The 144,179-nt window shown below is 41.4% G+C and overlaps 3 protein-coding genes across 3 annotated transcripts; 1 reads left to right on the top strand and 2 right to left on the bottom strand.

The window, feature by feature from the left end:
- Positions 1-28,166: 28,166 nt before the first annotated feature.
- On the bottom strand, positions 28,167-96,483 carry RPAP2 (RNA polymerase II associated protein 2). The gene is made up of 14 exons (XM_065409299.1): positions 96,401-96,483; positions 94,147-94,192; positions 91,666-91,780; positions 89,914-90,012; positions 88,185-88,250; positions 83,643-83,731; positions 79,718-79,753; positions 79,228-79,272; positions 77,797-78,739; positions 75,430-75,524; positions 73,070-73,150; positions 56,875-56,943; positions 28,813-28,962; positions 28,167-28,258 (listed from the first exon to the last, which is right to left on the bottom strand). Coding segments are annotated over exons 1-14 (1,902 nt in total). The 5' UTR covers positions 96,468-96,483; the 3' UTR covers positions 28,167-28,257.
- Positions 96,484-96,534: 51 nt separating this feature from the next.
- Positions 96,535-131,893, top strand: GLMN (glomulin, FKBP associated protein). Its single transcript, XM_065409651.1, has 19 exons — positions 96,535-96,573; positions 99,774-99,838; positions 100,649-100,774; positions 104,492-104,611; positions 105,560-105,668; positions 108,599-108,845; positions 109,390-109,492; positions 112,396-112,583; positions 113,117-113,170; positions 114,188-114,218; positions 114,552-114,641; positions 116,469-116,510; positions 116,603-116,676; positions 117,010-117,094; positions 119,432-119,541; positions 123,520-123,583; positions 129,807-129,930; positions 131,558-131,640; positions 131,798-131,893. Exons 2-19 carry the CDS (start codon positions 99,797-99,799, stop codon positions 131,891-131,893), a joined length of 1,788 nt encoding a protein of 595 aa, XP_065265723.1. The 5' UTR covers positions 96,535-96,573; positions 99,774-99,796.
- Positions 131,894-133,069: 1,176 nt separating this feature from the next.
- Positions 133,070-143,033, bottom strand: C8H1orf146 (chromosome 8 C1orf146 homolog). Its single transcript, XM_065409652.1, has 5 exons — positions 142,965-143,033; positions 141,163-141,256; positions 139,203-139,371; positions 134,755-134,833; positions 133,070-133,189 (listed from the first exon to the last, which is right to left on the bottom strand). The coding sequence occupies exons 1-5, from the start codon at positions 143,031-143,033 to the stop codon at positions 133,070-133,072; spliced, it is 531 nt and encodes a 176-aa protein (XP_065265724.1).
- Positions 143,034-144,179: the final 1,146 nt, after the last annotated feature.

Raw genomic sequence — 144,179 nt, 5'->3', positions numbered from 1 at the left:
AAGCAGCAGGGCTGGGGGGAGGGTGATGGGGAAAAGCAGGGAGAGGACAGCGAGAAGGGGAGCACGTAAAAGGCCAGTGGGTGGGCAGCAGAGGTGACGTAACCAGCCACCGCAGCACGCAGCCAGTGCTGGCCAGAAACAGGACAGGGGGTGGGGCCCTGCTGGCCAAAAGGGCTACGCTGACAGACCAGCAGGGGGAACAGCTGGCCCCACGTGCTGCAACTTTGCCCCGCTGCCAGCCTTGCACACCCATCCCCATCGTTGGCCACTAGAGCCCCCCATTCACTGCTGGTGGGCGCATGACTGGTGAGCAGGCCGGCCAGCAGCAGGACCTGCCAGTACTGATGCGTGGGGGGGGGGGGGGGAGAGGAGACAGAAAATATAGGACAATTTGCCTGTTTTTAAGAAAAAGTTGGGACACCTGCAGGAGGCCTTAAATATGGGACTGTCCCTTTTAAAAACGAGACGTCTGGTCACCCTAATTTGCAGTCTTGTAAAATTCAAAGAGAAACTTTAAACTGGCTAATTGCATATCTCACTAATGTGGTACTAGGTAGTGTTTTGTAATCCTGATTGACAAACAGGCAGAGGAAACTCCAGACATCTGCAAAAAAAAAAAATTTGTCTTCAGAGAAAAATGTGTGGGTGACTGCTTGTTTGGTCTGGCAAATCCAGGCAACCAAAACCATGGGTAGAAAAATTCAATGTGGAGATGAATAAAATACAGATGGAATTATTTGATTCCCCCCTATAAGTGACTGAAATGTCTCTTGAGGTGAACACCCCACAGAACACCCGTTAAAGCCGCAGGAGGTGAAATCCTCAAGTAGATCCACAGGAAGACAGCGGCGGGATGGGTGTACATGTAGACAAAACACCAAGACCATTTTGGATCTCAGTGAGTGGATTGTAGGGATCAGATGCACAGGTGTGACACTGTATTAAAGCACTGGACAAAATCACATCATACAGATCCTTCCAGCCATGAGGCATATTGACTGTAACATACATTTCAGAGATACTCTGCCAAGGAAAGCCAGTTACCACATGAGCTGCCCTTTGATTTACAGCTGCAACAGCAGGACCCGCATGAATATATGACAATATAGCCTAATATTTACTTACCAGTAATTTCAATGTCTAATTCAGACAAAAAACCACCTAACCCAGTGGTCCCCAAACTGTGGGGTGTGCCCCACTAGGGAGGTGTGGAGAAACATTCAGAAGGGTGCAGCGGGGCCTAGGTCAGCCCCTACAGGGGGTGGGAAGGGAGCACCACCCAGCCCCACTCTGCCCCCAGCTCTGCTCTGGCCCCACCCCTGGCCATGGCTCCGCTTCCAGCCCCCGACCCTGGCATGGCTTCTGCTCCTAGCCTCACCCCAGCCTCACCCCCAGCCTCAGCCCCCAGCCGTGCACGGCTCCATTCCCAGCCCCGGCCTTGCTCCCGGCCCCCAGCGGCAACCCCAGCCTTGGCCCCCTTACCCTTGTCTGCGCCCTCCCCTCCCCCCGGGAGTGCAGCCCAGCTTCTGGACCCAGCTCTGGGGGGGGGGGAGGCAAATGGGGGGAGCAATTGTGAAAAGTTTGGGGACCACTGACCTAACCTAAGCTCTAGGAGCCTTTGCCAAAATTAAAAAAAAATTAGTTCTAGTGCTACAGGATAAATCTATGTATTTCTGTTGACTGGCTCAACCTTACAATGGGGAATGTGTTAGGAAAAAAGGACAATTCCATGGACTCACAAGAACAAATCTTTAATTCCTTGTTCAGAGCTGACTTGGGCAAAGATCCCATTCAAGTCAACCTGTAATTCCCTTTGAGTTCAATGGGAACTGCAGGTGAGTTCAAACCCCTCAGGATCAGGCCCAGTGAAAGTTTTGTCTGAGTAAGGCCTTCATTTGGACACTAGATTGTAGGGCCAGAAAAGGCTACTGGGGTCAAACAGTCTGATTGTGACAAGGTGTGTGTATCTCATCCTTGGCTGAATCATAGAGAGTGTTAAATTCCTTCAGGGGCTGAGAAGAAAAGCCCAGCCCATGGGGGGACTGCATTAGGTGTTAGATCTGGGGGAAGGGGCTGGCAGCTGTTGCCCCTTAGTCAGTTGAAAAATGGAGCTGACAGCTGTGCCTCATGAACAGGGAAGCCATAAAAGCTGAAGCTGCCAGTACAATTTATAGGAACTGGGGGGGGGGGGAGGAGGAAGACGAGTTTGTACCACTCTGGTTAAGGGTTGCTATCTCTTTTGAAGTGATGGTAATCTCATGCCTGGCTGTGTACTATGGTGTATCTGTTGCAGATATTGGTGATATGAAACTACTTATCTGTGATTACGTCAAAACCTAACCGTAGCTCTTGTGTACTTTTGAAGCACTTATTAGGAGATTACTAATGAGCTCATTCAATGAGGAAGCAGTCTTAGGAAATATTCTGTTTTCTTCTAAAGGTGGTTTTAAAAACAGAAGTGTTAGCTTGTTTTTACCCTTCTGGTTTATGTTTGTACTATGGTCTAAACTTACTTCCAGCTAGTGTTTAAACCAGGGGTTCTCGTAACAAATTTTTTGGTGGCCTCAAAGTGTGGCCAACTCTTGCTAGTAGCCGGTATGACGATTTTTCCAAAAAATTTAATTAGCTTTAGGAAAAAGAAATAAATATGCACATATACCTGTCCAAATCATTGTAATTTATTTATGTAGTGTTTTTTTTTTTGCAGACTCAATAACAACAATGCCCAGTTGTCTTTATTCTTTATTGGACCTAAACAGAATAGAAACACAAATAAGGTGTTTTGCATGTTCTTGTCTTTTTTGTTGTTGTTTCTTTTGCTTTTTTTTTTTTTTAAATAGAATTGTTAACTAGTAAGTCTGCTTCTGTGAAAAGTGATTTGTATGTTTTAAGATCACTTTTCACAGCAGCAGATTTGTTAGCTAGCTGGGAGGCAGTGAAAAGTGATCTTAACAAACATATAAATATCACTTTTCACAGCCAACTTACTCAGTCCTGGCAAGCCGGGGGACAAACTAAGCCTTGGATGGGGAGGTGGGAAGGGAGGCATTGGGTGATGGGGTGGATGGGTCATGGGCCAGGGGAGGCAGCGGGCGCCAGAGGCAATGAGGAGGGTGGTGAGCCTGAAGCCCAGTGTCTGGAGCCTGCTGCCACATGGCCGAAGCTTGCTGCCTGCCACCCCAGGGCTGAAGCCGAAAGCCTGAGCCCCACTGCCCATGGGAAGGTGGAGAACTGACACTAACTGTCTGCTCCTCTGGTGTTTTTGGCTCCAGAGGGGGGCAGGGCCCAACCCATACTTGCAGACCCAGGGGAGGGGCAAATGCTTGGCCCTCCCAGTCACCGCCCAGGTGGCTGTGGCCGCAAGAAAAGCCTCTGGTGGCCGCATTTGAGAAACGCTGGTTTAAACTAATATCTACAATGGGCCAAAATCCTACTTGCCTTAGTCATGTAAGACCTATTGGCCTTGTTGGGACTTCTCCTTTGAACGGGATGAGGATATGACCCACTCTTGCTTCTCTCCCCCCCCCCCCCCGACCTTTTTTCTCTCTCATGGGTACTTGGCTAACTGGAGTGTGGAAAAAATGCCTACTGATGTTTGCCTTCTGCCACCAATGAAACACAAACCTCTCCTAAAAGCTAACAATTAGACAGAAAAGAACCTCTGACTATAGGCTCTCAAGTGTAACTGAAGTTGATTTCTTTTGGTTTATTTCCTGTTGCTTTTTTTTTTCTCTTCTGTCCCCATAATGCAATGCTATTTGTAATGCTGCCAAAACCACACTCAAATGATGATCGTGGTGGATACAAAGGGAATAGCTACTCAACTAAAAAACAGCGTTAGATTTCTCAAACTGCCTTTCCACTGCTTCCCATTTTTCTCTTTGGGATGGGCTGTTCTTTATTTACAGGTTTTTACCACTACTGGAATTGTGTCCATTACCTACCCAAATCAGGCAAGGTAAGTAGGAGAGAGAGAAGCAGGTAATTACCTCTCATAGCTGTGGTCAAAAGAATTAGCATATTTAGGGCCAAGTTTTCAAAAGAGCTCAGCATCCAGCAGCTCCCACTGCTCTCACAAGGAACTGATGGGTGCTGAGTTCACTTGAAAACTGGCCCCAGTTGTAGGTGTTGAGCACGCTTGAAAATCTAACCCTAAGAGTAAACCTGGATAACTTCTGGACCATCTGACAAATTTTTCCAGTTGATCTGCAGTGAGAAAAATTTACAGACTTGGAGGACTCGGGACTCAAGTTCATGTAGAAAACAAAAGAGCTTCAAAAGTCCAAAATATCACTCACTATTATTAATGGCCAGATGCTTTAGTAATGTAATTACAAAGAGCTCCTCAATTACAGATGACCTGCTTTATTGATCTATGCTCCCTCCCCTTCCACACGCTCATTTTGCGTTTTACTATGCATCACAGTTGTTAAAACGTCCACATTCATTTTTCAGGATCTGATCACAAAGCAAATAGCTTTGTAAAGTAAACACGTCAGCCTAGCACTTTTATTTTCCCAAATCACTCCTTTAGCTAATGTTTCAAAGGTGTATCTGGTACAAACCAAATATTTTCAGTCAGTTGGATTTCAAAGTCAATATTTGCCAAAGAAATTGCAGAGACAATGGTGAAGCCCTGAACCAGGAGCAACCAGGGTGACACTTGCAGCCTACTAGAGAACATTCCCCTTTGAGAGTTTGGAATGGAACCCAAGATTCCAGACTCCCACCATTCCTTTGCTATCAGCAAATATCTGTTAAGCCCACTGGCAAAGTGTCTCCTCCCCTCCAGAGCTTAACCACCTACTGCAGTTATCAGCTACTCCTCTGCCACATAAGATAACAGTCTGTGTGCTGGGATCTAAAGAGTTCAACCCTGCTGATGATCCAGGTGGGTGTCAATATGATGCCACATGATGGAATTTGTCCTTTGTTTGCTCTTTTAAAAAAACAAACAAACAGTAAACTAAATACAATCTATGTTAACAGAACATTAAGGTTGCAAAATCAAGCACTCAAAACTTTGGAAATGCCAGAATTCAGCCCCCTTGTGATAAGTCTCTAATTACATAACCATGTAGTATATTTTCCACAGGTCCCCTGTCTTATTCAGTGCACAGGATGGACCTGCCCTGGGGATGAATCAGGGTTGTGTAGTAAAGGAAGTTGTAGGGGCAGTGAGTTGTATGAGCCCGAGGTGCTGGGCTCCAGCAAATTCAGGGTCTGGGGGGCCTGGCTCCACCAATGCTCGGAGCTGGGTCTCTCCCCGGCCCCACCTGCCGCTCCCGTGTGCCTCCCCCAGAGCATCCCCTGGTCCCGCCTGCTGCCCCTGTGAGCCTCCCCTGAGCGTCCCTGCCTGCCTTGGGCAGCGGGCGGCTGCCCCCTGCAGCTCTGTGCTGTGCTCCCTTGCCAGCTGCTGCCAGCTACAAGGGAGCGGCGCCAGGGGCAGGCTGAGGTGGCTGTGGCGCCTGAGGAGGGAGGAAGCGCATGGCAGCCCCCACTCCCTGGACAGGTGACTCTGGCTGGACCTCCTGAGCAGTAGCCTGGGAGGGCTTGGGTAAGTGTCGTGCCGGGGTGGGGAGGGGCTCAGACGGGCCCCTTCCTTCCACCCCTCCCCCAGAGCTCACTGCTGCCAGCGGGTAGAGGGCTGGGGGAGTCCTCCTCTCTGGCCCCTTGCTCCAGCTCCAGGGCAGCCTGCCTGCTGCACCCCAAACTCCTCATCCCCGGCCTAGCCCCACACCCCCTCCTGCACCCCAACCCTCTGTCCCAGCCCAGAGCCTGCACCCAGCACCCCAAACCCCTTCCCACACCCTCTCCTGCACCCCAACCCCCTGCCCCAGCCCAGAGCCTGTACCCAGCACCCAAACTCCATCCCACAGCCCACAAACCTCCTTCACCCAAACTCCCTCCCAGAGCCTTAGGCAGGTGTGTGTGAGGGGGCAGGATTTGGATCCATTCTGGGCACCACCAAAAATTCTACAAACTTGCCACCCCTGGGAAGCTGTAGTCTGTAAGACCCCTGCCTCCTTTTTTGGGGGGGGGGGGCAAAAGTTGGGAGGTGCGTAGTGAATAAGGCAGCAGATTTTATCACGTTTGAAAGTTTAAGTAGCGGGCATGGTCTGAGTGGTCAGTGCTAAACTATCCAATTTATCTCTGGCTCTTATAACCAGCTAGGGCCCAGTCTGGGAATCCTGGCCCTGATCCAGCAATGTACATGATTAATCGCAGCTACCTCTCCTTCCCCCACCACACAAGTACTCTGACTTCGATGGGACTACCTGCATGCTTAAAATTAAAAGCACATGTTTAAATGCTTTGCTAAGTTAGGGTCTTATTGAATAAGGAATACGGCATGAGGCCCATTTCCCCACTATCCAAATCATATTTAAACTGTGAGGAACATCTTAATGCTCTCCCATCGAGGCCTAGTTGCAATGCCTTTGTGCGAAAACAATAGAGTGAAATTTTAATATGAAACGATGGACAATTGTGGGAGCCATTTTAGAAGATGACTATTTGGCCTATGAACATTATGAGAAGTATAGTCTCTGCTAGTAAAGTCATCTAGTTAAAAGTGAGTCTATTTTAAGATCCACGTCTCAAACGTGATTTTTGGTTATTTGTAATCTGTTAATCACAGAGTCACTTTAAAAAGATATAATCTTCTATGTGCATGCAAGAGCTACTTAGCACTATGGAGACACTTGGCAATGCTAGAGAGCTTGAATTACATAGGTCCTATACTGCTTATAGCAGGCTCCAATAAGAGGAGGAGCAGCAGCAGCCACAGCTGCAACCAAACAGAGGAAACCTAGTTAGAAAGCTGTAAAACTAGCAATCGAGAACACGTATATAGTAGAAGCAGGGAAAACCTTTACCAGTGCAATGCCTGATTATGAGTGTAACAGTTTACAATGAGTGATCACTTTCTAAGTGAAGGATCATGTCTTATGTGAATTTTACACTCCTATAGATGTGTACCTTTTTGTAAGCTGATACGAGCACAACAGTCATGCAAGTCTTGTATAAAGTACTAAAACAGAGCCTTAAGGGTTTTACAGAACAGGATCTAGTCCGTCTTAGATATTGTTAGAAGAAGCCCTCTATCATTTCCATTTGAAGTTTATGTGGACAACTTCTCGTATGTCTGCACTGAAAGCTGTGCCTACATGCGGTTTTAGGGGAACTCCAGCCTAATGCAAGAGTCAGATTAAGTGCTTTCTTGCCTATGGCTATTTTACTGGAAATCCTACTAATGAAGACCTCAGAATAAGCATTTGTGTCAAAAAGACATGTTTTCAATACTTCCATCCTGGAAAGAGCTGAAGTGAGGTTCTGTGTTTCTGTTGTATTATTGATTGATTATTTATTGTAGCTCTCATGGGAGGATAGAGGACTAAGCCATTATGACTTTAATTGTCAAATCTTAACCTTAGTGCAAACTGTCTGGAGTTCAGAAAGCCATGTAAAAGTGGGCCACTCTGATTTAATCACTATTATTTTCCAAACACTGTTTTGTCATGTAACATACGGCTTGAATATCCATTGTGTTAAGGTTCTGTGCTGCCTATGATTTTCTGAAATATCTGTATAGAGTTAAAAGGTATTGTATAAATGGTGAGATACACATATAGATATACACTGTGGCTCAGATTTTCAAAAGACCTAAGCAGCAGATTTTCAAGCGATTGGCTTCCACTTAGGCTCTGAAATAAGGGGCCACTTTTTCAAAAGTTCTCAGTACAAACATGCCTAACAGTCTTGAAAATCAGGGTGTGGCACAACAGTTGCTCCTGGACACTTTTTAAAAATCTGGCCCTGATTTAAATGGCTAATTGTGAGCTGAGCACTATTGAAAATCCAAGCACGAATTGTGGGTGCTGAGCAGTTGAAAATCTTGCCCTGAGTGCTTTGGAAAATCTGACCCAGTTTGGCTAAAACAACATTTGTATTAGGTGCAGGATCAAGCCTACAATATCAATTACTGACATCAAGCCTAAGCTATTTGACACCAGTAGCAGACAATGTGCCCAGCTGCATCTCTGGTTTTATCTATCAACCCTGGGCAGAGCAGGAGCTAGTTCATCACATTATACAACTAGTTCAAATTAAACACACATTTTAATGAAAATATATCTGAATACATCAACAAAATGAAATCTTTTACTTTGAACTTCAAATGCACCTTCCACCTGAAATCTCTATGCCTAAAAATACAAGTAAAAGGTTTTCTTACGTTAGGAACATCTATAATCTGTCCATTATAGGTTCTGTCCATTATAGGTTCATTAACCTGGGAGGAGGAGAGGCAGTGTTGGTCTGTGGACTGGGGATTAGTGAGGAAGTCAGGAGCCCTGGGATCTATTTCTGACTTTGCCTCTGACTTACTCCATGTGCTTGTATGACTCATTTAACGTCTACGTCTCACTTTCCTTTTCTGTAGGTTGGGTTCAATACTACTCACCTTTGAAAAATGCTTTCAGATCTGAGGTGAGAAGTGGGACCTATTATTATCATTTGAAATAAGTTCTCTAAACTCAGCAAACAGCTCATCAGAATAAATGTGAATAAATGCCATTAGAGGATGATCAACTCAGGCTGTGAGATTAGCATTATCCAAGAGCAACACTTAAACATGGTATAACATGTACATGTATCACTGACTCATTCAGCACCAAATAAAAATGGCTGTAGCGTGCAGCTGTTGTTATCACAGCAGACTCATAACTTTTGAAACTTCCTGGACAGTTAAAGGAAAATACCAGCCAAGTAACTTCTGATATGTAAAAATTTAAAAGCAGGAATGCCTTTATTCACTCCCTTTAGATGCTAAAATCCTCATTGAGTTTGCACTATGGATGATGACCACTCTTGAAGGATCAGATGGCAAGATCCTACAGAAAGGTAGGATCTCTTTGGATCTTGTAGCGCAACAGGTTTTAAATAAATCTATGAAAAAGCCCATTTAATATACAAGCTTATGCAACAGGCCAAATACATGAGAGCAGAGCTGGGTGGGAAACAGTTTGCCCATTCCACAAAAAATTACGAGATTTAAAAAAAAAAAATTCCAATCCCAAATCAGGACAAAATTCATCTCAAATTTTCATGAACTGACCTCCCTCCACCGCTTCTAAAAATTTTTGGTTTGGCTCAATCAAAATGTTTTTGTTAGGTTTCAACTATTTTTGCTAAATATTTTTTTACTAAGATTAGCTTATATTTTGAAACAGTCACTCTTAACTAAAATTTTTCAGTTAGAAAATGTCAAAACATTTTGACACTTCCAAAACTTCAAAAAATAAAAATAAAAATCTTGAGTTAAGAAACTTGTTGAAACCAACCCTTTCCCGTAAATTTTTTTAGTTCTGATGAATCATTTTCTGTTGTAAAAACATGTATTTGAAAAATGTCTGTCCTGCTTTACGTAGGAGCACTGCTTTGCCTTTTATGATTCAAAGCTGTTCTTAAAAAAAAAAGCTTCATAGTAATTTAGACACTCTAAGAAGAAACGTATTATATTCGTATACCTTCTGATGAACAACTGCACTCATGTGCCACTGCATGAGGTTTGGAAATAATCTGGTAGCGCTATTAAGAGTTTAGCTTGATTGTTTGACAATGTGTGAATCTGTTACAAGTGGCAAGTGTCTAGTGAACTCCTTTTCCTATGGTTTCAGAAGAGGCAGGGGGGTGAAGATATAAATGGTTCTCACACTCCATTCTGTATGTGCAAAGCAAGGCAGGTGGCTTTATCAGTTTTATCTCAGGGACTGTCTCCCTCATAGTGGTGACTGTTAACCTGGGAGGAACTAGAAAAAAATCCAGCTTTAGAGTGTTGACGATGAAACCCTTGACAATATAAACTGACCCAGAATCTAGCATTAGTGATCTATGTGAGGGTAAAAAAAGTCAGTTGAAGTTCCAAATAATCCTTGAACGGGATACCGCAAAATATCAGAAGTTAGGTACTGATGATTTTCCTGATCTATCAGATCATTCAAAGGTAAATGAGATTCTTTCTTTCAGTGAATATTTGAAAATATGTGCACTAGGTTCTCTATATGATTTACATTGACACTTACAGAGCTTTCAAGTGAGTTTAGGCACCTATAGGGTTCAGCAGGAGTTTTGTGGATCACGAGAGCCTAAAACAGGGACTTAGGTACCTAAGTACTTTCATGGATCCCACCCTAAGACACTGCAGTGAGTGAGGGTGGAGGGCAGATAGAGGGAAGGAAACTTCTTCCACTGGGCTATAGTCACTCCATAGCCACTACTGCACCTGGAGGCTGGAATACCACAGCCGCTGTGTGCTAGGTCTATAACAGCAAGAGCCAACCGACTCTCACATTTCCTATCCTTCTCCCCAAACTGTTGCTGGCAGGCAGCTCCATTGGAGTGAGGCTCCATCCATGGGACACAAAGATTAGATTCCCAGGTGTCCTGCCTGCCCCACAGTGTAGCAGAACCACATAGATTCTGATGGGTCTTGGGGCTCTTCACAACGACAGGAAGGGCAGGATTTTGCCTTACTTACAAATGCCCAGAATCTATAAAGTAGAGCAAGAAAATGGTTATTGCATATGAGAAGCTTTATAACCAACTAACCTATCCTGTTCCCGCTGAAGTTAATAGCAAAGGCCACTGAGTTCAGTGTGTGCCAGCTTTGGCCGTAAATAATAAAACAAAAAAACTAGTTCGGCTAATTTCTCCCTTGCACAGATCACACAGGGGTTATAAATGCAATAGATACATTGCATGTTAAAGTACAGGAAAATGTCTTATCAGTGTCACTCAATTTCTTGTTGCAGTGTTGTTGTAGCTGAGTTGGTCCCAGGACACTAGAGATGAGGTGGGTGAGGTAATATCTTATTGGACCAACTTTTATTGGTGAAAGAGACAAGATTTGAGTTATACATGGATCCACAGGATCATTGCTATGCCCCCAGCTTTGGAACAGTTTCTAGGAGGAACCCCTTCAGTGTGCCAGACTTCCAAAGGGTCTCGCTCTTCATCCAGGATAGGCCATTCAGACTCTTCGTCTTCTACAACTGAACCTCTGGGGAGTCAGTCCTCCTGCTTCACACAATGAGTTCTGTTCGAGTCTAACTGAGACAATTCCTAGTAGAGACTGCACACTCTTCAGGGATTGATGCACTTTCCCAAGTATTTGCAGTGACACTCAAACAGTGCTGTCAAAACAGTAGGGTTTATTAGGCTATGTACACGCTACAGTTTACATCGGTATAAGTTATGTCACTCAGGGTGTGAATAAGTCACCCCATTCCCCCGAGCAACGTAAGTTACACCAACCTAATGTGGACAGCACTATGTCGGCAGGAGAACTACCACCGCTCCCGGAGACTGGCATAATTAAGTTGACGGAAGAGCTCTCTCCCGTTGGCTTAGAGGGTCTGCCCTAGCAACGCTACAGCGGCGCAGCTGCATCAGTGCAGCTGTGCCACTGTAAGCTCTGTAGTGTAGCCTTAGTCACTGCAAGACAGCATAGCAAGTCCTTGGGTTATCAGAGAGAAAAGACGGTTAAAGCATAGTGCAACTCCATTCTGGTTAGCCCAGAGCCTCAGCTAAACTGTAGACCTGAAGAAGAGCTCTGTGGAGCTCAAAAGCTTGTCTCTTTCACCAACAGAAGTTGCTCCAGTAAAAGATATTACCTCACCCAGCTTTTCACCCTTTCTTAACATACAAGGCTAGCCATTTAAAGCTAAAAATTATTCAGATTCATTCTTTGGAAATAATTTGATTTCTTCTGGGTTTTTTTCTCTTTCAAATGTGATTGTTTTCTTGCAGCACTGCTTGGGGTGTGTGGTTTGACGCTCAGCTTGACAGTTTAGTATTTTGAGATTGAGTTTTTGAAGAGGGCACATTTGTGGTTATAGAAGAAAAACAAGAGACATCAGAGATTGGTTGTCTTTTTTTTTTTTTTTTTTTTAAGGCATAGCTTGGGAGGATCTTGAAAATGTATAACTAGTAGAGATGACATATATTTGACCTAGAGTTGCTCAAAAATACTGTATCTGTAAAGTTACTCCTTTTCAGTGTTCTCAAATGCTCTCCACAGAAACTGCAGATCACAGTAAGACACGTCCAAATTGTGAAAATACATAATAAGCAAAAAACCTTAAAGGGAAAAATTAGAGTTTATGTTCTGCACTTTTTATTTAGCGATGTCCTAAATACAGAGCTTGAAGTTGTCATACGAAAAAATGGGTTCAGAAAATCCCTTATTTGAAGACCTCTTTATTGCAAAGATGAGACACCCTGTTAAATTAAGGTTCCCAAATGCAATATACATTTAGGGCACCAGCTTGCTTTCATTTGTCAAGGGGAGTTTTGCCATTGTCTTTGGGTAAGAGCAGAGCCTGAATTTATAATTAACAAAGATTAGCCATTCATGGCCAGATTCAACTGCAATGTTAGTCCATTGAAGTCAATACTCCGATACTATAGTGATGAGAGCCTAGGCATTCCTAAGACATTTGGGGCTATATCCATAAAAGAACTTAGGCCTAACATGGCAGTTAGGCACTTAAGTCCAACATTTAGGCACCCCTAAGATCCTCGAAACTCCAGATGAGCTGCCACCCACACCTCTGCAGGTAAACTCCTCAAGGTGCCTAAAAATCTGGCAGTGAGCATGCGCACAGCCACTTACATTGAGGTGCCCCTCTTGCAACTGAGGTGTCTCCCCTCCCCTGCCAAGTCCAATCTGGTAGGCATTTTCAGTCTGCCTAAACCTGCATGAAACAGCTGGAGGAAGAGGTGGTGCCTCCTCTTATAACTTTTAGCCAACTGGTTAGAGCACTCCCCCAAGATATGGGAGACCAGGGTTTAATTCCTCTCTCTGCTTGACGTAGTGAAGGACCTTGAACTTGGGTTCCCCCTCCCGCAGGTGTGTGCTCTAACCACCAGGGCCGGCTCCAGGCACCAGCCCAGCAAGCAGGTGCTTGGTGTGGCCAAGGGGAAGGAGCGGCACGTCGGGCTCTTCGGCAGCAATTCGGCGGCGGGTCCCTTGGTCCCTCTCGGAGGTAAGGACCTGCCGCCGAATTGCCGCCGAAGAAGAAAGCGGCGTGGTGGAGCTGCGGCTGATTGCGATCATGGCTTTTTTTTTTTTTTCCCCGCTTGAGGCGGCAAAAACCCTGGAGCCGGCCCTGCTAACCACTGGGCTATGTGTGTTGTGGGAGGGGCCTTATTCAATCTGTCATGTTGAAGCTGTTCCACTCTGTGCAACTACATAAATAGCGCAGTGGTTAGGGCAGGGATGCTCAGGAAAAAAATTTGGTGGCCTCAGACTGCGGCCACCAACTCTGGCTGGTGGCTGCTCTCTCACTTTTTCCTAAAATACTTATTTAGCTTTAGGAAATCAAATAAATATGCACATATACACATCCAAATTATTTTAATTTTTTATTGCTAGCTAGTAAATCTGTTCTGAAAAGTCATATTAACAAACATACAAGTATCACTCTTCACAGCAGACTTACTCAGCCCTGGCAAGCCTGGGGACAAATTAAGCCCTGGGCTAAGTTCCCTCTAAGCTGCACGGCCGCGCAGCAGGCTATCAAGGGTTGCACAGATGCGCAGCCACAGGGGCCTGGACTGGAGAAGAGAGAGGTAGGGGGCATTCAGGGCTGCGGCAGGGGAGAGGTGCCTCTCCCCCAGCCCCGGCTCCGGGGCTGCTGTGGTGAGAGAGGGCTCGGGGGAGTCCTCTCTCCTTGCCACAGTCCCAAGACAGCCCTCACCCCAAACCCCTCATTCCTGGCCCCACCCCAGAGCCCGCACCCCCAGCAGGAGTCAACCCCCCCGCACCCCAATCCTCTGCTCCAGCCCTGAGCCCCCTCCCATACCCCAAACCCCTCAGCCCCACCCCTGCCAAACATCACCTCCATATTGGTGCACATAACAAAATTCATTCTGCACACGAATGTAAAAAAATTAGAGGGAACATTGGTCCTGAGGGAGGGCCAGGGGAGATGGGGAAGGGGACCTGGGGAAGGCAGCGAGGGCTGGAGCCTGAAACCCTGCAGCCAGAGCCCTAAGTCCTGCAGCCAGAGGACTGGGCCTGAGGATGGAGCCCGAAGCCATGTGGCCGGACCTCGGGGCCTGCTGCCATGCAGCCAGTGCCCAGGGCTGGAGCCTGAAGCCCAGCAGCCAAAGCCTGCTGCCCTGTCACCACCTAGCTGAAGCCCAAAGCCTGAGCCTCATTGCCTCTGGGAAGGAGGGGAACTCACTAGCTGCCTACTCCTACAGCGTTGTGCCTCAGGGGACTCCAGAGGGGGGCAGGGCCCAACCCCTGATGGTGTCCCCAGCAACCAACACCAAGCCGGTGCATCCAGGAGCAACAGGGAGGGGGCCGCTACTTTGTCCTCCCCACCTCTCCCAATCACAGCCCAGGAGGCTGTGGCCACAAGAAAAGACCCTGGTGGCTGCATTTGAGAAAATCTGGGTTAGTGCATGCTCTTGGGAGGTGGGAGACTCAAACTCGAGTCCCTTCTCCAACTCAGGCAGAGAGGGAATAGAATCTGGGTTTTCCACATCTTGGGTGAACACGCTCAGCACTGGGCCAATGTTATATGGGGACAAGAAAGACAGCTCCTCCTTTGCTGTTCTTGAAAAAGTGCTTAGGTGCCTACCTCCAGAAGAGGGTTCACACTGTGAATCCCAAGTAGACACAGGTAAGTCCCTCCCTGCAGCCTGGATTTAGGCAACTAAGTACCCTTTGAGCAGTTGGGCTTAAACCACACCCCTCTCCTCAGCATTTCCTATTGGCTAGTTTAGGTGGCTCCCCACTCAGCACATTTGCCCATTCTTAGGCATTTTTCTCTTCCTATGTGTTGTCTGAGGAACTCGGGCACCTGACTTGGGGTGGTGGATGCCATTGGGTGGCTAGGCACCTAAAAGTTAGGCACTGCAATGCCAAAGTCCCGTTGTCAATCTAACCCTTGGCCAATATCTGTGTATGTAGATAAAGACATATAACAAAATGGGATTTAAGTGTGACTTAAGTGATGCATAGGCCTTGTGCTGGGTGAATTTAACTCAGAGCTCAGTATCAAACATAAAATCCAGCCCATGTTGTCTCCTCAGGTTTGGCTGCTCGGAGGACTCGTCAGCCCACACCCTAAGTCCCTTCTCTCCAAAGGGTCACTCTTGCCTTTCTTATATCCAGGTTTGGAAACAGGCCACCTGCATCATTGAAAAACACAACATTGTTTTTCAGCAGGACTGTCACCTGCAAATAGGGTGGGGATTGCAGGCAAACACTGTCATCCTGTTACAACGTGTTGCTCTCTAGACTATATTTTACTATTAGCTTACCGTCATGATACGTGAGAGTCTTCATCCAATACCTTTCCAGATGCTTTAAATTAATCTATCTTGAGTATCAATTCCTAGGTTCACCCTCCCTTTCTGGCCACACATGGAAAGCATGTTCTTTGCATATAACTGTGTTCACATCACTTTTCAATGGTCACAATGAGGCACGCCTAACATCTCTCACACCAATCTTCTACTTCCAAAGCGTGTCACCGATGTGAAGTTTCCAGCCTCCATAAGCCACGAGAGCAGAAATCCTGAGGCTACTTTCGAAGTTGCGTCTTCCAGGTCATAACACGATTGCCTTTTATCCACATTCATATGAACAAAGTAATACACTTACAGCTTGGCATATTGACACTGCTGGTATCAGTAGGTATTAGGATTGGTATTGAACTATAGCTATTTATTCTGTGCTTTAATGCTAAATCACAAATGTCTGAAATGCTTTCTCTATGACTGTAAGGTGCGGTTTGCTCTACTGAAATGTTTATGGAAAATCCTGGTCAGTCTCAGATCCTGATTAGGAAATGTTATCATATTTGCATGAAAGGTGAGATACACACATGCCCAGCATATGGCTGCCATAAAATACCTTGGATGAGTCAGAGCTTAGTTGCCACCTGTAAGCGTGCTGGTTCTGGCTTCTTAGATAATTTTACTAATCTTTTTTCTTAACCATTATATTGTTTTATTATATCAACCTGATTTGAAAAACACTCCCACAAACAGAGCAGAACAAAAAGGCATGATTTATGATGGGAAAGGTAATCATGATTCAAGCAGTTAAAACCAAGCAATAGGATATTATCTAAATTCTCTAATATGTGGCTACACATTTATTCTAACTGATTTGTAAGAATTGCAGTACAGCTGCCGCTGCAGCACTCGGTTTACAGCGTATTTCATGCAACTCAATATCATTTAATTTTGTAACAAGTGTCACAGCTGGCACTGATTCACTGTGAGATGTAATGGTATCAGTCAATATCTCCCTCCTTCCTGCCATCCCCTGAATGGAGGGAGCAGCTCCTGGCGATCAGTCAAAACTTAAAAACATACTGTACTCAAAGCTTCTGCTTTAAAACTCAAGGCAGGTTACTCAAGTAGTTAGCGTAATGACATCTAAGGCATACGTTTTCACTTCAATGTGAAGTGAACCACGTTACAATGAGACTTTGTTATTAAAGAGCAAGCGTATAAAGGAAATGCCTAAGGTGCATGTCGAGGGAGCTGTACTTTTTGATGTAAGCATGCCTAATGCCATTGCACCAGAAACACTGACTGGGAAAAATGCAGAAGCACCTCATGTGTCACACTTGTGGCACTAGCCTAATCAACAGGCCTTCTTAAGTATAGACCCTTGCAAGTTCAACCCTGGCGGCAAAGTCAGTAAGAGGATGCACTTGGCTAGTAAGTCTAGATAACATTGTGGTTAAAATGTTGGTGGCCAGTCTCCACTAGGGCTCCCAACCATTGCTAGCATTGGTGAGGCTGCACAAGAACTAAAGCAATAATGGGAGAATTTCACAATTTTTTCAATGCAGGTGAGCCCAAAGGGCATAGGATAATATTGGCCAGTCTCTTATTTTTAGCAGATGTGGAAAAATCAAGCAGGGGAATGCCAGTTTCTTCAAGCAGCTCCTGTCACTTTCATACTTTTTGTATCTATTTTCTATGACTCTAGAATGCTACCCTGTTGCTGCTGCCTCCACCCCCAGTGCTTCAGCTACTGAAGGCGACTGCTGCAAGTGATTTCACTGCTCACACATTCCCAGGGGCAATATGTGCTTTTTTTGTGTGTGACTAGAGTTCTTAAATCATAGCTTCTCTAAGAGCTGTGGATGCAAATTGGATTTACAAAGGTGGTAGTGTTGATGTAAAATACTTAGACTTCTGTAAGGTGTTTGACTTGGTAACGCACAACATTTTGATTAAAAAACTAGAATGATTTATAGTTAACATGGCACCCATTACGGGGATTAAAAGTTGGTTAACCATCCGTGAGGCCTCCCAAAATGTAATTGTAAACAGAGAATCATCGTCAAGTGGGTGTGCTTCTACTTGGGTCCAGGGCCGGCTCGGGCTTTTTTGCCACCCCAAGTGGCGAAGGAAAAAAAAAAAAAAAGCCACGATCAGCGGCACTTTGGCGGTAGCTCAACCGCGCTGCTTCATTCTTCGGCGGCAATTTGGCAGCGGGTCCTTCGCTCCGAGAGGGGCTGAGGGACCTGCCACCGAATTGCTGCTGAAGACCCGGACATGCCACCCCTTCCCATTGGCCGCCCCAAGCACCTGCTTCGTTCGCTGGTGCCTGGAGCCAGCCCTGCTTGGGTCCCACAGGAATCAGTTCTTGGTCCTGGGCTATTTAACATCTTTAACAATGACCTGGAAGAAAACAAATTCACTGATAAAGCTTGCGGCTGATACAAAAAGTTGGGGAGTGGTAAATAATGAACAAAAGTCACAATCTGGATCACTTGGTAAGCTGGGTGTAAGCAAACAATATGGTTGAATGTAAACATACACATCTAGGAACAGAGCATGTGGGCCATACTGACAGGATGGGGGACTTTATCCTGGAAAGCAATGGCTCTGAAATAGATTTGGGGGTCGCTGTGGATAATCAGACGAACATCATTATGCCACTTTCTGGATGTACAAATAAGACAATCTCAAGTAGGAGCAGAGAGGTTATTTTACTTTTGTATGTGGAGTGACTGTTGCTGGAATAGTCTGTCCGGTTCTGCTGTCCACAGTTCAAGAAGGAAGTTGATAAACTGGAGAGGGTTCAGAGAAAAGCCTTAGCAGTGATTAAAAGATTAGAAAACATGCCTTATAGTGATAGACGCAGGAACTTAATTTATTTAGCTTAACAAGGAGAAGGTGAAGGGGTGACTTGATTACAGTCTATAGGTATATCTACACTGCAAATAAAAAAAACCAACCAAAATACCCCAAGACAGCATCTCAGAGCCTGGGCTTATGCTGCGGAGCTAAAAATAGCCGTGTAGATGCTTGGGATGGAGGCCAGGCCTCCAATACCCTTCCCCATTCCCGGGCTTCAGCCTGAGCCCAAACGTCTACTCTGCTATTTTTAGCCCTGCAGCGTGAGCCCAAGTCGGTTCTAAGACTCACTGCCATGGGCCTTTTTTTGAAGCATAAATGTACCCTAAAAGAACCTTCATGGCGAACAAATATTGAATAATGGGCTCTTCAATCTAGCGGAGAAACATATAACACAATCCAATGGCTGGCAGTTGAAGCTAGACAAATTCAGACTGGAAATAAGGTGTAAATTTTTAACAGTGAGGGTAATTAACCATTAGAACAACCTACCCAGGGTTGTGGCGGATTCTCTGTCACTGGCAATTTTTAAATCAAGCTGGGATGTCCTTCTAAGAGATCTGCTCTAGGAATTATTTGGGAAAGTTCTATGGTGTGTGTTATACATGAGGTCAGATTAGTTGATCGTAATGGTCCTTCTGGCCTTGAACTCTATGGAAGTCTGCACTGTGATTGCTATCCTAGTACACTGTGTCACTTAATGAGAAACAAACCCTGGAGCTTCCAGGGCAAAGGACTATAACTGCGAGGCAGCATTAGCGCTGTGTCCCTTGTCTTTCATCAGAACCGTGGTGTCACAGGACGGGTGCTTTACAGAGTCCTTTGTGCAGATCTTCTGCTGAAATGCTGTATAAAGTTTGGTGCTTGGTTGTATTTGCTGGACCTTTGTTGGGAATATTGAGTCCACTGCCAGAACTTGCCTTCATGGATTTAAGCCCCTCAGTTAAAAGGGAAATGTCACAAAGAAAAAACTCTCTCTAGCATTATTACTTTGTCTTTGCCAACAGAAGGCACACCCTACTTCCTCTGAATCTAATCAGTGAAGGCAGAGAAAGATTGGTTGTCAGGTGACAGAGACATGCTGACTGAGAAATATACAGGGTTTTACGATGTGCCTGTCCCTGCCTTATACACCATCTGTCACTTATGGAAACTTAAGACTTGCCAAAGACAGGATGATTCTGTGTTTTCAATATTTAATGTCCCTTTAGAATGACATTTTAGAGTTATGCACTAAGCCAATCAGATCAGCTAACCCCACCTCTAACTGTGGATGGAACCATACTCTCTTGAGCTCCAACATGATCCTATATTCCTAAAGAGTCACTGAAGTAAAGGTAGGGATGGCAAGCGCATGTGCAATGCCGCACTACAGCACAGTCCCTTGGGAATATACCAGTCAGTACTGTAAACAGTCCTCTAGTTGTTTGCCACCTACTGTAATTCCTCTTAGCTACAAAGGCAGCTCTCAAAGGTGGTGGGTTGTTTTTTTAAACCCTCATGGGGTAGCCATGGAGCTAACAAGCAGTCATCAAGAGAACTGAACCAGAGGATCAGAATGTGTCTGAAGTTCCTACTGAGTGGGGGCAGCCACTAAAGAGCTGCTCTATTTGTGGTTCCACATTGCTTGGCAGAACTTGTATTCACAATGTTGTAGTAAACACTCTCACTGACTAGGGAGAATCAGAATACTGGGATGGCCTCCTCTCCTCACTCTGGTGTGGCCCAGAGTTCTCGCTCATGCTAGGGAAGAGGAGAGGGGCACCTGCAGGTTAAACAGCAAGCCAGAAAGGGTTGATGCTCTTCTCAAAAAAATGTTTTTGCAGATCAAATGTTCTGTTTAGTGATACTATCCAGTGAGGCAAAAGAGCAGAAACACTGATGAGGCCAATGAGCCTGTATGTGAGACACTCCCAGTACTGGAGTAGTCACTGAAACATACCTACAGTGATATTTAAGTCCCTTTTCCAGGCCTGCCAGCACCTCATCATCTATATTCAGGAGTGGTCTCTATTAGTCTTTGGGTTTGTCTACATGGAGAAATTTACCAGCATTACTATAGTAGTATAATTACACTGCATTTTGGAATAACAGTTGCCTTTTTTTGGTTTAGCTTATGAAGTGAATGTTAGGGGAGTGTCATGGACAATGAGTGCTTTGTCAGTCATGTTAGCTTAACAGGATTTAAAAGCCCCATGAAGATGCATGCTCACACATTTTGAAGGCATGAGAATTTGGCTGTGTTGTAGCCTGAATTAACATGACTGTAAAAAGACACTGCTTTCTCCTAGCAAGACTGAGGCGTGGGTGCTTGGAACAGGGTATCCTCCCGAAAAGCCCTCCAACAAGGTATCTGCTTCCAGGGGACACTCTGGAAAGGCTCAGGTAGTTATGGAGGACCACAGCAGCTGTACGTCAGTGTGAAAAGGGACAAGACTCTGCTTGTCAAGACAGAGGTAGGCAGAGACTATGTGATACCAGACTGAAGGGGCTGCTTTGAATGACAACAAGGGTTTGGTTTCAGGGTGTGTGTACATATATTTTTGGTGGGTGTCAAAGTTATTTCTGGTTTGTTGTTAAACCAGCTGCAAACGTGGTAAAGAGTCTTTGGCTGCATCGTACTACACACAGCACACGCCTGCTTTGATATTAAAAAGGTGTAGCAGAATGTGTAGAGTTTTTGTTTTATTTAAAAGCAATCCTTTCTATCATCTTCTGTATTTGATTAGGGACTTCTAAGAAGGGAAATGGACAGAAGTGGTTGATTATAATTAAGGCTTCCAAAAAACACAAATTTGTAAAGAGTTTAAAAGCAAAATAGATTTGCGGTCCACTGCAAAGGCATTTAATTCTTCACTAAATTAAAAAAAAAAAAGAGTGCTGAAACTTACGTCTGTTTGAAGTAAATACCTTGCCTGTAATTCAGACTTTGGGACAGAGCCCCAAAGACAGGATCACATCCAAAAGGGGCTAAATCTTGAAGGGGTTCCATTTGAATCTAAAATGTTGAACTTACTTGTTAGTAGCACAGAAGACCTGTCAGTTACTTTAACCTACCCACTGCCCGATCCATTCTTTTATAGGCAGATTTCCTTCTGAATTGCGTCATGCTTCTTAACCGTTGCTCATCCTGTGCATGAGAGAACTGGGAAAGTGGGAGAGAGCTGTGGTCTTGTTAGTTGCCACAGTATCTAAATTTTTAACTTATTCTGACATCTCCATAAAACTAATATAAAATGCATTTGTTATAATTCATCCTATTAAGCAAGTATTGAAAGAAATAAACAACGCACACAGCAGTAAAGCCACCGGCAAATGTATTTGTGTTCTAACAATTGCTAAAACAGAGGCATAAGCTCTGTAAAAGAGCAAATGGTGGTGACAACCTAGGGGCAAGCATATTGTCATCAGCGAAGTTTGGGCTTAAAGATGCATCTCTCAGGCTGTAACTTCACTGCAGAGTTAATCTGGGCTCTTAGTGGGTTTCAGCTTCCCTTACCATCCACACACACAGCCCTTAAACCTAGGCTTATACGTGCGTTGAACCTGGTCTTGCTCACCCTTCTGGGGGTGCGGACTACGGTCTGGGTTTTGCTTTAGGCAGGTTTTAACTCTCCTGCTCTGCATGTGGACAGAGCTGAAGCCCAAGTTGCATTGTTTGGGTTCTGATAATCCTCAGATGCCATCCCACAATTCCTTGGGGGCTGTATTTTTCTTGTCCTTCTTCCTGCTCATTTCCCATTTGCTTCCTTTGACCTGGAAGCCATGTGCCAGTTTATATGCAACTTGTCAGCATTTAACCCCCTGATTCCATACAGCCTGCTCCATTTTCTGCACAGCTCAGCTAAACCGCACAAGAAGATGCCATCCCAGAGAGCTGCAAGCTGGCCAGAAGATCACACCAGATTTCAGGTTGCCCTTTGCTTTGCGTATACCAAGAAACAGCATTATGGGAGATGCATTTGTCTAAGCATATCTCAAAGAGGCTGGTGGAGAAGGGGTTCAAGTGTGTGGCTAACCAGTGTTGGAAAGGACTTAAAAAACCTTTAGGGTGCCTACTGCAAGGCAAAGGATGCCCATGGCAAGTGCATGAACTTTCCATGTATGTGTCCCTCCTATGAGGACTTTCACTGGGCAGTACCAAGCACCATCTTTGTGCAGGATACACTTGAGGTGGAATGGTCAATTTTTTTTAACCTGGTGATTGCAGTGGAGGAGAACTTGGACACAGAGGGAGCAGAAGAGGAGGCACTAGACCATTAAGCTGGAATGGACCCCATGGCTGAGTGGGCTGGGAGACATCTTGGGCTCATATTCCAAGGATCTGTTCAGGGATGGGCGGGGGAGCAGATAGGAGAGGAGAGGAGTGGCTCAGAGCTCAAGCTGCATCTGGATAAGAGGCTGCTGCCATGTTTTGTATTTTTTGGGGGGGGCAGGTGCAAAAAGCACAGCAAAAATAGAAGGATTTCCCAGTTTATGCTAATTAAATTGTTATGGTGAATACTGCATGCTATGGGGCAGGCTCAGCTTCAACTGAACCATGCCACTTCCCCGCCCCCCCTATACTTCCTCCACCATGTGTGATACAAGATGGATTTCAAGAAGGAAAACTTCTTTTAAAAACATGCCACTAAGGATTTATTCTAGCAGTATTTGAACTGCTTACTCCTAAAAACAATTGTTCAAAACTGTGATTACATGCTCTTCCACAGTGGTTCTCAACCAGGCATCCATGTACCCCTGGGGAAACGCAGATGTCTTCCGGGGGTACATCAACTCATCTAGATATTTGCCTTGTTTTACAACAAGCTAGATAAAAAATGCTAGTGACGTCAGTGTAAACTAAAATTTCATACGACTTGTTTATACAGCTCCATATACTATACACTGAAACATAAACACAATATTTATATTCCAATTGATTTATTTCATAATTATATGGTAAAAATGAGAAAGTAAAGCAATTTCTCAGTACTAGTGTGCTGTGACACTTGTATTTTTATGTCTGAATTTGTAAGCAAGTAGTTTTTGAGTGAGGTGAAACTTGGGATACACAAGACAAATCAGACTCCTGAAATGGGGACAGTAGTCTGGAAAGATTGAGACCCACTGCTCTAGCAAGCACGAATGGCCTACTTTGTTCAGAACTGGCCTAGAGTAAACTGTACTAGTGTTATAGCATTGTCCCAAACTGCCTGCATTAAAAGTCCCAGTGGCTGTAATAAGTGAAAGTCTCTTGGTATTGGCTTGCAGTGATGAGTATACAGAGTTGAAGGCCTCCATTCGATGTATTGGCAGGCTAAGGACACTTCTGTAGAGGGGCTCAGGAAGGACAGACAGATTCTCCCACAGTACACTGTGAAACAATTCCTTGAATGGCTCAACTTAATCAGGTGCTAAGAACCCTGGGATATTGTCCCCAGAAATCCAAGCACCTACCCCTGCTTATTGCAGTGCCAATGTGGACCTGGCTACACAGGTATGAGACAAATGTGGCTCTGCTGTGTGGATGGGTAAACTCTGCAGAGAAGATTTACCCTCTGTTCTTGGGCTGGCTGGGAAGACTGTAGCCATCTGGACAAGTGCATTATAGGAGTTCAGTTGCTGTAAAAACTACTCACATGAAAACACAACAAATTCCATTTTTGCTATTGTTGCTAAGTGTACTCAGTTTGCTTCTGCTTCAGGTTGCTTCAAATTAAGACCAGCAGCAACCACAAAGTGAAGGAAAGTGTAAAAATAGGGCGTAGCAATAGGTTTCTCTCTTTTAGAGACGCATGCAGCCTTTCTGATGCTGGGGGGCAATGGGAATATGCGCATCTTTCATCCTATTTAAACTATACATGAATCACGAAGAGATGCAGTTTTGGTAATGGTGCCTGCTGCCTCAGTTCAGTGGTATGAAAGTTCTGCTCTTATATTAGAACATCTGTAAAGAATTGTGCTGAAGTGATGCCAAAGCACAATAGCCTCTAGCTCTGCCTGCACTCAGTGAGTATTGGAGTATTCCCCACACAAAAATAAAGGGCCCCAGCACGGAGCAAACTGCATGTGGTAGTGTGGGAACTGTGAGGTCTCCTCTGTAGGCAGCAAAAGATGGAAGTTCTCTTTTTGCCCTTGAAGAAGGGGAACAAAGTTAGAAAGAGCAGACTTCATGCCTTCAGGGTGCGGGGAAGAAGAGTTGATTCTATTTCCCAAGAGCCAGAAGGGAGAAGTAAAAAAAACCATGGAGATTTATTTATTCAGAACCATTGTGGTTGGTACTAGTGGCAGCTTTAGTGTACTGTGATAAATAGCCTTCTTGGAGCCCAAGAGCTATTTACTCTTCATTAGAAGCTCAAATGTTTCCACTAAACAGCGCTGAAGAGTATGCCTAAAAATAACCCCCCAAAATAAAAAAAAAATCACACCACTGAGCTGACAGGAAATGTAAAAACATTTCAAAGTGAGAACTACTGAAGCTGATGAAAAAGTCATTCATAGTACTTTGCACATTCCTAGCACCTTCAATCTCACAGCACAGCTGTAGGGTGGGCAAACAGTGTATTATTTACAGAGGAGTAAACTGAGGCACGGAATGGGTAAGTGGCTTGCTTAAGCCATTCTCTGAAGTGATGGCAAATGCAGAATAAATACAGTATTAAAGCACACTGTAAGATCTCCAGGGCAGGGACTGTTATCCTGTGTTTGTACAGTGCTTAGCTCTAGGTGTGCAACTGTAATACAAACAGTAGTTAAATGCTTTCTTTCCCCTTATCTTCCAGACACTGAGAGGATGGGGAGAGAGGATCATTGCTGGAGTCCTTACACTCCAGTGCTTTGGCAGGTAAGCTTTAGAAGAGTCTAGCAGCTTCCTGGGGATTAGACTCCCATGCCAGTGAGATGTCAAAACATGGAAGCCTCCTGGAGATTCGTTACTAGCTTTTCCTATGAAGAAAAGGCACCTTCAGTAGGCCCTACTGAGCCCTCACACAAGTAAGTGTCACCATGACACACTGTTCTGTTCTCAGACACTAGAGTGTCATATGGTAACCATGTACCTTCTAGGTATGGTCACCATAGCCCTTAAAAGTTACTTCTGCTTGTGATAAAGGAAAACTAGTCAGTTTTTTGGCTGGGCCAACCTGAGTGGTGCTGCTACCCCTGTCCAGGACATAATGCCACTCACTCAGATTAGGAGGGGGAAGAGGAAGATCGGGGTGGTGGTGTGTGTGCATGCGTGCAAATCTATGCCCTTCACTTTAAATGAGGCTCCACAGCCCCTGGTTCATGCCAACTTTTCCATGTTACCCAATTAGAGGATTTTGTGTTTCTCTTTTCATAAGGTCTCATCGCTCATCAACATTCTTTGTAAAGTGTTGGTAGCTGATAAGAACTCCTTGCCGCAAGCTGTTACAACTTCTATCCAAATCAGAATTTGGCTTCAAACGCTCTAGTCTTTAAAAGGTATTTTTTCCATTGTGTACTTCAAACAGTTTATATTTTAGCCCAGCACATAGCTCTCTTCCCAACCTCAAACTCAACCGTTTGGTAACTAAGCTGAATACAAGTTCCCATGTAGTGATAGGTTAGAAGTAGGTAGTAGACAGTTGGGTACTTATGCACCAAGTCCCTTTCTAGGAAAAATGTTTCACGGGCTTATTGTTAAGGAAGACATATCCCTTCCCCTCTCTTGAGTATCATGAAGGAACTACCGAGCAATAACTAATCAAATGTGTGGTTCCCTTTAGGACCCTAGTTAGTCACAAAACAAAGGAATAAACTTTGCTTGAAAACTGAGTTACTGTACATCAATCCTAACAACGAATACTGCTGCAGTGTTTTAACTAAGTAACCTATTTAACATTTTAATACCAATCTTAACATTTTTATTATTGACCTTACCACAAGAAGTGGGAGTGTACTAATAAATTTTGCAGATGCCACAAAATTGGGAGGTAGTGTCAATAGGGAGGAGGAGTGGAATATCATACAAGATGATCTGGATGAACTTGTAAACAGCAGTAATAGAAATGGGATAAAATTTAATAGTGCAAAGTCATGCACTTAGGGACTAACAACAAGAATTTTTGCTATAAACTGGGGACATATCAGTTGGAAGTGACAGAGGAGGAGACAGACCTGGGTGTATTTGTTGATCACAGGATGCCTATGAGCTGCCAATATGATGAGGCTGTGAAAAAGGCTAATGCAGTCTTAGGATGCATCAGATGAGCTATTTCCAGTAGAGACGGGGAAGTGTTAGTATCATTATACAAAGTACTGTTGAAACCTTATCTAGAATACTGCATGCAATTCTGGGCTCCCATGTTTAAGAAAGATGAATTCAAACTGGCACAGATGCTGAGACGGTCTACTCAGATAATCTGAGGAATGGAAAACCTACCTTATGAGAGGAGACTCAAAGAGCTTGGCTTGTTTAGCCTAACCCAAATAAGGCTGATACGACTACTCTCTATAAATACATCAGAGGGATAAATAGCCCAGAGGGAGAGGAGTTACTTAGCTCTAATGTGGACACAAGAACAAATGGATATAACTGGCCATCCACAAGTTTAGACTTGACATTAGAGGAAGGTTTCTAACCATCAGAGGAGTGACGTTCTGGAACAGCCTTCTAAGGGGAGCAGTGGGGGCAAAAAACCTAGCTGGCTTCAAGACTGACTTGATAAGTTTATGGAGAGGATGGTATGATGAAACTGCCTACAATGGCATGTAGCTGATCTGAGACTGCTAGCAGAAAATATCTCCAGGGGCTGACGATAGGTCACTAGATGGGGAGGGCTCTGAGTTACTACAGAGAATTCTTTCCTAGGTGGCTGACTGGCAGGTCTTGCCCACATGCTCAGGGTCTGACTGACTGCCATGTTTGGGGTTGGAAAGGAATTTTCTCCCAGGTCAGATTGGCAGAGACGCTGGGGTTTTTTTTGCCTTCTTCTGCAGCAGGGGACATGGGTCACTTGCAGGTTTAAATTAGTGTAAATGGTGGATTCTCTGTAACTTGAAGTCTTTAAATCATGATTTGAGGACTTCAATAACTCAGCCAGAGGTTAAGGGTCTATTTCTGTGGCCTGCAATGTGCAGGGGATCAGACTAGATAATCATGATGGTCCCTTCTAACCTTAAATTCTATGAGTCTGAGTCTAATGATGACATTTTCAGTTTACTACAAATGCCATTTAGTGAATTGCAATTTTTTGGGTTTGTCAAAATACAATTAAGATTGTGAATTCAGCAATGGACTGCAAGTAAAGAATAGCAAAATACACCATCTTATGACAACACTAAGAATTACAAGTAGTTTGGTTTCAAAGCATGTTTATTAATCGGCTTAACACTGTGAGCATGTCATGATGTTCTTGGTCTAGAAAGCTAAATAGTGCAACAATCACAAAATAAATTTAATAACTATTGAAATAAAGCTCAAATGAGGGCTTTTTAATTATTCAAAAATAAACCATGAATTTCTTGCAAGCCAAACTATGACCAGCTACACAATCAGTTTTAAATTCTCAAATGTTACAGAAATTCGAACCCAAACCAATCTTCATAAGTAGCAAAAATAGATACACAAGCCACGAGGGGGGGCAGGGAGGGGAGGGAGGGAGGGAGAGGCTGTAGACCAGAAATCTTTGCTGCTCTTCTCAGCATTCTGCTGGAGAATGCTGCCCAATGCAGGGAAACAGCAGAAAAGATGCCAGTAATGGTACCCTGCCTTCCATGAGACTGGTACATGCTCCGTCTTTTCTTTCTTTCTTTCCCCTAATCTTGTGGGCACAGTTTGCCTTAAGATTTAGCAATGAAACAAAAAATGGAGATCTTTACTACTTTTTCTCAGACAATTTTCAGAGCATACAAACTTATTTTAGCTTCATTCATACATTGAACTAATGCTGTGCTACTTAGCTTGTCCAAAAAGATTTCAGAACACCTTCATAAGAAACAGACGTGAAAGTACAGGATGCAAAGTAAAATGCTTAATTTCAACTCTCAAAAGAAAAAAAAATTGTTCACTATAGCAATACTTCAATACTGACTTCAGGTGCAAAAGAAGAGGTTTGAGATCATCATCATTCTGTGGGTAACAACAGAGAAAAAATTGATCAGTTACTTTAAAAGTACAAGTGTATCAGCTAATAAGTATGACCAATACTAGTTCTAAAAATAAAAAAATTACTCCCCCCACTGCCACTCAGAAAGTAAAATTAACCTCACTAATAAGCAAAAATGGGGGTTTCTAACAAACATAAAATCTAAGCTTTTGAAGAGTTAAATTTTAATAAGGTAATTGGCTATAACCATCCAATTTGAATAAAAATCAAGCCAAATAAGATTCAAATGCTGTACCCATAAAGCAGAGTTTGTTTTATATTTGCTAACAGAATTTAAGTAAAATTCCATTGAAAATTACTATATATTGTGACAAGATGACAAAGTTATGTTAGCATTTACTCAGTGCCAGAATGGTGACACTAATTTTCCATACTGTACATATTCTTCCTTTTTGAAAACACCTTACCCATCTTCTAACTTTACTGATACTATCTACAGTCACAATATTTGCTTTTAGGGAATCCACTTGGTTCGAAAAAATCTTATGCCAGGTACCATAGTTTTGAGATGACTGACCATTCAGGCATGCTGTCATGTCTAAATATTCTTGTTAAACTTCCAAGATCTTCTTTATTGAAATGCAATTCTTCAAGTAACGTGGACAGGTACTGTGTATATACTGGACTCTGTTGAGAATTTGCAAAGACTGGAATAATCTGTGACAACCTGGAAGATGACATTGAATACAGAAGAGAGGACTTTAAATGTCTGAATGAGGCTGGTGTGCTTTATACAGAGCTATCAGCTATTAAACAACTGCCAAAGAGGAAAGATATTTCTAGGATATGCCCCATTTATAACATTACAAGTGATTGTTTATAACTTTACAATGTAGCATATGACTATTAAATTGTGAACTTTTATTGGCTTTTACCAAATCTCCATCAGTTTTAGATTAAATGAAATCAAGCAAGAGATTAGGTTCATATGCAGTTAATCAACTATTAGTTGTTACATAACAGGCAATATCAAATTATGTGCTTTGAAGATTAAAGTTTTACGTAACTTAAAAAAACCCCAAGAATTTTGTATTGTCTTCACAAAAGTGATCATTCATCCTGTACAAGTTATGCAGTTCCTTGTACAAAAACAGTTGTAAGAACTGTAGGAAATACTATTTTACTTTAGAGTAGCTGAAGAAACCTTCTTTTTCACAAGATCTACCTAGTCACAAAGAAGACACAGGCACAATAGAGTTTCATATTATTTTCTAGAGAACCCGGGTGTGTTTACTAATGAAAAACCTCTGTCTGTTTATTTAAAAAGGTCTCTCAACAAAACAACTGAAAAAGCTTTTAGGTAGAAAACGCTCTTTTTTTAAAGCCAAGATTTCTCCAAATAGTTGGAAACTTCCCACAGTGGCCTTTCAGATTATTATTTAATTTAACTTCACCCACTGCCACTGGGCACATGAAATATGAATAAAATAACACTCAGAAGCTGCAGATCAATGCAGGTAGGTGAGTAATCAGAGCACTGCATTTCCTCAGTAGGACATATGTTCCTATGAAGCAGTCTCTGATAACTTTCTTATACAGTGGATTGTGTACATTTATTTTATTTTAAGAACCTCTGTGTTCTTGTTGGTCAGAATTTTTTTTTGACAGAGGACATAATTAGATTCTGAGACGCTGTTAATAAGGGTTATTAACAGTCTTCAATTTTACATGTTTTCTATCTTACTATATATTATTATGTAATATATTAAACTCTTTACATGCAGTCCTGCCTTCTTTCATAACAAAAAACAGTATGGATTTTAAGAAGTGAACACTGTAGCAAAACTAAATTGGAACAGCTGCAAAGATTCAAAAAACAACCCCATAAGGAGCACAATACTGTAATTGGATCAAATAATAAATATGTCTTCAGTGATCCACACATTTCATCTTTAAAGCAAATTTAAAAAGATCAGTTGGCCTTTAAGTACCTAATCATTTGTATAAAAATGAACATGGTCCCTGTAGTGCTTTTTAAAATTCTGCTGTTTGCAAACAAAATTTTGCAGAGACTTTTCCGTTAGACCCTGATTCTTCAAACTGGTGAGCAAAGCAGACCCCCCTAACTTCCTTGTTCTGAAAATTTTGTTTTTCTAAAGGAGATTAAAAAAACACCCCAAGTTAATTTTCATAATACTTTTAAGAATTTGAGAGCCAGCTGAATCTCTTTATATTTGTTCCCAGGCTTAAACATCAGTAGCACCAAAGCCAGACCTATTTTTCATGAGATGAGGGCACTTCGCAATTAACAGGATCAAATATGCTCTGTATTGTGGACCCAAGATCAGTGCTGCTAATAGGCATTCACTGTATCACAAGGGGCCATTACAATGTATGTTGCAAGTCTATATAAAAAAGCTTGTGTTAGTTTAAACACTATTTCTTTTACCTCCTATCAGTTTTAATTTTAGTGTCTACACAAAAGACCTGTGGTCAACACTGCAAGGAAATTTCACACTATTGTGTTATCTGTATATAACTGGTGAAACGTTCCCCTCTTTGCCATTAGTGGTTTCAGGTACATGCGGTTTCATGTAACGTATTCATCCCGGTAAACAGAAAATGTCAGCAACACTAGTGGAAAGATTTATTTTTATTGTTTAGAAAACAACTTCTGAAAAATGCATTTAAACGTCTGAATTTATATAAAGGGAAAAAAAAAAAGCAGATATCATAGCTCCCTACAAATTCAGCAGTTAAAGGGAGAGTTACTTGTACGTAATTACTCTGACATCAGACCCTCTGTGGAAACTGGAGATAGGACTAAATCTCCATTTTAAAAGAAATGCAAATTAAAACAAAAGGTGCCTTTAATTAAGCAAAAGAGGGGTAGGTCACACAAAGGATCCCACAAAACAAAGTAAACATTGTTTATTAATACAAAAACAATCATTTAAAAAAGTTTCTAAAAAAATCTTGATTTCCTGAAAGAACAGAAAAGTAGTAAAATGTTTATTTCTGTGATGTCTAACATAGTATGACATTTTGATTATTTTTCATTGCCTTTTGGAGTTTAATCTAGGAGATTCATTAAAAACTTAAACTATTCAAAAATGGCAGCACTAAGAAATATGAGGTAAGCACACAACATGGAACAAAACTTAGCTGTGACATGTAAACACCATTCTTTCATAGGATAGCAATGTTCACAACTGGACTTTACATTAATGTTCGGACTGGTGCCAATAGTATTTGCTCCATGCAATGTAAAAATAGCACTAAGCAGTCATTTGCGTGATAACGATGGCTACTCTTTTTAAAAGACCAAGAAGAGGTATTCTGAGTATCTCAAAGACAGGAGCTGATGATCTGGAAGTATTTTTTTTTTAGTAAGAAGTGCTCAGTAGGGGAGTTGAGGAAGTACTGATAGAACAAGAATTAGCAGACCTCAGAGTTAGGCTGGAGACAAGGATATCAGAGAAAAGGCCTGGAGATGCATTCTTCTTCTTCAAGCCATCCACTCTCAGGATTAAAGAGAATGTGTATGATAATGACCCACTGGCACCAGTTGTCACAATTTCCTGTCCAGTGCCAGTAGGACACCGTGTGACACTGCAAAATGCTGCCTCTGCAATACTGCAGAATTACAGACTTTTTCCTGTGTTGTGCTCTAATTAAAGACGGCTACAGCTTTTACTTTTAAAAAGCAAGAGACTTGTGCACGTACTTTTAAACTATTTGTTATTTGCTAAAGACTCAACATATTTATGCCAAGAAACTAGCCTTCTGATTGGTGTATTCTCCTTAATCATACTGTCAGTGTCTTGCTACTGACAACAGTAGTTACTTTTGTGCATTAAGGAACAACACATTTTATAGAAATTCAGTACTGGATCAATATTTTGGCCACTTTTGGCCTTTGGCAAGAAGCAGGCAAACCTCTGAAACTTTTCAGATAAGCACTACTTAGAGATTTGTTCAAACAATTTCATCCAGCTATGTATACGTTTCTAGTATTTTTGCATTAAATTCAAATTTGAAATGGTTTTAGGGCAGAGACAATCTGACTCAATGCAGCCTATTAAACATATTTATGAGCACATATAGAACATGATTAATTTCTCAGTTGGCAGACTGGGTCCTTTTGGCATTTAACAGCTGCCTCTATTTTTACCCCCCCATTTAAAAGCAGTTATCCAGAAGCTGCTTTTCTAACAATGAATGATATAGGGCTGGAACTTGCACTGTGGAAGCCAATGGGAGTTTTGCAACTGACTTCAATGGGATCAGGATTTTAGCCTGCACTGTGTAGTATAATAAGCTTCACATTTCTAGTCCCCATTATTTCAAAACTATTACCACTACATGGGGCTGCATTATAAGCAACATGTGTTCAGGGCCGGCTCCAGGGTTTTGGCCGCCCCAAGCAGCCAAAAAAAAAAAAAAAAAAAAAAAAAAGCCGCGATCGCGATTTGCGGCGGCAATTCGGCGGGAGCTCCTTCGCTCCGAGCGGGAGGGACCGTCCGCCGAATTGCCGCCGAATAGCTGGACGTGCCGCCCCTCTCCGGAGTGGCCGCCCCAAGCACCTGCTTGCCAGGCTGGTGCCTGGAGCCGGCCCTGCATGTGTTATTCTTAGGATGCATTAAAGACCATATATGCTATCCTCATACTGGTATGAAACTCTACTTGAATTAAATGGGAATTGCATGCAAGTACCTGAGGGCAGGATTTGGACCCAATGTCCTAGTGTCACTGAAACACCAAAAATCCACAGTTCTGAAGCAGCCATCAGATCAATAATTCAAATGACCTGCACTGCTTCAATTCAGGGATGCAGTGACACTCAAAGCTCCATAAGTTCTAACATATTTTAAAAGAACTGCAAACTAAACTGGAATTAAGGTGCAAGGAAGCACCATTGCAGACAAGGCAAACTGGTGATTTTTTTTTTTTTAAAGTACAAATGACATGGCAGGGACATCTTTAACATTCAGATTGAAGGTTGCTTACTTTCACATACTGAAACATTAAGACATGACAGAGAATTACTGGTGTGAACAAACAAGGCAGGTGAGGCAATATCTTTTATTGAACCAACTTCTGTTGGAGAGAGAGAGAGAAGCTTTGAGCCACACAGAGCTCAAATTAGCCCTTGGAACTTCCTTAATTTTATTCATTTGTCACAAACAGTGGCCTTTAAAAAACAAGAGGACAACAGACATTGAATTAAGATGTACTATATAATTTTTTTTAAAGGGGCCAAATTGTTTAGACTTTGCCTAAAGTTGGGCATCTAAAAGTGGTGTGATTTTCAGAGGTGCTGAGCTAGTAGCTTCCCACTGAAGTCAATGGGAGCTGCAGACACTCAGCACCTCATGCCATTTTTGTTTAGCTGCTTAAATGTGAATGTAGATGCCCAACTGTACACACTTGCACTTGTCAGCAGTTCATTTGAAAGTGTCAGCCTTAGTACTGTATGTGAACTCTCATGCTCATTTTATGGAAAAGCAGGGTCGTATAGATCAGATTTAGTGAAGCAGTGTCGTTTCCTACACACCCACTTATACCATATGGTAAACAGGTCTTTGTAAAGTTAAAAAAAAAAAAAGCTGAAAATGTCAAATTACATCTTATGATAAAACCCTGTGAAGCTGGTTACTCCACATATGCTACACGTGAAAGAATAAGTGAAATTCTTGTTAAGACAAGTACCACCACCACATTATTACCAAGTTATTAAATGACATCTGGTTAACATGAAATACGTTTCCATAATTTCAGCTCTCCTGCTTAAAAACAAGCTTTCTGTTTAATAGTTTTCTTACAACAAGCTTTAACAAGTACATTTAGGAGTATGGCTATCTTTGTACAAGGGAAGCCCATACAGAAATATTTTTGGAGATGATAAAAAGCCAGTATTTATGGAGTAAATTTCATTAATTAGTATCTTCTAGTACGCCAATGGCATGTCTACACTGCAATTAGACACCTGCGGCTGGTCTGTGCCAGCTGATTCGGGCTCACAGAACTTGGGCTGCCGGGCTGATTAATTGCAGTGTAGTCTTTTGAGCTCGGGCTGCCACCTAAGCTCTAAGACCCTGCGAGGTGGCAGGGTCCCAGAGCTTGGGCTGCAGCCCCAGGCCGGAAGTCTACACTGCAAGTAAACAGCTCCACATCCCGAATCCTGTGAGCTCGAGTCAGGTGGCATGGGCCAGCCACGGGTTTTTAATTGCAGTGTAGACATACCCCTAGTCCGCTCACAGAGGTACCTGTGCCACTGTCTGGCTCAAGACATATATGCAGAGAAAAGTGTAGGTCTTGAATAGTGTCTTCATGTCGTTACAGGATTACTTTAGAATATCTCCCGTCCAAGGTCTGGGAGTAAAACCTTTTATAAACTGAATTAAGCCCCCAAAACCCTCCCTCCCTGGTAGAGAGTCAATACTATCCTCATTTTACAGAGACGGAAACTAAGGCCCAGAGAGTAAGGCCAACATTTCCAAAAGTGACCAGTGATTTTGTCCAACTTGAGACATCTTTAAAAGGGTCTGATTTTCAGAAAGTTCTGAACACCTTGTGCCCCCTGAAAGTCAGGTTCTGTTAAGGTATCTTAAATTGGGTATCCAAAATTACGTTACTGCTGAAAATTCAGGCCTACATTAATTTACCCAAAAAGTTTGTGGCAGAAGCAGGAAAAGAAACCAGATCTTAAGTCCTACTCCTACAGAATGTAATGGTCTGCTTTTACAACAAGTAAAAATGTTGGCAGCCAAGCTTTCTACAGAAAGTAGCTCCAAAAGGATCATCAACATGCTCCATGATTAAGCCTGTGGATCTAAAAGATGATCATTTCACTCTTCATATTGTTCACCATTTTTGAAACTGAAATGAGTACTGAGAGAAGCTTTATCACCCAGGCAGGAGGAACTAGTGGGAGCACATATCCTCATGGATGGTGTTATTAGGGAACAAGAGAGGATAAAAACAGTTTTGTCAAGTCCAGCATTCAAAAATCACCAGTCATGACAAAATATCATGATGCTGGCTTAAAAATGAGATTCTAAGTAGTAATAAGTTTAGAGTTCTACTTATTCGCTTTCTGGCTATGAGCATTTAGAGTTCATATTTTCAAGCTGTTCTCCACAGCTATGAGGGCTAGAAACTTAAAAAAAATGTAAACTGAGAGTCTTAAAAAAATAAATAAATCACAATTTGATTTCAAGACTGGGGTCTTACAAACCACCAAATATCATGACACCACTGATAATAATTGTGAGCGTTAGCAACACCTGAAAGGCAGCACAATCTGCACATCCTGCAGCCAGCACCGAATGTGTGCTCAGTGACTGCAGAGAGTTTTGCTGTAGGGAAATCTACATTACTGATTGCTGTAAGCTAGAGAGAGGTGACAATGGACTTCCAACCTAGGTGCCATCCTTAGACCTGCTGAGGATCCCCTCCATCCCCCCAACCCTTTGATAAGTGCAGAGATCTCCCTCTATTCCAGACTATTGGGAAGGCGGGGGTGAAGGAGGAGAGGGGAAATGAAGATATCCATGATGATAAAGATATCCTCTTTTCTTCCTCTCTATTCTCTGCTCTCCTGGCTGCTAGTTCTCGCTTTTAGTTCCCCTCTTTGCTAACAAGGTCTTTTAAGGGATCTCTCTCCCCTCTCCAAAGGCTAGGTAAGTGGCCAATGCATTTACAAGCTCCAAATAAAGATAATCTGCTTATGTAATGAATCACCCATGTTTTAAAGAAAGGATCTCAGATCGTTTATTCAAACTTAATGGAAAGTCTGCAGGTCTTGTTAATTTTATGACTAATTAAAATGTTTACATTTCTTTTAGAACACATTTTTAAGATCACAAAACGGAGTATGTCAAATAAAATCTTATAGTCCTATAATCTCAGAAATGTTTTATGTGGTGACACCTGTCAAATGTATCATTTTGGTTAACTCTAAATAAAAGTGCACATAAGCCTTAAATGCTCAAAATGAATTAACACAGATATGTTAGAGATCAGAAGAAATAATCAGCTACTCCAACTAAGTGTAGTTAACACTTAAAACTCAAGAGTTCAGTCTGTAGCAGTACTGCAACATATGGTCATTTCACACTGTCAAGAACTATGATTTAGGAGAAACAATGCTAAAAGTTTAATGAAATTTGATTGTGCAAAACACACACACACAGAGCGGCATTTATCTCTGCTTGTCAACCACAATATCATATAAAGAATTCAACAACCTTTTCTGAATAAAAGCACCACTGTGTGCTGCTTATGGTTAATTGTATGTTCTCTCCTCAAGTTCTTACATAAATAATTTCCTTGTCGACTGTTATGCTCCAGCACAGGGAACATGCCTGAAAGTTGCCTAATTAAACTGCATGTTTCCATATGAAAATTGACTATCATGATAGCGGTTGGAAGCATCCCTAAGAGCACAGGTGAAAAGAGAACATACCTTTACCCCATGGCTGTCACTGTAACACAGGGGCGGGCAAACTTTTCGGAAATTGTATGGAGGGCCAGTTAGGGGAGGGGGTCGTGCCCCCCCCCCGGACCCCTGTCCCATCTACACACACCCCCGTCCCTGTCCCCTGACCGCCCCTGGAACCCCTGCCCTTGACTGCCCCCGGCCACCCCATCCAACCCCTCCTCTCATTCCTGACGGCCCCCCCGGGACCCCTGCCCCATCCAACCACACCTTCTCCTGTCCCCTGACTGCCCCCCCGTCACCCCATCCAACCCCACCTCCTTCCTGACTGCCCCCCAGGGACCCCTGCCCCATCCAACCACCTCTTCTCCCTGTCCCCTGACTGCCCCCCGCCCCATCCAACCCCTCCTCTCCTTCCTGACTGCCCCCCCAGGACCCCTGCCCCCATTCAACCCCCCTATTCCCCACCCTCTGACCGCCCCCCCGAACTCTCATGCCCTCTCTCTAACCCCCCCGCTCCCTTACCATGCTGCCCGAGGCACTGGTGGCTGGCGGCGCTACAGCTGTGCTGCCCAGCTGGAGCCAGCCACACCATCGCCACCGTGCAGCACAGAGCACCGGGTCAGGCCGGGCTCTGCAGCTGCGCTGTCCCAGAAGCTCGCAGCCCCATCGCCCAGAGCACTGCGCTGGAGGTGGAGCGAGCTGAGGCTGCGGGGGAAGGGGAACAGCAGAGGAGGGGCCAGGGGAAGCTTCCTGGGCCAGGTGCTCAGGGGCCGGGCAGGAGGGTCCCATGGACCAGATGTGGCCCGCGGGCCGTAGTTTGCCCACCTCTGCTCTAACAAGTATTATAATAAAGATAATTTGCCTTGTTTAATATTTAGAAACTGTGCCTCTTCCTTTGAGGCTCCATGCACCCCTCTGAGGCCACATGTGGAGGGGAGTCTGTGTAGGACTGGGGGAAGCTCTGGAGTCTGAAGAGGTGGGCTGGGGGCAGGGAAACCAGATGAGGTCTTCCAGATTCCTCCTTCACAAAACTCATTGGGGACATCATTAACAATTAATAAAATCACAATCCATATTAAGTTATGTCCTCTTCCCATCTACCTTATGAAGCTCCTCCACTTCCTCAGGGGGTTATGAGACAGTCACAGTTCTTAGTTCTTTTTTTAAAGAACAATCCCTCCCTCCCACAACCAGGGCCGACGAGAGGGGGGGGGAAGCCGGTACAAATTACTGGGGCCCAGGGCCCGGCTTCGCCCCCCCCCCTCGTTGGCCCTGTTTAGCTGGTCCCCCCTTGCTGGGGGGCCCGAAAAAATCCAGGGCCCAGCTTCCCCCCCCCTCGTCGACCCTGTTTAGCCGGTCCGCCCTTGCTGGGGGTCCGAAAAAATCCAGGGCCCAGCTTCCCCCCCCCTCTCGTCGGCCCTGTTTAGCCGGTGCGCCCTTGCTGGGGGGCCCAAAATTTTTTTCACCGGGGCCCGAACCCGCTCTCGGTGGCCCTGCCCACAACAAAACCCAAAAGTCCATATCCATTCCCACTCTCAACCTTGAAATAAGAGTGGGCAAGGGTATTACTGTGTTTGACATATGAATTGGCCAGTCAGAAAAGGATAAGGCTGCACTGCTCCTCTATAAGTGACTGTTGGGGTAATGGAAAGACAGCTGATTTAAATTCATAATTTTGTGAGCTTCCTTGTTGTGAGAGCCACGAAGAATTCAATGTTCTATCCATCAGCCCTTCTTTCCTTTATGCTTCCCTGACCACACACATCTCTACTTCTTCCCCGATGGGCTGGTTTAGCCCTACTGAGCAGATACCATCTATGTATACAAAAGTACATTTGTAGAATATATATAAAATCAAAGCAGGGTTAGGTTAGGTGCCTAAAGCCACTTATGAGCTGTGTTGGCTTTTTTGCTCTTTTCAGTACTATATGTAGCTGAATGCCTGAATATTTGAACACTTGTAAAATATTTAGATTGCTTTATGTACGTGAGTAGCTATTTACTTCAAAAGTCAGTGACACTCTCTACTGCATATGCTACTGATCAAAGAAAAGTAATTAAGAGGTCTGTCTGCATTTCCATTTGAAACTCCAATTTAGAAGAGAATAATATCTTGGAGACTTCAAAACTGAATTAGGATGAAGTTTAGAAAATATGGTATGAATCCAGAACAGCAATTTATTGTCTTCAAAAGTGGCATCTTTTAAAAAAATTACAGCACATCAAAAAGCAGACTATTTCTACTCTTTCTGACAATTTTTGACAAGCTTTGGATCAATATTGGCTAACATTAAACAAATCTTCTGTTTTCCCTCCACCTTTTTGTAAACATTTATGGGCGAGATCTTCACCCCCACTCCAACTGTTTTACATCACACAAAAGGGCTGGAACTGCATAAAGGGGATCTAAATGCCCTGTGTCTAGCTGGGGGAGGATTCCCCTGAGGCAGGCGATCATAAGCCTGCCTCCTGAGGAACCCACTGCAAGTCCTAGCACAAGAGGCGTGTGGGGAACAGGATTACAGATGGGGCCACAGTCCTCAGCACTCCAGGAGGCTGCTGTAAGTTAGCCATGTCCCCAAGGTTGTCTAAGTTACACTGGAGGCCACTCCAACCCCCAGTACAACCCAGGATTTGGAGGGTACAAAAGGTGATTTAAAGCCAACTTAGCCCCCCTATGTCCTGGACTGCAAGTTCTTTAGAGGCTCAGCAGAGAATCTCACCCTATTTAAAAAAGAACAGGAGTACTTGTGGCACGGTGCCACAAGTACTCCTGTTCTTTTTGCGGATACAGACTAACACGGCTGCTACTCTGAAACTCACCCTATTTAGTTAAACACAACACATTCAAATAATGGATTACTTTATTTTAAGTTTCAAATCATGTTCAGTGGCAACACAGCATAAGAAACTAGTTTGTATCATATGGTGTTTAAAAACCATCATATATAAATATGTGAAGCCCTATTCAATGAATGAATAGGTACAACTGTCAAGAGTTATATTCCCTCGCCACACAAGGACTTTTTTGTACTTTTAATAATTATTTATTTCAAACAAATAGGCGGTAAAGCAGTACTCTTACTTTAAGGCTTTGATAAGTCCATTAATGTAATAAAACTATTATTATTCAGAGGTTGAATGGAATAATCTTTTAATGTACCAACCCTTTATAAATAAAATCTTAGATTAAACTTTAATTAGGTCAAAATCCAAAATAAATTTTAGGATCTTCTCCATATTAGAAATTTGTCCACAACAAGTGACTATCTAAATCAGCACGTGTCAGTTTCTACTTAGGAGGAATATGGACTGAAACAAATCAACCAACCCACTGAGTGTCACAGGTCAGCAATGAAGTGCATTGTGTGCAGGGAGAATAGTATATGGTAGCCCAGATAGCATCAGCCTGTACTACAACTGGAGAATAGCAAATGCCATCAGATCCTCACTGTCAGAACTTCAGTTTCCTAGGGTCACACCTCAACACACACAAATAATAAATATCCACAATTTTTATATATTGCACAACTCCCTATTTGAAGGAGATTGAACCACACGCACCATGACATAACTGAGGGAGTTAAATAAAAATCGAAGCAGCACTGGTCATCTGAACTCTCCTCACAAAACATATTGAGATGGGAAAAAACGAATGAAGTTGTTACCTTGCTTAACTTCAGGCAATAACGTACATCAGTTGCCAGTAGATTATACTCCACTTGATCAATGTGTGCTTGAGATAAATACTTTGTTAGGACATCTCCCAAGGAATGGCATGGATTACAGCTTAAATCGCAACAGTATTAACAACAAAAATTTGCTGCTTAATGGAGACTCATTCAGCAATTGCCATGTTGCTGAGTGGTATTCTGCCAATTTGAAATTATGCATTCTGGCCTAAGTGCAGATGTTGCCGAATACAGATTAAAAGAATTTTAAACTGAGTAAACATGAATTATATAGTGAATAGCTTGTTCTTGAATTTTTATTCAATACAATATTTCAAGTCTTTTGGGTTAAGTTTAAATATTGGCTGTTTCTCTTATATCAGATACTCAATCAGGCTGATCAGCTGCCCACTGGGACAATTCTACCATATATCCCAGAAGTTCACTAAATTGATTTTTTTCTTTAATAGATACAGTTTATTTTAACACGGTACTGAAAGTTGGTAGGCACAGGCATGGAGTAAGGTTAGTTACAACTCACTCTAATGATAAAGGTTGACAGGTAGGAAGTATAATCCTGTGTGTGATATTTAAATGATTACACAATCATATTGTGTTACAGACAACTACACAGGCTCATAAGTATGAAACGATTATTACTAACTCTACCCCGATCTTATATTTAGCTGTTATGCTCATGGGTAAGATTTAAAATATTCTGTGCTTATAACTTCAGTTCAAGTTTTTAAAACAAGCTCAACAAAACATACTAAAACACCTTGTTAAAAGCAAGAGGTTGCCTCTAGAGTGAAGATTTTCCATTAGAACACATTAATATTTGATGGATGATTTTGAATTGAAAACATCTAACTTACAAACATCAACATGCAGAAGTGTTTAAAGAGACCTCCAGAATTAAATTTTTGATGTTATGAAATGCTACTAGTTAAATAATTTGATCAGAACTAATGTTATTTGCAACTATGGACTTAAAATGTTCCATATTTAAAGCCTTTATCCTATTAGTTTAGATTATAAGAGACGGGGGAAAGGGAGTATTTCGAAGCTCTTTTCTTGAATCCCAAAAAATCACTTTTATAATAGGGAGAAGAGACACTAGCATTTACTTGGGTGAATGATAAGAACTTGGGTGAATTACCCAACATTTTATGTTTTTGTAATATTTCTGTCATCTACTGTAATAGTGAATCCTCTTAAGCAAGAACAAAGGTTACGTCTGGTCTAGTTAAAGTACAACCTAAAGCCCCTTTCTTATAAAGAAGAAAATTTAGTAGATAAATAAAATGTAGACTGCATTCTATTATTTGTCATTTCGTTATTGTGTACTGACCTGTTCACAGAATCCAATATAGTTCCTTACATATTATTTTAACCCTTTGATGGCAACAGAAGCTAAATTATTCATATTTTTAATTTTTTTGTCCACTACACTTAAATCAAGGCTATAAAAACTGATTCAAAACCAATGGTTTGAATGCTAAGAATTGCAGGAGATGGGATTCATTAAAAACTTATCTTTGTTCACTGCTCCCACTACTGTCAATTTCTTCACCTGCAGCCTCCAGAAATCCCTGACTTGCTCAAGTAAAAAAAAAAACCCTTTATTGTCACTTTTTATTTCTTAAGTGCCCACACTTCAACAGACAGGGTAAAATCCTTTGCCACTGAATTCAAGGGGGCCAGATTTTCACCCACAGTACAGATAAATGGAAAAGACTTTAGTTAAAGGTGAAAGGAAAACCACACACAATTTAATGCAATAATCAGTGTATATAATCTGCTCTGCTCAACAATACACTTGATACTCTCAGTAATAGAAGAGTTTAATATAAACTGAAAAAGCAATTGATTTTATCGGCCTTGCTCAATCAGTGATCTGTATTCCAACCAGTGATTTTTAACTAATTTATCAATGGCTTACAAGAAAGCCTCCTGATACACTACACTATTTATGAGAGGTCTTTAAAACTCGTTTAGTACAAAAGAGATGGTTAGATAGAAAAATGGTCCTGTGGTTAGCCCACAGAATTGGAGTTCTATTCTTAGCTGTGCAACAGACTTTCTGAGTTACCAGGCAGTGCTTCATTTCTCCATATGCAAAATAGTGATATTACTTTCCCCACAAGATTGTTGGGAGGCTGAAGTGAATACATGTGAAAATGCTTTTCCATAATTCTTTTAGCTGTATACTACACTGTATCTCATTATATATGACTATGTAGGGGAGATGTGTTAGGACAACATGGGTCTATAGTTACCTGCCCAATTACAAAAATAGCTGATTTAAAAAAAAATTGGTAGGTATTGATAGTAAGACTAATGTTTTTTTTTACTAATAAAGAACAGAGCTGTAAGCATGAATAGCCGGATGTACTGACTACACCTGTCTTTTCTTTCTGCAAAGCTTCACTTGTCAGCTGCCAGCTGTTACAGATAACAGCCAGCCAGATTACTTCAATGATGTTGTATCAATGGAATATTATTGATCACCGAAAGAGTGTAGGTCAGGGAGGGGGGAAAAAATCTAGAACTTCCTTATACCATTAACTTCCTCAGAATGGCAACTCGTAGTCACTGAAATAAAGTTAATAAAGGTCACAAAAAGAAGTTGGAGATTTTTATATTAATACTCAAAATGTGATACTATTTCTCTCTTTTCTTGCATCATTTATTCAATAAAGATTTTGCAAACAAAGTAAAATGTCAAATGTAAAAACACATGAAAGATGTGTTTTAGGACTGCGTTGCAATTTCCAAAGACAAAAATATAGTGAGTCAAATGTCACCCTCAATTACAACCATGCATTCTCATTCATATTGTGCACCGTCAGCGTACCAGAAGAGAGAATTCGCAGTGTGTGTATCAGCATAAATAAAATTAAATGAACTGATGTGAAACTTGTTTGAAATATTAAATGAACAAGCATATGCTAGTGCCCACAGCATATGCAACTCTGCCATACTATAGCGTGATACGTTAAAATGCAATTCTCTTCTGAGAAGTAACTGTAAAAATGACACATGCTACTACATAACACCTCGGCTCCCTGTGTATTGTCAGAGGGTTATCTACTAAACTAACATTAATTTGTCTTTAGTTCAGAGACAGGGTCTGAATCTCCAGTCTTGTGCATAACATTCCCGCTGAATATTTTCCTTGCTATATATGTATAACCAATTCAGTTCCCACAGTAATTGTTCTAGGAAAAAATGCAGATTTCAGAACATTCAGCAGATACAGACAACAGGTCAAATCCTCCCATACTACTTGGCTGCTTCATGCTGACCCAGTGATGCAGAGCAGCTGGGAAGCCAGCTTAACCAGGTAGCTGGGAATTTTCTTGTTTCACCATGGCCTGGCCTAGGACATTGGGGGAATTAGAAGCCTACACTCTGTGATCCCCAGGTCTAACTGCAGTATTGCCAACCCCAACACATTAAAAATGTGGATTAAAAAGACTGGATTAAATATTAGATTTTAAAATAATTTGGGGGTTCTATTTATTTGCCTGCTGGTTTTTGAGCCTTTAGGGCTCATGTTTTCAAACTTTTCTCTGCAGCCCATAAGGGCTAGACACTATTTTTTCAATGTAAAGTTACAATTCTCACCAAATCACATGACTTCAGAAGCTATGCTTTTAAGATACCAAATATTATCATAAAAGTCTCAAGAATTGGCAACACTGAGAATAACTTCTTGGGCAGTCAGGTGCAAGACAGAGCAGCCCTGAGATTGCTCCAACTCGCACTGTAGACCAGACCAGTCTCCAACCAGACACTAAGTTAAGGGAAGCATCAAGATGGCTCAAAGCCATCTTTACTTTCTTCTCCCAGGTCCTATGCCAAGCACAGCTCAGACAGACCAGAGGATATGGTCCACTGTTTTGTATTAGAAACATAATATACTCATATATTAATCAGAACTAAATTAGGATACAACACCTAGATAACCCATTTGTTGTAATTAGTGGTGTAAATATAAATATTATACATGTCTCAATGCTTGTAATATTTCTTGGCATTTAAAGCCATAACACTTATTTTGGGAGCTGTTCCAAAAGATTTTCACTTGGCTGGTTTATAATTAAGTAATTTGTTAGTTAAACCCCAGAAGAAATAAGTATCAATTGTTTGCTATAAATAAAATTGCTTTCCAGAAATGTAGTCCTCCCACCCCCCAGATACATATCACAAAGTCAGACCTAATTTAAAGGATTCCATTTATTTGAAGTCAGTCCCCTCTGCTAACCAGACCAACAGATCAAAGATACTTCTCACTTCTTATACTCTACTGCTTTTTTCTCCTTCTCTCTTGACTTTGGCCCTCCTTTTATTCCACCTCCCATTCTCAGATCAGCTCCTTATGAATCAAATGTCCTCCCATCCAACCCCTCAAGTCCTATTTTTATTAAACTTTCTTACACTGATCTCCGCATTGATCATACCTTCCTGTTTTTTTTCATATTTCTCAACTTATGTTGGGTGGAGTTAGAACCTGATCCTGCAAACACTTACACATGTGAGTCTGTCCCATAGAAGTCACTGTGTCTACTCAGATACGTAAAGTTAAGCACATGCGTACATCTTGGTAAGACTAGGGCCTTAGAATGGAAGCTTTTCAGAGCAAGGACCTTGTAAATATTCTGTAAAATTACAATTCTCTGTGAAGCAAAACACACATTCTACTTCAATGGGCAACAGATCTTCTGGATACTTAGATATATCCATGGTTTGCACAAAAATCCAAGTATATTTTATAAATAAAATGAAAAACCTCTTGCATAAACAGCTATGAAAAATGAATGCATTTAGTAGTGAATAGTAAAAGTCTCTCCTTGCTACTGCTTGTCAGTACTCTCTGTGAATGCTATGGAAAAACTCTGGTAAAAATTGATTCAGATATACAGTGTGTTGCAGGTGGAAAAACTACGGTCCAATCCACCCAGGTAAATAACTCATCAATACTCTATAAATGTACCCACCTGCACTCAGTTACTATGGAAACTATTTACCATAAAATTGATCATAGTTTAGTTTTAGAACTTTCTAACACAATAATCTGATTATCTACTTTTCAGTCCAATATACAAACCAAACACTTTGAATAATGCAGCTGAGTAAAGAGACAAGCCAGGAATAGACTTGCTGCTACTAAATATGTCCACATTTAAAAGAAGGATGTGAAAGATAAGCACATCAATATTTTTCTAATTAAACTTCACTGTTTGCAAAACCCCTGCTATTCCAGTCCTGGACTTCTCAAAGGGGATTTTCTTTCAAAAAAATTCCCATGCACTGCTAATGTTGTCACAGCCCCAGCGGCGGTAGGAACAATGAGAGCATTAGTGCAGACAGCGCTCTGGGCAGCCACCGGCTTTTTATGCACTATTTTTCCTAACCCCACTCAGAGTAGGTATACACATTTTGGCCTAAAAGCATTACTATTTCTGTTTAAAAGTTATAGTCCCAGCTCTGCTTTTGACCTGTGTGACCTTAGGCAAGTGACTTCACTGCTCTATGCCTCCATTTCTCCATCTACAAAACAGGGAGAATGCTACTAACTCTCATTTGTAAAGCTACATAAAAGTAGGTATTGTTAAGAGACTAGACCTGTGACAGAATACTAAAAATTATAAAGGCTGGCATTTGGTTGTATTTAACTTACACTCGTCCCTCTAAAAACATTCCATTGTAAACCACTTCTCAGAAACACCCAGTTTTGCTACGAGTGACTTACGTATGACTTTGACATCACCAGACAGACAATCTTAAGATATTTAGACCTTTTGTTTGTTTGTTTGTTTGTTTTTGGGAAGGACCATATAGAGTATGCATACTAAATGCGTTTATTAAATGCAAAATAATACTTTAAGGCCCTAGACCTCCAAGCACTTAAGCACATGCATAACTCTGCTCATGCTGTAGCCCCATTGCTTATGAGTAGCTCGATGACATACATGCTGAAGTGCTTTGCAGGTTCAGGATATAATTGTCAAAGTATTGTTTAAGTGTGAAAGTATTGGTTCATTATATCTTCTCCCTGTCCTGCTAAGGCAAATGTCTCCAATTCTTTACCCCTATATTATTAAATAAGATTTTTCCTGCTGTTTTTACATAAAATTAATGTGAAACATTAGGGGTACTTGGTTATTGTAAAACAACATATTACATAAAACAACTGATTACAGAAACAGCAACAGCCCAATATTTAAAGAAAACAGCTGTATGCAAATACTTGGGGACAGTGTTAGTTTCAACTAAACAAAATATACCGTACACTAATTTTAAGTGCCTTCATCAACGCGGATTCTGTACTAAACTACAATATACAGCTTAAAAAAAGAAAAAGATCAACTTTTCTCTATTCATTACCAGTCAGCTTTAATTTTGCAGTAAATTATGGATCCTTCTACTAATATGAGAGCTTCCCTCTCATCCTCAATTTGCTTGCTCTAATTGCATTCCTTCTGTCAATAAAAGCCACACACTCTTCTGGATTCCCAACACACTAGAATGGAACTTCCACATTTCTAATTCTTGGCCTTATCCCAGTTGCCCAGAGACACAGTTTGTATACATCATCTTCTTGACAATGACATGTATCCCTTTTCCTCCCCAAAGAGGCAATATTTTCTGCTTGTTTTCATGAATACAAAAAATAAGCACATTTCAAACTGCACCATACACCATGTTACCTTATTTGCTTTCCCATTACTTTAACGTTCTTCACTAGGAACATATCCATTACTGTACTGGATCAGATCAGTGGTTCATCTAAACTATTAACATATCTCAAAAAGTGGACTGTATCAGATGAATGAGGTGAAGATAGGAAAACCCTCACAATAGATAATTCTGGAATAACGTACCTGTATGTGAAGTCTGTTCCTGACTCCAGGAAATTAGCGGTTGACTTATGTCTTGAAACTTGAGGGTTTGTATTCTACCTGAGGTAACAGTGGATGTTTTTATCAATGTACGTATCTCATCTTTTTTCTAAATCTACTAATTTCTTAGCCTCTGATACCTTGGAGCAGCAACTTCCACAGTTAATTATGAGATGGTGCAAAAAAAAAAAAAAAAAAAAAAGATATTTCCCTTTATCAGTTTTAAAGGTTGATTTTAAATTTCATCTGATGTTTCCTTGTTCCTATATTATCAGAAAATAAATAGGAGGGGGATAGCTCAGTGGTTTGAGCATTGGCCTGCTAAACCCAGGATTGTGAGTTCAATCCTTGAGGGGGCCATTTAGGGCTCAGGGGCAAAAATCTGTCTGGGGATTGGTCCTGTTTTGAGCCGGGGGTTGGACTAGATGACCTCCTGAGGTCCCTTCCAACCCTGAGAGTCTATGATCTTCTCTATGGCATTCACTATTTTATATGCCTCTGTAAAAATTAAGCAGTTCTAATCTTCTTTCTCCTCTCCAATCAAAGTCTTTTCAGACATCTAATAATTTCTATAGTCTACCTTTGGACAGCGAAGACTGACAATTATCCATCTTTGCACACTCATTAACCACTAAGTTATACCATCTCCAGGCCTTCAAGCACCCATATCTGCTGGATGAATCTTAAGCTACATTTTTTTCCCAAGGCCATAATTTTTTTTCTTTTTTTTAAAACATGGGATTTTGCAGCTCTTTGTACTCAGAGACAAATGGAAGGGTTCTTTCTCCTGTTACTGTCCCCGTACACTGGTATGGCAACACTGTTTGCGATAACAGATCTGCGATTCTCAATTGATGTTAAGACAGAGAGCAAACCAAAATCCCAAGGATTAAGTGTTGGCCTTTTAGATAGCCCCCGTTTAGTACCTACTCCTGGGGGAATTTTGCGACACTGCGCATGCGCAGAATTTATGTCTCCCGCAGATTTCTTTGCTTCCCCGCAGAAAAATGACTTTCTGACAGGGAAGCAAAGGGAAGCTGCAAGAGCAGTCATGCACCATTCTCTAGCTGTGCAGGCACATCATTTCAGGCACCCTGAGCAACCAGCAGAGAGGTAAATCACTGCAGGGCTGGGGACACCCCAGCCAATGGCTGCTACCCTGAGCTGGGATCAGCTGCTAGTCCCCGCTGGGCTGGAGGCAGGAGAGGACGGGACTTCCTCTCCACTGCAAGGAGTGCCAGGGGCTGTGTCAAACCCAGCTCCAGAAACCTCCCCCAGCTGCAGGAAGCCCAGCATCCTCCCCTGCTTCCTGCCCCATCACTCCTCATCTGCAGGGGGAGGGGTCACTATAAGGGGAGCTGCTCCCGCATCCACCCAACCCCCGTGCATTTGGACTGCCCGTACCCAGATACCCCCGCCAAGCCTCACCCTGTACACCCAGAACCCCCCAAGCCCTCCATACCCGAACCCCACCCCACTGAACCTCAACCCCTGCATCTGGAGCCCCCTTCACCCAGACTCCATGCCTCCGGACTCCCACCCCTGCACTGACCACCCCTCACTGAGCTCCCTGCACTCAAACCCCCACCCTGAAGAGCCCCACTGCCCTGCACCACCCTGAGCCCCCAGGTCTAGACTCCCATGCCACTGACCCCAAACTAGCTGCACCAAGACCCCCATCCTACTAAGCTCCACTCCCCCAGCACCCAGGCCCCCATGCTGAGTGCCCCACACCCACACCGCTGAGCCCCAGCCACCTTCACCTGGAAGCCCCTGCAAAATCCCATTGCCTCCGCACTTGGAACCCGCCCCCCAACGAGCCTCTGTGCATCCAGATCCCACCACACCTAGACCCCTCACTGAGCTGCCTGCACCCAGATTGTCCCACACAGAATCCTCTCATCCCACACCTGGATCCCCCCACACCGAGTCCCTCCACACTTGAATCCTGCCTGGGTGAGCCTGCCTGCCCCACACCTGGAGCGCCTAGTGCAGAGCCCCAGGGTGCTCCTGGGGCAGGCCCAGGCCTTGAGCTGTGTCAAGGTCAGGTGCAGCCTCACCACTGAGTCAGTGTCCCGGGGATGGGGGAGCTGCAGGGTGATCACCCATCTTCGTGGAGCCAGTGGCTTGTGCTCCCCACTGCCAGGCTGGAGCCTCTGCATTTATTTATTGACAAATAAAACTTGCAGAATTTTAAAATATTGTGCGTAGACTTTAATTTTTTGGCGCAGAATGCCCTCAGGAGTAAGTACCTGAGATCATACTGAGTTTTAGCTCCACCAGTAACAACAGAGAACCATAAGGACTGGACTGGTAGTGCAGGTCTTCCAAAGTTATCTGTTATCTTAGGCCTTCTCTACACTCAAAAGTTGCACGGCTTTAACTATACCAGTATACAACCCCATTAGCGTCAACACAGCTATACCGGCGCAGCTTATTCCAGCTATAGAGGTTTAACTGAATCCTCTAAGGGTTGTACCAGTACAAGTATTTTGATTTAAAGGGGAAAAAAAAATCACACCCCTAACTGAAATAATTATGCAGGTACAATGTGTCTGTGCAGACCAGGCTTTCAGCAACCTTTCTGAATTCTCTCAAGCGTAGCTTTCCACCTGCTTCAGAAACAATGGGACAATTCAACACAGATTTACACCCTGTGAAATCTCACTCAAGTCAGTGGGACTGCACAGGGTATGTCACCAATTAATTCGGACCATTCTTTAGAAAGTTTATTGAGATAAAATTAAAGCTTTGAATGTAAAAGATTGTGATAAAAGAATAAAAGTGTTATTTGTCTAACAGATGGCCTATGTTTCATGATAAAAATGTTTGCATTTAATGTATAAAGATTACCTATTAATAAGGAAGCAGGTATATTTTCAAAGGGACGTTTCCATCACAAATAAAGCTAGTACTTTGTAATTCACTCTGTGATGATATATATTACAATTAGGTTTGCTCAGTGGGTGAACCCAAAGTAATTTCAACACCAAGACTTTATGTCTAAATCCTGTTGCTAACAACCCTAGTGAGCTACTAAATATACTGTATTACGTGCAACATCATCAACATCTTGCTCTTCTTCAGAATCACCCTGATACAGTCAACTTATTTCTTTCTTTACAAAGGTGCAGGAAAGACTTTTGAGTCTTGTAGAAGCAAACTTTTTGATTTATTCCTGGGCTATTACGCATACTAATGCGTGTGTGGTGCAAGGAGAAGGAAAGTAAAACTAAAAAGTAGACACTCTTAATTAAATGAATCAAATATATTTTCAATAATTAAAATTTAAAGTTTCTGAACTATTAACTCCTATATATTTTATAAGTAAGGCTGGATGGTTTTTCACCCGTGTGTCCAGGGCTCAACTGTGGCATGAGATTCAAAATGATGTGAAGTGTGTTGACACAACTCTTTCCCCAACGGACAAAAGTCAACATGACAAAACTACCTTCCTTAATGTGTGCTATCCTTAGGAGAGGGCAAGGGCTGGAGTTGGTGTGAAAATCAGAGCTATATCTTATTCATACAAAGGGCAGAAATGAGGTGGTGGGGGAAGCACTATCGCTTCCCAGCTGTATTTGTGGCTTCTGGATTCAAAATAAAAGGGAGTGTGTGTGGGGGAAGGCAGGGAATGAACTAAATAAATGTAAGTTTCCATGAGGTTACTCCCTCCAGAAGCTCCAAAACATGTGTTTATCAATGGAAAAAAATCCCAGTATTTCTATTGACTTGTGTATTTTCCTCCTATCTTATTGGTATTTTGGATTTTTGGGGTAGGCAAGGAGGAGGGCAAAGTAACGGCCAGATTGTGCCTGGCCATTCACAGGGCCAAGGACTAGAAAACATTCCATTTCTTTGCGCACAATGCCCACACCCTTCAAAACTGAGGCTGATGGCACTTCTTACACTACTATACATATATAAACAGAAACACATGGACTCTTCCCACATAACCTCACAGGTGCAAGACACCTGAAAGGGGGCCATCATCCCAGTCTCCTCCTACATAGGGCAGTAGATGTGGCAGGTATGCAAGACAGTGAATGCTCATCTTGTGCAACAAGGGACTCTGGGAAGCATTATATGTTGGTGCTCCCTATTAGTGATGAGGCTAAAGACTGTAATTTAGTTTTAAAGTAGTGGTGAACTTCTTCATACTCGGTAAGATGTGCAGGTGGTGACTGCACTAGGCAATTACAAAATTACTGTACTGCATACATTTCCCAAGTAGCTTCTGAATGGTGCTAGGAGGAAGTACAGTATCATACAGTAAATACTAGGTTTATACTAATAAGCTGACTAAGCAGAATTGAGTATGCTTAAAAAATAAGTGCTAAATCTTGCTGTTTAGCAGAAAACTTCATTTGCACTTTAACGTTCATAGAATTATAGGACTGGAAGGGACCTCGAGAAGTCATCTAGTCCAGTCCCCTGCACTCATGGCAGGACTAAGTATTATCTAGACCAGTGTTTTTCAACCACTGTTCCGCGGCACACTAGTGTGCCGCGAGATGTTGCCTGGTGTGCCGTGGGAAAAAAATATTAAACCATGCTTGAATGTCGGAACTGGTTACTAAAATTTTTGAATCCCACCACTGATGTTAAGGACTATAAATAGCTCCGGTGTCACACTTTCTTTGTGTTTATTTGATTCCTATTCAAGAGAATTACTTTATATATAGTCAATATAGGCACAGAGTTAAATTTTTTAACATTTTCTAATGGTGGTGTGCCTCGTGATTTTTTTCATGAAACAAGTGTGCCTTTGCCCAAAAAAAGGTTGAAAAACACTGATCTAGACCATCCCTGACAGGTATTTGTCTTACCTGCTCTTAATAACCCCCAATGATGGAGATTCCACAACCTCCCTTGGCAATTTATTCCAGTGCTTAACCACCCTGACAGTTAGGACATTTTTCCTGATGTCCAACCTAAACCTCCCTTGCAGCAATTTAAGCCCATTGCTTCTTGTCCTATCCTCAGTGGTTAAAAAGAACAATGTTTCTCCCTCCTCCTTGTAACAACCTTTTATGTACACCTCTACCCCGATATAACGCGACCTGATATAACACGAATTCTGATATAACGCGGTAAAGCAGTGCTCCGGGGGGGGGGGGGGGGGCTGCGCACTCCGGCGGATCAAAGCAAGTTTATAACACGGTAAGTTTTTTTGGCTTCCGAGGACAGTGTTATATCGAGGTAGAAGTGTACTTGAAAACTATCATCATGTCTCCTCTCAGTCTTCTCTTTTCCAGACTAAGCAAACCCAAATTTTTCAATCTTCCTTCATAGGTCATGTTTTCTAGACCTTTAATCATTTTTGTTGCTCTTCTCAGGACTTTCTCCAATTTGTCCACATCTTTCCTGAAATGTGGCGCCCAGAATTGGACACAATACTCCAGTTGAGGCCTAATCAGTGTGGAGTAGAGTGGAAGAATTACTTCTCATGTCTTGCTTACAACACTGCTGCTAATACATCCCAGAATGATGTTTGCTTTTTTTTGCAACAGTGTTACACTGTTGACTCATATTTGGCTTGTGGTCCACTATGACCCCGAGATCCCTTTCCACAGTACTCCTTCCTAGGCAGTCATTCCCCACTTTGTATGTGTGCAACTGATTGTTCCTTCCTAAGTGGAGTACTTTGCATTTGTCCTTATTGAATTTCATCCTATTTACTTCAAACCATTTCTGAACATTCATGATCTATTAATCAAAAACATGAGAAAAATGGAAGAAAGTATAATCTTGCTTAGTGTAACTTGGGTGAAAGTTGGATTCTTTGCATTTTAAATTATAAAGTGGAATGTGACTCAAAAAATAACTCTGTAAAGATGGCACTGTGGATCCATAACGGTCATGAACTCCAGATCAGTGATACTCAGACCTCAGTGATTCAGGAGCCAAATTAGCGATCAACATTACCCAAAAAAGCCACAGAAGCATGAATTCATTGTTTCATTTACTATCTATCTACCTACCATTCTCACAGCAAAATGACTGACCAAGTATTCTACAATTGGTAATAACACAGTAAAAGCATCCTGACTGGTTGATAACTAAATCACAGAGTGTTTTAATATCATGTGCTGCAAAGATGCATTAAAGAGCCACTTGAGCTCCCAAGCCTAAGTTTGAGTATCACTGCTCCAGACCATATGGGTTCATTTTACAAGTAAAAATGAAGTTTTTTCTAACTGCTGGTGCTGCAAACTCATTCTGGGATTAGAAAAATATTCAGCTTGTGTTCTATGTGTAATAAAGAAAGATTTTCCAGCTGAAATTTGGCTCAATACCTATCAATAGAATTGTTAGCCAAAATAGCATCCAGCTGACTCGCTCTGAGATGTGTTGTCTCTGTTAGGGTAACAGGAAGAAAAGCTTATTTTAGTTATTAAACTAAATAGACATAACTGACTATATAGACATGACAGAAAGGAAGCAGATCTGTGAAGTAAGAGTGACATTTTCACATTGTTACTTTGCAGAGTAAACTCACATCCAATATATTTTTACAATCAGTATAGGCCTATTTAATTCTCACATATCAAGAATGCAACATTTAGCATAAACACATGCAACAGAAATTTCTGAAAAGGCAAATTCCTCTTGAAACGATTTAGAGAGATTTCTTTATGCCTTTTCTTTCGAGCAATAGGTATGCTATAAATATTGTCTGTGAAGTAAAAACAAGCACTTGTATCCAGATTCTTCAGTCCCTGCATTGTCATCTCTGAGACTAAACCTCTAGAGTACATCTCCACATGACACATTTACCTAAAGTGGCTGCACATGTCTAACGTAGGCTTTTGTTTAGTGATCATGGTCGTTTTGAGTTTGTTTAAATACTGAGTCCTAATGCTTACCCACTAATCCCAGGACGTTTTGAAATGCTCTCAAGCTTTTAGAGGGAAAAACTGTTGCATGGACTTTGCAGATGAAACTGACCACAGTTCACTGGAACCAGCCAGTTCAGATAAATAAAATGAAAGCAGACATTTCTTGTGAATATCTTGAAAGCTTTTCCATTAGACCGTATCAGGGGTATACAATCTTCCCTACCTTCAGATTTCCTCTTTCTTTAAATACTGTGTATATATAAATTTATCTGCTTCATTTGATATCAAGCAAAGATCTTTGGGGGAAAGCTATATCTTCCAGTACTTTGTTTTATACTGCATTATATCACAGATATTACTATAATATCAAATTTAAACTCTAAACATTCCTAAAAGGAGCGTCTGCAAACCACCACCACTGAACTTACAAAACTAATTAGCAAGCAAATAAAGCATTTGGTCTGTGCATCATTTTAAAGTTGTTCCCGCTCCATGCCAGGCTTTGGTGCAGTATTCAGTAATATTTGGGTAAGCCTCTTCACTGGATGTCAAAGGGCAGTCTAGGAAAGCACATTATATAATATGGCAAATGAGAATATATTGAACAGATAGAAGGCTGAACTCCCTTTACTTTCCAGAAGTGAATCAATACTCTCTCTCCAGATAGAGGAAGTGGGAGGAAATTCTTCAAGGGAACCCTCAAGTTTTCCTTCCCTCTCTGCACTCCTGTCTCCACAGGAGGAGGTAATTGGGCTATTGTTTAGAAACCAAAGACCATCACTTCTGTAACAAACCTGGTGCCCATTCTGGATTCCACTGAAGCCAATGGAAGTTTTATCCTTGCTTTCACTGGAATAAGATTAAGAATATTCTCTAGTCTCCACTATTTTATGGCCCAATTCTGAAGCCTTTTTCTCAGGACTGGGCCCTTAGAAAGCAGAAGTAAGACAGCTCCTATTCTGAGCCTGTGGCTTTGTAGAAAAGACTGCCCGCTACTGCATCTTTTGCTTGGCTACATTTTAAAGTAACTGTAAAACTGCAATTAGGTTTGCAAACATTTATAGCTCATTATTCATACTATGTGTAGCAGATGACCAAAGACACACATTTTACTTGTGAACAAAATAGTCATTTCACTGAATGTAAAGAAACTGCCTGAAAAATTCATAAGATCTGTTTCACAAATTACCAATTCAACCATAAGAGTGTATAGTAAAAATGACAAAAGATTTGTTCTTACAGTTGATAAAAAATTTATACCAAGGCATTCAAGTAAAGTTACTTTCTGTGTTCTGATTTAATGAATCATTTGAGCAGTATCTGGCTGGGTGACACAGATGTAGGGCTCGCTGAAGCCTACTCTAATGCCTACTGGTATAGCCTTCCTTGGGACAGTAAAGCCAGAACAATGTGTCAGACTGAAGTAATATCAAAGAAAGTAAGTGCAGTACCGGGGACGCTATGAGGTTGGCCCACAACACTTCTTGACCTGTGAATGTCTGGTAAGTACTTCTCTGTCCTACAGGCTCCAGTGACCCAGGAAGCCCAAAAGAAGAAGCAGCAGTGCGGTAATAAACAGTCTCTGCAATAAGATTTTTGCAATCTTGTAATTCAAGCTGAAAGACATACAAAGATTGCTTGATGGTTTTAACCCTACTGAAAGGCAGAGTCTGACACTGTGTGAAACCACCAGTGATTTCTTAAAAGATGAACTAATGTTAAATGTTTAATATGAATTTGTGAAAAGAACTGCCTGTTTTAGAACAGTGAAACCTTTACATTTTGCCTTTATTTAACTTTAAACCTGTACACTAATTTGGAGAATAAAAATGGGGAAAGTTACTTGATGTATTGACTATAGTTTGCGGTGTTTATGACTTCAGAATTATGTTGAAAAGAAGTATGTAAAAATCAGGCTTATGATTAAGAAAAAAACTGCTGAAGACCAGATCTCACCTCATGCAAACTAAAATGATGTAGGAGTCTAGACATTTTAAATGGTTTAAGTATGTTTAAATGCAGATTGGGGATGTTTAATTAAATATCCCAGTCCGAAAGTGTCTGAATAAGTTATGGTTGCAAAATGAGAATTTTTCTATCTCAAAACACAAGTTTATTCAACAGTGTGTTGAAAAGTAATTTGGGTATATAATTTTTTAAATGTACTGCCTATTTTCAAGTAAAAACAAATGAATTCCTGCTGTAGAGAAAAATGAATTATTTAAGAAAGGCAAGAACACCCTAAAATTACTATGTAATAGAAAGTATCCTTTAGTATTTTCCACTGTGTTTTCTTCCATTCTAAAAGTTTTTCAAAAAAAGTCTATTATTGAATATGTAATATCTATTATAATACACAAAGGCTACGTTTTATAGGTTACACAACAGATAACTGGATCAAAATATAACAAAGCCTCTGCTGTAAAGTACTATATATCAGAGAGAAAATGAATGTTTTGAAGAGCTGAGTGAAAAGAGAAGTATTGCCTAAAAAATCGCCACAACACTGACCTGAGGTCTGTACGATTTAGTATTTTTTAAGCAAGCTGTAAATTTTCAAATGATTGTTATTGAAAACCTGACAGCTACAAAACTGCTGGCAAAAGAAACACTGTTGAATTTATGTGAATAAACCTGTGTATAGTGCCTAGCATAGTTAATCAGATTTAAAGAAAAACACCCTTATATTTTATATAATTTTTCTAATCCTTAGAATTATGTCACCTCTTGATAAATGTCATATCCGTTATTTAGAATAATTGCAGTACTTACGCTGATAACAACACAACAGCAATTAGGGTCCATTCCGGCATTTTGTGAATAATATTTATATTTGTTAACCTGAAAAATAATAAGGGCAACATCAAAAATTGTATGTTTTAGAACACAAATAAGATCAGAACAGTTGAAACTTACTATTAAGCAAGAATAAGGGGCTGGGTTTTAAGGCCTGATTTTGAGAAATGGTGAGTACCTGCAAGACCCATTGAATTGTGTGCTAGTATATTTATATCCAAGTATCCTTAAAAGAAGATTTTCAAACTCCTTCCTATTTATAGATACCCACAATGAGATCAGATTTTGGTCCCTGTTACAGCAGTGTTAAAGCAGAGTAAGTCTATGGAATTCAGTGGAATTTCTTCAGATTTACACTGGAGTAGCTAATATCAGAATCTGGTTCGCTATATTTTTAACAATATTGCACAATATCTAGGTATTTTAAATTTTTGGCCTTCATCACCCTCTTATATCAGCACCTCACAAATAGTAAGAACACCCCTCTTTCTTTTCTACATCTGTTGTAATAGCTTGAAAGGTAGCAGAATTCCTCCTCCCACTCACTCATGGCTCCTATGCATGAGTGGTCTGTGAGGGGGGGGGGAGGAAATAAAAAAAGCTCAGTCAAAGAAACAGAATTTGTATTTAGTTCAGAATTCAGTGAGGTCCAAGGTCATTCTTATTTCCAGAGAGAGAGAGAGAGAGTTCAGAAGTCTAGGTCCCATACCAGCAAAAGTTCTGTCTCCAATACTCCATATCTCCCCCTACTGATCAAGTTTCATGTTTCACATCTAGAGTAGCTATCAACAGAGGTCATGGTTGCAAAGGGATACACAGGTTTCCACACAGCTAAGGCCAATCACTTGGTGATCTCTGAATATCAAGACAGAGTCTTTGTACTATACTCTATTCAATGAAGAGAAAGTGCAGAGAGCAGAGCACAGGAATGATCATAGAATCTCATGGTTGGAAGGGACCTCAGGAGGTCATCTAGTCCAACCCCCTGCTCAAAGGAGGACCAATTCTCAGCTAAATCATCCCAGCCAGGGCTTTGTCAAGCCTGACCTTAAAAACCTCTAAGGAAGGAGATTCCACCACCTCCCTAGGTAACCCATTCCAGTGCTTCACCACCCTCCTAGTGAAAAAGTTTTTCCTAATATCCAACCTAAACCTCCCACACTGCAACTTGAGACCATTACTCCTTGTTCTGTCATCTGGTACCACTGAGAACAGTCTAGATCCATCCTCTTTGGAACCCCCTTTCAGGTAGTTGAAAGCAGCTATCAAATCCCCCCTCATTCTTCTCTTCTACAGACTAAACAAACCCAGTTCCCTCAGCCTCTCCTCATAAGTCATGTGCTCCAGCCCCCTAATCATTTTTGTTGCCCTCTGCTGGACTCTTTCCAATTTTTCCACATCCTTCTTGTAGTGTGGGGCCCAAAACTGGACACACTACTCCAGATGAGGCCTCACCAATGTTGAATAGAGGGGAATGATCACATCCCTCAATCTGCTAGCAATGCCCCTACTTATACAGCCCAAAATGCCATTAGCCTTCTTGGCAACAAGGGCACACTGTTGACTCATATCCAGCTTCTCGTCCACTGTAACCCCTAGGTCCTTCTCTGTAGAACTGCTGCCTAGCCATTCGGTCCCTAGTCTGTAACAGTGAATGGGATTCTTCCGTCCTAAGTGCAGGACTCTGCATTTGTCTGTGTTGAACCTCATCAGGTTTCTTTTGGCCCAATCCTCTAATTTGTCTAGGTCCCTCTGTATCCTATCCTTACCCTCCAGCATATCTACCACTCCTCCCAGTTTAGTGTCACTTGCAAACTTACTGAGAGTGCAGTCCACGCCATCCTCCAGATCATTAATGAAGATATTGAACAAAACCGGTCCCAGGACTGACCCTTGGGGCACTCCGCTTAAAACCGGCTGCCAACTAGACATTGATCACTACCCGTTGAGTCCGACGATCTAGCCAGCTTTCTATCCACTTTATAGTCCATTTATCCAGCCCATACTTCTTTAACTTGCCGGCAAGAATACTGTGGGAGACCATATCAAAAGCTTTGCTAAAGTCAAATAACACATCCACTGCTTTCCCCTCATCCACAGAGCCAGTTATCTCCTCATAGAAGGCAATTAGGTTAGTCAGGCATGACTTGCCCTTGGTGAATCCATGCTGATTGTTCCTGGTCACTTTCCTCTCCTCTAAGTGCTTCAGAATTGATTCCTTGAGGACCTGCTCCATGATTTTTCCAGGGACTGAGGTGAGGCTGACTGGCCTGTAGTTCCCCAGATCCTCCTCCTTCCCTTTTTAAAAGATGGGCACTACATTAGCCTTTTTCCAGTCATCCGGGACTTCCCCCAATCGCCATGAGTTTTCAAAGATAATGGCCAATGGCTCTGCAATCACGTCCGCCAACTCCTTTAGCACCCTCGGATGCAGTGCATCTGGCCCCATGGATTTGTGCTTGTCCAGCTTTTCTAAATAGTCCCAAACCCCTTCTTTCTCCACAGAGGGCTGGTCACCTCCTCCCCATACTGTGCTGCCCAGTGCAGCAGTCTGGGAGCTGACCTTGTTCGTGAAGACAGAGGCAAAAAAAAGCATTGAGTGCATTAGCTTTTTCCACATCCTCTGTCACTAGGTTGCCTACCTCATTCAGTAAGGGGCCCACACTTTCCTTTACTTTCTTTTTGTTGCTAACATACCTGAAGAAACCCTTCTTGTTACTCTTAACATCTCTTGCTAGCTGCTACTCCAAGTGTGATTTGGCCTTCCTGATTTCACTCCTGCATGCCTGAGCAATATTTTTATACTCCTCCCGGGTCATTTGTCCAATCTTCCACTTCTTGTAAGCTTCTTTTTTGTGTTTAAGATCAGCAAGGATTTCATTGTTAAGCCAAGCTGGTCGCCTGCCATATTTACTATTCTTTCTACACATCGGGATGGTTTGTTCCTGCAACCTCAATAAGGATTCTTTGTGTGGCACCAAGACCCATGTTGCTGCACAAATGGGCTACTGGATTTTGCACCAAGTGAAGCTTCATCCCTAGATATAACAGAGCTGCAACAAGTCAAGCCTGGAGGTCACAATGCATGATTTACCATGGCCAGATTTGGTCTGATTGGATCAGGGGGTAGTCTTATGGAAAGCCGCAGATGAGAGTGGGTGTGGCTATTTGGGCATCCAAAGCTGTGAACACTCAGAGATATTGTGGAGTTGGTAAATTATTCAAAGTGCTTCTTTTTCCTATCAGCACCCTTCTCTCTTACCTGGGTTCAGTTGAAACAGCTGCTTTTCACTTATGTTCTCATTTCACAAGGCACTGGGAAAGCTGGGAGGGCATCATTTCCATAATGGTGACCTTTCAGCCTGTCTCACCAGCTTACCCAGTGGCTTCATCCAGAAGTTATCTAAGATGGGGGACATGGCCCTGTGGGGGCATTCTAGGGGCAGAGGGAGAGTTTTCCATTACAACCTTCAGGGTTTTATCTAAGAGGAAAGACTCAAGCCATTTGAGGACATTTCAACAGAAGAAACTGTTCCTGGAAGGTTTTCAAATAAGCTGTAGGGGCCTGAAATGTACATTTGTTGGGAGTCACCTATGGAAAGGCATATTGGCTGAATGGCCAATTGTGGCTTGTGCTGACAGCACTAGTCATATCATTAGTCCCCTTCAAGGGGCCTCCACTTGCTGGCTACAGACTGAAGCCCTTAACATGGGTGGAAGGAGAAAGAGAGCATATTTTGCCCCCATCTGCTAACCCAACCCAGAAAACTATTCCTGTGCCCTGTAAACTAACTACCCTTGAGCCAAAATGATGACTTTCTCTGCCTGGTGCCCACACTAGGGTACATATTTTATAAAGTATGGCTCCACTCTGAATAGAGAATCTGAAAAAATGGCACACTTAGGGCTTGCCTATATTGCACGCTAAATTGGTGCCGATGCGATTGATACAGTGGCATTGATTTAGTGGGTCTGGTGAAGATGCGATGAGTTGATGGGAGAGCGCTCTCCTGTCAACTTCAGTACTCCACCTCACCGAGAGGTGGAAGGTAAGTCGGTGGGAAAGCATCTCCTGACGACATAGTGTGGTGTAGACACCGCATTAGGTCAATGTAAGCTATGTCGCTCAGGGGGGTGATTATTTCACACGCGAGTGACGTAACTTACATCTACTTAAGCAGCAGCGTAGACCAGGCCTTAGGTCTATGTTTCTTTCATCTCATTGATTTTCATACCAAATGTGCTCACTTTACAAGAAAAAGTTATTTTTTTCTAAACTGCAAGCCCTACAATCTCAGCTAGGGATCTGCATCACAAGTTGGGTTTTCTTTTTTGGGCAGGTCAATGTACACCACCAGTTACACTGGGCAATGCTAACAACTGGTTTTTGAAGTGGTAGCTCAATAAGTTACCCCCACAGACAATTTCATAAAAGTTGTTAGACACCAGTGCCCACAGTTGGACCCTTTTAGGGAACTCATAGAATTTTAATAACTATGGGTAGTATGGCCCCAGCTGCTGAGGTGGGAAAAAATATTGCATGATAGACATATAATGCATGAGACCATCCCAACCAGATTGTCAACTCTGAGGCACAGAGTAGAATGTTTCCTTCCACATGCAGCACATTTATCCGGAAAATGACAAACTCTGCCATGTCTTAGAGTGCCTCAGTGGTCAGCATATATTTCCAGGGAACCAGGAACAAATAGATTTTGGCCTTGCAATATGACACTTTTGTACTACATGAGAGAGAACAGCACAAAGTGGAGGAGTAGAGGGGTGGATCTGGCAGAACAATTTAAGTCAGTTGTTGAATACATCATGAGAATTTTTAGGTCAGGTCCCAAGATACCTTGCACATCAGACCCCAAGGCCCTATTCACACTACTGGCACAGTTAACACTACACAGGTTTATGTTTACAAAATGTAGATAAAATTCCATAACCATAGCAGTTAACAGTGTTTTGCCCCTGACAGAGGCCAACCTATCACATGGTTGTCTTTTTGTAATCATGCCAATGTTAGCTATTCTGCCAGTTCTCCTTCCCTCACCAGTTTTGTATGCTAGGACACCCCAGAGTGCATTGTGCCAGACTGTTGCTCCCACTCTGTGTGCATGTCATCTAGACAGTCTATACCCTGCAGAGGTAGTATGGAATAACTGGCCAGGTTTTCTCAAAATGTTCCAGTAAAATAGGGTTATCCATGGCTATCTTGTTATTTGCCAAGTCTGTGTAAAATTCCAGAATATTACAGCTAATATAGTGGTTCAAAATAATCACATATAAAACACAATGCCAATTACAATCTGTAAACTCTGCTTAGTCTGGTTTCAATAGAAAAGCAACAGATACTCAAATATGACCAATAAGGAGAACAAGACATCCTTACTGCTTCCCTTTCCTGCTTTATTTCCTCAGCATAGTAATTCATTTCAACTAACCACCTTCTCATTCTTGGCATTACGCGTATCTGTGGTTATTGGTTTGGAAACCTAACACTTTTCTATTCATCTTTAGCAAAAAACACTCTATATATGAACATTTCGTATTTCTTTATCTGCCTGAGCAGGTGGCAGAGCTAGGGAGTTTCTTTTGTAAGTTAAAAACTAAAATAACAATGTTATTTCTCCCCATCCCCAGTGAATCCAGGTGATTCTTCCAAACAAGATAAGTGTGTGACTATAGTTTAAATATCAATTTTATAAGTATCAGCCATGACTACTGAAGCAGTGCATCTCCATCTGTATTATTTCCTTCCTATGCTTTAATAAAATTAACATTGAGTACTAAATGAAATGGCCATGTCATATAATATACCCAGTATTTTTGGTTAAATAACACGGATTGTCTGAAACATACCAACATGTACTGACTACTATATGAAATTGTCTAGCAGTGTCTAGCAACAAAAAGTTAATATGTGCTAAACGGTTACTCTTTTCTGTTTAGAGAATATGAGACAAAACAAGGACTTTAAGGTCTTGACTCAATACCGATGACAGTGATAAAAACGACTAAAAAATGCCTGATGGAATCATCTTGACAGGCAATTCATATGTAACATTCCAGTTAATCTGCTCTGATGAGATACAATGGAAGAGACAGCTCTAAATCACCTGGGAAAACGTTGTCAAATAGCAGAGAAAGCAGCTTTGTTTCAGTGCTCTACAAGGAGCCATTATTGATTCGAGCACAAGAAGGCGTCATTCTTGTACACAAACTAAGAGATGTAGTTATTTGTGTCAATTAACTCTTATTCAATGTTAGTATTGATTGGCAAGGTCTCAACACTAGTCATTGCCATCAATATGCTATTTACAGTAGAGGTAGTCAGAAGACAGATAACCTGCTGGATGCAGTAATATAGATCAGTTGATGCAGTACTGTCACTGGATTGGATGAGTAGTCAAGATTCCACAACCAGTAACCTTTTGGTACAATACCTGTCCTACAGCACTTGTGCAACTGTATTAAAAAAGCCATGTTAGGAAGATCAGACTAAAGCATGCAACCTACAGCTGTGAAGCCTTAAATAATGAGCAGCAAAAGGGCAATCACTTTAAAAAACAAGCTGTGTGTCAACACCTAGGCGTCTGAAGACTAAAGCTTTCAAAAAACAGTCAAGTGCAAGTCCCCACTAAAAACGGTTCACTAATTCTGTGTCTTATCTTTAGCCAAAGCTGCTACTGCAAAATAATCTGTGAGGGAGGGGAGAAAAATGTCAGTACAATTATATCTTTTAAACATATGTTGTGGGGAAGAAACCTAGCAGCAATGTTTTAAAAGTAGAAGTTTAAGCCTATGATTTGGGTTTGCAGAGTTCTAATTTTCTGTTAAAAAGTATGACAAAAAGTCCTACAAGTTTTTAAAGAGAGAAACTACAGCAAGTTTGCTTAGGCCAAGTAAGGCTAGATGACTAGGTGCTGAAAGCCAGAGAATGCCCCCAAGATCCCAAAAGATTCCAACTGGTCATTTTGGTGGTTTGGCTGGTGTCAAACCCCACACAGTACTGAAGCAGGTTTGCTTCATACAGCACAGCCTACAATAGAAGGGGAAAAGCAGTATTAAATCCAGCTGCAATATTTCCTCCATCCCTGTAGGTGGAGATATGACCTGCAAAGCTGCATTAGCAGCACGTGAAGGCATATAAATGTGTTCGGCAAACAGAATCAGGGTAGCAAAAGGATGACAGGTGAAGGAAAAAACAACAACCTAGGAATCAAAAATAAAAGGGTAAAGAGAAAAAATATAAATCTTGCCTCTTCTCAATCATTGACAGGAGCACAGCCAAAAAAAAGAAAAAAAAGAAAGAAAGAAAGAAAGAGATGTTACTTACTTGTACAGTAACTTGAGTTCTTTGAGATGTTTTGTCCCTACAGATACTCCACTTCAGGTGTCAGTGCGTGCCTATGTGCCTCAGATCAGAGATTTTTGGTAGCAGTGTCCACATGATCCGTGCAGGCATTCTGTAGACCAGCGGACATGCTGGCTGATGCTTCCTGCAGCTCCCATTAGCCGGGAATGGTGAACCACGGCCACTGGGAGTTGCGGGGGGCTGTGCCTGCGGATGGTCAACATCCGCAAAATGTCTCGCGTCCCGCAATCTGCTTACCCTGATGGGCCGCATGTGGCCCGCGGGCTGCAGGTTGCCAACCACTGCTGTACACCCTTGTTCTGATCTGAGGGCATATAAGGCAGGGTGGACCCACCGCTGCTCCAGTTCCTTCTCCACCATGAAATCCAGCCTAATGCCGGGACTCCAAAGAAAAGAAGAAGAAGGGTGGAGCACCCGTAGGGACAAAACATCTTGAAGAACTCAAGTTATTGTATGAGTAAGTAACTTCTCCTTCGTCCCTGAGTAATTGCCCCCTCTGAGCACTCCATTTCAGGTGACTTTTGCAGTGCCCAGGGTACAGGGGCTGGTGCTGAGAAGTCCTATTTAGCCCAGATTGGAGAACAGCCATCCCAAAGGCTGTATCAGACTTGGAAACATACACTTTTGTTTTCACTATTTACCGATTTTCTCCAGAAAATCCCTACTTTTTTAAAAAAATGTCAATATTCGGGTTTTAGCAATTTCCACCAAATTTTGGGTGAGCCAGCTCCCGGCTCCGCCCTTGAAGAGTCCCTGCTGCTGCGAGACGGGAAGGGAGTTGGGTCCCAGCAGCTGAGACCACACAACCACTGCAGTGACAGGCCCACAGGGAGCGGAAGTCTGCCCCCGAGTACTGTCCCTGGTATTTGGGCCTTTCAATGCAGCCCATCTGCTTCCCCTGCCAGACAGAGTCCCCTCCTGACCTCAGCCCTTCAGCTCCCCCACTGTGAAGAGGAAGAGAGATGGGTTCTGGCAGCTGAGATTGTTTGACCACTGCAGTGACAGGCGACAGGGGGCAGAAAGCTGCACCCTGTGAGTACTGGTGCCCATAGCTGCTGCTGTCTTTTGTTTTCAGGTTTTACCAATTTTCACTTTTTAAAATTTTGGAATAAAAAAATTGATAAATTCCCAGGAAATTTTAAAATAAAACCTGAAAATGTAGGGCCTTAGCTATGGCATAGTGCTGGGAAAAGGTGTGAATGGATGATCAGGTGATAGCTTTACAGATGCCTTTGATGAGAACATTCTTGAGCAAAGCCATAGAGGTAGAGTGTACTCCAGTGAAGTGGGCAGTCACCCTTGAGGGCGGATGCACTGTAGAGAGTTTGTAGCAGGACAAAATGCATCCAGAGGCCAACATGGATAGTCTCTGGGTAGAAATAGGGGTTCCTTTCATTCTGTCTACAAAGGAGACAAAGAGTCTAGGAGAGGCTTTGAAGGGTCTAGTTCTTTCTAGGCAGAACACTAGTGCCCTCATAACATTCAGAGTGCGCAGACTAGCTTCCACCCTGGAATTGTGCAGTTTAGGGTAGAAGATGGATAACTGAATGTCCTGGTTAATGTGGGCGTATGAGGTGGTCTTTTCATAACTTTAATTACTCACATCTGGAGGATGAAGTGAAATTTGAGAGGCATTAAAACACAAACCCCTTTACACTGCTGAATAACCTCTATATGCTGGAAGCAGTTTATTGGAGTATGTTTAGCTATGTAAATTTAAAGCATATTCAAAAATCAACCACAAGAGGGGGAGGTTGCGTGCACTGAATAAGTGACACTGGTACTTTCAGTAAAATTTAGTTAATAGTTAATATACGTTTTTATTTTTTCACAAAAATGTAAAAATTAAAGATTCTCTGGGTAAAATGCAAATTCCACGTTTTTCCGCAGCAAACGGATTTCTAGGATCCATGCTCATGACTCTCAACCAATATATCAAAACAGCCGCTTGGTGAAGGTTGACAGCTAGATGACCACAGAGATGAAGCTAGATGGTCTTTTCTTTTGGAACCAAGATATTTTCTTAGGTGGTGCTGTTGCCTGTGATATGTTTGAAACTGGATGGGGCAGGACCTTTGGGCTGGTCTGCGGTCTGCTGTACCTGCTTTTGCTTGCAGGATAATAGATTCCTAAGTACTGAAGATTTGCTCTGGAGTGGAGGTATTTAGTCATGGTGTCAATGAACAGCTTGGTGGCCTTGAACAGAAGATCCTCCATTGTGCTCTGGACCGTCCTACGATACCAGTGGGCTGTAACCAGGATGAATGGCTGTCATAAGGTTTGGGGTGCAATCCAGACCAGTAAGAGGATGTGTCAACTGTTACCTGTAAGCCAGAGTGCCTCACAATGCTTTGGTACTGTAGCTCCCAGCCTGTGATATTCAGTCAGCAACAAGCATGCAGGACAGACCTTGAGTGTTTGGGTGCTATGCAGCCAGCCTGGTTCAGCAGTTCTGACCCTAGCAGCCTGTCTACAGCCCCACAGCTCCACTCTGGCTTCCATCAGCCTTGGTTACAACTAGCAAAGTGATCCCAACACACTCCTAATCCCAAATTTCCCCAAAACCGTGTGCAAGTGAAAACATGCATCTAAAAGTCAAACTAGCAAAGTACAGGCTTTGTTCAAGATGGTTTTTCTCACCAATCTGCACCTCTTCCAGAGGGGTTTGCAGAGACTCAACTATTCTTTTCATGAAGTCTTGAAAAGGTTTGAAGTCATCTGCACAGGAGAGGGGGAAAGCGGCATTACAGCCCCATCTGGAGAAGAAGAGGATTTATTAGTGGGTGCTGTAGCTTCCCAATCAGCCCTCAGTTCTTGCTCCTCAAAGGGTTCCTCCTGACAAGAGGACAAGTGAAGAGGGTACTGAGAAATAGTGTAGCTCTCTCTCCTCGTGGCCCTATTGAGAAGTTGTGCTTTATAGGACTGGTCTCCCCATATGTGGCCCAGGGATTCCAGAAGAGCCCTTGAGATGGGCATAGGGGAAGGGTGGTGGACCCTAAGGGTGGTCATACCAAGAGGGCTGTTGATGGGCTTGCATGTGCCTGGGTCCTGATGAAATTCTTTCAGAATAGACTTCTGGAGAGGGAGATCTGAACGAGCAGGTGGTGAAACCCTGAGATTTCTGGAGTCAGAAGAGGAGTCTTCCCCTCTACTGAAGGTGGGAGCTGATCTCATTGGTACCAGAGAGTGCTCTGGAGGAGTGGTTTTCTTTGGTACCATTAGTAGGGGAGACCTGGGCTCCTCAGAGACTAGGAGATTTCAGGAACAGGAATCTGCTCGGTACAGGGGAGGCAGGACAGTGGAGAGCCGAGTCCGCTGTACCTGAAGCCACTAGTACCGAAGATGGCAAAGGGTCGTGGTCGGAATGCCCTTGGTGATTGTGCCCTGCTGGAGGGGCAGGGACTGGGGCAGCTGGTGCCAGTACTGATCTCTTCGAGGTGGCAGAGTTCTTTTGCGTGGCTGGTTCTGAACCAGGTACTTCCATCGGTACCAGGTAGAGCTGTGTATCAAGAAACTTTTCAGTGTAAGTAGCACTAGAAGTCTTTTTAGTTGGTGCAGGAAGCGCAGTACGTCTAGAAGCCTTGACTGTACCTGAGATGGGACATGAGAGCTCATTGTCGATTTCTGAGGCAAAGTACCCCCTTTCATCAATGCCTCTCTATCAATGGACCTAGGTCTCTTCTTTTTTGAGCCCTTTGAGCTAGTCTCTGGAGCTGGCCATGATTCTTACTCAACAGAGACAGAGCCGCAGAAGTTGAAGGACAGCGTTGGTTGGCTGACCCGGACACACTGAGTTAGGGCTGTGGTGGGCCCTGAGTTGGAGGAAGGTTGCACAGAACCCACCATGGGAAGCAGCTTAAGTCTAGCCTCCCTCAGTTTCCTGGGTCGGCTTTCAAATCTGATGAAGATCTTGCACGTTGACATGATGTGTGTCGCCCCCAGACAGTGGGGATAGCTGGAATGACTGTTGCTGAGAGGAAAAAGACCTTCTACATGTCTGACAGGTTTTAGAACCCTGACTGTGAAAAAGATGGCGGGGGGAATGAAAAGACCACACAAAAAGTGTGCAAGGTAAGTAAAAAGTAAAATAAAAATACAAATTTAAGGATAAGCTGAAGTAACTGGAGCAACAGCAGGTCCAGCCTGCCTTATACGCCCTCGGATTGGAGCATAACAATGTACAGCACAAAGGCATGGACCACGCAGACACTCCTACCAAAAGTTTCTGATCAGAGGCACACATGTATATGCACACCAGAAGCGGAGTACCCACAGAAAATTACTCAAAGAAGAAAAAGCTAATTTTGACATGGGAAGTTGCAGGAGCAATAAAGAAGCCCAAACTTTAGGTAACAATTGGGTTAAACAAAAAACTCTGGGAAAGACAAATGCGTGCAGGTCATATTTCTTTTAGCATCAAAATGCCAATCACCTATAGTTTTACTTTGGTACATTTTCTCATTAAATTAATGTCAGCTCCTGCGTGAGTGATCCATCATTGATCAGTTTCCCTTCTGGCAAGAATAGTGTGATGGCCTGATCCTTGCCTCTAACAGGAATAGGACACAAGTGGGAGACAAGATTCAAGCACACCCACAGTGCTTTTGGGCCAAAACTTGGCTCTGAGACCCAACAATCTAGAATTTTCAGAAAAGAAGCTCTTTTAGCAATGTAAGGGCTCGCTTACCCCAGGGATAGAACATACTGCCTCCCATGCTCCGAGAGGCAGGTGGTCACCTTGAATGGAAACTTACAGATGAAGTGCCGAGAAACATAGGAATTGCCATACTAAATCAGATCTAGTATACTATCTCAGAATGTGGCCAGCACCAGATGTTTCAGATGAAGGTGCAAGAAAAGTGCAATAGACAGTCATTGAATAACATGCCCTAGGAAAAGTTTCTTCCTAACTCCCATTAAGGACTGGTTCATGCACTGAAGTGCATAAGTAATTATATCCAAACTCCTGGTTTTTTGTCCATACTATAACAACTCTGGATATTCTTGTTATCTGTATAAAGTGTCGAATCATTTTTTTAAAATCCTGCTAAGCTCTTGTCTTCTGTGGTATCTTGGGACAAGGAGTTCTATGGGCTGATTGTGCATTGGGTGAAAAAGTATTTATTTTTATCAGTTTTATCAGTAGTTGGTCCAATAAAAGATATTGCCTCACTCGCCTTGTGTCTCTAATTTACTCACTTAGTCATTTAACCTAGATTTCTATGTAAATACCTAATTTTCTCTTAGTCTTTAACAAAGTGCCCTGACAGACTCTGGAGAGTTATTTGACATCTCAGTTTTCGTAACAAAAGCTTACAGGCACTGAGGGACTTTGCTTGGGAAGAACTATAACCATTCTGAACTGTCTCCAGAGATCTCTTTAGAGCGCTTCCCAGCAGTGGTGATTGAATAAAATGCTGTCCAAAAGAGGCTGAACTGCAAGTGTTCCTTTAAAAACCAATGGAGCTGAAAATTGCTGTTGCTCAGTTCACCACATTCTCTTTTACCCTTCTTTAACTAAACTCTCCCACATTATGGCCATGTGTTTTATCCCCTATGATGGGCCTTCAACAATTTTTCAGCCTGAAGTACTTCCAGTACACAAAGCAGAAAAGAGAACTTCTATTTGTCAGAGATGCCCACTCATTATTTTATTCAGCATTTCAACCCTATTACATAGTAAGTGGTACTTAAGGCCCTGAATCTTCCAAGTACTTCAGCAAATGGTTTAACTGTCCCTTGCGAGTATTCATGCTGAAATCAATGAGACTACTCATACGAGTAAAGTTAAGCCTGGGCATATAAGCGTTTGCAGTATTGGAGATCTATGCATCAATGACTACTGCTTTTATCCTCATGTCCATGAGGTAGTATTTGCCACCAGCTTCTGCTGCAGCAGAAGTCCAGGTACGGATGGAGAAAAGGCCCAATGAATTGTTCCTTCTTGCTAGGAGCAGTATGAAGGAAAAATAAATGTAGGTTTAGTTGAATTGATTCTACGGATAACTGAAGTGGAGAATTTGGCCCCACACTATGCACCTTGTATTTTGTAATCTTGTTCTCAGCAACAATGATGTGAATTCAAAATATTTACTTTATTTAGGTTCCTAAAGCACCTACCCATTGCTCTAGGTGCTACATTAAATTCAATATGTAGAAAAACAATCCCCAAACTGCAATTAAACACAAACCAACTGCCAAGGAAAGAATTAACCTAAGATCCTCCACATTAGAAGAACTCCCAATTAGCTACCAATGGCCTTCAACTCACACCTTATCCAAAAGTGTTGCAAAAAGGTCTCAACGTTAAGTAACTCAAAAGACAACTCAAGCAACCTCAGATGCAATTAATAAGAAAGATTTTGTTCTATTTTGTTTCAACACTAAAGGTTGGAATACTGCTAAGGCACTACTCCATATATTTAGGAGGAGTAAAAAAAAAAAAAAAAATGGTGAAACATAACAATGACGAGTCCTCAGGCAGGTTGCAATTTAGATCATATTAACAATAAATTGGCAATAAAAGTTCAGTTGGGCTATCGCGCAACAGATCCTAACAAATAATAATGAAGATGGTAAAATCTGTATGTCAAAAGCCTAAAAATAGGGAGCCAAATTTAACTAATATGTCCAAAATTGCTTTCAGGTATGCTTTTGAAAGAAGTGTGTTTTGGTGCTGAGACACTACTGTGATGGGTCTGTTACAAAGGCCCATGGTTGGAGTACACCAAAATCCATGCTAGTTTCAGCAATCCAGAGAACTCAGTCAGGCTGAGGGGACTATTATGAATTTAGCATTACAGACTGTCAAGGCTGTATCCCTACTTTGAACTTTAGGGTACAAATGTAGGGGCCTGCATGAAGACTTCTAAGCTTAACTACCAGCTTAGTTCTGGTCCGCTGCCACCATCCCAAAGCTAATTCCCTTTCCTGGGTAGCCTTGAGAGACCTTCACCAATTCCCTGGTGAATACAGATCCAAACTCCTTGGATCTTAAATAAGGAGAAATTGACCCTTCCCCCCTCCTTCCTTTCACCAACTCCTGGTGAATACAGATCCAAACCCCTTTTGGATCTTAAAACAAGGAGAGATCAATTAGGTTCTTAAAAAGAAGGCTTTTAATTAAAGAAAAAGGTAAAAATCATCTCTGTAAAATCAGTATGGAAAATAACTTTACAGGGTAATCAAACTTAAAGAGCTTAGAGGACTCCCCTCTGTCTTAGGTTCAGAGTGTAGCAAACAAAGATAAGCACTCTAGTAAAAGGTACATTTACAAGTTGAGAAAACAAAGTAAATCTAAGACGCCTTGCCTGGCTTTTACTTACAATTTTGAAATAAGAGAGACTTGTTTAGAAAGATGGGGAGAACCTGGATTGATGTCTGGTCCCTCTCAGTCCCAAGAGCGAACAACCCCTTAAACAAAGGACACACACAAAAACCTTTCCCCCCCCAAGATTTGAAAGTATCTTGTCCCCTTATTGGTCCTTGGGGTCAGGTGTCAGCCAGGTTACCCGAGCTTCTTAACCCTTTACAGGTAAAAGGATTTGGAGTATCTGGCTAGGAGGGATTCCATAGCACTGTACATAGGAGAGCTGTCACCCTTCCCTTTATAGTTATGACACAGACTGACTAGAAATCCTACATTTCTGTAAACGCAGGTCATTCGTGTATGTGGGGTATACCCCTGCAACTCTAGCATATATGAAATAAGCTCTTCCCTAACCCTTTACACATTTTTGGCATAGTTGCTAGGAGAAAGTGTGGAGTTAATCAGGATTTATTTTAAAAAACAGCAATTATAGAAATTAAATTTTAAAAAATTCATGCGTACCACCTCTATCACCATAAAAAAAATGTTTTCTGTCTTTACAAGTCCCTGCTACAGCTCTTTAGTCTAACCTGGTCTTTGAAGATGTTAGCCAAAATTAAGGGTTCAAGTGGAACTGACATTCTACTCATTAAAATATAAATGCCACAAGAAAAGCGTTTTTAAAAATTCTTGGGTTGCACTGAACGGCCAAGAGCAAAAACATTAACACCTAAAGTCAATGTCCTGAAACATGGCTCGGCCACTCATAATTAGCAATTGCTATCACTTCCTCTTCTTGCTGGGGCTCAAGGGCATGGAGCCTGTATTGGGTCTGTGTTGTGTCAGTGAAGAGGAATTGGCTGCTGACCCGCAGAGTGAGTAGGTGTTTAGAAAAGTTACCACCACCCTCTTTGTCTGTGCTGCCACCTTCCTCAGTGCTCCTGGGATCTAGGTTCACTGAGGCCATAGGGAGAGATTAAAGCTCACTGGCTCCCGGTGGTAGGGAACTAACACGGTTCTTAGCTGTTCTCTATCCTTCCCCTTGCAATCAGGAGTAGAGTGGGCCAAGCTTGACTTTCCTCACTGCTCAGGGAGTTGGCAGCAACCATCATTAATCACACCCCATAGCCCCATTTAGCCCAGCTGCAGGGTGCACTGAGGAAGTGACAGATCTCAAACGCCCATGCTTAATAGGAGATGACAGGGCAGTAGTATCTTTAAAGGACTCATCAGCATCCTCCTGAGACCACTGGCCTACTTCTTAAAAATATATAAAATACTCATAGTGACCCGAGAACAGTCAGTGGAGCAGGGGATGGGGCTGCCTTGTTAGTCCACAGGGAACATGATGTTACCTACACTGACCTACTACTGAAGCAGGGCAAATCTTCACAGGGGTTCCTTTGATCCTAATTCATGTGTGTCTATATTAGATGTTATTTACTCAATCAGGAAAAATCCCTGAAAAGACCAACACTTACCTGAAAGTTTTGACAAGATTTTTCAGTTCCATGTAAACATCACCTAGTGTAATCTGAAGAGGGCCCAAAACTGCAGGCAATCTGGAAGCAAAAGGATATTAGGTTATTTTCTTTCTTTCTATACACAACCATTTGCTCCTCAAATAGGGCCTTATCCAAAGCTCACTGAAATCACTAGAAAGACTTGTATTGACTTCTTTGAGCTTTAGATCTGGCATATAGCTTACACTTCAGATTCATTTATTAGAGAAGGCATTGCTGCAATGTCACTGCATTTTACAGTAGCTATTGGAGAAGAGCATAATAGGATAAGACTTTTGATAGACTTGCTGCTTAGCAAGTTATGTTATTAATTAGCTTCCAATGTCAGTTATGCCAAGGCATTCTTACAAAAGCAATTAGGTTTACAATATGGAAGACTGGAATTTTAAGTGTCAAAACTATTTCAAATTTGCAATATTTAGCTTTCTTTGGCAGTGAAATAATTTAATTTTCTTAATTAAGTCTCCAAGTGGAGGATATAACACACCTAGAACATATCTACTTAAGAGAGAAATGGCATTTGTACCCCCCTTAAAAGTTTGCACCCAGCTCATAGCTGTTTAATTGATTTAGTTGTTAAGTGAGTAATGTTCCTACTCTCATAATTTTATTTGGGTTCAAAAGAAGTAGTCAGAGAAAACTACACAACTGAATTAGCAGCTAGGTGCAGAGAATATACCTAATATTATATAGGCATATTAGTAGCTGAGAGCCCATGTCACACATACAGAGCACAAAGACAGTACAAATTAAATTCACCCTTTGCTAGAAGTATGAGAAGGTTCAGCATAAGTAACAGATGTGATAAATTAATGAGGGAATGAGAACATGGATTTGTAATATAATAAAACTATTTCAAACCATGCTCTTGGTAGCTGTGATGACATTCACTCTGGCAGAAATACGGGGAAGTTTTCTTAGGATCTCTGATTAACAATCATCAATTTTGTTACAATGCAGTTCTGATAAGAAATGCTAATGGAACTTTAAAAAAAATAAGCTCATTATCCTCCCTCTGCATGGGGGGAGGGGCTCATGCCAAGGTAGCCGAGGCAACACAGACAAGCCATAGCCATTTAAAAATAATAATGTTTTAGACTAAGTTGTTATTCATGGTCCTTAAACTGTTGTTTCTTGTCTGCACTGCTTAGGCAAAGTGGGTTAGCAGGAGACATTTTTATATGGTTTTAAACCTTGCTGGTTTAGCCATTTTTAGGGCCAATGTATATAGGACCTTGAATGTAAAATATGCTTTTTTCTTTAGTGCACAAAGGCCCCATCTACGATAAAAAGGGAACAGTGTTTGGAAACTTTTAAAATTCAGTTTAGACAGGCTTTAATGTAGTTTGGCTGCCTACAGCCAGTGGAGGCAGGGACAAAGCATGAAAAAAAAAAAAAAAAAAAAAAAAATCACATAAGCCTCATCACATCAGCCATGTATATAAGAAACTGATTCAGTGAGAACTTTGCTGGAACTATTTACCGGTTTTCAAGACTATGCTTTCTTCTGTGTAGATGTGGTCATATCTGTTTAGTGACAATATACTTGATACCAAACAAGACATAACGATACTTTTCCTGCCCCAAACAGTTTCATTATAATTTCGAGCAAATATTCCAGTTCATCTTTAAAAGTCAGTGTGTTAACGTTATTAGCAATACTTCATATTTTTTAAGTCTATCAGAAAACTCTTTTAAGCAAGGAAAAGAAGTTAGTTTTCCATCTAGACAATAAGATCATTTTGACTTCTTGAAAGCACTTATCCCTTATTTAAGCTCCATGCATATTTACAATAGCAAACATTAAAATCCACAAAATACATAAATTGCAGTGGAATGTATTCCACAGTTAAACACCAACAACTCCCACAAGCCTGTGACAACCCCTCTCCTCCCATGCAGAGGGAGGATAATGAGCTTTACAACATGAGCAGAAGCTTACCAAACATGGGCTCTGACACACCTAAGAAAGGGGCAAGTTCCTTTTGTAAGATGCCCTGCCAGCAGGCCCTTCCTTTATGACCCAGGAGGTTGTCAGATTGAGCACATCCACTAACAACAACTACAGTTGTATCACACACAAAGAGACAATACCTCAAGCAACTAAATCCCAGCTCATTAAAGAATTTATGGTTTTATCTTATATTTTAATTTCTGGATGGAATTTAATAGGCAGCAAATGGACATCGCAGAGAACTTGTGTAACGTGCTCAATATATGTGGCACTGATTAATGAGCGGGCAGCCACATTCTGAGCTAATTTGGGCTGGAGACTTAATTTAGTCATAAGTACTCAAAGAGAAAGAAGGGATACTTACACTTTTCTCAATTTTTCAAGTACAATCTGCTTTCGAATCTGCATTTGGGCATGAGAATCTACAAGCGGGAGGATGGGATCACCCTGCTGGTCATCCTACATTACAATACAAAAACATAATGAAAACATGGTAGACATTTGAATTTTAAAGTCAATTTTTTAAAGTCAATAGAACAAAGCAATATTGTGGCCAATTATTGATTGTTTTCCCCATTGTTAAATTTTACTGTTTCTGAGCAGAAAAAATGGCACAAGTGCAATAAGTGTTTACATACATTAAATGGAAAGAATATTCAAAACCTAAAGGCTAGATTTTAGAAATAATGATCTGGCTTCAGGGTAGTGGAAATTGTAGTTGGACAGGAGTGGCTAGGAATTGTATGAGCTCCTGAAGGACTGAACTGTTATTTAAATCGGGCCTTAATTACAATTTGCTTACTTGTTGAGATTCCCATGTCAAGCCAGGCCTACCTATATTACTAATCTATTTTTTTCCTTTCTTCAGAATCCATTATGGAGAGTGTCATAAAAACTAATGACAACTTTTCAGGGGGAGTCTTATGTAATACTAACTGAGCCCAGATAACGTCTTCTTTCATTTTAAGCATACTACAGTTACTTTATTTAATAAAAATAAGCTTTTGCAAAATTACTCCTCATATTGAAAACTTCCTAAAACTTAAAGAAACCCAGAACTACATACAACAACACAAAATGTGTAACCTAGGGTACGTCTTCACTACCCGCCGTATCAGCGGGTAGCAATCGATTTATCTGGGATCGATATATCGCGTCTCGTTAAGACGCGATATATCGATCCCCGAACGCACTCACCGTCGACTCCGGAACTCCACCAGAGTGAGCGGCGGTAGCGCAGTTGACGGGGGAGCCGCGGCCGTCGATCCCGCGCCGTGTGGACCCCAGGTAATTCGATCCAAGATACTTCGACTTCAGCTACGCTATTCGCGTAGCTGAAGTTGCGTATCTTGGATCGATCCCTCCCCCAGTGTAGACCAGCCCCTAGTCTAGTCAGCCAGAGTACTGTCTCCATATGATTGAGACAAAAGGAATTGGATGTTTAGAGCTGGCCTACTCGACTTGGAAGAGGTGAAACCTCATACAGTTTTGCATCTCTTTGTGTCTATAAATCCTCCTATCAGAAGACAGACAGGAAGAGATGCAAAGCTCTGTGACATGATGACTTAATGCCTAGAAAGTGAAAAAGTTCCCAAAGCTATATGGTTCCTTGCAATATTTGAAATCTAAAAGGCTGGGAAGTCTCTGTGATTCCAACGGAGATGTAGAGGGAAGCAGTTGCTCCAGTACTCTGAGAGCAGGGATGTTGGTTGTGTTTGGCCCTCGTGCAGAGGCCACAAAGGTAGAGTGGAGGAAAAGACTCCTTCCATTCTTTCTTCCCTCTATGCATCTGCACAATGGCCAGATAGAATTAATTTAACCTTTAACATTCTTACATTAGTTCAGTTTAGCAGTGCTTCCTTTCTGTGCTTTATACCAAGTTAAAGCACACTTAAATAGCTGATTAGTCCATGACATTCTGTAACTTAACAAGAAGCTGTTGAAACTGAACATGAGAATTTATTATTTTAGCTAGCCAAAACCTAGGTAATTGCTCAGGAGCTGACCATCCTTAATTATTGTTATTACTAGCTGAAAGCCTGTTCTGTTGCACAGGTGTAAGTTGTAAAGTCATGTGTCTCCATTTACCAGTACATATGGGAACAGACTGCAAATCCCAGTGATGACTGAAACTGGTGATATTCTAGAGAAAAAGAGCTCTCAACCATGCTTGTAACTGTTTCCATTGCTTCACGCTGATGAGCCTGGGAGGTTAAATTCATAACTCTGTTAGACACTAAAAAACATGGATTGAACAGAGACACTGGATTTACGGTTTATTACAACAATCTGTTACACACTAACCCCTGCTTTTTGTCCTATGACTGCAGAGGTTTTAATGGGCCACTCTATCTTGAATGATCCTTTAGAATATGTGCTAACTACTTATGCCAAACAATCTGTTCCACCTTGGAATTAATTGTGACACTTGGAGTACCTTTCCCAGACCTGAAGAAAAGCTCTGTTTGGCAAAAGCTTGTCTCTCTCACCAACAGAAGTTGGTCCAATAAAAGATATTACCTCACCCATCTTGTCTCTCTAATCACATGGACTCAGACATTCTAGCTTCAGAGTGACATACAGAAGGTGACAATGCTGAAATTTTACCATTAGATTATTATCAACATTTATATTGTGGTAACACCTAGAGGCCATATAGGTCAGTGCCCCATTGACTTAAGCACTGTATAAACATACAGAACTAAACAGTCCAGTTTTTCAGGATACTTACTTTAACACTGCTAGGATGCTCCGCTCCTTCCACCTGTGTTGTTGCTTCTTCAGTCAAGAGGCATTTTCCTTTATAGAATTCCTTTACTCTTAGTCCTAATAGTTCTGTTTCTTCTTTTAGTTTTTCATAGCTAGGCAAAGGTTTAACTGTTGCACCTGTGCCCCCAAAAGGCAAAGACTGGTTCAAACTGTTTTTAGATTCCCTTGTAGCAGCAGCAGCGTCATTAAGGTCATCTGCTGTTTCTAAGTCATCCTCATCAAGTTCTTCTTTCTCACAGTTGACAGCTGATGTGTGTTCCGGTAAGTGTACAGTAGCATAGCTGGATCCACAGAGAAACTTGTAAGTTTCTTCAGTTCTCCATTCAATAAAAGTCTGCTTAAGCACATCTAACACATTACGTGTAGCAGTAAGGGAATCAACTGGTGCACTCATTTCAGGTTTGATATGCTGCTTTGATTTAGCAAGTATTTTTTTGAGTTGTTCTGCCCCCTCTTTGCTCACACCTAGCAAAACTACTTGTGAACCATTACACCTACTTTCATAGTTTTCTGGATTTTTTAAGTTTTCTGATATAATAATGTCTGAAGAAATGCCAGTAACAGAACAAGAACTCTTTTTTTCCTGGATATCTAATTTGCACTCACTTAATTGTTCGGTGACATTTATCACTCTATGGTCTCCATCCCTATGCGTGGAGTTTATATTTTGACCAGGCTTCTTTTTGAGTATACATTTTTTGTGCAATAGTTGCACCAGACTGGTTGCATTTGATCGATTTTCTGGTAGAATAGAGGAAACAAATTCTTGTTCAGTATCACTGCTGCTGTCACTGTATGTGCCATGGGAAGCAGAGTCACACTGGCTTGCTGATGTCTTAGGATTTTCAATATCTGAGACTTTAATGACTTCATCATGTAGTTTTACTTCTTCCCCAGACTGGCCACTGTTACAGAAGAAATAGACTATCATTAAAACACAGGACAGACTTCAGTTATAATAGCATTTGCAAACTAGATGATTTTGAATAGCATATATTTTAAGAATGAACAAATAATTTTGTTCTAGCAAAGGTGTATTATTTTATTTAACATTAAGAATTAGACCCTTACTAAGGGATCTAAATAAGATTTGTTTTCTAAGAAAAAAATTTCAAATGTAAAGAGTTTTAGTGTTTAGTAATCAAGATGACTACTGCAGATACTATACAGCAGGCATCTTATGTTGCAAATGAGGGGTAGGGAGGAAAAGAAAAAACAAAATATATTTGCTTTTACAAAATTTAGAAGAAAAAAAGAGCACAAGGTCAGACTTATGCTGCCAAATTTTAGCACTTTAAAATTCTAGAGTGAATACAGGCATTTTAAGCCACATTTTTCCATTATATGAATGAAATACAGTATGCTGATTAAGAACAAGGGGATAGCAGATTACTTGTTTTTGCAGGAATATGCGAGTTTGCCCCCTAATGGCCAAATGCTGTAGAGGAAAACATGAAAAAAAAAAATCACAATTTACAGAACTGACAAAGAGGTGGAAGCAAACAAAGAGTGGTAGGATTTATATATTTCAGATATAAATGTTTTATATTAAGACTCACAGAAGCTTTCAACACATATAATTGGTACCATTTACTTTATAAAGGATCGATGGTACAAAATATGCAGAGTACAAACATTGCGTTTGTGTCAGGTTTCAACAGCTTCAATTAAGAGTTACAGGCTACGAGCAGCTGTACACTAAATCATACAGATCAAATACTCTTTTTAGCATCACAAAGGAAAAAGCTAAACAAGGCAAATATTCTTTGTGTGGTCTGCAATAATGGTACATTATATATTGCAGCAAAACAGGAAATCAAAGGCTTCCCTTTCCAACTGTGAATACTGTACGTTAAATGTAAGAATAATTGATTCAGCTGTACCTTTGCCCCTCTTTCAGCAGTTCTATATCTGGTGGTCTGCCAAAAAGAAAAAAAGATTGAAATTCCTTTTTATTAAATCCTTAAAGGTGATACAGTAACAGATGTTTTTGAAACATCTTTTTGGAACAGTTTCCCAACAACTGATACTGAAAAATGAACAACTGAAGCTTTTATATACAGCATTAGGGCTGATCCCTGCAAACATTTAAGCGGGTAACTAACTTTATTCTTCTGAATAGTCCCATAGAACTCAAAGAGGGCTACATACACACACAAGCAACTTGACTCATGTAAGTGTTTGCAGGAACCTACCATTAGCAATTTTGAATAGGATTTCCACAATCATGATTAGGGGAAGTTTTTATGATATCCCCTCCCCACCCCCCCAACTCATTTTTAAACCATCTTGTATTCTAACTAGGGCTGTCAAGCAATTAAAAAAAATTAATCACGATTAATCGTACTGTTAAACGATAATAGATTACCATCTAAATATTTTTGGTCATTTTCTACGTTTTCAAATATATTGATTTCAATTACAACACAGAATACAAAGTGTACAGTGCTCACTTTATTTTTGATTCCAAATATTTGCACCGTAAAAAACAAAAGAAATAGTATTTTTCAATTCACCTAATACAAGTACTGTAGTGCAATCTCTTTATCATGAAAGTTGAACTTACAAAAGTAGAATTATGTACAAAAAAGCCCTGCATTAAAAAATAAAACAACGTAAAACTTTAGAGCCTACAAGTCCACTCAGTCCTACTTCTGGTTCAGCCAAACGTTCAGACAAACATGTTTTCTTACATTTGCAGAAGATAATGCTGCTTGCTTCTTAATTGCAATGTCACCTGAAAGTGAGAACAGGCGTTTGCATGGCACTGTTGTAGCTAGTGTCGCAAGATATTTACACGCTGGATGCACTAAAGATTCATATGTCCCTTCATGCTTCAACCACCATTCCAGGGGACATGCGTCCATGCCAATGACGAGTTCGGCTTGATAACCATCCAAAGCAGTGTAGACCAACGCATGTTCATTTTCATCATCATGAGTGAGATGCCACCAGCAGAAGGTTGATTTTCTTTTGTGGTGGTTTGGGTTCTGTAGTTTCCGCATCAGAGTGTTGCTCTTTTAGGACTTCTGAAAGCATGCTCCATACCTTGTCCCTCTCAGATTTTTGAAGGCACTTCAGATTCTTAAATCTTAGGTCGGGTGCTGTAGCTATCTTTAGCAATTTCACATGGGTACCTTCTTTGCATTTTGTCAAATTTGCTGTGAAAGTGTTCTTAAAATGAACAACATATGCTGGGTCATCATCCGAGACTGCTATAACATGAAATATATGGCAGAATGCAGGTAAAACAGAGCAGGAGACACACAATTCTCCCCCAAGGAGTTCAGTCACAAATTTAATTAATGAATTATTTTTTTAACAAGCGTCATCAGCATGGAAGCACGTCCTCTGGAACTATGGCCGATGCATGAAGAGGCATATGAATCTTTAGCGCATCTGGCACATAAATATTTTGTGATGCCAGCTACAATAGTGCCATGTGAATGCCTGTTCTCACTTTCAGGTGACATTGTAATTAAGAAGTGGGCAGCATTATCTCCCATAAATGTAAACAAACTTATTTCTCTTAGCGACCGGCTGAACAAGAAGTAGGACTGAGTGGACTTGTAGTCTCTAAAGTTTTACATTGTTTTGTTTTTGAGTGCAGTTATGTAACAAAAAAACCTACATTTTTAAGTTTCACTTTCATGATAAAGAGACTGCACTACAGTACTTGTATGAGATTAATTGAAAAAATACTATTTCTTTTGTTTATTATTTTTACAGTGCAAATATTTGTAATAAAAATAATAAAGTGAGCACTGTACACTTTGTATTCTGTGTTGTAATTGAAAGAGATATACGTGAAAATGTAGAAAAACATCCAAAATATTTCATAAATTTCAGTTGGTATTCTATTGTTTAACAGTGTAATTAATTGCGATTACTTTTTTTAATCGCTATTAATTTTTTTGAGTTAATCGCGTGAGTTAACTGCGATTAATCGACAGTCCTAATTCTAACCCACTGCTGATTTAAATTAAAGTTTAGCAGTCAATATATCCAGTATATTTAGAAATACATTTTTGTTATAAACCAAAAGGAAAATTTAATATTGCTTTTAGAAAGACACCCTGACAATTCCTGCCCATTTAAGAAGTGTTCGATGGATCTCCTCCCCCCCAAAAAATGTCTATTGGGACTTAAAATTAGCTCGCTTTTTTATTTGTCTGCAGCACCAACAGTGCCCTACAAGAGTGGCTTTCAATCTTTCCAGACTACTGTACCCCTTTCAGAAGTGGGTCTGATTTGTCTCGTGTACCCCCAAGTTTCACCTCACTTAAAAACTACTTGCTTACAAAATCAGACATAAAAATACAAAAGTGTCACAGCATTCTATTACTGAAAAATTGTTTACTTTCTCATTTTTACCATATAACTATAAAATAAATCAACTGGAATATAAATATTGCACTTACATTTCAGTGTATAGTATATAGAGCAATATAAACAAGTCATTGTCTGTATGAAATTTTAATTTGTACTAACTTCACTAGTGCTTTTTATGTAGCCTGTTGTAAAACTAGGTAAATGTCTAGATGAGTTAATGTACCCCCTGCAAGACTTCTGCGTACCCCCAGGGGTACACAAACCCCTGGTTGACAACCACTGCTTTGGATATTTATTTTTAAAATTGTTTCTAGCTCCTATGCAAGGCTGCAAGGAAACCTTCTAAACATGAATCAAATGAAAACCAATGCAGTGCTGTCCTCAATCCACAGACAGCCTGAAACAATAGCTCTGATGGATATGAACTGTCCCATTCATCTCAATGTTTTAAGTCTGAAATCTCAAGATGACAATAAAACATGTCAAAATACTATTTATTATTTGTATTGCAGTATCACGCAAAATTCTCCATTTGCAGATTTTCAATGAGAACTTTCTTTGCTCTTGAAAGGATTTCAGAGATAGTCTTTACATGTTTACATCTAATTATTATTTTTATATAACATCAACACAGTGCTAGTAATGAGAGACAGCCCCAGTCCTGAGGAGCTTGCAGTCAAGGCAATTCTTAGCAAACCCTGTCAGTCTCAAAATTTAGTTTTAGCTTTTTTCCCCATTTAGAACTAGAGCTAAATACAGGAGATTCTGGAAACCACTATCTTAGAGAATATTTTTGAAGCAAGTTAGATAAACTTGTATGACCTTTCTCCAGGCAGGTATTTGTACTGTGAAATGGCGACATCCAGTGGTTTGGTTGGTTAATTTCAAGTACTTATTTCCCTACTTACCCAGGCAGTCAATTTACCAAGAGAAATGACAAAATTACACCCTTCCAAAATGCATGTTGCCTTTTTCCCCATATCTGTTGCTTAAAAGAATGTGAAACTAGGATTTTACCTAAGATCTAGTACTGCTTTTTGTTGTAGTCCTATATTCTGTTTTCTGATGCACATTTTTAACGTCTGACTTCAAATCCAGTATCAGTGCTATGTTAAGATTAGAACTCTTGTAATAGGATAAAATGAATTAATCCTATCCTTAGTATATTTTATAAAAATGCCTATTCCAATCTTAAGAAGGACTTTTTGAAGTTAATAGGAATAATAGTTTCTCAGGACCTCTCCAGATCAGACCCTGAACAATTTTGTTAACTGGCATTTATATTGCCAATCACGTCAATATGGTAAAATTACCATCTTGATTATATATACAACTTTTATAACACACACCTCATTAGCCTTTTATAGTTTTAGATTTTCTTCAGTTTCAGTATAACCATTTATTATTGTCTCACACCTAGTTGTACTGTACCTGAACTCACATAGAATAAACAAAAAGAACAAGTGATCAAATTACCTTTCTTCTTCTCGCATCCACACTGGACTTTTGGGAATCTGAGCTTCAAAATATTTAGATGCTCTGTAACAAAAACTGCTGCAAAAACTCTGGAAAAATATGATATTAAAGCATCTTTATTTTGGTTTAAATGGATAATCTTCATTTACATTATTAAGAACCTAGATAGCAGAATTCACATTTTTAAAGAGCCTATCACCAGTAAGGGCTTCTACCAAACTAAAACAAGTATCTTGCAAAATTATCCAGCATGCAAAAAACCTCAAAACAAAAACATGCTCCCCCACTCAAGCCCTTGCAACTTTATAGGCCTTCTCCTTGCACTTTTATTACATATTAAGCACCAACATTGTCCTTGGCAATACACAAACAGAGAAGTCAGACCTCTGCAAAACATAGAGGAAAGCATGATCCTTGCCTCAAAGAGCGTACTGCACAGTTTACAGACAGGCAGTACAATTCACATGCAAAAGTGGCTTTTTTATTTGTAATCTGGCCAGTGTTGAACTTTGAACGAGCAATTGGCCATTGATGTTAGGCTAAATCGAGCACTCTTTATAGAAGCAAAAGGCATGCAATCTAAAAGAGAACTGACAATTCACAACTCTGGGAAGAACAAATGCTGGATTTGTGGATCTCATCCTCTGCTCCAAGTATCAGAGGGGTAGCCGTGTTAGTCTGGATCTGTAAAAGCAGCAAAGAGTCCTGTGGCACCTTATAGACTAACAGACGTATAGGAGCATAAGAACACTTCAACCTCCCTGGACACACAATAGCAGATTTAAAGGTAACCATCCTGCAGCAAAAAAACTTCAGGACCAGACTTCAAAGAGAAACTGCTGAGCTTCAGTTCATCTGCAAATTTGACACCATCAGCTCAGGATTAAACAAAGACTGTGAATGGCTAGCCAATTACAAAAGCAGTTTCTCCTCCCTTGGTGTTCACACCTCAACTGCTAGAAGAGGGCCTCATCCTCCCTGATTGAACTAACCTCGTTATCTCTAGCCTTACTCACTCTTGCTTGCATATTTATACCTGCCCCTGGAAATTTCCACTACATGCATCCAAAGATGTGGGTATTCACCCACGAAAGCTCATGCTCCTATATGTCTGTTAGTCTATAAGGTGCCACAGGACTCTTTGCTGCATCCTCTGCTCCGTATCTCAAAACATGAAGTTCAAAGAATGCAGAATATAAGATTATACCTGCAATTCCTGCCACTTTATTTTACTCTGCACCACAACACTTCCCCATCCCCATAAAGGTATAAGATTGAGGAATTAAATAAAATACTAAAGATTTTAAAAGGTAGATGGAAGAACAGTTTAAGCAGTGAACGGACCTTGTTCTACAAGGTGGTTAGTGCTTCCTGTTGTAGTAGGAAGAGGGTCTGAAATATAAGCCCTCGTATCAAAGGCCTGAGCTAAAGTAATGGTTAAAACTTGCTAATATAAAGCAAAGTTAAGCTGTGAGCAAGAGGCAGCCCCTGCTCACAGAATCTGGCAAGAACATGGCTGATATTGCAAAAACACACATTCCTAAGTAGTGCTAGGCATAAAAATATATAAGCAAACATTCCAGAAAGATGGTACCAAATAGGGTTGCCAACTTTCTACTCACACAAAACCGAACACCCTTGCCCCACCCCTCCTCTGAGGTCCTGCCCCCTGCTTATTCCATCCCCTCCCACCCCGTCGCTCGCTCTCCCCACCCTCACTCACTCATTTTCACTGGACTGGCTCAGGAGGTTGGGTTGCGGGAGGGGGTGAGGGCTCCGGCTGAGGGTGCGGGCTCCAGGGTGGGGCTGGGGATGAGGGCTTTAGGGTGTAGGAGGGTGCTCCAGGCTGGGACTGAGGTTCAGAGGGGGGGGATCAGGGCTGGGGAAGGTGCGGGAGGGGTTGGGGTGCAGGCTCCGGGCGGTGCTTATCTCAAGCAGCTCCCGGAAACAGCGGCATGTCCTCCCTCCGGCTCCTACACGGAGGCATGGCTAGGTGGCTCTGCGCGCTGCCCCGTCCGCAGGCACTGCCCCCACAGCTCCCATTGGCCGCAGTTCCCGGCCAATGGGAGCTTCAGAGCCGGCGTTTGGGGCAGGTACAGCGTGTGGAGCCCCCTGGCTGCCCCTACGCGTAGGAGCCAGAGGGGGGACATGCTGCTGCTTCCAGAAGCTAAGCGGAGCCACGGCAGGCAGGGAACCTGCCTTAGCCCCGCTGTGCCATCGACTGGACTTTTAACGGCCCGGTGAGCGGTGCTGACCGAAGCCACCAAGGTCCCTTTTCGACCAGGCGTTCCAGTCGAAAACTGTACACCTGGCAACCCTAGTACCAGAACACCTTGATACCAAACACATTCCCCAAAGATAACAGGAACACACTGACCCATCCTAAAGATAAGGTCAGGATGACAGCATGATGGATAGAGATGTTTTGATCGAAGCAACATGTATACGGTAATGGGTGGCACCCAAATCCGTCAGGGGTAATACATAACTTATTTGTATCTGTGTATAAAAATTTATCTCAGAGGAAGTGTCTTTGGCTGGCCTAGGGGATAATGGAAAGTCCCGCCATTAACTCAGCTAGTCCATTGCAACAGGCATACATGTGTTAGTGTACCTGTTACCATTGATCCAGGACATTAGGACCGTGCTTCATTAACAATAAACCTGACCAAATGCCTTCGCTACGACCTGAGTCTGTGGATCTATTGGGCAGTTTAAATTGGAGCCTTCTATACGGGCTATCTGGCCAGGGTCAGTACAGCACGCAGAAAGAACACACACACGCAGCCAAACATCTGACCACACCTGTAAGATGCAGCTCACCAGATTCATAAATGATCTGGAAAAAAGGGTGAACAGTGAGGTGGCTAAATTTCAGATGATACAAAATTACTCAAGATAGTTAAGTCCAAAGCAGACTGCAAAGAGTTACAAAGGGAATCTCACTAAACTGGGTGACTGGACATCAAAATGGCCGATGAACTATATGTTGATAAGTGCAAAATAATGCACATTGGAAAGCATAATCCCAACTATACATACAAAATTACAGGGTTTAAATAAGCTGTTACTACTCAGGAAAGAGCTTGGAATCATCGTGGATAGTTCTCTGAAATCATCCACTCAATTTGAAGCAGCAGTCAAAAAAGCTAACAGAGTGTTAGGAACAATTAGGAAAGGAATAGACAATAAAACAGAAAATATCATAATGCTACTATATATATATCCAGCATATGCCCACACCTTGAATACTGCATGCAGTTCTGGTCACCCCATCTCAAAAAAAGATATATTAGAATTGGAAAAGGTACAGAGAAGAGCAACAAAAATGATTAGAGATATGCAAGGAGCGCTTAAAAGACTGGGACTGTCCATCTGAGAAAAAGAAACAACTAAGGGGGGATATGACAGAGGTCTATAAAATTATGAATAGTGTGGAGAAAGTGAATAAGGAAGTGTTATTTACCCCTTCATATAACACAAGAACCAGGAGTCACCCAATGAAATTAATGGGCAGCAGGTTTAAAACAAAAAAAAAGGAAGAATTTCTTCACCCAATGCAGTCAACCTGAGGAACTCATTGCCATGGGATACAGCGAAGGCCAAAATTATAACTAGCTTCAAAAAAGCATTAGATAAGTTCATGGAGAATAAGACTGTCAATGGCTATTAGCCAAGATGATCAGGGACACAACCCCATGCTCCAGGTGTCCTTAAACCTCCAACTGCCAGAAGCTGGGAGTGGATGACAGGGGATGGATCATTTGAAATTGCCCTGTTCTATTCATTCCCTCTGATGCATCTGGCACTGGCCACTGTCAGAAGACAGGATACAGGGCTAGACGGATCACTGCTCTGACCCAGTATGGACATTATGTATGGAGAGAAGAGAGAGAAAAATCTCGGCTCATATGATAGGCTGGCAGTGCTATTCTGCATAGATCCCGCTGGGAAATGCCAAGGGATGCCTTTGATTCACTATTGAAAACAGATTATGAACTCTGTACCTAATATAAGGGAGCAGTTGCCTAGAAATAGGGTCTAAGTTGCAGAGTAATCAAAAAAGAACACTAGGAATAGTCAAGCTGTTGGTGGGCTTAGGATGGAATTTGTGCTATGCTGTTATTTCTTTGTCAATAAAAATCCAACTGTATGATGGGGATGAACTTTGACCCTATGAAAACTATGTAATCTTTGATCTGGAGGAGGCTGAGAAAGCCACCTGCTCACAAATGTATCTGCAATATATCAGTATTGTCAGATTTGAATTTACATGCAAATAAGATCTTTCTGTTGGATTGCAACTGTCTGCACTGTGTTCCTTTTAAATATAAGCACAATATAGCATTTTCCTTTAAAAAGGTAGGTAGCATCTAGAGACAGAGTGGTTATCTATTTTATACTCTACAGGTTTGTAAAACCCATTTTGCTAATAACAAAATGTATATTGGTGATTGAACAAGGTTTGGTAAGAAAGCCGTTGCAAAAATAAATGTAGGAGACAAAATTAGATACATGTTAGAGGAAGACTTGAAACCTTACCTTTCTTTCTGTAATATCATAAACTTTGTTTGTTTTTGTTGAAACTCTGTACTTCTGTTTTGGCACCTAAAAAGGAATACACTTACCAATGAGACCAGGATAATAACTTCAGATCAATCTTTTGTTTTAAACCACATGTTAAAAATTACAGTTACAAATTAGGTGACTGGAATATGTAAGCCAATGGGACTACCTGCAAAAGTAACATTACTCATGTGTACCTGTTGTATGGAGAGCTGCAGGAGGCCTCTGTGCTAGCTGTGAGTCCCCCACTCTAACTCCACATTGGTGAGGCTCCTATGAAGCTGTCCTACAAGTCATGCCCTCTGACTATCACAGAGATGGCTCCACGGAGCAGATAAAATAGTAGCCCAGGTAAATCACTGCGGGGCCAGGGGAAGGACCATGTAAGAGATTTCCTCCCTTCTAACACATAAACCCGACCCAGTAGAGAGCTCTTTGCCGAGTGTTAGGAAGGGGGACAATAGTGCTAAAGGTGTTTGACACTCCCCATCATGTGCAACCACACACTCTGTATGAAAGTATTGGATGACACAATCTGGTCATCTGTCATCAGTATTTAATTGAAGTATTTCAAACATGTAACAGAAATTGCATCCCCCAAAACCCCCACAAAATAGACTTTCTTGTATGTTATAAAGCATGAGTTGGAGCTAATGATTAGATGCAGTGTCCAAATCTACGAAATTAGCAATATCCTTTAACATTTGATCTAGAAAATCTTATGCTAAATAGTGCTTTTATCCTATGGAAATAAGAGTCTTAGAAACATGTAAGACATAGATCTTTCACTTTAGTTTAAGGAGAACACAGATTATTTTTTCTTTTCCTGACTATATTTGCCATACTGGAATTACTAAATTGATACTATTGTCATTAGACTTCAATTGTACAACAGAGGCTAGTCCTATTTTGTATTATGATGTGACATTAATAGAAAGATTAAACTCCAGAAACAAGTAGATCTAGATGTCAGAGTACAAATACCAGTACCATGGAAATTTACTTACTTAAAGTGTCAAATTTAGGGATTGAGAGCATTAATGTTACTTTTTAAATCTAGGAAGTGTTATTTCCTACTTGTAATAGAAAAGCATTAAACAGATTTAACTAGTTACCTACTATACTGCAGCTAGCATTACAACACAGTTTATGTAACTGTACTTCACACTCTGAAGTCTCATTTATGCTTTCTGAGGGCCTATGCAGATAGAGTGATCGCAGAAGTATAGATCCGAGTCCCCCAATATAACACCACAGTAGTGAGGCTCCTATGAAGCCATCCTATCCCGACAAGTGACAAAGAGTTCTAAAATGTATCCATGGGGAAATATTGTCTTTAAACATTATAAGCCTCTTTTCCCATGGAGATATGTGCTTTCACTGAAAAGAAAACACTAGGATGGGAAATAAACTTTTCCTGTTGCACAGCTGGAGTCATGAATCCATAATGTTTAATCCATATTATTCTTTGTCAGTTTACAAAGATGACAAAGGATTCAGTCATGCAGTAGTGATAGCCAAATAAGCAAATTCAATCTTTCCCCTTAATTAAGAGAGATTTTAGGGGGGAGCAACAGGACCTTCACCTGGGAGTAACACAGAATGTTTCCTGCTCAGATGATTAGAATGACAAAGAGAGAATGGAAAAGATAAAGAAAGGCTCAAGAGCTCTTAACATCAAAATATTAATTAAAAAGGAACTTACATTTTCTAGCCCATTTCGACATAAGGGATAGCCACAGAGTTTGATGATAAAACGCTCCTCCACAGCATCCTTATAGTGAGATGGGGTGATAAAACTTCCCTAAAATCATTAGAAAATAGTTCAACAGACTTACTTTAAAAGCATTCACTGTATCATAACTCACAAGTACATGAATGCTTAAGTTTGTTCATAAAAAAAATTAGTAAAACCACTACTATTTAAAAAGCAGAAGTTAAAAGATTAAAAATGGTAATGGGGTAAGCACACATATTAAGAGATGAGAGCAAGTGTATAGACAGTACTATTATCAACATCTTATATTTTTACTTAGATAACTTTGTGATAAAGTTATTTCCGCAGTTTCCGTCTCTGTCAGTAAATGGCTAATATTTCCACTGTGTATATAGCTTAATTGACACTTTTTACACGGTACACATTATAAATCTAGTGACGCTTTTCATGCTTTTACATTTATATTATTGTTTAAGTGATGAATACTGAGTAAAATAACTGTGCTTATGGCCTTGGGCACAATTTGAAGAAAAGGTACACCCAAAATATGGATGTTTTTGTTAAGTCTGTCCAGCTAAATATTTTTCAAGAGTACCCAAGCCATGGTGCATAACTTGCCAAAAATTTTCAGCACCAAGTAGAAGAGAACTTGTTTTATAGAAGCTGAACTCAGATTCAACTGCAAAAATGTTTGCCCAGATCTACTTAACATATACATGAGATAAAATATAATAGAGCATTTGTCAGGTATCTTCACAAGAGTGTTTCAGTTTAACACTTTCATGCTAATGCCTGCAACATAATATATTCCCCATGGACCAGATTCTACATCCCTTACATCATGCTGAATAATACTATCTGTGACCTGGATCATATCATATCATATTTTATCATATCATATATATATGGATTCAGAGCAGGCCCTCTGCACATGGCTCTCTCTCCTACTGTGTGCAGAGGAAGCTCAGCCACATATTAAGTTCTGCAGGGCCAACTGGGAGTAGCCAGAAAAGATATACAACCTGGAGCTGTATTATCTTTTCTGCAGAGCCTCACCTAGGGAAACCACAACACGGGTAGTCCTTGAATTGCTCTAGTGAAGCTGTGGTGCCAGGGAAGTCATATGGGGCAAAGGGTGGTATCATGGGGCCTTTCTCTAAAGCCCCTTCCCACAGAGGAGATGATCTGATCCTAACTTTTTACACCTCACTCATCAATCTGGAATCCATGAGCCACTAAAGGCAGTGGAACTACTCACCTAAGTAAGCAATACTCATCATGAGTAAGGCTGGCAAAACCAGGCCTTTAAAAACAAGACATATATATTTTCACAGTGGAAATATTAAAAGCAAGAACAGAGGAGGGTACATTAGCACTGAAAGAGAAACTGGATGATTGAATGGTTATTACCCTAACAAATTTGTTACAAGAATTAAAAAGAACTTTAAGAACATAAGAACAGCAATACTGGCAAAATCAGTACTTGGTCCTGCTAGTGAAGGCAGGGGGCTGGACTCGATGACCTTTCAAGGTCCCTTCCAGTTCTAGGAGATGGGTCAGACCAAAGGTCCATCTAGCTCAGCATCCTGTCTTTCGACAGTGGCCAATACCAGGTGCTTCAGAAGGAACGAACAGAACAGGTAACCATCAAGTGATCCACCCCGTCGCCCATTCCCAGCTTCTGGCAAACAGAGGCTAGGGACACAAATTAGTATAAGAGCTTGCAAAAGAAACACTTACACAATTCACAAGGAACTCTTCTGTAATATCTTCCTCCAATAGCTGTTCAACAACACGCAGAGCTTTTTTCTCATATTCAAACTTCTTTCTAATAGCTGCCTCAAGTGCTGCCCTCCTACAATGGAGTAAATATTGAATTACATAGACAGCACTTTACCATACACAATTCTCTCAAACATATCTTTTGTCTCTCTCCTATACAAAGTGTAGCATTTTAATGCTCTGGTATGCATTTTGCTACGATGACCTCACACAGCAATGTATTCCACTTAGACTAGAATTTTGTGGCAACCAGGAACCATTAAGTGAGTTTTCCAAACTTGGTTTGGCATTCCGCCCCCCAAGTTCTTGGAGAAGTATCCAGGCCTTCTCCCACAGGCAGTCTGAACAATCTTTATTGGAGAAAACAGTTCATTTGGGAAGTAAATACATCATTGCAACAGGATTAATATGTAACTCTGAACCAGTGCCCAAGTAAAAGGCAAAAGATTTAGTAAATGAAGCACAACATCCAGAAGTCAGGACTGTAAGAAAAGCAGCATGTAAATGTTTTCCCACACGTACTCTGGTTAGTGGGTGACATTTTTCTTTTAATAGCAAAAACCTTCATGCCCTTAGGTGGAACAGCTGGCTGGACAAGAAGATTGGGACTGGGATGAAGAGCCTAGGAAGGTAATGAAAAGAACTCAGACAGAGACAGGTTGAAAGGAACGGGGCAGAAGGATACATGCCCACCACTGCATTCCCCCCTCTAGAGACTGGAATGGAACCCAAGATTCCCAAGTCTCACCATTCCTCTGCTGTCAGCAAATATCTGTGAAGCTCAATGGCACAGCATGCATCTCATCCCCCTCTAGTGTCTGAACCATGTTGAGGATGACAACATACTGCTCCTACCAATTATTCCATTAGCTCAAGAGGCAGAAGTCTGTGCTATACATCTAAAGATTACAACCAGCCATGGCAGAGTTCTGTTTTGTTTTTAATAATTTCAATGGATAATATGAATGTGTATTTTTAAGCATCTTTTTCTCGCTTTTTACAGATTTAAATTTTCACAGTTGCACAAAATGATGAGTTTTAACATTTTTTTCTATTTTTATCTATTTCAATGTTCACAAGTGTGGGAAATTATGGAGATCAGACAAGAGAGGGAGTAAGACAATAATTATTTAATGACAGCAGATGCTGAGATTCAAAAAGTTAAAAACTTTATAACCATTAAAACACAGACAGTATATTTTGACATGTGATGTTGACAAAGTGAATATCCTTAAAGCAAACTCAAATAAGCTCTCAAGCACCATTTTTCTTACTTTGCCTATCCGTAAATTTCAGTCATAATCAATTGAAATATTTTTTTTGCTGGTTTGCATGTGTACGGTGAAATCAATGTTTACCAACAAAAATTCAAGTCGAGTTATAACCTTGCTGCTGGAAGTTCCACATGATGGAACTTGTTTTTTTCAGTTTGCTTTCTTTAAAAAACCTAGGAAACACATAAAAAACTAAATTAAAAGAATGTTAAGATTGAAAAGTCAAGCTCTCAAAAGTTAAGAAATGCCAGAACTGAGGTTGCCTGTACAAAACCTAATCATGTGTTTCTCACTTTCTGGGTGACTAACTTGAGACCCGGGAGTCTGATCTGCATAAGCACTGAGCAGTCACAGCTACAACTGAAGTCAATGTAAGCTGTGCTTTGAACATATATGGTACTATATAATGCTAAGTACTCTAAAAATGCCCTAGGAATCTCAAAATGGGTAACTCAAAATTCATGGATACTTTCGTCCTTAATACCTCTGTGCCTCATTTTCCCATCTGCAAAATGGAGATGATAATACCTCCTCTGAGCTGAAGGGTGTTGTGAAAATAAATTGTTTGTGAAACATTCAGAGACTTCAGTGATGAGCACCACATAAAAGCCCATGAGGAAGTAAGAATTCTGTAATCAGAGCAAGATTTGAATAGCGTGCAGTAAATAATGCCTGAGACCACACACCAAACAATGAGGAGAAAACAAAATATTTAATGGGGTTTCTCATTACGTGAGCACTGTCCAGTCTGTGCACTGAATAAGGCAGGGGTCCTGTGGAAAAAAATAGCAAGTAATTGTGCAATTAAAGACTGTAATCATACACACAAAGAGGTCAAATTAAGATAGCAGACAGCTCTAAATACTGGCATTTCCTAACTTCTGAATGCTTGACTATGCAACATTTGGCACTCTTAAGTTTGTGAATGTAATTAATTGTTACCTTAGGATAAGGTAGGCATATGATAACTCAAGACAAATCTGCGGGGTTGCTTAAAGCATCTTACAGTGCTGAATAGCAGACAAACTTGCTAAATATTAGAATAGTAGGTATCTCCTATACATAGTTATTGAAGTTTCTGAAAAAGCACAGACATTCTATAAAGAAAAGAGAACTCTAAAGTAAACAATTGCTATTACTGTATAACATTAGTTAGATATCATACCTTTGTGCTACATCTTCATTTTTCAAAATACTTGATTGTTTATTTCCTAGTAATAAAATAATATATAAATCAATGTACCTTTTAACTTTCAAAATAACAAAACATCCATTTGTGGCTCATACGTTTCCATACATAAATGGCCTCAAGGAAGACATATTTGCACACAAGCCAAACCATAAGCAACTGCTTGGAAACCTGTGCTTCTGGGGGGGGTCTAAATGGATAGCTGCAGCAGTTTTTAACTAAATACTCAGCAGCAAGACCAAATAATAAGTTGGCACAGTATCTACTGGTGAACTACAGGACAGGGAAGAATAAATAATTTTAGTCCTGTACATCGTCCAAAAAAACAAGTTAAGGGGACACTATCAACTGGGAATGGTGGTGTCACATTTCTGTCTGAAGATTTTGTGCCAACTGTATTTCCTAGGGATTCTTCCGTAACATTTCCCACCATTGTAATTCCAGTGGTGATAGCAACTGTGGAAATGCTAATGTAGACAAGGCACTGGCTGCCACTGTTTTTTCTGCCCCCTGATGTTGGCTGAATCTGCTCTGAACAGGTGAAATAATATGACCCCCGATTCTGCAACAAGTGCCACATGCACAGACACCTACACCTTTGTGGAACACTGCTGACTTCAACAGGAGTTTGACCTACACTAGCTTCTCTTCCCTAATCCATTGCTAGCACAAGTGGCAGAAGGTGTAGGAAATTTCAGATAAATTCTTAGTGTAGATGCAACCTAAGTTTCCTGTAACTAAAAAAAGTTTTAGAACCAAGCCCCCCAAAAGACCCAACCCTCCTCCAATATCTTTCTGCCTCCCCAGCTTGTCTTCTTTGTGCAGCTGACAGCACTTGACACAAAGCAATTTCACTGTTTCCCTTGTAGTCAGTCACTCCCTTTTGAAAAGAAACTTCTATACAGAAAGAGGAGCAGAAAAGAATTATGTAAAAAAGGGGAGATTTTTGTTTTTGTTTTTTTAACACTTAACACTTTTTCAAAACATGCCATTTAAATGGTACTTGATCAGAAAATAGGCTTGTTTTATTTGGTTAGTATCAAACTACTTAGGTTGACACCATCCTTAATGGTGCTGCACAATGGGGTCCTCACATGGAAGCAAGTAAAAGTAAAAGCTGCAGCCAACAAGCCACATCCCTAAAGGAGCAACACATGTGGCTCTCGTGGATGCTGGTGCATGTGGCTTAATGCCAAGTGCCTTACATCAACATTGTCCAACGTCCCCTCTCCCTTGGGATGCAGACACCCCCCTTTTGCTAAGTTTCGCCAACAATGAGACATGGAAATTTCCACCATGGCCCATGATTAGTGCCCTACCAAATTCATGGTCCATTATGGTCAATTTTATGGTCATAGGATTTTTAAAAATGGAAATTTCATGATTTCAAATGTTTAAATCTGAAATGTCACAGTGTTATAACTGTACGGGGCCTGACTCAAAAGGGGATTGTTGGGGGTTGCAAGGTTATTGCAGGGCGGTCGTGGTATTGCCACCCTTACTTCTGCGCTGCTGGCGGCAGCACTTCCTTCAGAATTGGGCTGCTGGCCAGGAGCCCAGCTCTGAAGGCAGTACTGCCACCAGCAGCAGTGCAGAAGCAAGGATGGCATGGTATGGCACTGCCAGTCTTACTTCAGCACTGCTGCCTGCAGAGCTGGGCCCTGGGTCAGCAGCTGCCGCTCTCTGGCTGCCCAGCTCTGAAGGCAGTGCAGAGGTAAGGGTGGCAAATACCGCAACCCCCAGTTTGAGAAAGGCTGGTCTCCCCTGTGAAATCTGTATAGTATAGGGTAAAAGCACACACAAGACCAGATTTCACAGTCCATGACACGTTTTTCACAGATGTGAATTTCGTAGTGCCCTACCCATGATATAGTTACAGGATAATACCCTGGCCAGGGCACACCACACCACCAGGCCAGGGGAGGGTTTAGCCATGCCTCAGGGCTGGGGCCAGGGCCAGCCACAGAGCCCCCCCAGTGCTGGTGCTAGTACTCTGGGAGCCCTAAGCTGGAATATTTTTGCCCCCCTCAACACATACTAATAATAGGGGGCCCTTGAGCTGCTTGAGGCCCTAAACAATTGCTTAATCTGTTTATGCCAACCACTAACACCCGCCCCCGCGAGGACGGATTGGGTCAGTCCCCTGCGCTGAGCCGGGGAGGGGGTGGGGAGGACAAGGCCACGAGGCCGGGAAGCTGGGGGGAGGGGGGCTGTGTGGTACTAATCCTACCTGCGCGTCTCCGGCTGGATCTCGCCTTCACACCGACCCGCAGCTGCTCCGCCGCCGCCATCATCATCGCCCGCCCCGCCTGACCTCTCACCCGCCGCGGCGCCGGGGGAGGCGGAGCCTGAGACTGGGCACACGGGGCTCGATCCGGAGCGGCCCCTGCGGACGCACGTTAGGTAGGAGGCAGGCGCCGCGCAATCCTTGCCGCCGCCGCGCCGCCGGGGGAGGGGGCTGGGGAGAAGGACGCGTCACGCTGCCGGGGGGAGCGGCTGCTGCGGGCTTTAGCCCCCTAGCGGAGGGGCCCTTATTCCTCTCCCGGCACGTTCTCTTCATGGCGGGTACCGGGGCTGCCCCCCGAGGCGAGCCTCACTGGGGCAGCTCCCCAGACATGTCCCCTAGAGCCGGTTCAGAGGGGCCGGATGAGGAGACCCCCCTAACGACCCGCCCGCCTCCGTTGTTGGAGGACTGGAGCTCGCAGGCCCGTTTACAGCCTCCGCCTCTGGCTGGAGGATTTTGCTGTGAGCGACCCACACGGTCTCCGTCCCTCTTTCTCTTCCTTCAGTGCGATGCCCCCGCAGCAGTGGCCCCTGGCGGGGACGGCGATCTGCTTATTGATTTGCTTTAAGAGACACCCGTTTTATTTAGGCCGAGGGGTATTGAGCAGTGACTCAGTGCATGGGTTATAATCCCACCTACTGTGCTGAACCTTGTCTAAGAAGATCCCATACAGCCCATCCTCCCCAGACCCAAAGTGTGGCTAGTGGCGATGCGGATGCTTCAGTGTCCCAAAGTGTATGGAGGTTGCCAGGTGCTTTAATCCTTTTTAGGCACTTACAGCTGTGTGGAATAAATTCCCTCACTGAGTCGCATTTTTCATTGGTGTTCGGATCCTTTAAGTAACCCCCAAACTCCAGTGAAATTCCTTGTGTTTGGAGTTACCCATTTGGAGAGTGGGGGGGAAAAGTTAAATAACTCAAATAGCTTTCAATTTAAAGTTCAGAACAGAGCCTATAGTAGACCTCTGTGTATTGGAAATACAGGGGATGTGCGGGGGGTGAAGGCCAAAACCATAACTAGATTTAAAAAAGAATGAAATAAATTCATGGAGGACAGGTCCATCAATGGCTGTTAACCAAGATGGTCAGGGATACAATCCCATGTTCTGGGTGTGTCTAGTCTCTGACTGCTGTGGGAGTGGATGACAGGGAATGAATAATTGCCCTGTTCTGCTCATTTCTTCTTAAGCACCTGGCATTGGTCACTGCTGGAAGACAGGGTACTGGATTAGATGGACCATTGATCTGACCCAGTATGACTGTTCTTATGGAGAGCATGTGTGTCAAGTCTGAAATCAAAATGGGTGAAAAATAAAATGTTATAAATGAGTGAAGGGGGTTTGTCAAGTATAGCTAATATGTAAATTTTCATAATGACTTAGGGACCTGTCCAGCTTTCACTGAAGTCAGGGAAAAGAATAAGATATCACTGACAACTGGATTAATCACTTAGGCCCCAATCCTGCAATGAGCCCTGAGTCAGTACACCACTACAGCAGCACAGAGCTCAGTGCATGATTTGGGCCTTATTGATGTTGTCAAGTTACTTTGGGCCCCAAATAGAGACTATACATTTGTTTTAAAACAAATTAAAATAGTTCTGGGGGAATGTCACCATTGCTCTTGCAGTGTTGTGAACCCAAACACAACAGCATGTGCTAGTGCAATGCAGGGATTGGCCTGGAATGAAAGATTAAGCTTTAATTAATGATTGTGGTGTGATGAGACCTCCAGGAATACGTCCAACCAAAATTGGCAACCCTAACGCTGAAACAGTTTTTATAGGGGGGGTGCTAAGAGCCATTGAACCAAACTAAACTCTGTATATAAGGGAAACTGCTTCAAGACAGGGGGTGTGGCAGCACTCCCAGTTCCAGCACTTATGGGGCAATGAGAACTGCAAAGTAAAACTGACAAGTCTAGGTTCAGTGTTGGAACACAGTGAAATAAAATGCGATAGACTAATTTACTTTTCACTATATTGATAGTCTACTTACATTTATTCTTGTAGTAATCTAAATCCAAGTTTGGATGCTTTTAATACAATTCGACTTAATGCTGTTCATTTTATGGACCAAATTAATGTATGGTAGTTATTTAAATATATCATGTGAGATAGGCGAGGCCAAGATTTGAAATGGAATGCATGAGGACAGTATATAAAAATGTGTGTACAATTGTGCACCTGTGTATGTTGCATAAATATCAAGATTACATGTTTCAGATAGGTATTTAGGCACTGAACTCGCAATTTGCATGCAGAATCACTGGATGTGTGTACAGACACAGTGCTTGCACGCCCAAATGTAGGCATAACAAATCCTCAGGCTTTTTTTTTTTTACTATTAAATAAAAATGAGATTTACAAGTGTCCAGTAGGCATTAGGCGGTGATCCTGATTATGTAGAGATTTAAGCATGTGCTTAATTTTATGCATGTGAGTAGTCTTATTGCCTTCAATGGGAACGATTTGAGACCGTCTCCCTCTACAGGTGAAAGGCTAGCATAGTGTCTAGCCCATTGTGTTGGTCAGGCTCTCTTAAAATTCATTAGTAGGTTTAAAGATACCAACACCTAAATGACAAGATATAGTTCTGGATTAAATTTAGCAGTGACGGAGCTTTGATTTAATAACAATGTCTAGACAGTAAAAAGAAACAAACAATATCCTACATTCCAATCATAGAGCAAATAAACTATATATACTATATATGATGATTACTTTCTTCAACAGCGAATCATTTGCAACATTTACTTTCTTCAACAGTCCCCAATTGCAACATTGAAGTTTTAGGGTGCCACAACTGCCTCGCAAAATCTTATGCCTCAAAAACTGATTCTATAGCTATGATATTCTGAATCTGTAACCTATACAACCTATTGATTGTGTCACATCACATCTATTTCATTTTTGTTCCACAAAGACAGTAAAGGAATTTTGATCCTTATGCAATGGACTTTCTGTTAATAGTTGGACAATTCCTCTCTCTAGGTACAGTATGCATGCTCTTTCTTGTCTCCTATAAATAAGCAATAGCAGTGGCTGCATGCACAGGAGGTGGTGGAATGAAAGAACACCCTGCATTTCTGAACTCTTTTCTCTTCTCTTTTCCCTCGTGTTCTTTCATTCAGCCTCCTTAACTTCTCCCAACAATGACTAATCTTTCTCATTTCTCCATCTGTTAGCTGTTTTACCAGTCGGGACTTGCTAAAATGTGATAATTTTTAATCTCCATCTTAAATCCAGTATAATATTGAATATAATGTTAGAACAATATGTGACTCAGTACTGTACTCTAACTTATGACAGAGTTTTTCAGTGTCATAGGAACAAAGTCAGGATATGATGGCAACTGAGGAACTTCAAGCCATTATACAAAGATGCGTAAGTAACTTCTTTTTTTTAAAAAGATAGTAAAAGTTATAGAAACTGGCATTGCCTACATCTGCGTGTACTATATTTAAATAAAAAAGCAGGGGAGCTTTCGATAGCGCTCTTCATGACCATGCAGGTTTAGTTTCCATTGCCTGCTCCCTGGTTCTTGTCCTAGGACTGCTACTAGCATCTGACCCTTGCCTCTTGGACGATAGGCAGGAGCATGTAGAAGAAAATGTACCTCTCCAAAAGACTTGGTGTAATCTCAGGTCAGGGAAAGTGTTATTGAGAGACTGGCATGTGTTCTGTAGTAATTACTAGTATCTGTTTTACTCCTTGAGGAATTGTGCGCCACTGCGGTGCAGCAGAAAAATGCCACCCCCACCGAGCTGCCCGCACCCAGATTGCGCCACACAGAATGCTGGTACTCTTGAGGGAATTCTGATCCAAAAAATAAAAAATTTTAAAATTCTGCAAAGTTCTGCATATTTTATTTGTCAAAATAACACAGAAACACAATAATAATATAATCACTCCATTTTCAATTATTTTGGTAATTTATTTCAAAATATTAGTAAATAATTGAAAATGGTGTGATTATAATGTGTTATTTTGCAGAATTTTTAACTCTTTTGATGCAGAATTTTTTACTTTTTTGGTGCAACGTTCCCTAAGGAGTATTTTAGTGTCTAAATGATGTATCATAGGTATAGTAAAAACTAAACTACAGCTATAATAAATTGTATTTAAACTCAAATTTGGGTTTGTTTGTGATTTACATTATATAAATGTAAAGTTAAAGATAAATTTTCATTGTAGCAAATCCTAGAAGAAAAAGATTTCAAAGGAGAAGATTTTAATCTTTTTCAAGTAGCAGGCCAGAAGTGCTTAGAAGAAGGTTATGCAGCAGAAGTATTAGAAGTAATTCAAAATGAGAAAAATAAGGTAAGTTTAAATCTGCATCTGTGTGTATTTTAGTGGTATACATTAAACACATAGGTAAATAGGTTAAATTTTGCATATTCCAGCTGTTTATACATTGCTTTATTCTTAGTATCTTTGTAAGCCTCATATACCATATAGTACCCACAAGGATGTACAATTTCAGGGCACTGTACCAGGTATACACTGAAAGACATATACAGTTTGTATAGACCCAGATTCTTCTTTCTGTGAAGCTGTTTTGGCAATGGTTACTGGACCTGAAAAAAACATAGCCAACCAGAAGAGGTCACCCCAGAGTAGGTGGATCCTTTCATGTCATACAGGCATGCTAGTGGCTCCTACATGTGACCACACCAGGCTGTCAGTGTAGGAAGCAGGGGCTTCCTTGTACTACAGTAATTCTTGACTCCTAGATCAGCCCCTTAGAGCTGTTGTTAGCTGAAGCATCTTAGAGCAGCCCTCAGGCTGCATTGCCTTATGTTGGGGAGCCAGGTTGCTGCACAACTGGTCCAGGATAGAAAGAGTGGAAGAAGTGGATTAAAGCCAACTTTGTATATTACCTCCTGAGCAGTGTACTATTTAGCTTTAAACAAGGATATGTGGCACAGTGTCCTTAACAAACCCTTTCATTAATGTTTTCCAGTGAGATAAACAGAAAAGAAAAAAGAGATTTTAAGGCAAAATTTAAAAAGGGAAAATGATAGTGACTCTCTGTTGGGTAGAGAGAATTCCAGATGGATGGACTAAAATTGGCCACGATTTTAAGAAGAAAGTGAGCAGACAGGAAGTAACAGAATGAAAGTTCAGAGAAGTATATGACCAGTTTGGGAAACCAGGAGAGCATACTTATATGGGATACAGAGATAGATAGGAAGTCAGAAAAGGTGATGAATGATGGAATAATATTGTCCCACTTCATGGAAAGTAGTCTGGTTGCAGCCTCTGTACCCCACTGAATTTTAGAGTAAAGATTTTAAGACCTGAAAAGAACAGTTTACCTCCTTCCTCAAATAGTGTGTCCTCTCTAATTTTTGCCTGGAATTTTGCTACTACCATCCAATGAAAGAGTGAGAACACTGCCTATCCCTATTTGCAAAGCACATTCACATACACACCTGGAAATGCATAAGTTTATGTTGACAAAAGAGAAAAAACATTCAATGTATATTTTGGAGAATGCTCTTCAGAATATGTATCCATTCTGCCAAATAGGGAAGGAGGAAGGAGATGCCCAGAACGTTGTAATGATAAACTTTGTATTCAGGTTAATTACTATGGTATGTTACAAACAGCGGTGATCACAGAATTATAGAAATGCAAGGTTGGAGGGGTCCTCGAGAGGTCATCTAGGTAAGCCTCCAGCATGGAGTTAGGACAAATATATCTTGACCATACCTGACAGGTATTTGCCTAACCTTGCCTTAAGAATCTTCAATTACAAGGATTCCACAACCTCCTCTGGAACTATCTTTATAGTTAGAATATTTTTCCTAGTATCGAATCTAAATCTCCTTTACTGCAGATTAATCTGACTACTTCTTATCCTATCTTCTGTGGATATGGAGAATAATTGCTCTCTGTCCTCTGTATAATAGCCCTTAACTATTGTCAGGTCTCCCCTCAGTCTTTTTTTTCTCAAACCTAAACATGGTCAGTTTTTTTAACTTGTCCTCATAGATTAGGTTTTCTAAATTTTTGATCATTTATTTCTCTCTCCTCTGGACACTCTCCACATTTTTCTTAAAGTGTGGTGCCCAGAACTGGACACAGTACACCAGCTAAGGCCTCACCAGTGCCAAGCATAGCAGGACAGTTACCTCCTGTGTCTTACATTCGACCCTCCTGTTAATACATCCCAGAATGTTGTTAGCCTTTTTTGCAACTGCATCATATTGTTGATTCATATTCAATTTGTGATCCACTATAACGCCCAGATTCTTTGCAGCAATACTACCACCCAGCCAGTTATTCCCCATTTGTAGTTGTACATCTGATTTTTTCATTCCTAAGTATAATACTATGCACTTGTCTTTACTGAATTTCATCTTGTTGATTTTAGACCAATTCTCCAATTTGTCAAGGTCATTTTGAATTCTAATCCTGTCCTCCAAAGTGCTTGCAACCCCCTCCATCTTGGTGTTGTCTGCAAATTGTATAAGCATGCTTTCCACTCCATTATCCAAATAATTAATGAAAACATTCAATAATACCAGGACAGACGCCTGCAGGATCCCTCTAGTTACGTCCTCCCAGTTTGACAATGAACCATTGCACAGTGAACGTTTTTGAGTATGGTTTTTCAAACAGTTATGCACCCATCTTATAATAATTTCATCTAGATCACATTTCCCTAGTTTGCTTAAGAGTAAAGCTAAGATTTAGTCGTGGGTATTTTTTAGTAAAAGTTATGGACAGGTCACGGGCAATAAAGAAAAATTCCTGGCCCCGTGACCTGTCCATGACTTCTACTGTGTACTCCTGACTAAATCTTTGGTGTTCTGGTGTGCTCTGGGGGCACAGCTGCTGCTCTGGAGGGGGGCCTCTGGGGCATCCGCTGGTGCTGGGGGGGGGGGGGGGAGGCTCGGGGGGCTTGCTGGTGGGGGGGCTCTGGGACGCTCGCTGGTGCTGGGGGGGGCCTCCGGGATGCCTGCTGGTGCTCTGGGACGCTCACTGGTGCTGCGGGGGGGGGGGGGCCTCCGGGACGCCTGCTGGTGCTGGGGGGAGGGGGAAAGGGGAAGGGGCTCCGGGACGCCCACCACAGCTGCTAGCAGGGGACGGCTCCGCCGCTGCTGTCGGGGGGCAGCCCAGGACTGCAGCCACTTCGGGGGCACAACCCAGGACCGCCACTGTTTGGGGGTGCAGCTGGCCCCGGGGCGGACCAATGCAGTTGGCCCCAGGGTCGCCTGAGCTGCTCAGGCAGCCCTGGGGTCAGTCAGACTTGCCATCTGCAGAAGTCATGGAGGTCCTGGAAAGTCACAGAATCCGTGACTTCCGTGACAGACTCGCAACCTTACTTATGAGATTGTCATGTGGGACTGTGTCATAAGCTGAACTAAAATCAAGATATGTCACATCAACGCCTTTCCCCCATGCATTATTCCAGTAACCCTGTCAGAGAAGGAAATTAGGTTGATTTGGCATGATTTGTTCTTGACTGATCCATGTTAGCTATTATTACTTTATTGACCTCTAGGTGCTTACAAATTAATTGTTTAATAATTTGTTTTAGGATTTTACCAAGTATCAAAATTAAGCAGACAGCTCTATAATATAATAAAGATAAATACCATGTTTGCCCTTTCCTAGTTGTCTGAGACCTCACCCATCCTTCATGAGTTCTTGAAGATAATTGCTAATTGCTGAGATTGCTTCAGCTATTCCTTAAGTACCCTAGGATCAATTTCATCATGCCCTGCCAACTTGAATACATTTAACATATCTAAAAATTGTTTAACCTGTTCTTTCCCTATTCTGACTTGCATTCCTTTCCCCTTATTAATATTAATTGTATTAAGCATCTGGTCACAATTAACTTTTTTAGTGAAAAATGAAGTAAACTAAGCATTAAACACCTCAGCCTTCTTGATGTCATCTATCATTCATCTGTTTGTCATCCATAATCTATTGATTCTTTTTGATGTATATATGTATTCATTTAGGATTGTATTTTAAATCCGCTAAATTTTGGCCTGTTTTCTCTGTAAATCTGATTTACAGGTTATTGTCAAGAGTATGGGTTGGAATCTTGTTTGTCCTCTTGTTAGATGTATTTTGAGTTATAAGCAGGAAGATGAGAAGAGAGAACATTGTCTGAAAATACTAGATCAGTTGGTGCAGGTATGTTGTCAAACCATGTAGTCTTAATAAAGGCGAATCTCATATAATTATTGTACAATTACAGAACTTTAAGTCTCTTATTGTTACAATGTTTGTTCTGTAAACCTTAACTTTAATCAGAAAACTTCCTTTAAGTGAATGATGGATTTTCCATGCTGCACTGGATGTTGTTTAATGATATTAAAGTCCTGATATTTGTTGTCTCTTGGTGAACCTTTGACAGCAATATAAATGTGGAAGAGCGAAGGCAGACAAGTGATCTATAAGATTGGGTGAAAACATATCATTTTGAATTTAATTCAAGCAGTAGAGTACATGCTGAACTTTTTCTTTTACCTCTGCCAGTTAAAGTGGTCTCATATCAAAGTAGAATAAAATGTTATTTGAACATATTAATCTAAATATCCTTACATGTAGCTTCATTCTAAATGCATGTTTTAAAGCAGAAGTTTTCAAACTGTGGGGCATGCCCCCTTAGAGGGGTGCAAAGGAATGTTCGGGGGGGCTCGGGCCAGCCCCATGCCTGGAGGTTCGGAGGGGGAGCGCTGCCTCCATCCCCTGACTCCCCTCAGCAGGCCACCCAGTCAATGTCGACACCTTCATGCCCAGCACTAGCTCCATCCCCAGAGACCGAGGCACACTCCTTCCCACACCCTGAAACCCCGAGGAGGGAGGAGCAGATATTGGGGGAAGCACATCCAAAAATTGTAACTCAAAGGGGGAACTCAGCTCAAAAATGTTGGACACTGCTATTTTAAAGAAAGCATGAGCTTTTTGTGGTTTTTAGGTTTTGGTTTTTTGTAACAATAACGTCCTGGATGTTTTGCATCTTCTGTCATTGCCATGCAAAAACTGTTACAGGTTGGAAGTATGTTTATTATTGTAAAGGTACTTAATGTATTGCTTTGGAGGTAAACAACAGTACAATGGCTTGATCCTTTCTTGCAGCTGTGTAATCCAAAGGAACTTTTATTGGGTTTACTTGAGCAGATTGAGCAGACCTCTGGGGAACAGATATCCCACACTATTCTGCTCTTGCTTCAGCCTCTGCAGACAGGTAATGAGCACTTTCCTATCTGATTGTACACTTAAACAAAATCGCTTTCCTACTCCAGTTTAGTGCATTAGTTTATCTGCTGTTGAAAAAGATTTGGAACATTTCTCAGCTGATAATTTTATTACTTGTATTTAAAGTAGTGCTGTGCTGTAGAAGACCTAGCGTTCTAGGGGAGCACATGAAGTATAATTTCAGTACTTATTGAGACCTGTTTTAAGAGTGCCTGAGGACACAACAAATGGTTTAAAAGCAGAATATTTCAAATTGGCATCTGCTGAAATGCAATACTCAGCCATTGCTTGTACTAAAAATCTTTATACTTTCTGTGTGTTGCCATCCTCCTCCTCCTGAAACAGTCATCTGTATCTATGACTTTTATTCACTTGCCCTTTATAGGTATTGAAAGTTAACCAATTCCTGCATATCAATGAAAATCACAAACTGCATATTTGCTTAAAAAAATACCTGTGAGCTCAGAGGCCAGAATGTAACACCTCTCACCACTGGAAACATTAGCTGTGAATGCAGTTTTTCTAGTGGTGTAAAGCATTACATTTTAGCCTGCAGAAGTTAAAATATAGCTGAACTTTTTTTTTATTCATTAGTTCTCTTTTCATTTCAGTTCTGATATATTATTAGTGGCTGCTATCCTGAGACCCACTAGAGCTTAAAATCAATGTTTCTTTGAAACGAATGTCCCCTGTAGATGCAGCATATACCAACAGAAGAAGTTTTTGTTCTCGTATGGGAATACTGCCTCCCTGAATGGCGTTAACTATGCCAACAGAACCACTCTTCTGGAGATTTTGTCAGCATAGCTTTGTCACTAGCATGTGTTTTGTTTGTTTGTTTTGTTTTGTTTTGTTTTTCACACCCCTGACCAATATAGTTATACTGGTATAAATTTTTAAGTGTAGACCAGGGGTCGGCAACCTTTCAGAAGTGGTGTGCCGAGTCTTCATTTATTCACTTTAATTTAAGGTTTCACGTGCCAGTAATACATTTTAATGTTTTTTAGACGGTCTCTCTCTATAAGTCTATATATAATATAACTAAACTACTGTTGTATGTAAAGTAAACAAGGTTTTCAAAATGTTTAAGAAGCTTCATTTAAAATTAAATTAAAATGCTGATCTTAAGCCGCCGGCCTGCTCAGCCCGCTGCCAGCCTGGGGTTCCGTTCACCTAGGCCGGCAGCGGGCTGAGCGGGGCCTGCAGCCGGAACCCCGGCTGGCAAGGGGCCGGCAGCCAGAATCCCAGGTTGGCAGCAGGCTGAGCAGGGCCGGCGGCTGGGACCCCAGCTGGCAAGGGGCCGGGGCCCGGGACCCCAGACCGGCAGCGGGCCGAGCGCCTTCAGCCCACTGCTCGTCTGGGGTTCCGTCCGCTGGCTCCTGCCAGCCAGGGTCCCGGCTGCCCGCCCCGCTCAGCCCGCTGCCAGTCTGGGGTTCTGGCTGCCGGCTCCTTGCCAGCTGGGGTCCCAGTCGCTGGCCCCGCTCAGCCCACTGCCAACCTGGTCCTCAGGGTGGGGATGTGGGGGGTGCAAAAGTCAGGGCATGGGGTGTGGGGGGCTGGGTATGTGTGGGGAGTGTAGGAGTCAGGGATGGTGTCGTGGGGGGGCATACAGGGGGCTGAGGTACAAGGGGGGTGCAGGGGTCAGGGCAGAGGACTGGGGGGGTGGGCTGGGATCAGGGGGGTGCTCCCAGCCCCCTGCCCCCTGAGCGGCTCACGGCAGGGGGCTGGAGGGATAGGCCCCGCTCCTACCCTCCTTCCCCCTGCCTCTTCTCCGCCTCCTTACCGGTCTGAGCAGCGAGGGCACTGGGGCTGCTCTTCTCCCCTCCCTCGCAAGGGCCATCGTCGGCAGGGAGAGAGAGGAGGCGGGGCTCGACGCAGCACACTGGGGGAAGAGGCAGGGGAGGGGGAAGCTTGGCTGCCGGCGGAGCCTGCCGTACAGCAGCAGCCGGCAGGACCAAGCTTGCTTCTGCCCCCTTCCCCTGCCAGAGAGAGCGGTAGGCGGGGGATGGAGAAGAGCGGGCTGGGTCAGGCAGGATTTTTAATGGCACGCTGCTGCCTGCCGGGGTCCGGCTCAGCCCGCTGAGTGCCATTAAAAATCGGCTCACGTACCGTCTTTGGCACACGTGCCATAGGTTGCTGACCCCTGGTGTAGACCAAGCCTAACTTTAGTGGTTCGCGAGATACAGGCCACTAAAATTATGTTGGAATTTAAGGGGAACGTTTTGGTAATTAGAACGATGTCTTCTGTTAAGAGTTATGGACTGTGGACCAGTGTCGCCAAGTGCAGCTGAAATGAGAGAGGAGTCTGTAAAGGAGCTAGTTGCGGCACATTGATTTTGGGGCCAGTGCTACACTGGCTCTGGCATAGATTAGAACAGTCCTAGTGTGGTGCAAAAGGGCCAGATTTCAGCAGACATTTGGTATAGTCTCTTCTTCTGCCATGGTTAGAAACACTTCGGTAGTACAGATGTTTTCAGGGCCAGGAAGGGTTTGCCCCTTTGGGCCAGTGATATAAGAGAGAAATTTTCAATATTTACCTCCACTTTACAGAGGCAGGATTTGTTGTATATTAAAATGCATGGGATGCTGTTGTGATATTTCTTTGCAATACTCAACCCTGTGGTGCTGGTAGTTATAACATCCCAAAACTAACAGGTGCAGAATCCTGGTGTCTCTGCACTTGTTCATAGTATTGCAGGTTTGTTTGTTTGTTTTTAAACCAAAGGCTGTTCAATACAATTACTTAACTCAGTACAGATCTTATTCTTTGCTTTTTCTCAAACACTGAATCTACTATGGCAGGAAAAAGTTTTTGTGTTATAAACCAGAAGAAATTAAGATGTTCCACCTCTCTAACATCATTTGTGGGGGAAAATAGTAGATAACTAGATGTTTAACAACACTTTCTTTTTATTTCAGTTCTATTGAAACTTCATAGCAAGAAGTCATACTCAGTGGGTTTATCTTTGTCTACCATTTTAAATCAACTCTCTCTCCTGCCTGTACCTTACACAAAAGAAGAAATACGAGAAGATAAACTTGGCCTCTGCCAGTGTTGCAATGCAATAGTGGATTTTGCTAAACCTTTTGTGGATGAAGTTGTTAAAAATATGGAAGCCTCAACAGAAAATGATGACGAAGAGCTCAAAGAAGAATTGCTAAAATTGTGGGTATCTTATTTCTGCTTAAAATGCTTGTGTAATGAAATAAAATGAGCAATCAAAATTTCATGCACCAGCGGTGAATACACTGTTGATATTTTATAGTTTATCAAATAAACTGTGTAACTAATGTGTTTTTTTTTTTTAAAAACAAGCCCTTCCATATTTGAGAACTATGAAAGGAAGGGCAACGCTCATTCCAATCCTGGCTGGCAGGTGGTAGAAGAGTACCTGTATAAGGGGTGGGAAGCCCAGTCAAAGGCCCCTACTCCTTCCTTGCATTTACACCAGGATGAGGGACATGCCTCTTTGGAGGCATCAGGATCCAAGCAGTGCCCCCAGCCATGAGAGTATAGGGATGAAAAACAGGAAGCGGAGCCAGTCCCTGAGTTTGGAGACTCCCCCTTGGATCCATCGTGAGCAGCAGCAGGGGTAAGGGGCATGACAGTTTCAGACCCCCTGGAGACAATGTCATTATATTCTGTATTGGTGGTTTTGGTAGTGTTTTTGTTAAAAGGTTCTAATTATAGTTATCTTCTTTTCTTTCAGTTGTTTGAAAAGCTTGAAATACCCCTTATTAATAGCACAGCTTGATCAGCTGCAAGAAGACATTGAAGAAGATCCCTTAAGGCATTTTGCAGCTGAAATTCTAGTAAGTGCAGTTAAAATGAATTATAGTGACTTGCAAAATCAGTCATTACAATTCAGTATTCACTATAATCAGTCAGAGAAATCAGTTGGCTTCCTGATTTGGTTAGTAAGATGGTTTATGGGATTCTGTAAGATAGTGCTGATGAAGGTAAAGTCTTGGAACAATATCAGATCCTTAGGGTCAACAAAACTTGGCTTTGAAAGTAAAAAAATCTGTGAATGTCTCGGTCCCAAGGGTGGGGGCTTGGATACACTCAGTCAAGCACGCCAGGTGCATAAGTATAACCAGTTTTATTGCCAAAGTATAATAAGCCTCCCAGCCTTTACGCATTACTAAATACGTGCTTTCCAGCAAGCAAGCAAGAATCAATGCTTACGCCCCTTCTGCTACGGACAGTCATGGACCCTCCTACCTTGTCCTTGAGGGCTCGTAGCAGGCGCTGCTCCAGCGTGGGGAATTCCTGGGCACCCACAAGGCCAGGGTCCGCAGGTGAGACTGTTCATCTAAAGCAATTCTCATAGCTGCTTTTAATCATCACCTCCTTCTAAGGGGGGGCATATTCACCCACAACCAGGCTCTGGCAGGAAACACTGCTGTTTTCTATTCCCATACTTCACAGTCTCAGGCCTTCCTTATCTCTTCACTTGTTTATCCAGCCAAGTGGCTGCAAGCCAGCTCCGCTGGTCAAAGCCAGTTCACTACTAGCTCCTTCCAAACCATTCTGTAACATCAGCCCAAGGCAACTTGCGTCAGCCCCAACAGAATGTTATGCAATAAATGTTTGGACCAAATTCAGCCCTCATGGTACATCTCTTTGGGCTGCTGCTCTCTGAATTATCAGCAGCGTCTGCTCTTATGCAGCTGGCCCCATCCCCATAGATGTACAAATCTATAAGGGCTTTTAAAAGGAGATAATGAGGTGAGGTCCCTACATGACCAAAACTAATACAGTTCTGTGTTTGGCTTTTTAAAAGAACCAAGTTTGCCCCTCTACTTATTGTAGCCCTTTCCTTTTTATAATAATTGATGTCATTGGGTAGGGTTGCACTTTAAAAATCTAAGTGGATCATATTTTGGATAAAGTGAAGAATATTTTCTATTCAGGACACCCACTTAAGCACAAACCTAACGTTAAACATATGCTTCAGTCCCAAAGACTTCAGTTCTTAAACGCATGCATAAGTGATGTCTTGAATTGGGGCCTATGACCTAGAGCCCTGCAGTGGGCCCAAGATCCCATGGGTTCTGCAGGACCCTCTGCTGTAATAGTGGGAGCAGATGAGAGTGGGTATTGCGTGGTGACAGGAGTGGAATTAAAAATAGTCCCGCACAGGGCTCTACTATGAACTGAAATTTCAGGAAGCTAATCTACATGGTAAATAATTGCAGTACCAGCTTATTAGATGACACAACCAGTGTCCCCAACCCTGATTAGGAGAGATTGCCCTTTGTGTAGGTCCTAGATAACTGAGTCTTAATGGACTATTTGCTGTTAACTGTGCAAATGTATTCAATTGTCTATGAAATTTTAGCTAAAAAACTATTCAGTTATTGTATGCTTGTCCCCATCCTCAATAATAGCTGTGCAAAAAGCAAAGTCAGGTTTTGGGCGTTAGACTTCAGTTCTTTTGACGACAGCTGCTGGTATAGGAAGGGCTTGTAACATTGCCTCATGTGTTGAATCCCTGCTTCATGTGTTGAACCTCTACTTCATTTGTTGCAAAGTGTGTAATGAATGAGGCAGGGGATTTTAGGAAAAGAAAGGACAGTCTCATGGTTAAGACAGTTGAATGCTGCCTTGGAGAATTGGATTTTGTCACTGCTTCTGCTCAGAGTTTTCCCATGATACTGGGGACCCAACTCTCCACCTTTGTACAGGTAGCATGTTCCTCATTTGGTAGCATGTTCCTCATTTTCAGGGTACCCAACTTGAGCCCATGGGATCTGATTTGCAGAACTGCTGAACACTCACAGCTGCAGTTGAACTCAATGGGAGCTGTGCTTTGAACATATGACATACTATATAATGACAATACTATGAAAAAATCAGGTCTTAGATGTCTCAAAGTGAGCACCCAAAATAGTGGATATTTTTGACCTTACTTTCCGTGTCTCAGTACCAATGTGTAAAATGGGGTTAATGCTCGCTCACCTCAAAGAGGTGTTGTGAAAATTGTTTGTGAAGCACTCAGATATTGTGACAATAAACCCAATAAAAAAAGCCCATAAGGAAATTAGTAACTGTGTCTTCAGAGCAGGGTTTGAATACTGTGTAGCAAATAAGGTCTGGGATTGAACTTTGAACAATGAAGAGAAAACAAAATACTGCATAGCTGGTCATTATGTGAGCATCATCCATTCTGTGCACTAAAGATGAGGCAAAGGTTTGTGGAAAAAAAGAGTTTGTGATCATGTAATTGATATCATAGTGTATACACACATGGTGGCCAAATCAAGATTGCACAGGCAATATTAATTCAGGCATTTCCTAACCTTTGAGTGCTTCACTTTGCCACCTTAATAATTTCCTTAAATGTAGTTTTGGTGTACACATACACCTCTACCCCGATATAACGCGACCCGATATAAAACAAATTAGGATATAACACGGTAAAACAGCAGTCCGGGGGGGCGGGGCTGCGCACTCCGGTGGATTAAACCAAGTTCGATATAATGCGGTTTCACCTATAACTCAGTAAGATTTTTTGGCTCACGACAGCGTTATATCAAGGTAGAGGTGTAATTACAAAAAATATTTTCAGGAATGATTGTATATATGGTAGGTAGAGATTTTACTATATACCATTTAAAATGTGAATCCTAATTTAAAACTTTATATCTGTATTTCCTTTTATAAAGCAGCTCTAGGTAGTTGACTTTTTTTTTTTCTTTTTAATAAACAGGGCATTTTATTGGATATAAAAGAATTGTTACCAACATTGTTTTCACACCGTGGAAGCAGAAATCAGAACTGGGATAATCCGGATTTTTTGGATGTAGATAGAAAGCATTCTGCAGATTCTTTGGCATGTCTGTCATATCTGGTGTTTGTTCAGTATTTTGGTATTGATTGTTTTCCAATGGTCTTTAGGTAAGAGCTATTTTCCATCCATTTATTATTAGTGGCTGATTTGTTGAGGTTCTTTAAAGGCATTTTCAGGAGCAGAAGAAAACCTTTTAATATTAATCACTAATTATTTTGTAAGCCTTTGTGTTGCATTAGCATTCATTTCAGGGCAACTGTCATGTAATAAATGGTATGTGTGCTGAGGTGTTTTCTCTTTTAGGCCCCAAGTCTGCAGATACTTGTGTGTGCTTAATTTTAGACACAAGTTGTCTCACAGAAGGAGCCAGGGGACTATTTATATGTTTAAAATTAAGCATGTAAGTGTTTGCAGGATTGGGACCTAGTGTGGTGATAAACAAGTGTGGGAGTGTTGCGCGGGGGACGACAATCTATTTAGCACACATCTATTTCAAAGGTATCCATTTAGCCTAAAATTACTCTTAATTTTATGAAATAGTTACTATTCCTATATATAGTTCCACAGAGCTTATTTTTATATCAACATGTAGGCTGTGTGGTCTATGGAATTGTATTTATAAATAACTTTTCTGTTTTAGTCCATCATATCTTCTGCAGTGCAACATGACACACATTGAGGTCCTATTGGAAAGGTAAGATCATACAAAATTTGGAGTTTCAAATACTGGATTTGTTTCTTGCTTGTCTGTCTTAATTGTTCGACAGTTGCTTTCTGATCTGTGGTAGTAATTTATGAAAGCAAACTTTGAATTCAGAATTCAAATTGTGGGGAAAACTCTTTTGAAGCTGAGTGTTAATATGGCACAACTCAGCACAAGATGATGCCCCTTCCCTCCAAAGAGTTGTAAAAAGTTGTCCTAAACACAATACTTTTATGTGATATGCTCTTACATTTTTGAATATGTTTTACAGTATTCATTTCACAACTGTGTTTTATTTATTTATGGAAACCCAAACTAAGAACATTTTAAACATTCCAATTTTCTGAATTTGAATATTTAGTAGTACTTCTGTAACTAAATTACACAGTGGAGAATGAAGTGAGGTTGCCGTGGAAATATTTGACTGTATCCTATGATAGTATGCTATCTTCATCTGTATTGTGGCCCTCAATAAATAGAACACCAGACCTACTCAAATGTTGTAGTCATTTGCCCCATTATTGTCTGCAGTCTACAAAGATTAAGTCCAAGTACTACTCTACAAGCATGAGTGTTTCATAGGTTATCACCACTCCACTGTGCCTTGCTACAACTTGGCCTGAACTTTTCAGCCTCTTTAGATTAGGATTCACTCTCTTCCACTCATGTTTGGAAAAAGTTTGCAGAGTTCTGCAGTTGGGAAAGTACCATTTTCTTCCTTTTAATACCAGGGCGCCTCAGGGACTTGAGATCTTGCCTTTGAACACTCATAAATATAGAATGGAAATATCAGCTCTTGATCTCAAAAGGAGTCAAATCTACAAACTCTTCTGCTCAATATAGTTAAATAATTCAGTTGAAGGAATGACGACAGGAAGCAGAATAGGAACTGTTAGTAGCTGAGCTCATTTTTAGATAGATCCTGTACTACTTAGTTAATTCTTAAACATCAACAAAACGTTTTTGAATTCATACTTTGAAACTGATAATTGTCTTAATTTCTTGTAGGACAGAAGAATCTGTGTTAACTAAAGGACTTGTAAGTTTTTTTTTTTTTTTTTTTTTAAATCAAATATTGAATATTCTTTGTAATCTATGTTATGGTACAATCTTAATTTCCCTTGTCTGTAAAAGATGAGGGTAATATTGCATACTATAATTTTAGTTATTGAGGCTTAATCAGATAAGCCCCAGTCCTGAAAGCATGTTACATATTTGTTTAACTTTATGCATATGAGTAAATCTTAAATACATGCATAAACATTTGCAGGATTGTGGCCTTAGTTTGTGAAGTCATTTGAGGACCTTGGATTAAAGTACTGTACAAGTGCAAAGTTACGTTGTATTTAAAATTATTTTTTATTGCTTGTAGGACCTGCTTGGAAACTGTTTATTGAGAATGAGTGATAATAGCCTTCATCATCAGTATTTGGAATTCAAAGGCTTCATTACAGCACCTCAGGTATTAGGATGCAATGTAAACAAGTATTTTTACTTAAAGTGCCATGTCATGTCTAGAATCATAGAATATCAGGGTTGGAAGGGATCTCAGGAGGTCATTTAGTCCAACCCCCTGCTCAAAGCAGGACCAATCCCCAGACAGATTTTTGCCCCAGATCTCTAACTGGCCTCCTCAAGGATTGAGCGCTCAACCCTGGGTTTAGCAGGCCAATGCTCAAACCACTGAGCTATCTAGTTGTTCCCTAGGTGATTTGAGAGAGAAGAACTTAGAGAATAAAAGGATTGCCTCACTCAGAAACTTAATTGTTTTTGAAACCATACAGTGTCTTGCTATTAAGAATTGTTAACTGGAACAGGGAGCCTGCCATGGTTACCCACCTGGGAAGCAAACTTTATCACCCCCTTTCTTTCACCACTGAACAGCATCCCCATATCCCATCCAGTGGCAATAGTGGTGGGCAGGATGAGCCCCAGAGATTGGATTCAGGTGCAACATGTGACTCTCATGTCACTGTCCCTTTCCTCTCCCCTACACACATTATGCAGCATGAGGAAGCAGGCTGGGGAAGAGGAAGGGAAAAGAAGAGTTAAGCAACAACTTTCACCCACCAAAGGGGGAAAAAAAAGGGGCATATGAAACACTGCCTCATCTGTTCTCCCCCCTCCACACTCCCAACAAAAGGGGTCTCCTCTAGCTTAATCAAAGTCTCATCCCAGCTAGAAGGGTGAACATTGTTAATGCAAATATGCAGTGCCATTTTTATATATAAAATTTTGATGATGAATTCAGATTTCTGCATTTTAATTTGCTATAAGTTTGTGAAGGATTGGAAGCAAGACAGGTACCCTTGTGTCTGGAATTGTTTGATGCCTTCCTATGTAGTGAAGCTTTTTAAACATTTAACTTGAAGTTTTTTTTAAATTTAAAAAACAATTTTATGCCAGAGGAGTGCAAGAAGGCCATTCCACCAGTTTGCTAGCCTCTAAATAAAATATGTATTCCCTTCAGTGTTAAACCAAAGACCCATAGTTCAATAGATCCACTCAATTTCAAATATGTCACTCTTAAATTAAAATGATCCACGGCTAGTTTAAATACAACCATAAATACCATTTCTTAAGTCTTCTCTCTTGTGAAACAATCTCAATTGTCACTCTTCTCATAAATAAGAACCTAAGTCCCATTGGTTGCATTTTTACCTACATCATATTCTACAAATACATATTAAAATATAACTAAAATTACACCATATTTAGTCTAACCAAAGTGAGAGTACACAATATTAGAGGTTATATTTGTGTTGATAGAAATCAATATTCTGTTGTCCTCCTTCACATTTGTTGCACACTGGACTGAGAATTTCAGCATCAGGTCTATTAATACATGCATGCTTTCTCCACCAACCACAGCAGTTAATTCAATGACATTTAAACTATTGTTTCTTTGCAAATGCATCACCTTATACTTTTTAAATTTCATACTCTGCTTCTAAGCCTAATCTATCAAGAATATTTTCAGAATAGTTCATCCATGAAGTCTTGACCACTTGCTCTATTTTAGTATCCATGGTAAATTTAGTAATCTTTATATAGCTTTGTATAAATCAATACTAGATATCAGTCCATTCCCATTATAAAGCTCTGTCTGATTCTACTCCTTACCAACATCCACTAAGAATGTGGACACAAGAACAAATGGATATAAACTGGTCATCAGCAAGTTTAGGCTTGTAATTAGACGAAGGTTTCTAACCATCAGAGGAGTGAAGTTCTGGAACAGCCTTCCAAGGGGAGCAACCAAACTTTATGTACTTTTTTCCAACTGCAGGGTTTGGTGAAAGTGATGACCCTTTGTCCTATAGAGCATTTGGTACGTAATTTCATCATTCTGGGGGTTACAAGTGCTAAATTTGTTTTATTTTAATTAAATGCAAATGTCTTCATAGAATCTTTTTCTTTTAGCGAAAGAAGAGTTTGAAGATATTGCAGTTATATATAGACAAGTTTGATGCAGAGGGAAAATACACTTTGTTCAGGTATGCATCCTGCATAAAATGCAGAGAAACAGGTCTTGATGCAATTTAATTGCCTAGTAATTCTGTCAGAAATCATGGTAACTGCATAGGAGCTCACATAGGAGCTACCATGTTAATTTCATGATGATGGCAATTGATTTTAGTTTTCATGTTACTAAAAAACAAGACACTGAAGCCAGCCCTTTTGTGAACTCCAAAGGTTAGGGGTGAAATTCTGGCCCCCTTGAAGTAAGGGGGCAAAACCCATTTATTTCTATAAGGCCAGAATTTCATTTAGATTTTTCAATGAAATATAATGCAAAGATACTGTCTTTCTCTATTTTACTTTTAAAGGTGTTTATTGAAGACAAGCAACCACGCTGGCGTAGAAGGCTATGTTATTCAAAATATCAAAAATCAGATTGATTTATCATTAAAGGTGAGAATATTATAAGTTAAAAAGTGCTTTCAATACCATTTTTAAAGAATTCATATAGTTTAGGTTCCACATTATTTATATATTACATGTGAAAATACTGTGTTAAAAGGAGAGTGGAGTGCTTGAGCTTGCATATTTAAAGTTAAGAAATGCAAGAATTAAAGTTGCCTGTGCAACCTTAATTTGTCCTCCTTAGGGTTATGCATTATGATACAGTCTATAATTACACAACTACATACTATTTTGTTTACAGGGGTGAAGTCTGACTTTCTTTGTAGCGGCTGCTCCAAAACAGGAGCGCATTAGAGTTTTTCAAAGAAGAGGTTACCAGATTTTTTTTTTTTTTTTTTTTAAAAACATGGGCAAAACGTATTTTTCCCTAGCTGTCTTCTTGGAAGCTGCTGAACTGCTTCAGTTGAAATTAAAAAAAGGAAATACCCAGCCTGGAACTATTTTAGCCCAAATGGTTGAAGTTTGGCAAAGTTATAAAAGTATCTGAAAACAAGGTCTGATAATGGGAGGTGTTGGGCAATCTTAGCAGGTGATGCTACCACTACAATGATAGTATGCACACCCAGCTTTCTAAAGATCTCTCTTCTGGCCCTGATTTAGGAAAACACTTCCGTACATGCTTACATCCCATTGACATTGTTGTCCTGACTCAGGATGCCTTCCTGAATTGGGGCTTTGTTGGTAGATATCCTTCTAATTTTACTTGTGTGTGGTGTTAATGTCCACCAGAACTTCTCTCTGTCCTACACACATGCTGTGACAGGACACTTCATTATAGCGTCACAGCAGTAGTAAGATAATGTATGATTGAGATGACGGTTTCATTCCAAGCTATTCTCCTAAAATTACCTTTTGTGCAGCAGTTTCTCATGCTTAGTCTCAAACGTATGTTATTTTCCTTACTGATATTGGGATATCATCACCTAGTTCTTTATCCAAAGGACAGAGAAAAGATGCTCTTTTGGTTGAGATACTGGACTGGGCTCAGGGGATCTGGGTTCAGTTCCTGACTCTGCCACAGACTTCTTGTGGTATCTTGTGCAAGTTACTTTGGCCAAAGTTTTCCAGTGAAGGTGCCTAAACTAAAAATGGCCTGATTTTTTCAAAGGTGCGGATGACCTGCTGTTCCCATTTACTTCAGTGGGATTTGTTGGTGCTTGGCACTTCTGAGATAGGCCACTATTAGCTTTGTGTCTAAATATAGGTTTAGGAACCTACCTTTAGGCACCCAGGTTTGAAAACTTTTGTTTTGCTCTCTATGCCTCTGTTTCCCATCTGTAAAATGGTGATAATACTTTTGTACCTCGCCCAGATGTTGGGAGAAAATGTTCATTAATGTTGTGAAGTACTTGCATTGCTGGTGGGAGCCATACAAGTACTGAAAGATCCCTCCCATCAACTATTCCCACCCTTGCATTACTCACCTACCTTAAGAGGGCATGAAGAATTCTAGACGGTCTGGTGGCCTCTGTTGGGGCCCCAGTGCCTGTAATTACTACTGTTATGCTTCTGGTGCATAACATTTAAATTAAGTGTGGTTTGACTATGCAGTCAAACTCACTGGCACATTCTCCCCCCCCCTTTTTTTTTTCTTTAAAAAAAATCCAAATAAGGGTATTAAATTTAGGTTAATTCAATATTATAAGTTAAAGTCTCTGCTACAAAAAAAAAAAAAAAAAATTCAAAGCCACCTGTAAGGCTGCCACATTACATACAGTAAAATTTGTATTAAATATAATAAGACAAAATACTTTGTGCAAGGGGGGCAAGTTAGTTTCATAGGAACCATAACTTTGAATTTCTGGTTTATGTATTTAAAATCTCAGTTGTAACATTGCATTAATGTCTTTTTGCTTTTAATTTAAAGAGTTTCTGGGTCTGGCCTAGTGCTGTTCCAGTCGTGTAGGAGATATGGGTTTGATTCCTGGTCCTAGTCCCCAACTTAATTTGTTAGGAGCTATAAGTCCTGCGATAGCAGCATACTTGAACCATGTGATGGAGAGAGTGCCTAACATTGCTCAACAGTGGCTGAGCCAGTTGATTTAAAGATCATATTAACAGACTCAAAGAATGGTGCGGTTAGGTGGGGCTGGGAAGAGAGTCTGATGGTTCAGATAAGAATAGAATGGATAGCTTGGAGTGGAAGTGTCTGATCTTGAGAAGATTACCATAAAATGATCAAAATATACTAATCTGTATACATCTTTTTTCCGTAAAATGATTTCCTCATTTTCAGACACTGCCCAGGGGCCATATTGTTATACTAGATGATTAAGCAAAGTGTGAATTTAAACTTTTTCTCTCTTTTTCTCTATTGCTTTTCAGAAAGCAAATGACAGTAAGTGGTTTACTGGACCCCAGCTGGTTTCTCTTCTAGATTTAGTGCTGTTGCTTCCTGAAGGGGCTGAAACAGATCTTCTCCAAAACTCAGATAGGTGAGATGTAATCAGAACTAGAGTAAATCTAAATCTGTGTGTGTGTGTGTGTGTATGTATAAAAAAATTGAAGATTGCCTATATATTTTTTTAATGACAAAATATGCAGCAGTCACTTGCTTAGTTGCACTTAATCTAGGAGGAGAGTATCAGTTTGTCTCAGAATTTTAGAACCAGAGATGGAAATTATTAGTTAAATAAACTAGTTCCTCCCTGTGATGCACGTCTACCTCAGTTTCACCTTGGAATCCATCCATGCAAAGGAATATTGTCTCCTTTAGTGGCAAATTCAAACCCTTTTGTTGATATAAAAAGTCAGACACCTGCTAGTAAAACATTTCTTCTCAAAATCCCAAAATAAAACAAGGTTACAATGAAGCAGCTCTTCAATCCCCTTTAAAGGTCACCCTTCCTTAGTCATCTGAGAGGCATTAAATACTCTTCCTCAGTTCCTTTAACCCCTGTTCCAGGGGCCCACTCTCCAGGCCATCTACCTGTGGGTGAAAAGCAGGTCTTGGAATTCTCAAGTCTTTTCCAGTAGCTCCCAAGTCAGGTCTCCTGCAAGAGGGCTCCCTGCAGTGCTTTACTCCACCAGGCCTCCTTCCTTGTGAATCCTACCCCTGTTCAGAGGAACCTCCCTCTAGGAACAATCTTTTGTTCTTGGGCTCCGCCAACAGCCCTCCACTTGACTCTTCTGCCAACGTCTCCCTGCAGTGTTACGCTCCTCAGGCCTCCTGGCCTGTGAGTCCCACCCCTGTCCTGCTCAAGGAACCCTCCCTCCCTTGTTTCTGATCCCAGCTTTCACTGACCATGCTTGTCCTTCCCATCTTCCTAGGGGCCACTGCACAAGCCTTTTTGCAACTCAGCAGGGTTCCCCAGCTCTAGCCCATCCTCAACAGTTTTCCTGAGAACTCATCACCAGCAGCTCATGGTTACTGCTCTCCTTGAGCTCTTGCCCTCGAACAACTCTGCTGCTCCTGTCTTTCTTCTGTGCTTAGGCAACTCTCACCTGCCCCTTCTGACTTTTTCAGTTTCCCCTCACGCAGCTCTTCCTTGGCTCTTCCTTCAGGGACCTCCCCCGTAGGGCCTGGGCTCCCTCTTTTAAGCCTAATTGGAGTCAGCTGACTAGTCACAGGTGTACTGGCCTCTTCCTTCTTTAAATGGCCAGTGTCCTCCTATGACATTTCCCTTTCAGTGGAGTGCAGCATTGCTGTAGAAAATGTCATGACTGTATTAAGTTGAAACTAACAATAAGAGGTTACTTACTAGTAACTGTTGTTCTTCAAGTGTCACCTCTGTGCTAGCCCTTTTCTGAGATGTGGTGCCCTGGCATCGAGCTGCAGAACTACCTTGAACGATGCTCCTTCAACACAAGAGAGCTCGTGTGAGGGTGATGTCATTGCCCTACTGTATATAAGGAAGTGCATCATCCCCCAGCAGTCTCAATTTCTTCTCCCTAACCTCAGACATTATATAGAAATCTGAGGCAGACGGGAAGTTGGGCAGGTAGTGTGAGTGCAGAGAGATAATTCTTGAAGAACAAAAGTAACCTTTTTTTCTTCGAGAGAGTCTGTTTTCTCCCTTTTGTGATAAACTAATAAGGAGTGCTCCAGGAGGTGGAGGGTGGACATGGAGTTCTTAGCTAAATATGGACTGGAGCTCGGCTTTCCCAAACTGGCCATCAGAGCACGATGCTCAGTTGAAGGAGTGGGTCTAGCACAGAACTCCCAAATTGCTGCTTTGCTTATCTCTACCAGAGGAACCTGCCTAAGGCACGCTACTGATGCTGTGGTGACTTTTGCAGAATGGGTCTTTAAACCAGGGGGTTTCCTAGGTGGGACATAACTGTATGTGAGTATCTGTTCCGTAGTGGGTTCTCCCTGGCATCGCTTTCGTTATATTGCAGATAACTTAAGGGGTTTTCTAAAGAGTTTGGTCTTTTCCAGGTAAAAACTGAGTGGGCTTTACATCTAGGTGGGCTTCCCAAGGGTAGGAATGAGGTCTGGAGAAGAACATGAGGAGGGAAATACATTGAGATAGGTGGAAATCTGAGACCACCTTAAGCATGAAACTGGTATGGGGCTTCATGGTGACTTTGTCCTTGTGGACCAGAGTATAAGGTGGAATGTTCAAAGTAGTAAGCTCACTCACTCTCCTAGCAGATGCAATTGCTATTAGGAAGGCTGTTTTAATCACTAAGCGTGTGAGAGGGACTTGCCCAAGAAGCTCATAATGAGGGCCTGTCAGCTTTGTTGGGTCAAGATTTAGGTCCCATAAAGGCAGAGGCTCCCTAATTGGGAGAATTTAGTTACCATGTCCTTAAGAAATCTGAAGACCTTAGTATGGAAGATAAGATTCTCCTTAATGTAATTGTGATGAGCAGATATTGCTGCCATATGGTCCTTTAGGGAGGCTAAGCCTAAGTCCTGAGACTTGAAGTTTATAAAGCACTCTAGGATTGCATGGGCCCAAGCTCAGGATGGAGTCACTTGTTTACTAGTGTCCCAGATAGAAAACAGTTTCCAGTTTTGTTTATAGCAGGGTGGAGCCCTTTGTGGATTGTAAGAGAATGGTGTGAACCCTCATATTAGTCAGCAGGTTATCCTCCAGGCTGCAAGTGGAATGTCTCTGGGTTGGAATGCAGAATCCTTCCTTACTGTTGAGATAGGAGGTTTGGAAGCCGAAGCAACAAGTACAGTGGTTCTCTGGCCAGCTGCAGAAGATGTGGCTGCCAGTGACTATGAGGTCCCATTGAGGCTATTAATAGGATGTTGGCTCTGTCCAACCTGATCTTTATAACACTTGGTATCAGGGGAATTGGAGGGAGACACATAGTAGGAACACATCTAAGAGGACTTTTGTCTTTGTGTGTACTTGGCATTTGGTGTTTGTTTGACACACACTGGTCTATTCTGGTTGTCTCCATCTGTGAAATACTTGGGCTCGCCCCCACTGGTTTCAAGCAGCACTTGTGTTGATCTGGAAGCCTTTTGCTGAGCAAGTCTGCCTTCATGTTCTTCTTCCCGGGAAGGTGAAGAGCTACATAAGTTCTCCAAAGGGGACTCATATGGGTCCTCTGAAGGAGTCTCATCCCATTTCTCAGCTAGAGACAGGTCTTTGGAGTGCTGGTATCATTGCTGGCAAGGAAGGCTTGTGTTGGCACCAGATGAGGAATAGATGCCTATGAGGGTATCAGTGCTGAGGGAGGGCACCATGTTGGAACGGATACTGGTACTGAGGTCTGTGCCAGAGCTGATATCTCAGCCTCCTGCAGGGCTTTCATGGAGTCCTGTACATAGGGCCACATGGACTGCTGAAGAGGAGGACCCTCTATGAGATCCTTTCATAATTTCTGGGTCTGAGGTGAGGGAAGTTGACTGAGTCTCAAGATTTAAGCAGGTCATCTTCCAGATTCAGCTCTGAAGGGGTCAAAGGTACCCCAAGGTGATTCTGGATTGTGACTAGAGAAATTGGTATAGGTAATCAAGCAGTAGAAAAGCATGAATGATTGCCAGTAGTCTCAACAGCAGATCCCCTTTCAGGCCTTGAAGGTGTTACTGGAATCTGAACCCGAGAGGAGTCAAGGTAGTCAGTACTGAGACGTTCAATTCCAGAGGAATTTGGAGAAAAACTGCTTGCTTCAAGAGTGTTCAAGCCCCTTAGGGAGAGTAGGAAGGAGGAGAAAGATAGTGCTTCCTTTTTCTTTTGCTTATGCCCTTCTTGTGGGAAGGTTTCATTGGGCCATCCCATGGAGGGCTTTGAATATCAACACAGAGCCTTTGAATTAGATTCTAGTCAATGGGAAGCCAGTGCAGAGAGATGCACTAGGTTGACCTGTATTACTAAACAGATGGGCTGCTGTGTTTTATACCAGTTGGTGTTTTTTCAGGATGTGTGGTTCTTAAACAAATTAAATGACTGTCAAATTTAATGTAAATCTGCACTCTAAGTGATGAATTGTACATTTCTAATTCATAGGATTATGGCCTCACTAAATCTATTGAGATATTTAGTCATTAAGGATAACGAATACGACAATCAAGTAAGTGATGATTGATTTAAAAAGCTATCTTTTTCAGTTTAAAAACAATAGCTGTGCAAGTTCATGACAGTTAGCTGCTGCTGCTGCTGCAAAAAAAGTCTTTATTCAATATCCAGTGAGAATGTTTCTGTTAATGGTGTTCAGAGAATTTTGAAGTTTTATATTGGGGAAAATTAAATGCTTTCTCACTGACTATTTTTTCAGCAAGTTTATTCTAGTGTTGTTCTACCTCCACCAGAAATCCAGGTCAGCACCTGTAATTCCAGATGATATCACCATAAAATAAAGGCTATATCTAGTATTCCAAAAAGAGTAAATATACTTTTACTTGTATACAGATACCTAGGAAGGGCTAACTTCCGCCAAGCATTGTAAAGCTTTTTAGATGGGATCTCTCTACAAACCTTTAAAGTTTTAGAATTGCTTCATTATTCAAGGAAACCTCTTTATCATTTAGCTTTAAGTGGCATAGTATACAAGAAGAGAATTTATTTTAGTGTCAGGGTGTCTCCCTAAGCATTTTGACAGCTCTGCATTGAATAGCTTTTGTTTTTAAACATGTAAAAAAAAATCCTGTATTTCCAACCCCTTCTGAAATTGCATTTTTGGTAAATGTCAATAACTTCACTGGGTATTCAAGCCAGATCAGTGCTTCTCAGTAAGATCTGCATTATTGAAGAATTGATATGCCTGTCCCAAATTAGCAAAAATACAGAACATCTTAAACAATAGATATAAATTAAAAAAACCAAACACTTGTAATGAAAGAGTTATTTATTCTTCTCGGGTTTCCGAATCCCCCAACTAAAACAATATGAAATAGCTTCCTGGTACTTTCTCAGTTCACCGAGACCCTGCAGCAATGTTAATATATTTTGCATAATATACCATGCTGTGAAATCCCAACTCCCCATGTCAAGACGAAGATTTTCAAACAAAGCAGATGATATTTTGGCAAAAATGGGTTGGGAGGGAAATAGGACTAGCTCGTAGTGCTGTAATTGCTCCTGGCAAATGTGTTTTATTGAACTACTTTCTTAGGATAAATTCTGTTCTCTCTGAGAGGGGAAAAAACAGTACATTCTTTCCTCCTAAGGGCAACACACTTAAGATTGTATGCCATTCTGATTTTGCAGATAGCTTTGCTGCTCTGGCTGTGGGCAGGGTTTCCACATCAGTTTTTGTGACAGCTATAGTCTGTGTTTAATCCATACCTTTGCTCTTATATTGACCTCTCTTTTTTGCATACCCTGTACCTTTTTCTGGCTGGCTACTTCATTGTTTTACCAGATATAGCCTAGAATGTCTCATGCATGAAGATCATTTACTAAACTACCTTACACTGCAATTTCAGACAGAACACTATGTCTTAAATATGTATAAGCAGGGAATCCATACATTTCCCCCATTTCTCTCATGCTTTAATGTTTGAATGCTAATAATCCAGAAATTGTTACTATAAACAAGTGAAACCCTCCAGCCTATTGTACTGTCCTAACTGAAATGGAAAAAAATAAACAGCATAAATGGTAAAGTATTTTATAGCCATATCAGTGTTAATAACCTAGGGTGTAGGTTGGAATTGTCAAACAATTTTTTTTATATGTTCTCTTTAAGCTTTAACAGCTCCTAGCCAATAGCCGGAAAGGCAGAAACACAGCATAGAGAGAGGTGCATGATTTTGGCTGTTTACAATTTTATATAAGTGGTAGAAGTTTTTACTCAACTTCATTTTAAAGCAAGATTTTACAATGTCGGAAATGTGATGAATTGTTCAGCTTTATCAGCAGGCCTGTGATTTATTTTTCTCTCTCTCATCTGAAGCAGTCACCAATATTTGTTATTGGCTATGCTATTTCAGATCAACCCGGACCATGCTTATCATTCAACTGCTGTAACAGCTTTTCAGTGTACTGTTTTATGACTCATTGATTTGTTTTTGTATGCAATCACTCCCATCTAGATGGACAAATGTTCTTAGATAGCCAAGGAAGCAATTTATATTTAAATTTCACAACTGGCTTAACGTCAGGTTGCATTTCTGAGCAGCTGAACTATGATTTCTTGAAGTTCCATAGCCTGCACAGCTTAGCTACAGTATTGAAGACTGAAGAGCCATTGGAATTTTACATGTTTAATTTTCTTACTGCACTCCAGTACTGAAAAGGCCACTTATCCCCATAACAAAGGCAAATCCTACTGACTCTTTTCCCCAGACACCAACATTCCTGTAATTCATACAATTCAACAGCTTTTATCATCAACCAGGTCTCATAGTAAAGGCTTTATTTTAAAAACTATTCCTAATATAATTACACCTTCCCTTCAAGCTAGTTTTCCTTGTTTCCCTTGTTTCTTAATGCCCTTTATATAGGAACCTAAAGTTGGGGAAAGTTCATTGGTCACCTTGCAGATTCTAAATTAGTACCATTGAAGGAACATGACTGTAATGCTGCCTGTAGTGATTCAAGAATATTATTGCCAGCCTCAGGCGGACTGTTAGGAACCAAGGCACAAACCCCAAATTAGTTTTGAGTTCTATGCTTAGATTTCATCTACAGATTACCAAGTATAAACTACTCAGGCACAATAATAGCCTTAATATGGAGTCACGGATATTGCCCTCTGTTACTCTGATCTGTCTCACCACCCAGGTGAGCCTACTTTTGTGATAGATGGTCCCTTACACCAAGAATCACAGAAATATTCAGGTTACTCCAAGTCCCAAAGGACCAGTCACTTACCCCACGTCAATTGCAGCTTAGCTCTCACACCAAAGACAACGCTGTAGCCAAACTATATAAAGATTTATAAAATAGGAAGAAGAAACCAGAGAGTTATTTACAAGGTTAAAGCAGGTAAACATATACACAAATGAGTTACGATCCTAAGTTTCAAAAGGTAATACAAGCTTCTGTAATCAGCAAATTTTGTATGTCCTTTAGGACTAACCCAGGCTAAGCAGCTGGGGATCTTTTGCTTTTACCTAGAAACACTTTGCCTCCCACCCCCACCCCAGAATTCAAGCAGCATATAGATAATCAGCTCCTTCTTGTTAGGAATTTTTATCCCACTCATTCCATGTGCTCTGAGTTGCAAACTCAGCTGATAGGAGGAATCCACTAGCATGAATCATCTTCACGGCAGACGGGTGAGGGGGAGAGCAGAACAACATCTTTTGTCCCTTTTAACATGCCACAATAGTTTGTCTGGTGTCGACTGACCTTGCCTGTTGGGAAGGACGTAATGCCTTCTCTTGATGATAAGCCCTTCACACTAATTAACATCTCTCTCCTATCTGGTGATTTGCACAGTCACTGAGGCTTACAATACAGCCACTCAAACATTACCTGACAGTATGGGATACAGATGTTATAAGTGAGATTAATGCATGCAGCAACCCACAAGCATTCAATAAAGTCTAAACACATTATTATAATTCTAATACCTATTTTAACAATTCTAGCCCACAAGTGAGCCAGACTGATTCCAGATATGTATTTGTTAGTGTTCAGTTGAGACATGGGGACTTTGGCATGAGTGGGTACTGGTCTGAGCACTTCCCAATGACCTTTTAAGAAATTCCATTGGTTTCACTATTCATACATTAGTGGTTTCACCAAAATCTACATACCAGTACCCCAGTATATACTATTCACAGGCAAAAAATTGTAATCGGAAGTTAGTTTGTAAATATTTATCACTTTAATGTGGTTGGGGAAGGGAACTTTGAGAACATTATAGTTCTGTAGCTTATGGGTCCTGTATCACCACCATTCTTCAGACCATATTTGGCCTTCAGTTACACGCTATTATATTCAAATTCTGCTATCAGTTACAGAATTTGGAGTTATATAGGTGTAAGTGAGGCAGACTTTGTGTGCAATTAGAACTTAATCATAGTGTATCATTGGAGATGTAGTCCAGCTGGGGAACCCATCCCATAGAAAAGAATGGGGACATGAGGAACCTGAACTACAATTCCTATGAGGTACTGTGGCAGCATTTCTTAATCAAAATTTTTCAGTTTTTGTAAATTCATTTTTTTGAACCAAAGTCAATTTTCTATGGCAAGTAGACACCTTGTGAAAAATTGTCTAGTCAAAAAAACAAGTTCTGTCAAAAAAAGATTTTGAAAGAAAAGTCTTGACCAGCCCCAATTGTAATTTTTCATGTTTTTCTCAATGACTTCAGCATCCAATTTGCTAAGTTTACCATAAAAACTTTTTTCCCTACCAGCTGATTTTGATATGCCACCTGGATTTGATAACCAAATAGACTTTTTTTCTGGCTCATGCAACATCAGGAATAGATTCTGCAAGTCAGATTATGCCCTTAGCTACCTTAAACAAAAAAACAACAATCCAACTATTTACAATACACGTTACTAACAGAGCTGTCCCAATTCATCACCATGTTCATTTGCTAGTACAGTATGTTGTATCTAGGGTGACCATACAGCAAATGTGAAAAATTGGGACAGGGGTGGGGGGTAATAGGAGCCTATATAAGAAAAAGACCCAAAAATTGGGACTGTCCCTATAAAATCGGGACATCTGGTCACCCTAGTTGTATCCCCATCCCCTGCCCTTCAGCTGTTTGTCTTTAGATTGCAAACCCTTTGGGATAGGGATTGTTTGTACAATGTCCAGCATAATCAGTGCACCCACAAAGCAGTTTCACAGGTGTTAGCTTATGGCAGAATCTGGCTTTGTAGTGGGTACTTAGCTAATAATTCTGTTCATGTTTGAATTAGATTAGTATATAGCATATTTTCTTAGCTGTGTTGCTTCTGCAGTGGCAACAGGAGTACAAATAGGAAAAAGTGAGCAGATCAGACTTTTACACATACAGATAGCCAGATCCATTGTGATAGAACTTAGAATGTAAGTCTTTGGGGCAGGTCCCATGTCTAATTACTTGTCCATAAAGCACCTCATACTAGATGCAATAGAAACAAGGCCCCATGCCCAGGTACATGAAATATGCCACAGAATCTGAGCTTTTGCTTTAAAAATGTGGGGGAGGGAAAGGGAATTTCCAAGCCTTAAGTAAATTATTTCCAACAAAGATAACCTTCCAAATGTTAACAAGAAATGTTGTCTACCTGAATGTGCAGAGAGATCACCTGAAGCAGTCAGGATAAGAGAGGTTGAACTACCCCAATCATCTTAATAGGTTGTTAACTCTGAAATCTAGGTATAATTTAAATAGCAACATTAATTATTTCTTTGCCGATCATTTTAGCAGAAACCTACAAGTATAGTGCTTATCTATTGTTGGAATTACTAGCAGGAAAGCTGAGATGGGGAAATAGGAGTCCAAGGGCTTGTCTACACTGTCACATGGGGTTGATCTAAGATGCGCAACTTCAGCTACATGAATAGCATAGCTGAAGTCGACGTACTTAGATCTACTTATTGCGGTGTCTTCACTGCACTAAATCGACAGCTGACACTCTCCCGTCAACTCCGCTTGCTCTCCTCGTTCTGGTGCAGTACCGGAGTCGACGGGAGAGCGCTCAGCGGTCGATTTATCGTGTCTATACTAGATGTGATAAATCGACCCCTGCTGGATCGATCGCTGCCTGCCGACAAGCCCTAAGCCTTCTTCACCCCCCACAAAAATATCAAGTCACTTCCAACTTAGCCTGCAAGAGGGAATGAAAGAATATGCACCTTCCCCATGTGCTATAATCCTCAACCTACATGCCAAAAGCTCAACCTTCCTCTTATCCAGCAGTTTTAAGTCTTCAGTTTTCTCTTGAAAATTTTGATAATGCAATTAACATGAATACAGAAATAGCAAAAATAAAACAAGGAATGCTGTGCTGATTGTATTATTTCCAGTAAAAGACTCCGTTTTAGTTTATCTGAAGCTTGCTACAGACTTCAGTACTTGTTTATTTAGGTCAGCTACATTTTCTTTCATAACAGAATGTAGCATATGATGTAATTCTGTCTTAGTAGTGCAGTGCTAACGGCCCAGTTTTGAGAATAATTTCACCTCTGGTTTATAAGGAACGTAAATGCTGCTATAGGAAGGCAAAGGAAGTTAGGGGGATTCAACAGCTTAAACATGCAGGTCAGCACAACGGGATGAGTAAATCCTTTTCCTTCCTGGATCAGCAGTTTGTGTTGTAAAAATAGTTAGGACAGAAACTGTGTTCTAAGGCTTAGCAAAAAACTCATTTCTAACATTTTCTCTTTTCCAATTTGAACAGACTGGTATATGGACTGAACTTAACAAGATTGAGCAAAATTTCTTAAAGCCTTTGCACACAGGACTTAATATGTCAAAAGCACATTATGAAGCAGAAATAAAGAGTAAAAAGGAAAATAGACGAGGTTGGTTGTCTCCATTATTATCATTTGTGTCCTTTTAGATGTGGAAATTGTGTGAGAAAAATGAGTGTTCGTGAACACTATGTAGGTTGTATTTTAGATAGAATTATTTGAAATATGCTGGGTTTGAAATGACCACACAACAACCCTGTAGATACCATATTTGTCATTAGGAACTACTTTCACAATATTATAGGGGTCAGAAGCCAAATCGGAGGGCTTTGTTTTCATTACTAGGGTTTCTTCAGTTTTGCATCCAGTATGGACTATTTACCAAAAGTAGCCATTACTCAGGGTCTGTTTACTTCCAAGTGCACATACATGTAAGCCTTATGGAAGCTAATAGAAAAATACGTGTGATTCGGAGATTGTTTCAACATGAGTGATGTCATGTGGACATTCAAAAATTGCTCTGCACTGCTACTTCTGACTTAGTATTCATGCTTTAAAGTATTTTTGAGCGGTAGAGCAGGTATGTGAACTATTAGATACAATCTTAAGTCCTGAAATATTACATTTTTGTTATATTTGACACACAGGGTAAGATTCTGTGCTGGACCTCTCTGAGGCCCAGTAGGAGTGGGACTCAACATGGTTTTGAGCCCCCTATGCACACTTTTGAGCTTGCGCTACTCCATGGCCTCTGATGCAATTTAGACAGCCCTGGCTGCCCATGGCCTGCAGTGCTGCCCAGAACCTCAGTAGTGTTATGGTCTCACCCCCGTATGCCCTCTAGAGGAGGACTCATGAGAGGTTCCTCTGAAGGCAGCCTGTGGTTGTCTTCCTTAGTTCCTACACCAAGGGAATCCTCCCTCAGCTGCATCTGAGGCTTTTGAGAGCACCTTTTTGCCTCTCTGACCCTTTCACCTGGTCAGAGTGGGGGTGAAGATCTCACCCATAATATCAATAGGATAGTAAAACTAAACCATTACCAGGATACTGTAAGACTTCATTGTTCTGGTAAGTTACAAGTATTAAGTTTTAAAAAGAGATACTATTTTCCTCAGTTTCCAGAACTGCCCTTGCAGCCTTCAGAAGCAATGCAAACCAAGAGGGGCGCATGGATTAAATATGGAGAAGCTAGCAGCCTTTGCTTAAACAATAAAATTAATATCTAAGTGGTAGATAAATTAAATCATGGCATCGGACCTTCTCCTGCCATCTTTTTACATGTGTAACTATCCATTATTCAAAGAAAGTTTGTTGTATTAAAAATGGATGACAGGATTGTGCTGTGGGAACTCTTGCATTTTTCCATTTTATGTGACTTGCAGCTTCATAAAATTGTCTTGTACTGCAATATAATAGACCTTTTGCTATTTTACTGTAGTACAAGATTTATCTTTTGAAACCCATCTAGTAATAGTTCATATGCAACACTTACTATAAAGGACAGCCCAATAGCTTAGTAATGCAGTGACCTGCCATATGGAAAACTGAAGCTATAGGAGCTACCTCAGGTCTACATTCTGTTAGAATTCAACGTCCTCCATTCTTAGCTCTTGACCAATCACTAGATACACACATTTAACAATTTAGAATTTATAACTGTAATAGAATGAAGATGTTAATTTAAAAATTAGATGGAACACCCTGCTGCTCTATAATATGTTCTTTTCTTTTGCTGCAGAATCTCACAATTCTAAAGCAGTTTGTTCTGTAACAGTTGGTGGGGAAAAGATGCCTAACATGACCACTGAAATGCAGCTTCAGGTGAGTTCATACCTTTTTCCAAAGTTATGCAAATGCATTTAGACAGTTGTTTTGGGGATTTTTTTTTACCTGAAGGCAAGTGTACATTTAGAGCTGACTGGAAAAAAAAATGTCATTGTGCTAATATAAATAACATGAATTTTTCTTGACATTTCAGGTTCTACATTCAGCTCTTTTCACATTTGATTTAATAGAAAGTGTTCTGGCCCGAGTAGAAGAACTCATCGAAGTGAAAATAAAAACCATAACATAAATATTGGTGGTCAAATGAAGCACTTGGTGTCCTAAATCCTAGTGGGTTTTTAACGCTTGCAGTACATTAAGACGTTGGACATTATGACTTTACTTGAAAGAGACATTATCAAGCTTTAAACAAGTCTGTTGAAGAATTATTTATAAAAGGCTGCTAGAATACTTGCAACTGCTGTTCTTTACATGTCTTATTACATGTCTTTACTGTAGAATCTGATTAGTGGAGATAGACAATGTACTAATTTCAACAAAATATCCCAAGCTACCCTCTCATTGAGTTAGCTGAAGTTTTGCTAGAGTTTGGAAATTGCATCTGCTTGGCATAAGATAATTATATTTTATTAACCTTTGGAGATGAGAGGATGTTTTTGGTGTGTAGAAATAGCCTTATGTTTGCATTACCTAGAACCCAATAATAATGTTTGGAAAGTTTTGAGCTCCACAGATGTGTAAATACTAGGTATTATTACTGCAATTAATATTGCCAACCATCCTTCTAGATTAATAAAGACTGACTGTAAATCAGGACTATCCATACTGGAGATCTGAGCATAGGGATTTGAGGACAAGGGGAAGCCATGCTTCAAAAAACACCTCCAGGACAAAACAAGATAAGTTTAGAACTTTCCCCAGTGAAAGGTAATATACATAAACAAGACAGTAAGCATATATTTTGTAAAGAGAAACGAGAATGCAATTCAGTGCATAAGTTGTTAATGCATAATATGGTCTAAAATATATGGACTTGGGGGAATCTACTCTAGGATCATTTTGATTATTCTTATCCTCCCTAACTATGAAGAATCTCCCAAAGAGGTGTTTAAATGTTTTGGAAAATCACAGATCACTTTGCAATCAAGCTGAAGGTAAGGCACTTGCTTTTTAATGATGGTTTTATTTAAATTGCCCAAATTGTAAAAACAAAAAACATAAAAAAAAATCCCGTAACTTTTCTCTAAGTTAGCAAATTTGGTATAACTCACACTATATAGCATTGAATATCACAATAAATGTTATGTAAATTTTCATTTAATGCATTAATTATATACACAAATATTTTTAAACTGACCATTTTTTGTACAGTTGCTGTATTTTTTTTGAACAGACAAGAAAAGCATTTGTATTTTGTTTAGAAATGTAACTCCAGAAGTTTTGAAAAAATCTAATTGGTACTAAGTTAGTTACAATCCAACTGGATCTTGTGAAGCATTTTCCAAACTGGACTCTGGTCTATGATCTGGGCTTTTGCCATTACCATTCTGTAGCGAATGTTGTCTATGTGTGGTTTGCAGGTGATCTTAAAAGGAAAAAAGAAATATGTGACACTACTTACAAATATTTTGATTAAAAGAGAATTAGATAGTTTGGGTAAAGAAATACTGAATCATTTACTCTTAATATAGTACAACTGGAAATTACGAAGAGACTGAGACCAGATTCTCTAAACTGGATATCTGGGGGTGAGAGAGAAACAAAGGTAACAGGGTAAGCTGCATTGGGGTGCCAGGCTGATCCTAAAGCACAACTTAAAGCAGCTGTGGGACTGCTTTGTTCATATTCTAATAACATCCCACAAGAGGTTGTTACAGCTGCCAAGGATTGGCTAAATATTGTTGCTCCCTGGCTACCCCTCCTGCACTGGGGACAGGGAGGAGTGAAACAGCAGTCATTATGCATGTTGTACTCCAGCTGGGGTTCCCCAGATGGGGGAGTCTTGAGGCTGTTTTGCACTGGCAAACTAGTGCAAGTTGACCCCCGCAGGGGCCAGGCTCTGGCCTTAAGATTTAGAACTATATTTTAATGGCCATAAATAGATCTGGGCCTCATGCTAACATCCTTTACATGGAACTCCCATTGAAGTCATTGGGACATTAGTGCAGATCAAGTGCAGGAGAGCTTCAAAATGTATAGCAGTATGCCTAATTTTATTTAACACTGAATTAGGATATGGTGCAGAACAGATTTCACAAAAAGCTAGAGGTCTGACATACAGTGGTTACTATTAAGATGTCAACATTTAATAGTTGTCACACTGTAGTACATGAGATGCCACAGTTGTTTTATAGACTCTAGAATAGAAAATAATTGCAGTATCTTATGCCAGAATATTGTAACTTGGTAAATGCTAATTTTTTATACGGTGACCATTTATGAAAAGGATAAAATGCAAACTAATATCTGGTTTGTGCTATTCCTTTTATTTTTGGTACATTATTGGAGTGCTGTTCATACTAGTATAATTAACGTTGACTCAGCATTTCTGTAGAAAAATCATTACATAACTTCTGCATATACATTAATCTTTTCAAAGAAAATTCTTGTTTACTTAAGCATGTAGGATGTGTGGCAGTTGCACAGATATAAAGAACACAAACGGCTCTGTTGTAGTTGCTAGTCTATAGAATAGATTTATACAAGTAAATCTATTATTGATTGAAGTCCACAAGCTGCTATAGTCTTTAGGTTAATAATTTACTTTAAGAAGACCTTCAATATTTACAGCCTGATTTTGATTTCATACTAGTTTTACACTAATAAATGAATGGAGTCACTCCTGATTTACAGTGGCAAGTGAGAGCAGAATTAGGCCCTAGAGCTCTGTCATTCATCTTTATACATGCTAATAAGACCTTTTAAAGCTATTGTTGATAATAGTTTGAAACAAACATTTGAACTACAACATCAGACTTCGGCTTGCGTTCTTAGAACAGTAGTTATTGTTGGGACTCTGATCAATGTAACAGTAAAGCTACAAGCTCAGTTAAGGACAATTTTTTTTTTTATAATTCATTGTTTTTATTAATGTATTTAAAAAAAAAACTTTCATGGGTAATATTTGTTAATATATACCACAAGACTTACCTTGGCTATAGTTAGCATGAGTTTAACAGTTTCAGCAGTGTTATGAACTGGAATTACTCGTAAATTACTGCCCAGGAATCTGCACATCAGAATAACCATGGTTACATTTAAAATATATATTTACAGTACATGACAGCTTAAGGCTGAAAAACCAAATAATATTTCTCCATCCAAGCATTTCCCACAATTCTGGACGTCTGGGCCGCTGTCCTCTCTGTGCATCTCATGGAGGCAGTGTTTTGGCACCACATGGTCTGGCCATATCCCTTCTGCTCCTGCTTGCTGCCAGATTCTCTGCCTCCACAGCAGCAGACAGTGGCAGTTTCTTTGCCTCCTGCCCTTACAACTTCTATTTTAACTTTTCTACCCAGTTTTTTGGGCAGTGGGGAGCAGTGTTCTCCCTCCTCAGCATTCCTCTTTCTCCCTGGGTCAGTTAACCTCTGGGGGGTTTAACTGTCCCTGAGCTTTCACTGCAGCATCTCCCTGCTTGCTTCTCTGCACTTCTTTCCTACCAAACTTTTTCCTACCATCGCTACATCTCACTGTTTCCCAGACATCCAGAATTGTAGGAGATGCTGTGCTGCAGAACAGAAAATTTCTTACCAATAATTCCCTTCCTGCTAGCAGCATCTCCCACAATTCTACCCATCCTGGTAGGGGTCTTGTTACCATATGACTGTTGTCCTTGGTCTAATGTACATAAGTACTTCATTATCTCTGGAACATTTGTTAATGATGATATGCAAGTTTTACAGTTTGGGAATAATTTATCTGGCAGCAAGCAGAAGCACAGGATGTGTGTCCAGACCATGTGGCGCCAAAACAATGATCTGCTTCTGTGAGCTGCAGAGAGGAGAGCAGCCCAGATGTCCAGAATTGTGGGAGACATTGCTACCAGAAAGCAAATTATCAGTAAGAAATTTTCCAATCCTATTTCCTACACTCCCCACCAGTGCATGCAGAGTGTTTTTGGGATTATTTTGTTGTGGTTTTTTTTTTTTTAAGGCAAATGGAGGGTTGACACTATTCTTACACCCCTCTCACCCCCCCCTCCACAGCACCTCCTCTTCCTGTATTTTTATGGGGTGTTACAGGAGAGAAGCTCCCTTCTTTCTCTGGAATGCTTAGGGACAGAGTCCCAAGCCCTATTCCACTTTGCTTGAGACCGAGCTCCTTCAGCATTTATGTGCGCAAGAAGGATTGAAACTGTAAGCACTGCTTTGCCATGCCATTTGCAGAATTAGTTTTAACTCTCAAAATGCCAGTAGCCAAGTGGATTTGTTGAGGATGGTGGTAGATTACAGTCAGGTGTCCGAAAACACTGAGCAAAAGGAATAGGTCTAAATCTAAACTCCCATACCTTGTTACCGCACTATCCAGACAGATCGTGCTACCTGTCAGTTATACACAAAACAAGAGGATAATCCTGATAAAAATTTCACTTTAAACACACAAAAGTTTATGAAGGGGCAGAGAAATTTGCACTGCTTCTGTCTGCAATATCTATTCTGGGGATAAATGGGACTTTACTATTTCCCCCCTCTCAATCCACCACTTCATCCAATGACATCTTTACAACAGGGTCTATAATAGGTTTTAGTTACTCAAGCTGGAACTTAGCAGTGAAATGGAGGCAAGAAGGTTTAGAAACCTAAACTTCTAGAAACACTTGCACAGATTTTGCTTTCCAGAATAGTGCTAAAATACTTTAGGGACTATGTCTACACTAGAGACCTTACAGCGGCACAGCTGTACCCACCGATGCAACTGTGCTGCTGTAAGATCTCTTGTGTAGCCTCTTTATGCCGACGGGAGAGAGCTCTCCTGTTGACATAATTAGACCACCCACAACAAGCAGCAGCAGCTATGTCAGCAGAAGAGGCTGTCCCACCAACATAGCGCTATGCACACTACCACTTATGCTGGCGAAACTTATGTTGCTCAGGAGGGTGTTTTTTCCCACCCCCGAGTGACATAAGTTTAGCCAACGTAAGTGGTAGCGTAGACATGGCCTAAATGTGAAGAATTAGGGTGACATGGGATGAGAATGCTTTAGAATAATCAAAGGTTTAATCCAAATAAGTAGCCAGCTGTTCAGATACTTACGGCTCCTGTGACCCTCCTTGTGACTATAGGTAAGAAGTTTTAAAAACTGGTGAACAAACATTTGTTAAATATTTCTTTATGCAGACAAGACTTGTTACAGGAGAAAGTTGTGGGTTTTTAGAAATTAAAGAAAAATAGCAAAATTTTCCAGTCAGTATTACAAGCCTAGAAAAAAGCATCACTAAATATATTACTGAAGTGATTGAAGAAAGTGTTACTTGTCATGCTTTCAAGAGTGTCCCATGCTGTCAAGTTGACTGTGATATGTCAAAATAATTGATAGCATTGTTTTGCACATTCTCTATTAATGAGACAAGCCAATGTTACAAACATTAGCCTCTGGCTAATTTTCCACTAGATAAGCAAAATCAAATTCACCTGTGTGACGATTTTAGAAATCTGTCTGTAGCACTTATGAATTCTGGTTGATATTATGAAGTTGTTACTATGTAAAATTGCTGTATCATGGAATGCCTCTAGGTCTGTGTATCCAGACCAAGAATAAGAGCAGATTGTTAAGGACTATCAGCATCTGAATAGGTCTTACCTGGGAAGAACAAAGGAGTTACTGCATACTAGGAGAAACTAGTTCTCCAACTTCCCTCACTTTTTGGGGGGGGGGGGGGGGGGTTGGGGGTGTGTGTGTCTGGCATTTGGAGAGTGGGAAATTCCAAAATACAGGATGAAGAAGCCAAAGTGTTGAGGGCAGCCTTTAAAAACCATAGTGGGTGAAGACACGCAGGCAAGAGGAAGGGGATGGATTAGCCTAGGTGAGAGAAGGGTCCATATTTCAGAATGCAAGCCATGCATTGCAGCAGAAGGATTCTGGATGCCCCTGACAACTCCGACCCCAGCCCAAAGAGTGCTCTGGAGTGGTGAGGAAACAGACAGGGAAATGCATATATGGTTTATTATTTTTGAATAGAGGTGAGTATTTCTCGTGTGATTAGGTAAAAAGCAATGGTGTTAGAATCCTGTGCAAAGTGTCTGTGTGTTTTATGTGTTACACTGTAGGCCCAGGAGACCCACACAGCTAAAGTTCTGGGATGGGGTGAATTTAAATTCTGGGTGAAAATCTAAGGGCTTAGCACCAATGGCGGATTTAGAGTTAGTGGGTCCCTGTGCGCAGCTTCATTTTCGGGGGGGCCCCCTTGGAACCCAGCCAAGAAAAATAACATTCTCTTATTCTCCCCACCCCCCCGTTTTTCATTCTTTTTTTCCTTCATCCTCCTCCTATCTTATAAGTAATGGGAAGTAAATGAAAATAAAGTGAGGTACCTTGGTTGGGGTGCAGGGGTCGGGCTTTGGGAGGGAGTTTGGGTGCTGGGTGCGGGCTCTGGGCTGGGGCTTTGGGTGTGGGAGGGTTGAGGGATCAGACGCTGGGAGAAAGTTTGGGTGCGAGCTCTGGGATGGGGCAGGGGGTTAGGGTGTTGGAGGGGGGCGGCGCGGCTCCCAAAGCGACTGGCGCACACACTCCTTTGGCAGCGGCTCATTGGTGTGGGGCGGGAGCAGGGGCTCTCCATGCACCGCTGTCCTCAGGCGCCGCCCGTGCAGCTCCCATTGGCTGCAGTTCCTGGGCAATGGGAGCTGTGGAGTCGGCGCTTAGGGCAGGGGCAGCACGCGGACACACACACACACACACACACACACACTCCGGGGCCGTAGGGCCGCTGCTTCCGGGAGCAGCGTGGTGTAGAGGGCAGGAGGCAGAGCAGGCAGGGAGCCGCCTTAGCCCTGCTGCTGGCACGTCTCTGTGCGCCCCTTTGGGGGGAGAGCAGCAGCGGGTCTGTGTGCTGGCAGGGGCAGCACACAGCACTGCCTCCCCCCCCAGCAGGGGTGCAGAGAGACGTGCCAGCAGCCAGCCGCTTCGGGGAGCAGCGTGGGCCACCGGCCACGGCATGCAGGCAGCCTGCTTGCCTGAGCCCTGCTGCGCCACTGGCCGGGACTCGGGGAGGTTGTCAGATGAGATTTGTCCTGCATTTTGGGGGCCATCGCACGGCTTGTTTCATGGTAAATCCGCTCCTGCTTAGCACTGTTTCTAAGGACTGGGTAATGAGCTGTGAGGTTGCAGCTCTCAAGAGGGGGATACTAGACAGAGGGTCTGAACCCTGAGCATGTGCCTAGGAACCCCAAGACAGAGACAATGCCTTGGCTCTGTTGAGACTCTGGAGGCTTAAAACACCTGAAGATTCAGCCGTTGGATCACCTCACAGCAGTCTGGCAAGTGTCCAGCTTGGCAGGACTTTTGAAAATCTGTATATAGGACCTTTGTGTAAATATTCATTAATATTACATCTCATTATTCTTTAGTAATAAAAATACTGGTCCCATTAAAGACGTACCTTTTCTGAATCCTGAACATTAAATCCCATTCTTTTGGTCCATGCAAGGCAGCTGACAAAAGCAAAAAACTATTCCGATGAATGTTTATGAACTTCTCAGTTTTGCCTAAAAACAGTTCTCCTCCTGTCTTAAATAAGTCTTGTGTGTCTGCCAATAGAAATGCAATGCCTAGAGAAGAAATTGATTACAATGCAAGCTCAGTTTGTTACTTCAAGCTAGTAATGAGGTTTAGTCTTGTAACTACTAAATCATCAATAAGCAGAACTCCCAACTCAAGCATTACTTTAGAAGGCAAAGGAATATAAAATGTGAGTCAATTCACATACCTTGGCAGTAATGTGCAAGCCAATGGGGATGGCCAGAAGGAAATAATGTCACAAATTGAACAGCAGCAGCTGCAGTCACCAGTTTAAGATTTGGTCATCGAAAATCTACAATTTAAGACCAAACTACAAGTTTTCAACTTAAATGTTATTTCCATATTAACATATGGATGGGAAATCTTGAAATCCACAAACGATACAGACAAATTCTAGGTATTTAATGGGATGAATTTATAACAATTGCCAAGATGAGTCAGACTTCAACAAACCTTTATCTCTAAAGTTATGCAGAAAAGAAGCTAGAAATATGTGGGGAACAGCTTAAGAACAAAGACAGAGCATCTGCAATGGCAGATGTGCCATTGGGCACCTGAAGGAACAAGCAAAAGGGACCAACTGAAAGAATCCCTTTGTCAAACAGTCCTCAGACAGGGAAACTTCTGAGACTTAGCAACATGCAGGACATGGAAAGAGCAGCTCAGGTTAGACGGTTGTGGTGGAAACTTATTCATGCCTCATGCAATGTTGATGGCAAAGAAAGGGTTCAGATTCAGAATAAGCAGAACTATTTTGCCTAAATGTCACTTTAGTGGTTTAAAGTGCTGTTCTATTCTGAAAAGCAACTGTAGAAATAGTAATATGGGGTTTCATGTTTGTTGCCTCAGGCTACATCTACACTACAGGGGGGGGTCGATTTAAGATACGCAAATTCAGCTACGCGAATAGCGTAGCTGAATTCGACGTATCGCAGCCGACTTACCCCGCTGTGAGGACGGCGGCAAAATCGACCTCCGCGGCTTCCCGTCGACGGCTCTTACTCCCACCTTCGCTGGTGGAGTAAGAGCGTCGATTCGGGGATCGATTGTCGCGTCCTGACGGGATGCGATAAATCGATCCCCGAGAGGTCGATTTCTACCCGCCGATTCAGGCGGGTAGTGTAGACCAGGCCTCAGTGATTTCCTGGTCAAATCGGCTCATTTTACAGAGACAAATTTTTTTTTGTAACTGCCAGCTCAGCAAATTTGACTTAGAAGATTAAGGTCAAGCTGGTTTTTTTTTCACACATCGTCACCAGTAGTAAAGGTTCTGCTGGCTGAATTATGCTTTAGTGATATTTGTGCAGTGATATTGTCTCAGCTAGATTCACGCAGGTGTGACTGGGATTCAGTAAACAGCTTGATTAATGCACAGAAGGAATAGAATCCAACTCAGTCACTCTAAGATGAATGGCTTCAGTAAAGCTAATAAGATTAAATAACAGCAGATTTTTTTTTTTTTAAAAATCACAAAAGTCATTAGGTACACATAAGGAGCTGTTCTGTCAAGCAAGATGACATTTTATATAGACACTTTTCAGAGTACAACTGCACTTTAATGCAATAACTAGTATCTGATTTCTATTCACAGCCCCTCCTCTCCTCACTTCCACTCTTTTCTAATGTTGGCCTCTTGAAAAAGAAAATGCTTTGGCACTTTCACATCCAATATTCCAAATTGTATGACATTTCTGCAATGCAGCTTTTGTACAGGTTCTTAGGTCTACTCTGTGCTACTGCAAGAGGACCTGCTCCTATACCCCATTAGAATTTCTGGTGAGTTCTTTAAGAAATATGTACTGCAATTCAATTTACTGTACCAGAAAGAGAAAAAATCATGGATCCATTTTCCACCGAATCTGAATATCGAACTCTGTGGTGTTGACTCTGTAGAGATTCTGAAACTTCATGACTCTAAATAAATGTAAAAAATGTATTTTAAAACATGCTTGCAATCATATCAACTGGACTCTTAAAACAGAGTCTGACTGTTAAAAGGTCTTGAGTACCTTAGTTTAGAAAATATTTTTACTCCAGTAGCAGTAATGATTTTAAACATTTTAATTGAACTTTTGCATAATTGATGAGAATATGAAATATTTGCATAGCTGCAACAATGATTTAGGTATGAAATAATGGGGTGACAATCTTCTAATTTTTTTTACCTCTTCCAGCCTGTCTACATTCATTTTTTCACAGGAAACACTTGCATAATACACAAGGAAACTTCGCAAACAACATTTTACAGTCAAATCTTTGTTTTTAAAAAGTAATGCACAGAAGGAAGATTTGCACAGTAGAAATGTACACACTAGATGTTTGTTTGCCTGCAATTAAGTAGGCTGGTTTGAATGAATCAATAAGGATGTCAGCATTTGACTTGAAGGACAGATAGATCAGAAAAGACTGCTCTGGACAACATCCTTACCATGGGAGCTTCATGGCAGAATACAAACTGCTTAGGAAAGCAAGATGACAACACCATGCAACAATGTCATCTGAAGAATGGGGTGGACTTGTACATATTTTTCAACCTGCAGGTTGAATTTTCTAGTGTTCTAGAAAAAAATATCTCAAACAATCACACACATTCTGGACTGTGACTTTAACATGCTCAAATCAGACTTCTGTCTCCTCAAGAGTCTGAATTTTAAAACAAAAATTGTGCACCCATATTTGAATCTCAACTTATTACTGTAATCTATCCAAAGTATTAATACTGTATAATGGAAGAGATAAAATCTTCAGGGGGGGATCTAGAAGACGACAACATCCTTGCTGGAATGACTTACATTGATAAGCTGGAAAAAAAGAAATCCATATAGTAGTATCAGTGCAATATAAAAAGAAAGACATGGGTTAGGAAAACATTTAACTCACAACAGCAGGTGGCAGGAATACTAAACTGGTACCAAACATGAAGGGAAATAGCAGAATAAGAAAAAACATGAAGAAAAAGGTAGGTCTATGGTAGCAGCAGGTTTACCAGGTAAGTGATACACATTTTCCTGTATCTATTATATACTTTAGCATTGCATAAAATATTTTCCTGTTATAAAATCTTGGAAATACTTGACAGTTGGTTCAATATTAGTGAATCAGTTGCTGCAGTTGACCAGAGGTGCCAATTTTCTAATGTGTCGGGGGGGCTCCACTTGTTCCCCCAAAGCCCCACCCCACCTCCTCCTACCCTCACTCTGCCCCCATCCCCCCGCTCCACCTCTTCTCACTTCGTTGTGCCCCCACCCTCACGCATGCCCTGCCCTCACTCCTCCTTAGGATGACCAGATAGCAAGTGTGAAAAATCGGGACAGCGTGTGGGGGGTAATAGTCGCCTATATCAGAAAAAGCCCTGAATATTGGGACTGTCCGTATAAAATCGGGACATCTGGTCACTCTACTTCTCCCCCTCCCCTCCCAGCGCTTCCTGAGCTGATCATGGCAGGCGGGAGGCGCTGGGCAGCAGGGGGAGGCGCTGATTGGCATGGCTGCCAGAGGGTGGGAGGCACTGCAGGGAGGGGAAGGAGCTGATTAGGGGTGCTGCCGATGAGTGGGTGCTCCAGCCTCAGAGCATCCACGAAGCCAGTGCCTATGCAGTTCACCAATAACTGGTATGCAGTACCTGGAGAGCTGAACTCATGATAACTGTTGTGATCCATCTTGCCTTTTCCTGCCCACCACTTTCTGCCATTGTCACAGGGGTCATTAATACTTCTGCAATGAAATCTCTGGTAAAACTTTCCAAAAAGCTTAAAGAAAACTAGCAACAGAGAGAGAGAGAGAGAGAGAACAGAAATGTCAGCCACCAACTGAAGAGAACATAGCTGTAATAAAGGACACTCATTAATGGTGCTTGGTCAAGGCACCAAGGGTGCCTAAAGACCCCAACTGAAATCAGAGCCACAGTGCCTGGGCATTTTACAAACACAGGTTAAGAGATAGTTCCTGCTCTGAAGAGCTTATGCTCTAAATCCATGAGGCAGACCATGGGTGGAAGAAAGAGCTACAAGCAGATTATTGGGAGCTGAAGCACAGAGAGATCAGCTGAGTTGCCCAAGGTCATGTATAAAGTCTGTGTCGGGGCCACCTGCCCAAAGATTTCACAATCCTTAGCTTTGAACTAATAATTTAAAAAATATATATATCATACTAGTGTATTACTGTTTTGGAGAAATGTTCTTACAAGTCATATAAATATTCTGTATCTGCCCAAGTGTGGTTGTTAATAAACACTGTAAATATTGTTCCCAAAGGAATCTGTTGCATCTATGACAGTTTTCTTGTTACAACTGTCCTACCATTCAAATGGCTGAGGTGAGAAAGACTAAAGAGAACTCTGCTTTGGAACATGTCAGCAGTGTTTCTAACAATCCAGTTTCCTTCCAAAACCTATGGAGAGGTTCACTGACTTGGCAAAAGTCCCAGTGAAATGCTGGCAGAGCCTGGCTTAGAATTTAGGATTTCCTGATGTTTTATAAAATAATTACACAGCAGGGAGTGTAGCAGGGCTAAGTGTGCTTCCTTCACATGACAACAGGGAGTGAGACCATCATTAAATGATTCAGTGGATAATTTTTTCAAAAGTGCCTACATTAGTTAGGAACCGAAATCCCATTTTCAAAAGACAGTTTTGCCATTTGGGCCCATTTTCACATAGGTTGCTTTTGAAGATGTTACCTCAGGTCTCCCCGTAGCACAGTGCAGCTCGCTAAGCTTCTGAGCTGACCCATCACCCTTCTCCTTGTTGTTCACATTTGTATTTTTGAAAGGTATGTCTAGGTCTGGCCCATTTAATAGACCATGCCCTCTTCATCCGGGGTAAATTTATGCAGCTGGG

Source organism: Emys orbicularis, chromosome 8 (assembly GCF_028017835.1).
Source record: "Emys orbicularis isolate rEmyOrb1 chromosome 8, rEmyOrb1.hap1, whole genome shotgun sequence".
Taxonomy (NCBI): Eukaryota; Metazoa; Chordata; order Testudines; family Emydidae; genus Emys; species Emys orbicularis.
This window is presented reverse-complemented; position numbering and strand designations above follow the sequence as displayed.

What these genes read in the sequence shown, in the direction of transcription:
- RPAP2 (XM_065409299.1), bottom strand. Translation starts at nt 96,467, where the DNA reads ATGATGATGGCGGCGGCGGAGCAGCTGCGGGTCGGTGTGAAGGCGAGA. An exon ending in GCATATTCCTGCAAAAACAA is followed by an intron (nt 78,740 to 79,227) that starts GTAATCTGCTAT and finishes CTTCTGTAACAG; the next exon opens with TGGCCAGTCTGGGGAAGAAG. An exon ending in AGCATCCTAGCAGTGTTAAA is followed by an intron (nt 75,525 to 77,796) that starts GTAAGTATCCTG and finishes ATTGTAATGTAG; the next exon opens with GATGACCAGCAGGGTGATCC.
- GLMN (XM_065409651.1), top strand. Translation starts at nt 99,797, where the DNA reads ATGATGGCAACTGAGGAACTTCAAGCCATTATACAAAGATGC. An exon ending in TACTAGATCAGTTGGTGCAG is followed by an intron (nt 104,612 to 105,559) that starts GTATGTTGTCAA and finishes CCTTTCTTGCAG; the next exon opens with CTGTGTAATCCAAAGGAACT. An exon ending in ATTGAGGTCCTATTGGAAAG is followed by an intron (nt 113,171 to 114,187) that starts GTAAGATCATAC and finishes AATTTCTTGTAG; the next exon opens with GACAGAAGAATCTGTGTTAA.
- C8H1orf146 (XM_065409652.1), bottom strand. Translation starts at nt 143,033, where the DNA reads ATGGCAGAAAGTGGTGGGCAGGAAAAGGCAAGATGGATCACAACAGTT. An exon ending in TCATGAGTTCAGCTCTCCAG is followed by an intron (nt 141,257 to 142,964) that starts GTACTGCATACC and finishes ACATTTATTTAG; the next exon opens with AGTCATGAAGTTTCAGAATC. An exon ending in CATGATTTTTTCTCTTTCTG is followed by an intron (nt 139,372 to 141,162) that starts GTACAGTAAATT and finishes TTTCTTCTCTAG; the next exon opens with GCATTGCATTTCTATTGGCA.